The 144,179-nt window shown below is 40.3% G+C and overlaps 4 protein-coding genes across 5 annotated transcripts in view; 2 read left to right on the top strand and 2 right to left on the bottom strand.

The window, feature by feature from the left end:
* The window catches only part of FAM180A (family with sequence similarity 180 member A), an 18,402-nt gene extending 17,517 nt beyond the window's left edge, over positions 1 to 885 (top strand). For both annotated transcript variants that reach the window (XM_032483430.1, XM_006186094.3), the window contains exon 3: positions 1 to 885. This exon is cut by the window's left edge and continues 3,042 nt beyond it. The gene's annotated coding sequence lies outside the window, so the exon portion shown is untranslated.
* Positions 886 to 2,871: 1,986 nt separating this feature from the next.
* Positions 2,872 to 42,054, top strand: SLC13A4 (solute carrier family 13 member 4). The gene is made up of 16 exons (XM_006186095.3): positions 2,872 to 3,123; positions 8,151 to 8,279; positions 19,808 to 19,944; positions 21,805 to 21,977; positions 22,424 to 22,475; positions 25,063 to 25,102; positions 25,903 to 25,980; positions 27,683 to 27,867; positions 31,120 to 31,239; positions 32,358 to 32,459; positions 32,778 to 32,879; positions 33,624 to 33,721; positions 33,940 to 34,064; positions 37,171 to 37,332; positions 38,595 to 38,732; positions 40,859 to 42,054. Exons 1-16 carry the CDS (start codon positions 3,025 to 3,027, stop codon positions 40,994 to 40,996), a joined length of 1,878 nt encoding a protein of 625 aa, XP_006186157.1. The 5' UTR covers positions 2,872 to 3,024; the 3' UTR covers positions 40,997 to 42,054.
* Positions 42,055 to 45,357: 3,303 nt separating this feature from the next.
* On the bottom strand, positions 45,358 to 59,686 carry STMP1 (short transmembrane mitochondrial protein 1). The gene is made up of 3 exons (XM_032483428.1): positions 59,297 to 59,686; positions 48,200 to 48,253; positions 45,358 to 47,246 (listed from the first exon to the last, which is right to left on the bottom strand). The coding sequence occupies exons 1-3, from the start codon at positions 59,669 to 59,671 to the stop codon at positions 47,172 to 47,174; spliced, it is 504 nt and encodes a 167-aa protein (XP_032339319.1). The 5' UTR covers positions 59,672 to 59,686; the 3' UTR covers positions 45,358 to 47,171.
* A 3,180-nt stretch (positions 59,687 to 62,866) lies between these two features.
* On the bottom strand, positions 62,867 to 128,016 carry NUP205 (nucleoporin 205). The gene is made up of 43 exons (XM_006186096.3): positions 127,884 to 128,016; positions 121,336 to 121,478; positions 119,919 to 120,090; positions 117,951 to 118,095; positions 117,423 to 117,582; positions 116,767 to 116,995; positions 115,155 to 115,319; positions 111,846 to 112,021; positions 108,834 to 108,950; positions 108,513 to 108,650; positions 106,819 to 106,969; positions 105,592 to 105,797; positions 103,217 to 103,399; positions 101,753 to 101,803; positions 101,008 to 101,217; positions 98,191 to 98,290; positions 97,606 to 97,743; positions 96,275 to 96,464; positions 95,495 to 95,615; positions 93,962 to 94,043; positions 93,512 to 93,676; positions 93,054 to 93,178; positions 90,413 to 90,527; positions 88,764 to 88,913; positions 88,109 to 88,180; positions 87,614 to 87,771; positions 87,042 to 87,122; positions 86,034 to 86,225; positions 85,260 to 85,527; positions 85,067 to 85,165; positions 81,370 to 81,518; positions 80,275 to 80,466; positions 79,261 to 79,382; positions 77,730 to 77,868; positions 76,028 to 76,154; positions 71,576 to 71,652; positions 69,428 to 69,556; positions 69,114 to 69,237; positions 66,719 to 66,885; positions 65,014 to 65,137; positions 64,431 to 64,559; positions 63,796 to 63,869; positions 62,867 to 63,210 (listed from the first exon to the last, which is right to left on the bottom strand). The coding sequence occupies exons 1-43, from the start codon at positions 127,909 to 127,911 to the stop codon at positions 63,058 to 63,060; spliced, it is 6,036 nt and encodes a 2,011-aa protein (XP_006186158.1). The 5' UTR covers positions 127,912 to 128,016; the 3' UTR covers positions 62,867 to 63,057.
* Between the last annotated feature and the right edge of the window lie 16,163 nt (positions 128,017 to 144,179).

The raw sequence follows: 144,179 nt of genomic DNA, 5'->3' as shown, positions 1-144,179 counted from the left end.
TGCAGACTGGACAAAAACAGACTCTCCCATTTTGCCTCATTAATGCCACACTGCACACACCACAGTCAAAACCAAGTCATGTTTTGTCATATTTATTCATAGACTGAAGAATCTGGGGTGTGATATTGGTGGTAGAAATTTGCCCGTGACTTACTGGAACTATTCTGCCATTTCTATACCACCGGGAAATTTAAGGATCTAAAAATTCTGGCATTTTCCTCTATAGTTGGCATTCTTATGGCTACCTCTGGTGTCCCTCAAGAGACATTGGAAAACATTTGTGTGCTGAAATTGTCAATGCTCTGTCATCTCACCTTGAATCTAACTAAAGGAGAATCACATAAGTGGTAAATCAGTCAGAAGGTATTTCCACAGGTACACTGGTCTCAAGTTATATGCTTGGTACATGACTTTATATGGTGCCCCTTGCTTTCCTAACTCATTTTAACATCTTCCTTTTTTTTTTATTGTGGTAAAAAAAAAATCATGTGAAATTTACCATCCAAACCATTTTTAAGTGTATGGTACAGTGATGTTAATTACGTGCACATAGTTGTATGACTGATCTCCAGAATGTCTTTATCTTGCAAAAATATTTCCATACTTATGAACCAGCAATTCCCCTTTTCCCTCCTCCCAGCCCCTAGCAACTACCATTCTATTTTCTAAGAGTTTGACTCCTTTTGATACCTCATAGAAGTGAAATTTGTCTTACATTTCTTAAGCAATAGATAAAATAATCTTTTAAAAAATATTTTCTTTGTCTGAAAAATGGATAGACTCCTGAAGGAGAACTACTGGTCTCACTTTGTCACTCACCTTAACGTAATTTTATAATTTAACAAATACTCACTTGCGGTGTAATAAAAATGTCATGAGCGAGTACCCGGGCTCAGTGGAGTCTTTGTTATCTCAGATTATCTCACCAAGGAATTTGAAGAGGCTCATGGGTTTCACAGCAAACACTGACTTCCTCAGCTGTTTATTTTCATCCAGTCTCTTTGATATTTGCCACCAAAACATCACACATGTGGTATTGTTCATTCTGAGCTGCAAAATCATCACAAAAAATGAGGCTTGAAAATAGCTGGTCTTTAACATGAATTTAAACAGATGAGTCATAGCAGCCTATTCTACAATGGCAACACAATTTCAAAGGGGATCTGGGTCATCTGTGGTTGCTCCTGCCTTAGGGGTCAAGAAGACCTGTTTTTCTGGAGTCACTTTGCCTTTAGCCTGGGGATTATTTCCAACTGGCATAGCAGACCTTGGAACGCCATTCCTTGCATTCTGTGAATTCAAGAGAACATGGATTTCATAACCCTTGACTCTGGTCAGTACCTCTCCGATCAAGGCAATGCTGCCAAGGACTACCAATTATAAAAGTTTAGGGGTTTTCTCTCTCTCTCTCTTTTTTTCTTCTTTGCCTCATACCCACATGACCTTCCTGAGAAAAGAAACCCTTCTCCTGATCTGTAAGCAGCAAAAATTGCAGAATCCAAGGGCTGCGAAGGCCCTGTCACTGAATTCATCGATTTTTTTTTCACACCTCCTCCTGGCATACCAGCCAAAGGAAGCCTTCTGCCTTTTATTTTATTTTATTTATTTTGGGGGTAGGGGGTAAAGAGCCTCAGAGAGGAAAATTTGAGGACTTACTCCAGCCAGAAGGATCATTGACATCTGGGCTCCAAGGGCCTCTGAAATGATACAGGCACCTAGACTTTTCCAGAGAAGCAGCGACCCTTCCCTCTCTCCCTAAACAGGTCTGTGGTCTCCGACAGGCTAACACCCTCTGCTGACTCAGACGCTTTACATTCACCCAGATGTTGAAGCAAACGATCTCTGCCACCAGGCAAGTCTGAAAGACTTAATATTGTATGCTCTGGGGCAAATTTCTCCAGAATTAATATTTTTTTCTCCCTGCCACCAGACATATCATCTCCCTAAGGACTAGGTCAGCAAGAGGACCTTCCAGAGAACGCTCGGTGTCCTGTGCAGTGCTTAGGGAAGTGGGATTATGGTTACCATGACGGTCAACACTCCAGCCCCTAGGATGCTGGAGAAACAAAAATAAGCTTTGCAAGTTGCTTAGGTTCGGCAGAATCAGCAGGACCCTGCTGGGACCAATCCTGAACTGCCTTTGGAAGAGATATCGATTCATTCTTTCCAACGTGCTGATTGGCTGTTAGGAATGGGCGTGGCTACCGCCTCAGTCCTGCTTCCCATAGGTGAAGGGAAGTTAAGGTGGGCCTCCAGCAAGACTGTCCCGTGACAAAAAGGAATGTCTTAGGGATTTTTTTTTCTGCTTTGGAGACCCAGGCTCAAGGCAAATTATAATGGGGAACCAATTAGAAGGAAAGAAATTTGAACAGAGTTAAGGTGCCAGGTCCTGGGAGAGGAGACCAGCCCTACCTGAAGTCTGCACCCTCTGCTTACAATCTTAGGGGGATTGTTTTAAGGGAAGGGGGGAGGTGGGGGGGGTGGTAACTAGATTTTTTTTTAAGGGAAGGGGGTACAGCCTGCACAGGCAGCAAGTGAAAGTGGTACTGCCCAAAACAGGCCATCAGAGAGAGGGAACATGATGGCAGGCGCAGTAGACTCTCGGCATTTTTAATTTTTTTTAAGCTTTGAAATGACTTCTTCATGACCAGACAGCTGCAGCAGAGGTATACTCTTGATTGGTTAAGGGGGCTTTTGCTGAGCTTTAGAATGAAGTTGCTCCATTACTGGTCAAGCAAAGAGGGAATCCACGATGCCCCGGTTTACCGTCCTTTCCTGCTGCCTTTTTGCTGGGCATAAAACTATGCTCACCAATCCCACCTAAAACAGGAGGCAAGGAGCCCAGCCTTTGGTGCAAACAGGGACTCTACCTGCCCTCCTGTTCTGTGCTTAAGACGAAGAGGACTCTTGGAAGCCGAGGCAGGTTTAAGAAGCCTTTCCGGACCCGGGCGAGCACTGCTAGCAGCTCAGGCACTTGGCCGGCGGGGCGCGGGCTCGGAGGGAAGGAGAGCGCAGAGGCCCAGGATGGGCTTGCTGAAGGGCCTTCTCCGCGCCTGGAAGCTGCTGCTCGTCATCTTCGTGCCGCTCCTGCTGCTGCCTCTGCCAATGCTCCACCCCAGCAGCGTGAGTACCAGCCGGTCCCCTCCTGGGGCCAGCGGGTCAGGTGGGAGGGCAAAGAGGGGAGGTCGGCGGAGGCAATGGGGTGTTCATGCAGTTCTTCATCGTGGTTTTCTGTTGGTTTATAGAGCTGGAAATGCTTTCCTGGAGGAGGCTAAAATACTTTCGGCCTCAAAACTGCCATTTTCACCCCGCTACCCCATTCCCAGTTCCCCAGCACCATGGCCCCCACCAGGAGCGTGGGGCCTGGCCTGGCTGATGTGTGTGACCCTAAGCAGTGGGCCAGCCGGCTCTGGGAGCAGGGCCTAGTGCATATGCTGATAAGGAGAAGGTAGCTCTGGTGAGCCGGTATTTGCTGGGAGTCAACATGTGACCATCCTTATGGGAGAGCAGCTAGAAGTGCAGGAAGACCTCTCTGCAGACCCTGAGAAGAAGGATGGGGGAGGGGACTGTGGACGCAGGACTGGGGTGGGGTGGGGTGGGGTGGGGGCCCTGGCCAGGCTCTTGTGCATCCAGCCAGGGTCTGTGGACAACCACCGTCGGCTCTGAAAACCAGGATTGGAAACTTCCCCTCTCAAGTTCCCACTGAGCTGAAAGCAGAACTTGGCTTCCTGCCCTGGTCCCATGCACATGACCCTTTGATTATTTGTATCCTCTGTGTCTTCTTCTCTGTGCTCTTGAAGGAGAGACAACAGATGACTTGATAAAAAATAAATAAGAGCCCCCAACTCTAGACTGTGCCATAATATTTTGTCCAGACTTATGTGAGCAAAGGAGCCACGGGTCTGCTTCTTCTAAGATCTTCATTTGCCTCCATTCCCTTTATACTCCCTCTACCTTCCCCTCCCTCCCCCTCCTCCCCCCCCTCCTCCTCTTCCTCCTCTCAGTACCTTTACCCCTTCCCCCGGCTGGCACTACCCTTGAGACTTAAGGAAAAATCAGCTAAGAGAGGTTAATCATGTTGGTAGGAGGCAAAGGGCGTCCTCAGCTCAGCTCCCTGAGTAACTTAGTAACCAAGATTAAATTATAAAGTCAGAGGCGATTAGGATGGTTTCTTAAAAACAAACTGGCTTAAATCTTTAGTAGAATAAATACCCCAGAGTGCCAGGGAGCCGCTGATGGAAACCGGGCTGGGATTAGCAGACAGTGATTGGTGCTGACAGTTTTCCTGGACTGTACCCTAGGCAATTTTCTGCTTTGTCCAAATGAGCTGATTTTTTTTCTTTTCATGTTTTTGTTTTTGTTTTACTCACTGGCAGATGAATTTGAGGGAAATCTAACCAAGTGGCACCTTCTTCTCCATAGCAGCATCAAACACCCACCGCATCCCCTAAGTCAGCCCCATCTTTGGGGACCATGACTCCAGGGTGTCGTGTTGCCTACATTTCATCCTGGGTGCCTGTCTTTGAGCTTCTTGGTGACTAATGACTAGTGAGACGTATCCACAGGAAAAAAAGAAAATAACAAATTATCAAAATAGACAAAATAATCTATAAATTCGACATAAGAGGGGTGTTGTGACCAAAAAAAAAAAAAAAACAAACCAAGAGAGGAAAGGAAAGACAGGTGAACCTCTGCTTTGCTGGGTCTATAAATAATTTTTGAAGAGATTTTTAAAGCTGACTCACTAAAACCAAGAGACTGCCCTTCCTTGACCTGGCCCCTTTTCACTGGGTTTCTCAACAACCACACTAGTGACATGGGTGATGGTGGGGGCAGGGGTCTAATTCTTTGTTGTGGGGGGAGGGCTGTCCTGTGCATCGTAGGATGTTTAGCAGCATCCCTGGTCTCTACCCATTAGGTGCCAGTAGCACACAGGCACCGCCCCCGCACTGTGACAGCCCCAAATGCTTCCGGATATTACCAAATATCCCCTGGGGGGGGGGGGAATCACCCCCAGTTGAGAACCAGTGCCTTAAGGAAACAAAATACGCTACCTCAGAGCTTCCCCGTCGGTGCACAGGGGGTGGTAGGCGGTCGTGCTTTGACCCCACGGCCCTCAGGACAGCTGGGGGGGAGCCGGGGGTGACCAGAGCCCTCAGAGCTTGCTGCAGCCTACTCGCTATTTACTGCAGTGCGCCCCACAAAGACGGTTTCTCCATGTGTCATGGTGTCAGCAACACACTGCCCTTCCTCTGTGACGGTGTAGAAGCACCTCGAGGCCACAGTACCCGCAAGGTAGCATAAACCACCATGTCGACCGTCTGTCCTCTTCTCAGCCCCCTTGCATCATACTTTCAGATTCTGACATTTAGTCCTGACAGTTCCTACGTGGACTTGTTAGCTCTGCGCTGGAGCAAAGTGACCTAGGCAGGAAGTCCTGGCCTGCAGTGTGACGGTTCTTGAAAGTGACAAAGCGCAGCTACATCTTAGGGAGGATTAGAATGACCTTCCTGTTTTTCCTGCCCAACGCTCTAAAACCAGATGCCCAGACTCAGTTTACCGTATTACAGAAGAGGAGGGTCAAGGGGTGGGGGTCATCCCTAACTCAGCCCTGCCTCAGTGTCCCACTAGGGTAAAAGTTGCACCCAAGTCCCAAGCGAAATTTCAAAGAGGCCTTCCAGTCATTTATGACACCAGAGAATCAGACCTCAAGCTCCTTCCAGTAAAGTCTGAATGGGATTTCATTGGGGTGGTCTGACTGTGTGGAAAGGAGCAGGTACAAACATTACTTAGTAGTGGAGTCAGGAAACGTCCAATATGGGGAAGTGCCACTTTGGAACTGGCTCCTTTATTTATAAGCAGGAGCAAAAAAGCTGATAACACTATCCCTTAAAGGCACTATATAGGCACCAACCCCTCCTCACCTGCTGACCAGTGGCAGTGATAAGGGGCTGGAGGTTCCCAGAATATTTTCTCCAGTAGACAGGAGAGACCTGTGGGCCAGCAGAGGAGCCCAATTCAGTTCAACCAACACTGACTGAGCTTCCGACCAGACCCCGGCCAGACTCACTCCTGTAATCAACTTCACAGAGTGTTCTGGGTTCTCTGAATATACACTTACCCACTGAATTTTGAGAAGGTTGAGAAGGGGCCAAAGAAAGTTGACGTAAACTCCAGGGGTGAACTGAATGGAAAACAGATGGAAAGGCCCTCTGAAGGTGATCTCTTGGCCATTCTTCTGCTTTAAGGGAAGTTTAGATTAAAATGATAGTCGTTTATCGATTCCTAATACTTTGAGATGAAGGTGGCTTGGTGACTTCCTCCAGTAACCTAATTTCTAACTATAGTTACAGTCAAAAAGTTTACCTTGGCTTACCCAGATTCTCCTAATTCAAACCAAAATGGTGAATGATAGAATTCTCTCTCTCTCTCTCTCTCTCTCTCTCTCTCTCTGTGTCTCCCTTTCTCCCCTCCCTTCATGTGTGGTCCTTTAATGACCAAGCCTAGAAAGACTGAAGGTTCTCAAGAAGGAGTAAGGGCTTCTCAGTGAGGGAAAGACATTCTATCTTCTTTTCTTCAATTGGAGAGAAAAAGACAGGACTAAGTGGGATCAAGTGGGTGAAAGGGCTGTGAACTCCTTTGGGTATTTTTATTTCTGCAATAAAAGGAGCATTTCTCTAAATTGCATTCCTTTCCAGATGGAGCCCTCCCGTTCCCCCCCCCCCCCATTGATTCTGTTGTCTTATCAGCACTTCCAAAAGCTTTAACTTCTCTCTGATCTTTTGGCCCCAGAGGAAATCTCAGTGGGAGCTACAGTCAACAGTTGCTGGGCCCAGTTCCCACTTCTCAAGCCCCAACCCCCTAATCCATGCATACCAGGAGGGAGCAAGGTCCCATCCAGCCAGGCTGGGTTAATCACTCCTGACGCCCCTCACTGATCGTGGCGACCTTTTGTAACTTGTGTGTAAGGGTTGGAGGATGCTTGTTCTGAACCCAAGGGAGAGATAAACAAGAACAAGATCCGTCAGGTTCCTTGATCACCAGCCAGCCTCAGGGCAGGTCAGACCTGAGCCCAGATGGTTTAGAACTAGGTATAAACGGAGAAACCATAGCCGGCTTGGATCTTCTAGACGCTGGCCCATCGGGGCCCGTCAGTAAAGCCCTTGGATAGTAACTTCTCCCAAGAGTAAGCCGGCGACCTTTCTCACCACCATTAATCAGTAATTCCGGGCAACCAGCATTACTGGAGGCTAAAGTTAAGGAGAACTGATTTTTTTTTATAAGAATGTTGTACTTATTAATTCCTTGCACCCCAAAGTTGTACAACCAGCAAAGTGAATGAACTGAGAAAAACCCTGGTACATTTCCATGACTTCCCTTCCAGGTGGATAGCACTCTTCATTCCCTTTGTCAGAAGGGTGTTTCCATGTGCATCAGGCAGGTGGAATGAAGTCCCAGACACTGGTCAGGGCACTGGTTCTCAACCAGGGATGATTTTTCCCCTCAAGGAACATTTGGCAATGTCTGCAGACATTTTTGGTTGTCACAGTTGGGGAGGTGCTACTGGCATCTGGTGGGTAGAGGCCAGGGATGCTGCTGAACATTTTACAATGCACAGGGCACCCCCTCCCCCTAACAAGGAATGATCCAGCCCAAAAACGGCCAGTTTCAGAAGTCACATGTGAACCAGTTACACAACTTAATCCCCGCCTTCAGCTACTCCAAGAACCTCTAGTGTCTGATTGACTTGACACCAAAATATTCTCCCTGGCCCAAGTTAAAGCTGTGAACTCCAGCTTTATAGTGCATGATCTTGGGTCTGGACACTGCAGTTAATTTCAGTCCCCACCCTGCTCAGCTTCAGGAACCAGCAGAGCTGTGCTAGCATAACAGTCCAGTGGCCACCCTGTTGCAAATCGATGTAAACCACGTGCCAGGCATCTGTCCACCCCAGGAGCAGCCATAATTTCACCCACCAAAATATGTTGGCACATATCCACCAAAGTCTTCTGCCAAGTCCAGCTTTGCACCTCCCAGGGCTGTGTCACGTTTGAGCCCACGTGCCTACCACCTCTGCCCGGAGTCTCATTTGGATTCGCAGTGGCAGTGACTGTCTCTGTGACTAATCACCCACTTTCCCTCCCTTCCAGGAGGCTGCGTGTGCTTATGTGTTGATCGTGACTGCTGTGTACTGGGTGTCCGAGGCGGTGCCTCTTGGAGCTGCAGCCCTGGTGCCTGCCTTCCTCTACCCGTTCTTCGGAGTCCTCCGATCTAGCGAGGTTAGACCACTAGTGGCCGGCTCCCTGCTTGGTCCCTGCTGGGCCAGTGAAGGAGGGCTCAAGGTGAAGGGAGATTCACAGAGCACTTAAGGAGGGCACTTCTTTCACCCTCTGGAGCATCCTCTTAGCGCTTAGCCTTGGCACCTGCTCTTCTGGACCTTGAGCTCCTTACCTTCAATGCATGACCCTCATCTCCCCTAAACTGCCTCTTTCAGGAAGCCTTTGGATTAATCACAGCCAATGGCTCCTTCAGCCTGAATGTGTGCTTGGCACATTCAACCAGACTGCTGCTCATCTTTCTCAGCCTTCTGATTGTCCATCAAAGGCAGGAATCAGGCTCCCATATCTTTGGAATCTCACGGTAAAGCTGAGCCCAGATGGAGTAGGTGCTCAATAAATGCTTGCTGACGGAAAGACTTACCATGTTTCCCTGAGACCTGACGATGTCTTCATCCACTTCCTCTAAAAAACATTTCTGTTCCTTCTTCCCCAACGCAAGATGACTGCATATTCTTCCCTTATCTGCTGTCCACCTGGAGTCTGCCCTCTGTTCTCTCTCTCTCTCTCTCTCTCTCTCTCTCTCTCTCTCTCTCTCTCTCTCTCTCTCTCTCTAGCATTCTTAGAGCTCTAACAGGAGGTGTCAACATGAAGCCCAGGGGGGTGTCAAATTTCAGGGCAAACACTTAAGTCTGCTGCTGCTTGGAGAGAAGAAAACCACAGCCAGAAACCAGGAGCAAGATGAAGGACAGTCCTCATTCATTAACACCTAGTTCCATTTGGACTGTCTCGCTATAGCATTTGGTCTGTATTCAGGGTTTCTGAAGAAGATTGAATGGTAGAGGTTAGTGAAGGACAGAGACACAGAAGAAAGAAGAAAGGGAACTAATGGTTCCTAACTAGTCATGCCCCATACCAGCAGTGATATATATACACATATCTACATGTAACTTAATACTCCTGAGACCCCTACATATTCATATTTCCATCTTACAGATGAGGAAAGAGATTCGCAGATTTAAGAAACTTACCCAAGATCACAGAATGGGAAATAGTAGAATTGGATTCAAGCTCATACCTATTAGATTTCAAAGTCCACACACTTGCTTACCTTACCATAAGAAAAACACTCCGTAATGTATGACGTAGCTTCATGGTGAGTTAATGCTGAGAACTGTGCATCTCTTCACCTGTGTGGTGTGAGGAAGGGATAATGAATCTGGGTCTGTGGGATGCCTTAACCATGGATAACAGAACTTCTTTTGAAAGATAAAATTACACCATCCTTTTAATTGCTGTGCTTGATGCAAATTAACAGGTTGTCCTTCTAGTGGATGGACTCAACTGGCCGGTTTTTGTTTCTTTTGGTGCGGGGCATTTTAGTTTGGGGGTTGTTGGTACGTTTGTTTGTTTGTTGGCATTGAGTAGTCATAGTAGCCTCAGACTCTCCAAGAAAGGATAGGATTCCCCAAACCCTCAGCAGTGCTTTTTTTCCAGAGATGGATCTAACGCTAATATCCTGGGGACCCACATAAAAGCTGGCCTGGGACCTGAAGCACTAGGAAGTCGCTTCCATTGTCCCCCTTTGTGGGAAGAGAACAGGCAGTTTGGATCTCTGTATGTGCCTAAAGGAACAATCAGCCTTAAACAGGACTTTTCTTGAGAGAAATGTATGAACTTGTTCTGCAGATTTCTCTTTAAAATTGTGAAAGCAAAAGCCAATGAGTCACGGGGTGAAAGTAGAGAATGGAGGAAAAAATGAAGTTATAGAAAGAATTGAAACTTAGGTAACATTTTAAAGTGTTCTGACTATTCATTAGAAGACTAATATCTTTGTATTTCGCTACAGGCAGCCCCAAAGCCAACAGCGTGCCTTAGCCTTAAGGTAGATGCCATCTCTATTTCCCCAAGGGTTTCCTGAGCCGGATCCTACAGACAGGTGGGCCAGTCAGCCCCTCCACGCAGTAAACATGTTGCCAGGCAACCGTTCATCCAAGGGCGTGCCCACCTGCACAGCCAGGAAGGCCAAGCCTATAAGGGGTCTAGGGAGGCAGTAGTTTGTGAAGATAACATGACTCCGGGAGGAAAAACCGAAGACTGTTCAGGGAGAGATTAGGTGCTGTTTTTTCTAAGGCTAAAGATGGAAAACACTGGCGGAACCAGGGGACAGATTTCATCATTTGAGGTTAGAAAAATCCTACCCTAGCTGTCTGATTAAGTGGCTTTGGCTGGTGATGATGTTTACCAGCTGGGCTACCTGGAGCAGTTTAGGCCAAACACATCCTGACCTTCTAAACTCGGATTAGAGGCAATGCCAACGAGATAGAGGACACGGGTTACAGCCCTTTGTGAGCCAGCCAACTTTGCAGACAGAGAAAATGTCTATTCCACAGCCACCAACTTCACCCCTCCACCTGCATGTGCCATGGCTCACCAGGAACAGCCAGGCTGGGGGTCTGCAGGAGCCCCTATTCCAGGCAAGTCATCTGCTTGTCACTCCCCCAAACCCACCTGTGCTTGCCCAGCCCCTTGCCAGGACTCAGGTCTTTCTTCTACCTTGAAAAGTTCTCTCCAATTCCTTCAGCTTTTAAAATCCTACACAATTACCCTGTTCAGTTAAACCTTTCCAAAAACCTCAAAAGCGTTGTTCTCTTCCCATGAAGCCTCCCTGATATCTTTGTCCTTTAAATGGTACATCAGACACATCAGATATAAACTGGCCGTAGACGCATCCTCTCTCCAGCAAGATTGACGCCCGCTAGGATTTATGATGTCTTACGCACACGGGCCATTCTTGCCCTAGCCCTCAGTTAATGCTTCTTGATGGCAGTGCTTCTTGATGGTGTGTTAAGCAGTGTACTCTCCATACGGAGGAAGGCGTGTAAATAGGATCAGTGAGACCCTGAAACTGTGGCTTTTGTTTTTCAGTCAACATTCAGAAAAATATTTTCTGGGTGTTTTACCTACCCTGGGTAATATGGGATGTTACAGATACCATGCAGTTGACAAAAATGAAAAAAATAATAATAATTTCTGCCCTCTTGAATCTCATAGCTAATGCTTTGAGTTTCCCACTGGGGCTGGATGTGTGTATATTAATAGTTCTATTTTATAGTGATGACTTGTTATACTGCAGGTATTAAGAGTTCATTGTGTGCAAAGCTTAGACTGTCTTCTCCCCGTCAAACTCAGGTGCTGAAAAGAGATAGGAAATGATAGATGTGGCCCCTGACCTTGACGAGTTCCTGTTCTTACAGAGAGAAAGTATAAACCGCATGGAATAACACAGAAGACCTAAAGTAGTAATGTCTCATTTTCTGGCCCTGCAGAGGATTTATGCAATTCCCCATGAGAGAATGTTCTAGATAAATGAAATTTACCCTGCCAAGTATCCAAACTTTACATCAACCACTTTTTGATTGAGATCTTTCCATAAAGCATTATAATTTCCCTGGTCCCTTAAATAGGAGTTGTTGAATGTAAATTAACTTTTCCTTTGGAGCCTTTAATATTTCCAGGGATAAAAATTTCTCAATCAGAGGAGCCAAATATGGGCTGGATGACAGCACAGTTGAGTAACTAGAGTGCTGACTGAATAGCTGAACTTAAAGAATCCTGAGTAACATATTGGCATCGTACAGGAGAGAGAGCACAAATGAGAATATAAAAGGCATGATACTGGGTTTGCTGATGACTCAAAGCTGGGTGGACAAGCTAATGCACGGTGACAAAATCAATGTTGCCAGGATGAGACAATGGACTGGAACTGGCTCAATGAAGTTTAATAAGGATAAATGTTAGCAGCTTGTGTGAAAAAGACCCTTGGCTTTCAGCTGAGTATAGACTCAGTAGGAACCATCTGTCAGTCCAATGTAGCTGCTAAAATGTCAAGCCTTTCCAGGCACGATGGGAGGTCCTTTACATACACTGTATCATGTAACCCTCTGTAGAGTGGCCATTATTTTTACCTTCATTGTACAGAGGAGGAAACTGACATTCAGAGAGGTTGTAAGTAGTGGTGCCAGGGCTTGAACCCAGGATTGCATGATCCCAGAACTTGCACCCTTACCCATTGGCCAATATGTACTGAAATCTACTGAATTAATAAACATATGTGTCCAGAATATCAATTTCTGGATAAGGAGCTCATTCGGAGGTGGGTAGCCAAGATGTCTAAAATCTAGAAGCTGAGTCACATAAGGAATGAAGATTCAAGAAGGGCACGATTTTTCCAGCTTCTACAGCTCAACACACCAGGCTCAGAAGCTCAAACCAGAACCAGAGTCAAAGCACCATAACGGAGCTCCCCCTCTCTAGGGGAGACTCCAAAATGGGGGCCACGCATAGTCCTGCTGTGCCCATGCCCGGAAGCGCAAGCCAGATGACCGTGTCAGGGGCATGAGAGGTAGACTCCATGCCTTGGAAGAGGGGCCGGGCTCTAAAGGCCCTTTGACTGTAGGATTCTATCATCTTGTAAGCATCCAGCCACTGCTTCCCTCTGCTGATGTACAAGGCTCAGTCCTGTATTTTAGATTTGTTTTCGGGCTTGCTGTTTTGTTCTGCCTCCATTGTGGCTCTCATTATTGTCATCGTATCTGCCCTGAAAGTCCTCTCAGCTCTTCTAATGTGTTACCATAGCCTGCACAGTACCTGTGTCAATCAAGAGAGCCAGGATTGACTTTATAAGAGAACGGCATAGCTGTGGGGGCCAAGGGGGGCTCTGGGGAACTAAACAGCATGGTTTGAACACTGGGGCTTGGAAAGAATCTCAGGGATGCCCAGGGTCAGGAACTACTCTGGTAGTGATCACATCTGCTCTCTAGCTCTACCCCACAACATGTGTGGGCGCACATGCATGCACGCGCATGTGCGCACAAACACACACACACACACACACACACACACACACTCCCTCTGCTTTCTCAGTGACCCTGCACTGCAGGCCCCCAGCAAGTCTCGTTCAGATTCTAGTTCCTGCCAGGGCAAGAGAGGCACAAGGCAGCTCCAGCTGGAAAAACAAAACAACCTGTACAGCCAAGTGATGCTTGAGTCTGACGTCATGAAATCTGCTTCCCTGTTTGCTCCTGATCTCTCCGACCCACTGGATTCCTGACCAGTGCCTAGACCCTGACTTTGTTAACCCAGACTGCCATCACCCACAGCCATCCAGACACAGCCCGTAGCTGAGCTCACAGCCAGGCCATAAGTGGGGCCTGACACCAGGAGCCTAGAGGTCTTGCAGCCTTTTGAGGCCAAGCTAATACTTCTATGGGAAGAGCTACATGGGCGATCATACAGACCCGAAGAACCTGGGGGCACTTTGAGTGTCAGCATTTCCAAGCTCGGCAGGAGCTGGGCTGACTTCTGGGCCAGGTCAGCACATATCTGGGTCTCTCTGCTTTAGACTTCTCGAGGGTAGGGTTTGCAAAGAATGTTTTCTTGAGGAACAAAACCTTTTCTTTAAACTAAATCTTAGTAGAATCAATATGTAAAACAGATGGAAGAGGAAATCCTTCTCCAACTGGCATGGGGGCCCAGAGCCAGGCCACTGGGCCTTCCCTACCGATACCTTGTGGCCACCCCATTCCCACATGGGCCCCTGAAGTTTCAGAGGCAGTGAGTAGTTTGAAAACCTCTGTCCTCAGGGAATACAGGCAGGTGACAAGGAGGGTGTCTGGGCCCGCACAGACTCACCTGGCAGAAGCAGCATTCCTGCCCCCGGGAGAGGCAGTGAGGCAGCCACACAGGACTTCGCTGCATTGCCATGGTTAGAATGGTGTGGGGGGCTCTAGCTCTGATGGGGGCTTAGCTCCACGCTGGGGGAGGGCCAGCCCAGGCATCCCCTCCAGGGGTCACTGCAACACTGTTCAGATGAACCACGAAAGCCTCAAAGCAGGTCCATTCCAAGAGACCACACTGTCTCCTGGGGGAATGCCACACTCCGCCACGTGAAGAGGCCCACCCACGGCCGACCTGCAGAGAGAGCCTGGGTCTGTGTGGCCAGCAGCAGGGTGTGACCACTGCATTTCTGAGGGGACCCACACATTGCCAGCCATGCCCATGTCAGGGCAGTCAGGTCCACACATCCTGCCAGTCTCTGGCTGCCACCAACATGAGCAAGGACAGTGACAATGCAGAAAGGGTCAGGGGAGAACTTAGTTTGAATCCAGTTTTGTCACTAACTGGACTTGAGCAAGTTGTGTTGTCACCTGAAAGAAAAATGCACAACCTAAAATACGTGAGTTAAGTTTTATTCGGGGAACTTACTGAGGACTGCAGCCCAGGAGACAGCCTCTCAGATAGCTCTGAGCAACTGCTCTAAGAGGTAAGGGAGGAGCCAGGATATATATGAACTTTTTTTACCCCCTCTGGAAAAAAACATGTAGTCAAACACCAAAAAATTACTGCTAATTGCAACAGACATCTCAAGTTAATGATTTTAGTGCTTTTCCATCTGTGGGGTGATGCAAGAACCTGGGGCCATTGAAATTATTCCTTAGATATACATCTTAACTATTTAGGGGCTGGTCATCAAAGCAGAGAATGCTTCCTGTTTTTCTCCATCCTGAATTCCCCTCGGGGATCACAACACAGTGGCTAATGACTTGAACCTTGTAGAGCTAGAACGGTGGGCAGCATTCTTCTCTTTCTGTGTGTAACCTTTCGAAACTGCCATTTTACCCATCCGGAAAACAAGAATAATGGACATAGCCACCTCGTGGGGAGCTGTGAGGATTTCAGAGCTTTCTGAGTGAGAAAGGGCCCCTCACAGCACCTGGCTCTGCTGTGTGAATGACGAGTTGGTCTGTCTCTGTCTCCCCCTCCCCACCCCCAGAGGACAGCTTCATTCTTAGCGAGAAAAATGCTGAGCTGAGATCAATGTCCAGACTTCCCTTCTCCTCAAACTTCTGGGATTAGAGCCACAACTCCCCCCTTCCCATTAAAACAAAAAAAAACTTTTTGAAACAATTAAAACCTGACATATCTAGAGAGCAATAATTCTGTGACCAAAGAAAGTGATGTTTTTAAAAGCTCACCACTAATGGACGTCTCGGGCAAGTCACTAACAATGAACTCATCAGTTAACAGACAACACTCGCTGGCACTCCTGCCCCTTGGGCCTCTCAGCCCAGGCTCGGTTAGAAAGCTGTCGAGACGGACTCCCCCTTCACTTAAGAAAACTGGGCGGAATCTTTCATCTTTTAGGTTCACCTTGCTCCTCCTTATTTCGTCTCTTTCTCTTATTCCCCCGCTTGGTCACACCGGATTCTTAATCCCCCATCTCATCTTGAAGCATTTCATCTTTTCACTTCTCTAATGATAATAACAGACATTTAGTGAGCCATTCCTACATGCCAGGTCTGGCTGCCTCGAGGCTCACGTTGTGCCGGATTCAATGTGCTGTGTGTTGTTACGTAAATGGTTGGAGTGGTGGGGGTGTGGGCTTCAGTAGTTGGTCCCAGAACATACGACCCATCTGCGGGGAGCCAGCATGAGCCCAGGTCGTCTGAACTCCAGAGCCTGAGCTCTGGCTCTCCTGTGAGTCTCCACCTTTTGAAACCAGCCTCCTTGAGCCCTTCTCTTCTTAAACACAGGCCAGAAATCCCTGCGGTCTCCAAGCTCAGGGATTCAGCGCACGGAGAAAACCCACAGAGCAGAAAAGCAGTAAAGGCAAGAAAACTGCCAACACAAATGGCGCAAAATCCACACACTTTAGCCATGGGAGGAGCGCTCATTTTAGAATCTAATTTCTCTTTGCAAAGAATTCTAACCATTTTCATTATCTTGCTTCCCAACTCACAGGATATTAGTCTTGGAAATTAGATAGGGGGGAAAGGAATGCTCATGGCAAAGCTGAGTATGCAACACATTTTGGAAAACGATTAAAATAATCCTCAAGAATCCTGGAACTCCCAGAGGGGTTCTGAATAACCAAGGTTTCATTGTAAAAGAGAAATCAGTGGGCTGGAAAACCAACCAACACCACCACAGGACAGGATTTATGTATCAAAGTGAAAATGCAGCCTTGTGCCTGGGTCCTCTCTGTGTGCTAGTGGCCTCAGACCAGGTCAGCCTCTGTGTGGACCCCTTAGTCACAAAGAGCCACCAGGAAACCTGGCTGTCAATGTGGCGGCCATGCTTGCTGGCTTGCGTGTGTCATTCAATCTTCACAGTAACTTTACAATAGATAGGGACTCATATAATCCTTTTTTTTTTTTTAGATGAGAGAAGTGAAGCCCAGAGAGGTTGAATAACTTGCCCAGGGTCACACAGCCGAGTCCTGGCTGACTCCAGAGCCCTCACTCTTCCCCATTTGACTATGTAACATCATGATCACAGACTACCCCCAGGCTATATCACCCAAGCACGTGGCATTGCTTACAAGGGGGCAGGGAGAGCGCAGGAACAGACCTGAGCCCACCGAACAACAAATAAGAAGACAGCACAGGGCCGGTACCCCGCTAATGCTGGGCCTGCGGCTTACACTGGACCAGGCCTTGGTATTTGGATCCAGTGTCAGGGCTGTGATTACAAATAAAGATGAGGGATGTGGGCTGCCCCGTGCTGTCTGGGAGACCAAGAATTTCCCCTAGAGTGATTTAGATGGGTGGTTTCCAGTTGGCCACCATATGGTGAACTAGCTTTGGATTCAGATGGACCTGGATTGATATCCCAACTCCACCCCTCACACTGCAATCTTGGAAGCCTTCCTTAACCTCTCTGAGTCTGTTTCGTCACCTGAAGTGAGAAACTGAATGCAAAATGCAAAATTCCTGGTATGTAGAAGGTGCTATGCACATGTTAGTTCTTTTCTCCTTCCCTCTGAAAGGAGCCCAGAGAAGGTTCCCCCACCTGTTGTACAGACTCTGAGCCTCCCAAAAGGCCAGCACAAACTGGGGTTCTATTATGACACATGCCAAAGAGGCAAAAACTTAAATGTCAGTCAGTTCCCTGGGGAAGCAACCCTGGTAGCACTGACTCTTTAAAAGCTTCACAGAGGGTCATAGGCCAGGGAGCCAGTGGGGGGACGGGCACCCAGGACAACGATGTATCAGGTCTTTTGTTGGTTTCCCTCCTTGGTAGACAGAATTAAAACACTGATTCCACCACAAAGCTGCCTCTTAGCTGCCTGGGAAGGTAAGGGGGCAGTGTGAAAAGTCCCAGGCCCCCAATTCAGCCAGCCCTCAGGCGTCCCAGCAGTGTGTACACCTCCCGCTAGAGGGCAGCACCTCCACCCACGGACACGGCCCAGAGGGGACTCTGCCTGAGAGTCACAGCCCAGCAGGGCAGGGGGCCTTCTCTGTTCTCCGGGAGCATTAGTGACAGTGACAGTGAGGACTGGAGTTGAGGACAGGTTAACCAGAAGCAGAGGGCGCTTCCTGCAGGAAGTGGTCACAGAGAGAAGTGCTGATCCTTCTGCCACACCAGCCTGACACAAGGAAACCTCCATGGGGCAAGAGAGAGAAGAAATGGGGCAGGTTGCCTTTATTTGGGCTTTTACCTTCTCGAAGTGTTTCGTGCAGAGTTTAAAAATCAAATAATGCTGAAAAGATCGTAATAAAAAACATTAGTCTCCTTCCCCGCCCATCCCCCACTGCACCCGCCACCGAATCCCCCCTTCCCCCACCCAGAGTCAATAACTTAACTTTGCTCATTGCTGCTTCTGGTAGTAAGCTCTGCATTCCCATGTGATACTCTTATATTAATTCTTGAGTTAGCACTTCTACGCATTATCTGTTGACTTCGGATTACAGCAGATAAGGATTTTGTCCCCTTACACCCCCAGTTCTCTTCCCTCTATCCTCCCAGTACAGGAATATAACCCAATAATCAAAGTGTAACAGTGTGATTATGACAATTCTGTCTACTTCAGACACCACAGATCTTACTATATGTGCATTCCCTTCCCTGTCCAATGTTTACTTTTCTTGCAGTTAAAAATGTTCTTTTCTCACTCTAAGAGGGTTCCTAAGTTAGGAGTTAAACTCTTCTCTCTTATTTCCCCTCAGTTTCTGTCATGGCTCCACTGTTGGGAACACCTCTCACATATGTGACAAGCATTTATTGAGCATCTACTTTTGCATAGTATCCTATTAGAATGTTAAGGGATTTACCACAAAACGTGGTCCTTGGCCTTTTGCAGCCTAAAATTCAGTTGGGAGACCAGAGAGGGACACACACAAAATAAACAGTACAAGGATGAAGCAACCATTCAAGCATTGCCCTATGTGCTCTGTGACTCTGGGACAAATGATGCCCACGGGGAATGTTCTGGAATCAGAGGCTAGAGTCACAAGGAAGGTTTTCTGCTGGGCACCAGGTCTGAACTGGGCTTTGAAGTCTGGTTGTTCAGAGCAGAGATAAGAAGAGAATCTTCCAAGGAGGGAATCAATGAAGAGCTGGTCCTGGAGCCCAAACACAGGAAACATGTTTGAACAGGGCTAGGTCTCAATTTCTTCATCGTTAAAAAGGGGGAAGAAGCTGTGGCTGTGTGAGAGAAAAATCCCTATTCTTAGGAAATATTCACTGAAGAATTTAGGGATAAAGTGCTAAGTGTATATAACTTACCCTCAAATGGTTCAGAGGGGAAAAAAATGTAGAAAGACAGGAATATTCTTTGCGCTGTTATCATTTTGGATCCTTTTGGAACTTTAGAATTATTTGGAATTATTCAAATTAAGTCTTTTTAAAGGTTTAAGGCGAGTTATGAAGCCATCTTCAAGAACTCTATCCTAAGGAAATCATTACATTTACATAAGGTTAATCACTTGTAGCAAAAAAAAAAGGGGGGGGGCGGGGAATCAACCTAAATATTCAACAACAAAATGGCCAAATAAAGTCTATGGTACTTTGTGCTGCCATTAGCATGAATTTCCCCAATAAATCTAAGTCTCCTAAGAAAATGATCAGGGCACAATGTCAAATGAAGAAGAGCAGGATATAAACCAGGACACACCTTATCAGTCCAATTATGTGTCCATAGCAATATTTAAAAATTGGAGAAAATATATACCAAGGTATTAACAGTAGTAGGATTAAGGGTAATTTTATCTTAATTTTTATGTATCTCAAAGTTTTTAAACATGTATTGATTTCCTAATTTAAAAAATGAATGTAATTTTCTAAAAAGCTAAAGAAAATGAGATTTGTGGACAAACCTGGGGTTATTTTAATAATTTTTAAGGATTAGGATAAAATTATAAATATGTTTATTCTTTGAAATCATATTCATATAATTAAACAGAATGTTTTTGTGTTTTTTAGAAAGTGGAGAATATCTGCTCTAGGGGATTATTGTCAGGATTAAATGAAATTATCTCTGTAAAGGACTTAGCAAAGTGCCTGCGCAAGGTAGTATGTGTATATGTATTAAATTTTTTAAATAATAGATATTATATGTATGCAATGTGTATACAACAGTGGGCTGTTTTAATAACCCTCATCTCCTTGCCTCTTGCTTGCCAGCCTCTGGTTGACAGCGAGCTTTGTCGGGTGGGGGCCGGGTGGGGTGACCGCGCTGGCCTCCACAGGTGGCGGCCGAGTACTTCAAGAACACCACGCTGCTGCTGGTGGGTGTCATCTGCGTGGCGGCCGCCGTGGAGAAGTGGAACCTGCACAAGCGCATTGCTCTGCGCATGGTCCTGATGGCCGGAGCCAAGCCGGGCATGTAAGTCACACTTAGTGCCCACCCCCCAGCTCCCAGTGGGCCACCCACTGACCAGTCAGTCAGGCTTCTACCAATGGGGGTGGAGGACACCAAGGCCACAAGGCTCTGACCTCCCCCTCCAGGGACAGGGCCTGTGACCGTGGAATGGAGATTTGAGTGTGTGACTTTGGTATCATCTGTTGTCACAGTCTAAATCAGGTACCTGAGTAACCCAGACCCCAAGGGCAGCAGGTTCCAAAATATAAGGGGCTTATTCAGTAACACAAGGTGAACAGACGTAAACTATTTCCCCACTTTTGCCGGGGTGTCAGGGAGCAGGCTGGACACGAAGGGGTGTCTCCTCCCCTGTCATCTAAGGAGTTATGGCACTTTCCTCCTGTCCACTCTGAATTTTTGTTGTCCCTGGTTCAGACCCAGGCCTGTCAAACACGTGGCATGTAGCCCGACACCTGCAGTGCGTGCAGGCCCTCAGCTTCTTCCTCTCTTCTCTTTGCTGTTGAGAAGGCTGCTCAGGGTGTGTAGCAAGGTCAGGATAAATGGTTTTTTTGTGAACTCAATCCTGCTCTGTCGGAAACCCCGCCGTTACCTTCCCTTTGGAATAGCGTCCTCACCTCCTTCTCGTTGACAACTTTCTTGCAACACTTCATGTAAGCTGCCCTGACTCCTTTGGGAGTCCAAGAGAGCGTAATAAGTAACGTGGCATCCATTTTCAGCATTAGTCGTTAGATGAGTACAGGTTATACTAAAATGATGCTCCTGTCTCCCACTTAACTACAGCTTAACTCAGCAGGATTCGCCCCCTCACTCACTAATCACCCCACACTCTGCCGCCCGCACACACAGCAGCATTTCCTCACATCATGTTGGGACTCTGCAGCTCTTTAAAACCGCTGGGTACCGTCTTCAAGAATTTTTATCCCCGTTGCATTTCCACTCTCTGTTTACCGCATCCACCAGCAAGTTCCCACCCTCGTGGGGCTCTCCGCTTGCCAGGGCACGTCCAGGGAGGCAAACTCATGCCTCCGTCAGCCTCAACAAAACACCCTCAGGACTCTGGCATCCGGTCATAATCCACATGATAAACGTGCCAGCCCCAAACTGCACGAAGTCAGTGATTCCACCTAAAGTGACCCACACAGGCAGTCTTTATGTTGGCTTCTCTTATGGAAACAAGAACTGTATCTGTACAAACACACATTGCATGTTTTCAAAGTCAAAGAGTAATGAGTTATCTTTGTTAATGTTTTCCTCCGAGCATCAACTAAGTACCAGCTGGAAAAGTGCACACAGTGAAATGGGACCCCCACTGTGCCTTTGGGGGTGTGCTCTCCACACGTTCGTTCGTAGTGGGACAAGTAGTGGGTGGAGCCACGAGCCCTACCCATTAATCCCTGTTTGGTCACTAATAACTGCAGTGACTTGGCTACAAAGCCAGGGATGTAATGGCACTCACAGAACTGCTAGCTGCAAGGGCCAAAAAATAATTCCTTTATATATAAAAAACACACACCGTCACCGAGCTAATGTCCGCAGAGAAGGGAACCATCAGTAGTCCGTACCCTGGGACCCTACTACCAAAGCTCTTCTTCACTTAAGCAAGGGCTTTGCTGTTTTTGTTGTTTGTTTTTGTTGTTTCGGCTATGGCTGCTAGCCCATGGGGTGTGATTCATTCATTCAACACATCTTTATTTAATGTTTATTCTGTGCCACGCCCGGGGCATACAAAGCTGAATGCAGGGCACAAACCTGATTTTCTGGACCAAGCCGGCCCCAGCGGGCTGCCCTGCGAGGTGGGCAGTTGGGCTGGGAGGGAGGCTGGCGTGCTGCGACGTGTCCCGCTCCCCCCGCCCCGCCCTCCAGGCTGCTGCTCTGCTTCATGTGCTGCACCACGCTGCTCTCCATGTGGCTCTCCAACACGTCCACCACCGCCATGGTGATGCCCATCGTGGAGGCCGTGCTGCAGGAGCTGGTCAGTGCCGACGAGGAGCAGCTCATGGCCGGCAACTCCAGCACCGAAGAGGCCGAGCCCATCAGTACAGTTTGCCGGAGTCCATCTCCCCTTTGCTCCTCCACCTTCCTCCTACAATGCTGCCCAGCTCGGCGCCTGCCCCCAGCACCCCTCAACCCCGTCCGCACCACCACCACTCCCAGCTTCTGCTGCTTCCTCTCCTCTTCCCTTTATCCTGCGCCAGCCCTGGCAACCTGCAGCTTCTCTGTGACCCCCATTCCCAGCGCTCCCTCCCTGCCCTGCTTACAGCAGCCACCACTGCGCCGTTCCCCCAAAATGCTCCAGGATTACAAGACCCTGGGCCTATCCATGTCCGTGACCCCGCCGTGCCTTCGAAGCCGAGGGAAGGGGGAGGGTCATCACGCACGCAGAGCAGGAGCCTTTATGCCCTCGTTTCCCCATTCAGCCCCAGCCCTTCAGGGTCGGGGCCGGTCTCCACATCTCACTTTCTGCTTTCCTTTGCTACTGTAGGTCTTGATGTAAATACCCAACCTTCTCTGGAACTCATCTTTGTCAATGAAGAGTGAGTATGACTGCCCTCCTCCCAGACAGAGCCCCTCCAGGTCCATTCCAGAGGTCAGGAAAGAGCCCATAGAAGTTCTTCTAGATGTATGGGCAAGCTCACATCTTGCCACCCCATCACCTCCCCTGCCCCCACCCCGATGTCCCCTCCAGACCCAGAAGCCACCTGCCAAGATCTCAAGGGCAACTCCCTTAACCACAAGGTACTGCAGTGCTGAGGGAAGAGATCGAAAAGACCACCCTGACTCTGAGGGGTCTATGGACGGTCCATGCATCTACCAAGTGGAATTTCATCTAAACTGATGTCCCTCTGGGGAGAACAATATTTAATCTATTAATGAAAAAATGCTCTCATATGAGATGTCATTGGAGATTCTTCGAGACTCACATTGTACAGCTGTAAGACATGATCTGACTAGATTGGGTGGCAGGTAGGGATCAGAGGGCAGTTGGTGTGGGAGCCATGGATTGACACAAAGCATCAGCTTTTAGAAAAGGAGAAATATCGTCTCAAACACTCATGTGCGATAGATCCATTAACAGCTGATTTCTTTTATTCAATATCAAAATGTGGCCTTCAAGGAATACTGTGATGAACAGCACATTTGGAAAGTTAGATTTGTATGAGAGCTCAGTTATGCAGTTTGCTCTTTTCATTAAACAGTGGAGAACTCACACTGAGTGGAACCAGCACTCAGGGACAGACGCAGACGGGTGCCAGCAGGAACAGCCTGATCCCGCCCCCTCCCCAAATGTCCCCAACCATGATACACTGGATTTCCCTCCCGATCCTTGACGACACCTCAGGCAAATCCCACAGCTCTTCCAGTTCCTCTCAGATATTAGGATGATCTCACTCTCAGATATTCAGCAACTAGTCCAGACTCAAATCAAAACTGCAATCTCTCATCCAAGGCTTCTCCCACCCACTTCACACTCACACCTGCCTCGCCAGCCCAGGTCTGCAGAATCAGAGGAGGAGACAGCTGACTTGTCTCTCACTCTTCCTCCCCCTCCCTCCCCTCACCAGCTCTCTCTGCTACTCCCGACCTCTCCAGGGTTAGGGCAGAGGCTGTAGGGGCGGGAAAGATAAAGGGGCAGAAAGGTTCTTGGCCGGAGCTACTGTAGAGTGGGGTCAGTGTCCTCTCTGGGACCCAGATCCCCACACTGTCACGTGTCAGGCTCTCACCTTCAGGGTCCTCGGCGTGTCCCTTGCGGCCACCTCCAAGTAGCCTGGGCCTGCTGGCGGTGATGACTACTCATGCCCCCTTGGTTCTGTGTGCTGGGGGCACTCCCCACAGCCTCTTTCTTCTGGGGTTGCCTCCGCCCCTTGGGCAGGGCCTCTTCAAGGTGGCTGCAGCCCAGCTACCTTCCTTGTGGGCCCCCCACTCCAACAAGACCCTGGACATTGAGAGCACGGCTGCTCCCAGTGCAGCGGGTCTCCTCTCCTCACTCTGGCCTGTCAGGCAGTGTGGCCTCTTGCCTTTGTTCTTTTCTGGATTAAAAAATGTGTCCCCAAACTCCAAAGCCAAAGCTCAGGTTGCCTCTGAACTCCCTCAGCAGAGTGCTGGTGGGAGCCAGGGCCGTGAGGAGGGCCAGCACCTCCCACGCTGTCTTGGGGGTTCCTTGCCGACCTCCTCGGCCGATGTGGGAAGGAGCAGGGAATGCACAACTCTCTCCTCCTCCCAGGCTAACGGCTCTCTCCCCAGAGATTGCTTCCCTCTGAGCCCCCATCAACTCCCATCCTTCCCTGACAGAGCCCTGAGGTGGCTGATGACCACAGGACCCCACGTCCCGCACGGGTGTCCAGCACCTCTCGCTGGTCTTCCCAGTATTTGAGCTCTTGCCCCCCACTGTCCTCAGAACTAAGACAAACCAGAACCCTGCATTCAGTGCCCGGTGTAAGTCTCTGATGCTGGTAGTTAAACTTCCCCTTCCTCTCTCTCTACTCAGGGCAAAGGCTGGGGACCAGGACGGGCAGGAGGGACTGGGCACCCACGATGGCTGCCGCCGTCGGAGGTGCAGCTGCTGATGAGAAAGTAGCCCCCATCTTCTTGCTGTCACTTGCTTTTCACCACGTGTGGTCCTGGCCCTCGCTGCTCCTGTCCCCTCAGACAAGCGTCTGGCATTTCTCCTTCTAAACAGTGACTGAGTCAGCCAGTGAGAACACGGTTGGGGCCCGGCTCTCCCGGCAAACAGAGACAGGAACTTGTCTGCTCCTCCTCTTAGCACCGGTGCCCTCGGGAAGCCAGTACCCTCTCTGCCTGGTTCCCTGCTCTGTAAATGCAGGCAGTGATCCCTGCCGCACAGATCTCTGGGATGCTCAAGTCCATATCTGAGTGCTCAGTACCAGATAAGCACTCCTCGTTCACTGTTGCTAAGAGTCTCAGTTTCCCTTCAAAGGAAACTCCCTGCTCCTGTCCCCACGAAACCTTACTGCATCTCTTAGGGTGAGGCTGGTCTTCCTTGTAAGCCCAGAATAGCAGAGTCTAGAAGGGTCACTGATACCAAACACTGGTGTGGGGAGAATTCCCATCTCATCAAGCCTGGGCCACTGCTGTTTTCCCCACTTCTTTGCTTTCTTCCAGCACGTCGAATGCAGACCTCAGTTCTCTGATGCAAAACAAGGTACGGCCTTGGGTTTTTTCTGTGCTTTGAGATACTAGAAAGACCCTCAAGATGACTCAGGGATGGAGATGCCTGGCAGTCCCTCCTAGAGCCCAGTGGCCTCCACTGATCTGAGAGCAGAGCCTGAGCCTGGACCCGTGAGGCTCCGTGCGGTTCTGAGCCCCAGCCCTGAGCCCTGGCTTAGCCTCACAAAGTACGGGTTAACCATTCTTCACGGAAAACCAATGTTCAGCCATCCAGATTTTCAAGAGCCACAGATTCATCCTTAGGTTTCCTGTCAGGAGGGATTCATTACAGAAGTATTATTAGGAAAAGGGATGCATTTATAGGGGAAAGCCAAGTTTCCCTGCACATTGCTACTCGGCCTCATCCCACAACGCCCCCACCCCCCTCTGCCAAAGAGCTGGTTTTACATCCCTTCTCACCGCAGTCCCAAAGGATGGGTTGTGATCAGTCCAAACTGTGGACCTTGTTGTGGGGAGATCTTTTTTCATTTTCTTTGTGTTAAAGAAAAATGAAGGGTTAGCTAATGATGTTCTAGAAAGCCAAGCTCTCCTGTAAGGACAGAGCCACGTTCTGCCAAGTTTCAAAAGCCTCCCTAAATGGGATGCTTGGCCCCAGCCAGATGGGAACCTATGAAAAGGAGGCAGGCACAGCTGGGGCTGCTCTTCACCTCAGGCTCCCCCTGGCTCTGGTCTCTGAGTCCCACTGGGCCGAGGCATGGGTGCCCCCAGGATGATCAGGTGGCTTCTCCAGGCCCCCACACCCTCTTCCTGATAGTGTGGTCTTTGTCCCAACAGAACCTGAATGGTGTGCCCACAACCACCAACCCCGTCAAAACAGCAAACCACCAGGGCAAGAAGCAGCACCCATCCCAGGTAATGGAACTGCACCTCCTGATCCTGTTTCCTACATGAAGTGCCTTACGCTTCCCAGGGGCACGGCTCTTGGAGCTGTGAGAGCATCAGGTTAGTGAGCTGTCATCCCCAGGCACTCTATCCACACACGTGTCTGGCCTGCAGGTGTCACAGAGATAAGACATCTAACTCACTGTTGACTTCGTCAAGTCATCCCACTGCCCGGAGCCCCAGTTTCTTCAACTAAGAAAGCTGAGGGTTGGTCTAGATCAGAAGTGTTCAAACGATTCCTCAAAGGTGCTTCAGGAGCACGGCAAACATTTGAGTATCCTGAGACTTTAAGGCAATTGCTTTTCTGCCCCCTGATTTTCCTGGCACTATGTCATGGGAACGAAATGCAGAAGGAAAACAGATGTTGAAGCTGGTGTAAAACTGCAACTGTCACTTACAGCCTTTGATTTCAAATTTTGTGTTCATCAAAATCATCTCAGTTATGTCACATCCATATGAAACAAATCAATGCCATCATTTATTAAACACTTATTAAATACCAAGCCCTATGCTGAGCGTTTGCTCGATGAGGTAGCAATTTTGAACTCCACTTTTACAGAGATGCAGAGAGATGAAATCATGTACCAAGGCCTCAGAGTTCGTGAGAGGAGCACCTCGATTCAAATCCCAGTCTCCCTGTCCACATGTGCACACTTTCAGTTAAAAGATAGTTGTATAACCACTAAATGCTACATTTATGTTTTCTCTATTGGAGGTCCACGTAAATGTTCATTAGAAGAAAGGATTGTGGAAAACCACTAGACCAGAGAATCTATGAGGTTTCCTCCAGCTCTGATAATCAGCGAGCCTTTCAGGAAAATTTGGAGGGGTCCAGCCTTTCCTGGGCCCTCCTAGGAAACAGTGGTTAAGGGCTTTGAGAAATGTGGTGACTTGGCCTCTCCCCCATGGCTTTCCTATGACCTATCTGGTTGACATATGTGCCAGGCCACTCTTAGACTCATGATTTGAGGCCAGACCTGGTGGGTCGGGGGGGTACTTGCTGCTTTAAGTCCACACTTGAGACCAGAGGTCAGTAACTTCTGACCCTCAAAGGCCATCATGTGGACCACGCAGGGCCTGAGAGGACCACAGCAAGGCCTCACACACAAAGCCTGTATGCAGGGGGGAGGGGAAGGTGGGAAGAAAAGCCAGTAGGCAAGAAGGAAAAAGAGTGAGGAACGAACTACACACTTTGACTCCCGGCCCAATGAAAGCTAGACTCTTTCTATAATGCAAGGCTGATTTTTCAGTCGTCTCCCAACCAGGACTGTATCCTAACTCCATGCAGAACAACCATCTTCTATTTGGTATTTAAACACAAAGTGGAAAGCAACCGGTTCTATTGGAATTCAAGTAAAAAAACAGAACATTCTGTTAATATTCATAACAACAAAAATAATAACAGCTTACCATTTGTTAAATGCCAGCAAGGCTTCCAAGTGCTTTCCATTTATTCTCCACAACAGTCTGGCAGAGAAACTAGGATTTGCCCCATTTTACCCAAGAAGAGACTGCAGCTCAGACGGGGCTGCCCAAGTTGGTAAACGGCAGAACTGGGACTGGGATTTGTCCTTCTAAAACCTTCCTCCTGTACCGTGGTCCCTTGTTTTTCATGCTATTTTCCAGACAGCCCAAGCTGGGTTGGAGAAACTCACTGATTTTCCTTTGGTAGGAAAAGCCACTGGTCCTGACCCCCCGCCCCAGGACCCAGGAACTCAAAAGAAAGTACAAGTCCCAGCATGACCAGATGATCTGCAAATGCCTCTCGCTGAGCATCTCTTATGCTGCTACCATTGGGGGCCTGACCACCATCATCGGCACCTCTACCAGCCTCATTTTCTTGGAACACTTCAACAAGTAAGCAGTTTACTTGGTCAATAAATATTTACTAACCACCCACCATGGGTCAGGAACAGAACTAGGTGTAAAGATACAGCAGAAAACTGAACCAGACATTTTCTGTACCAAGAGGGAACAGAGACAATCAAGTCATTACAGTTCAGTGTGCTGAGAGGGGTGAGATTCAGCAGAGAGAGCCCCACTGGGGGAGCCCACCCAGTCTACTGGAAGGGAGTGCCTCCCTAGAGAGGCAATGATGGAAGGGGAGACCTGGAGCATGAGCTGGCATTAAGTAGAGGAAGGGAGGTCTTCTAGGCAAAGAAAACAGTGTAGGAGGGCTCAGAGGCCAGACAGCAGAGCACATAAAAGGACAGAGGGCAAAGGGAGGCCAGGGAGGTAGACACGCAGATCACAGAGGGCCTCGCCAGGCCCACTGAGGGCCTTGGACTTCATCTGGAAGGCTGTGAGAATCCTTTGAAGAATTTTAGGCAGGGAGTGAGGGAATCAGGTTTACAGTTTTGAAAACTCATTCTGGATTTTTAAAATGGATTGGAGAGGGAAAGGCAGGTAGCAGGGAGAGAATCTGGGATGCTGCTGCAGATGCCAGGAGAGAGCTGGTGGGGGCCTGCGTAACAGCGGGAGGAGAAATGGCCAGATCTGAGAGATACTCAGAACTAGACTTGACCAGCCCAGGCAGGATTAGAAAGAGTCTGAGAGAGGGAAAGGCCAAGTCTCATTGTGAGGCCCGGGGCTCCAGCAGCTGGGGAAATAGAGTTGCCCTTGACCTAAATGAGGGGAAAGATAGGAAATGTTGATGTAGAGATCGAGATGTCCAGCTGGAGACACAGCTCTGAATCTCAAGAGACAGTTTTAGGCTAAAGGCATAGATTTGGAGTCGGTGGCCTGCAGAGCTGTGTTCACAGCATGCAGCCTGTGCAGCCCCACAGGCCACATGCTCAGAAGGGCCCCATGTGTGTCTTAATGCTCTGCTGTCAGAGAACAAGGGGCCCCCTATTTGCATTTTACACTGGGCCCCGCAAAGCAGATAGGAGTGGGTCCTGGTGGCACGCATATGGAAACTGAAGCCATCGGAGTGATGGAGATTACTCAGGGAGAACACACAGAGTAAGTGGAGCAGGAGGGGTAAACATTCAGCACAAACATCTAAAGTAGACTGACTACAAAAGGGAGAATAAAGCAGTAGCAGACAGGGGGGAGGAAGATCTGGTATCATTCTACCCAAGGGAATAACATGGTCCATATTGTTTAAAGTTGCTGAATGATCAAGCAAAATAAGAACAAAAATTATCTATTAGATTTGGTGACACGGAAGTTACTGGTGACCTAGGCAAGAGCAGTTTGGTCAAATGATTGGAAAAGAAGCCAAATTTCAGTAGGCTGAGGAGTAAGATGGAGGTGGGGAAACAGAGAGGTGGCTATGAAGAGAAGGAGAGCTATGGGGCGATAATAAAGGGAGAGTGGAGTCAAGAAGGGGTTTTTATGATAGAAGACATTTAGAATGATTCAGACGAGAGGACGATTAAAGATCTGGGGGACAGGGGATGACTTACGGTGACATCACTGGGAAGACAAGAAGGGTGGAGTGCAGGGCAGGAAGTGAAGAAACTGATCAAGGACCGGGGAGAAACACACTTCTCATTTCAGCAGGAAAAGGAAGGAGAGAAGGAAGGGAAGAAGGAAAAGGGGAGGAAAGGAAGAAGGATGTGGGAAGAGGAAGGCTCAGTCAAAGCTTATGACCGAATTCCCCAGGATCTGAGCTCCTCACACCACAATGTTCTGTCTCAGCTCTGAGTTTCTGTTCTTTAATTTCTGGTCCCCTTGGTGATTGGGCCAGTTCATATTCTTTTAGTCTATTTCTTGGGTGGTAAAATGGTATATTTAGTCAGAACTGTGGTTTACTTGGACAATAGGGATTCTGTGAAAGGAAGGTGGGCTCCCTGGTCTGAAAGTGCCACCGTGCTGTTTTTCTTGGCATTGGTGAACAGACCACCCCCAGAGTTCATCTGGCTGTGTGCGAGAATCTACAAATTAGTTGATACACTAAGTATATATATTCTCACTTTTAAAAATTCTATAAATGGTACTAGGTCTTCACATTCAACCACAAAAGCCTATTTAATCAGTTCTTAAAGTCCACCCCTTTTCCTGGGTCCAGGAGCCCAGCCTAGCCTGGGCTCCTAGGTACAGAGAAAGATGATGCGACAGACTTTATGCCAGTTAGCCCAGGGCAGCCCATAGAGTCGCCGATTGATTTCTACCCTCTGGTATCCTTCTGGCTCCAAAAGCCCTTCTTCCCAATGTCCACTATCAGTGACCCACTCTGGCCTTTTGGGAGGGCACAAGCTCTTACAACTTCTCCAAGAGGTGCACAAATGTTCCTAAAGGTAAGTCCATGACCAGGTCACTGTGCAAAAGTAGATGTCCCTGTGATGACAGGAGATTAAACATCTTGCATTCTCTCTGCGGGGGATCCTGCTCTTGGTCTTTCTCTCGTTTTCCGTGTAGAGCCTAGTGTGAAAAGAGGGGCAGAGTCTGCTCCTACCTTTGAGGAGTTCTGTGCCCAGCCTCTACAAGAAGGGCCCAAGGCCTTGTTTAGGCTAAAGTCATGGCTCACACGTGGTTCATTCTGGTTCCCCAGGAAACAGCACCTGGGCTGGGGCCACAGCTCTGCTCAGTGATGAACGGGGATCCTCTGGATAACCTCCCTGGACCCGTAGGACAACAGCAGACATTGATCAAAGATTTGGAGATTCCAAGTCATGGTTCTCCAATAGGCACAGTTAACATCTGGAACCTTCATGTGCTTCTTAGAGACCAGAGTTTTCCAGAAGGGATGCCTTGTGTCCCCCCATCAAAACTCACATTCCTTTGATGACTTTATAAACAAAGTGCAGCAGATTGCCCTCTCCCTTCTCTGTTGTCTTGAAAACCAGATGAGTAAACTTACCAGAATCTTTACATAAATTAAAGAGATTTGGAGAGATTCTCCTGAGTGCAAAGTAGACACACTTCAGGGATATCAATTTTGGTTGCTTGGATGCCTTTCTTTGCTTTATTTCATAATTCTTGGCTGGGCTGGGTACAGCTGCAGCCATCAAGTGAGTTCAAGGTAATGTTTTGCCATATTTTTATCATTATCTCTACCATTAGCTCTGCTGTCTTCTTAAGGAGCATTTAGCTTATTACCCACAAAATACCACAGGGAAACCCACACTTTTCTAATCACTGACCTGGTTCTTTCCCCTGCAGCCAGTACCCAGCTGCAGAAGTGGTCAACTTCGGCACCTGGTTCCTCTTCAGCCTCCCCATCTCCCTCATCATGCTGGTGGTCAGCTGGTTCTGGATGCACTGGCTGTTCCTGGGCTGCAAGTGAGTCTCAGGGCCCTGCCAGCAAGACGCTGAGGCCCTCCTGTCCACCCAGGGCCTCAGCCCAAGCCCTAGAGGGCACCACTCTGTGGGGGGCTGCCAAGGAACCACAGGGGATGCCCGAGGAGAACGCAGGGGTCTAGATGAGCTAGGCATCACCTTTTCTAGACACTTTAAACATCCATGGACCCCTCACTTCATTCTGAGCTTAACGATGAAATGGTCTTAATTTCAACTAACTGGTTAGAGGAAGTCCTGGATTCACAAAAGAGTCTGAATTGGAGCATTTAATGTGGTTTCACTTCTCTCAAAGCATATAATTTGAACTAATTTCTAAAGAAATGATTCCAAGTAGAAGTTGCCCTAGGCTTACTTTTATAGACATGGCTGATATATACTTAGTAGTTATACGAAGTATGTTCCTGACCCTCAAAATAATGTTAGACATTCCTCTTGCAATATTATCTCTAATATTCATCTGCTTAGCCATCCTTCTTTTCATTACCATATGCTTCAAATTTGGTCAGCTTATAACACATAAAGGGAAAGTATATATGATGCTTTGCTATTAGTCCATGGAACACAACATTCCCATTGCTCAGAGGCAATGTTCTCTGAGCCGACTTTGGAAAAAAAAAAAAAAAACCTCAGACACAATTGTCAAACCAACAACAGCTGTATACTTCAATGCCTCCACTGTTACTAATTGAAAAAAACACCCACTTTTACCCCAGACCAGCCTCGTCTCTAGACAGATACACACACACACCACGTGCAACACACAAATAAATAAGCATCTGCAGACATACGCCACGTCACACTGACTCTCACTTATGTAAAGGACGAGTGTGTAGAAACAACCTACATAAGTACACTCACGCGAATCCCGGAGACACGACTGCATGTGGAAGTAGCAGGGGTCTGCCCAGATGCACGCACCCGGAAGGCTGGGGGGCAGGCTGACGAGGCTGCGCACTCTGGTAGATGAAGTCGGATGACAGGTGGGAGGGCAGGGAGACGAGGGACCACAGCCCACCAGGAGTTAGTATTTGCCGAAGACCATCGGCTCTGGGCCTTAGAAGTGTGCTTCCCTGACTATTTTGCTCATTCTCCTTTCTCAGTTTTAAAGAGACCTGCTCCCTGAGCAAGAAGAAGAAGACCAAAAGGGAAGAACTGTCAGAGAAGAGGATCCGAGCAGAATATGAAAAGCTGGGAGCCATCAGGTAAGAGGCAGCCACTCACGGGCCCTCCCTCCATGGGCAGGCGGGTGGCTGGCGAGGGGGCGCACAGCAGCGGCCCTTGAGCTGGGCGAGCTTTCCTCAGGCATTTGGAGGTGCTATTTGATGCCAAAGTCAAGCTGGCCCAGACTCGAGGGGCCATCCTTTCCCGTTGCTACCATCCACGTCCAGGTGGTTAAGCAGTAACTGCACGTTACGTCTCCGGTCCCGGAGCTCGGAATGCAGGAGCGTCCCAGGGCAAAGTGAAAAAGCTCACAGCAATCTCCCAACTCCTGGAGCGGGCCCTTCTGTTCTATCTTACAGCTACCCTGAAATGGTGACTGGGTTTTTCTTCATCCTGATGACGGTGCTGTGGTTTACTCGGGAGCCTGGCTTTGTTCCCGGCTGGGATTCCTTCTTTGAAAAGTAAGTGATGTCGTCTCTGAGAACAAGCCCTCACCCTAACTCTTCCGGCAGGACCCACGGGGGTCCCCTCCTAGGCTCTTCTGGGCAGTCATGAACTCAGGAAGCGCTCTGTTCTCTTGAAAGTCCCCTCTTTTCAGGAAGCTGCAGGGTGGAGTCAGGAAGAAAACAGTCTTTGGCGTCTGAGTCTGGGACTGGGATCAGGTGCTGCCACCCAGCAGCCACGTGACCTTGGTCTTGTCACTGAAGCTCTGGGGACCTCAGTTATCTCATAGTTGTTATGAGAGTTAAAGGAGAAATGTCTGTAAAGTAAAACATCACCTGTGAAGATGACGGCCACGGCAGCTGGAGCCTGTGTGGGAAGAGGCCAGTGCAGGCTCCTGGGCCTCCCTGTGTACCCCCCAGAGGGCCAGGGCCACAGGCCACAAGCTCTCGGCACCAGCTTATGACCCTCCCCTGAAAGAAGGCTCACCATTTTCTCTTCATCTGAAGAACTCCTGATCACTCCTCCTGATAGGCCCATAAAGTCACACTAAGATATCTGCCCTGGCCGGGCCCTGCCTCTGGACATTAACTGTTGCCCATTAAATCTACCACTGGATAGCATGACAGCAGCTGGCAAGAAGGAAGGGCGACATCCCCGAGACTGGGTCCTAAAGAGAGGCACTGTACTCAGACTGTGTGAGACAGGGTGCTACCCCGAGGCTTCCCGACCCTCCTCCTCCAGCTCTCTTGTCTCTTTGCCAGGAAGGGCTATCGCACTGATGCCACAGTCTCTGTCTTCCTTGGCTTCCTCCTCTTCCTGATTCCAGCCAAGAAGCCTTGCTTTGGGAAAAAGAATGATGGTGAGAGGAGTTCAAGGGAAGAGGTTGGTGCTGGCTCTAGCCAAATAATGGTCCAAGTCAGAATTTTCAGAAGGAGCCTTACCGAAGCCCCCCCGGTTCCACCCTAGAATAGCAGAGCATCTTCCCAAATCATCCGGTTCATCCATTAGACCCCTATCTCCACAAACCAGACCCATTACGTTCACCTGGCTCCACCTCCCTGTCTACCTGTGATCCAGGGGAGGACCAGGAGCCCTCACTGGGGATGGAGCCCATCATCACGTGGAAGGACTTCCAGAAGACCATGCCCTGGGAGATTGTCATTCTGGTGGGAGGAGGCTATGCTCTAGCTTCTGGCAGCAAGGTAACCCCTGAATCTGTTCTTACTTGGCCAAATAATTTTCCTAGCAGCTTTACCTAATGAATTATTATGCTTCTGGGAGGAAAGATGCAAAGACACTGAGGGAGAGGTTAATGTTCACCCAAGTCTCTGGGAAGGGAAGCAGTACAGCCAAGGATGGATAGCCTGTCCCCCCTTGAGCTTCTAAGCTGGCACTACTGGGAACAGTTACAGATCAACTGTGCCAGCCACCACACACAGGCATTCACACCTCGCTTATGGGCCCACACTGCTACAAGCAAAAGACCTTAGATTTTGTAGCCATCTTCTTCTGGGGTTTTGACAGTGGTGACAGATGTGTCTGTAAGGGTCCAGAAATGCCTCAGATTGACCCACAGCAAATTGCCTCTCCGTCAGCCCAAAGGCATATATTGAGCCCCTTTGGCGAATACATGCTAAAGCGGATGTAAGTGTCCCCTGATTTCCTGCTTGGGAGGATTTGGGATGAGGTCTTTTAAAGGGGGCTGGTGGGAAATAGTTGAATCTCCTAGCGCGTTAGCCCCTCCTGAAATAGAAACAACCTTAAGACTCAGTCAGGTTAAGGTTGTCACTGTTTTCTTCCTCTGCCTGCTCTCTGCACATTAGGCCATTCTGAACTTGGCTCACTTTTGTTCGCCCGTTCATTTTGGGCCTACATGCTATCTGCATCATCAGTGAGGTCAGAGAACCCTCCACTTGGAAGGAACATGGAGGACACTGAGTCCCATCTCCCACCCGATGAGAGATTTTCCCCCCACGAAGCCCCCAGCTTGAACACCTCCAGTGACAGGGCATGCCCTGCTCAGCCAACAGAGAACAGCTGTTTTTACTTTCAGCTCAGGTCTTCTGGCTTTCTCCTCAGAAACCTGCTCCTCAGTAACAATGATAAAAAATAATACAGTTATTAGGTCCCCCTAGGTCATCTTCTTTTCCACCTAATACTCCCTAATCCCTTTAACCATTCGTCACAGTGACCCCTTACCACGCTGGTCCCTCTTGTTAGGACTCACTATGCTCTGCCCTTGGTCAGACATGGTCCAGGGGTGGTCAGTCTACTGTAGAGTAATTACCCAAGCCCCAGTCTGCATTTTCATGGAAGCTTTTATAAGGCTTCATTGGCATTCATGTCAGTGTTTATATTGAAGTTGTAGTTAACTAAAACCCTTCATTTTTCTCATTGTTGTTAGCCACTATTAAGCTTCAGGTCCTTCAACCAATCCTGTATATATGCTGTCAATATTTCTAATTCCAAGTTCACAATATCATATTTATCTTTGTTGAATTTCAATGGTTAGTTTTGGCCTCTGAGCCCAGCCTGGCAAGATCTTTTTTTTTAACCAAAATTGTACATGTATAGTTGTAAAACCTATGGACTCTACCAACTTAATAATTTAAGTACAAGTGATTCCTACTGAATCTGAAATAATTTCAGTCTTAACTTTAGTGAGGAAAAATCCAATGAAAAACGTTTTCATACCAAGGGTTTAAAAAAGCAAGATTTCCTTTGTTGTGTTTTTTTTTAAACTGTGCAGTCTAATTTATCAGTTTATTTCAAATGATAAACTAGTTCTTCTGAAAAAAAAATAATTGCCATTAAGTTATTTCACTTTACTAACAAGTACTATTTGGATAACATAAGTAAAACTCCATTTCTTTATGAAACAGTTTCCACTCAGCTAACTGCTCTCCCTCCCCTGTCTTTGTCCAGTGAGCAAGGTTTAATGTGTCACAAGAGACAACAATTACGGAGCTCCCATAGGCCTTGAGGCTCTGAACCAACCATTAATTGAAGTGGTTCCCACATATTGGATTTATAGCTCTCAATCACTTGAGAAAAAAGAAAGTGCTCCGAGGTAAAAATGGCTTCAACAGAGAACTGAGAAGTCCTTTGGTCATCAGTTGTCTGTGAGCCTGCCGTGAAGTGGCCAGGGTGCTGTGGAGATCAGACGAGCTTTTGATGAACTTGGAAATGAGGAGAGAAGGTAGCCCACTGACAACGCAGTGAGGCTGACTTTAACAGTAAAGCATGAGCAGGGCTTACAGCTTGAATCATAAAATGTCTCACCTGGCCTCCTGGCCTGCTCCCCAGGCCTCGAATGCGTCTGCAGTCTATAGGGGAAAAGCCAGAGCATGTCAACCAGAGAAGGGAGAGGAGGGGAGTGGGAGAGCCTGAGAATGCATATGGCAACTTGGGGTTTTTTAGAACAAAAACTCAACTGTGCCCTTCATTTTTAGGGGAGGGGAAGAGACCATATCATTGGCAGATGAACATCTTCCAACCAAATGAATTACTCTAAGTGGAAATATTCATTTATTTGAGTTGATATGTTGCTGGTGGATAGGGTTTAAGCATGGCAATATGCCTTTATATCGTGTCGTCAAAAAATATGGGCAATCACAGATCCATGATGACACTTGAACCTAAAGCAGGTTGAGACTGGATGACTATGTTTATAGGCCAGAGAGGTGGCACCTTCCCCACTAAATGAAGATAGACTCACTCCCTCTCTCCTTCGTTACTCATATGAAACTCCTAATGTCCAGCCCTGCCCACTCACATCCCCCAAACCAGAAGATGTCATCATCCAAAGATGTTGATAATTTTTCCCTTTTATGGGTAATAAAATAAGAGGAACAGATTTCAAAAAGCAGAATTAAGGATTACACTTGGCAGTCTGTGTATTGACTGAATGCATACAGGGAGAGTGTCAGAGGCTAGAGGAAGAGTAATGAATTTGAAGTGGAGGGGCTGATCGCCCCAAAGGTCTCCAGTCCTGGCCGAGTCATCACCGTGCTAAGAAGGATCGCAGCAGTTAGAGTGGGTGGTTCTCCATGCCCTGTAACGACGGCCCAGGAAACCTGGGACGATGTTGTACAATCATTTAAAAAAAAAAGTTCTGGGCTACAGAAATGATCTAATCATAAAATCAGAAATGTCTGTAGGTCCAGTCTGCCTGAAAATAGGGAGGCAAATTAGATGGCTCCTGGTGGTCCCTTCCCGCCCCCCACCTGGGCCTTCTGGAGGCTGAGGATTCCACCGGAGTGTGCTCTTCCTCCTCTCTCCTTACCGCATCGCCTTGTCTTCCTGCAGAGCTCTGGCCTCTCCACGTGGATTGGGCACCAGATGTTGTCCCTGAGTAGCCTCCCACCATGGGCCGTCACCCTGCTGGCCTGCATCCTGGTGTCCATTGTCACAGAGTTTGTGAGCAACCCAGCCACCATCACCATCTTCCTGCCCATCCTGTGCACCTTGGTGAGTAGAGCAGGGCGCTCAGATGTCCAGGCAGGCTGCCCCAGGAACAGGCAGTGGCAGACCCCAGCCTGGGGATAGTTCCATGGCCACACTCTCCCCTCTGGTCACTGCCACAGCCTTCACTGATTGGTGTTCAAGCCATAGTTTGAAAAAATGAAGTTTTCAAGTAGTAACTAATAAGTAAATAGATAATTAATAATAGAGCTGTAGAAACCCTTTTCCAAAAGACTAGGCTTAGTTTAGGGGCAGCCCTGAATGGAAACAAGAATGGACAAAATAACCTTAAACCTAGGATTCCAAATCCCCACAGTCATTGTCAACCTTTCTCTTCTGAGATAAGACTTAACTGGAGGGCAGGAGAAACAGCTGCAGAAAATGGAGGCAAATGCCCCCAGAAGTACTCTCAGCTGCAGAGACCAAAACCGCAGCTCTGTCACTACCGTCTCCACCCAATTTCTCTGTCCAGGAGATTCCGAGAATTGTGAGCAGTGTCAGCCTCATTCCACGGTGTCAGAACAATTTGTGATTAATGGAATAGGGGAGGGGAGCAACTGCCAAATCTCAGCTTGGCTAAGCAGCCCCAAAGGTAACACACAAGACAAAATGCTGCATCTGTCCCAGTCCGTGAGGTGGGACCAATAAAAGGAAGGGTCCTCCTCATCACCAACAAAATAATCTCCTCCTGCTCCTTCTAACCCCAGACCCTTCCCAGCCACTCTCAGCTCCCTGCTCAGATGTCTCCCTCCAACTTCTCCATCACCCTGCTTGTGTGAGCATGGGAATGCACTTAGTGAAAACCTGGCAACACTGAGGGCAAGACCACAGGCTCAAATCCCATATAGGGAAGGCAATTATCTTACCTAGGGAAAAAAAAAAAAAAACCTTAGTTCTGCACCCTAAAAGCGAGAGATGTCTATTTCAATCAAAGCAGCTTATTCATGAGACATGTGTTTGAAGAATTTCTCAGCTAAAGAATAAAATTGTAAAACTACTTCCTAAGACCAGCACCAAGAAATGAAACATACCTTCTAGGAAGGAGCTCAGAGGCCGTGTTTCCAGGGGAAGTGAGTGAGCAGCAGGAGCCCCTCTGAGTAGGCGGCGCTGCCTACTTTTGAGGGCAGTGATTTACCTACCCCCAGCACGTGGCGTCCAGCCAAGGTCAGCCAACACCAAGCCATCATTTAAAGCACATTCATGATGGTAAGCACAGGAAATGCAAGTCTAATCTCAACGCTCATGTTTCTGTGAACTCTCTCTTCTAGTCGGAAACGCTGCACATAAATCCACTCTACACCCTGATCCCTGTCACCATGTGCATCTCCTTTGCAGTGATGCTGCCTGTGGGCAACCCCCCCAACGCCATCGTCTTCAGCTACGGGCACTGTCAGATCAAAGACATGGTGAGTCTGGTGTCCTCTTCCTGCCAGCCCCACCGCCCCCCCCCCACCCTGAGGACAAGGATGGCTGGCTCCACTGCCTTCTCCTGAAGTGTATTATTTTGTAAGCAGTGTCCTTGATCTGTCAACGCTCAGTCTAGTGTGGCAGAAAGACTGGGCCTGGTGAAAGGTTTTTGTCTGGTCCACAAGCACCAAGAATAGCAATAATGTGCTCCTCAACCCTTTTCTGGGAAAAAGTGGGTATACAGAGAGAGCCAGGCCGGATACAGGATGTGACCCAGTTCCAGGTGAGAGCTTGTTCAAGTCTTTGCCTCAGTTTCGTCACTGGACTCTGAGGCTGTTCATTCAAAGCGGTGCTGGTTTACTCATAGATGGTTAAGTGTGAGAAACTGTATGAACCTCGGGTGAAAGATATTTTGTGAGCACAGGGACCTTCTGTTCCACTCTCTCCCTGAAGCAAGAAACCCCCAAAGCAACAATGACAAAATAAAGCGTCCATAGCTCACGCCTCAGCTTTCAGCTAAGCTCACAAAAGATGGCTTTCAGGAGACATTTTGCTGCTGATTTTAGTGCTGGGCACATCCACTCTCCACTCCTCCCTGCTAAGCTTCTTTATACCCAGGCTGATGGGGTTGGGGAGGGACGAAAAAACAAATTCAAGTAACTGGGGCCTGGCTGACTCAAACAGGGCCCATTCCCCCTGGCTGAGGGAATCCAAACTTGTTCTCAGCAGCCCTGTAAATATCAAATGGAGAAAAGGAAGAGAGTGTCAAGCTGGTGGCAGTTATTCAGATCCTTTCTACTTTCAAATTGCTCACCTAAGTCATCTGAATTTCTTCAGGGAAGGGGGGTCCTGGCCACCCCTCTGTCCCCCTTATCTTGCTGCAGAACCCTCAGCCTGCTCATACGGAGCTCTGCCCCAACTCTCAAGTCCCCACAACACCCCCGCCCCCTGCTCCCTCTGCCGTGTGCTCCCACCATTCACCCCAGCCTTCCACCCTGGTCACGTGATCAGAGGCAGTAATTTTTAGAGGCACCAGATGACAAGCAGTGAGCCGGTCCTGGGTTCTGTTCCCAGCCTGGCACTGGCTCAGGACTTCACTTTCCTCACCAGTTAAGTGAGGAGGTTAAGCTAGGTGCTCTAAACGATCTTAATTTAACTCCTTCAGAATCTGCATCCTCTCACCTGCTAGGAAACACGGGCAGTTCTCCACATCAAAAGACCCAGGGGCCAGGATGATTAATAAGTCCAAGCCTCAGGCCGGAGGCAGAAAGGCGACACATCCAGTCATCTGCTTGAACAACTTCCTAACATTCATTTTTCCCTCACAACTTTCCCAACTTAATCCCAGCCAGCGGACTTGCGGTGGTGACACTCTCTATATTTGGTCATTAGCCGGCAGGACGCCAGCCATCCTTGCTGAACATTTTTCCAAGCGGCCCTGGCTCTGCCATCCGTCATCCCTCACGTCGCCCTTCCGCCTGCGAGTGTCAGTGCCATGCAGAAACAGAGGGGGTCGGGGTCGTGGGGGTGACATCCCCTGCAGAAAGCAGCACAGGCCCACGCCAGCCAGGGCAGCTGTGCCGCCTTCCTGCGGAAGCAGAGGCAGCAGACCCGTCTCCCCAGGTGAACCCCAGCCTCGCCACGTCCATGAGCTGTTTCCTGGGGGTCAAAGGAAACAGTAGCAAAGCTTCACAGAAGATAACCTCTCCTACAAGTCAGCACATTAAAGGCTCTGAGAGGTTCCTGCTTTAAAGAGCTCTGTTTAACTCTGATGAACAATTTCCCTATCACGTAGCCGCAGGGCCCCTTTTTAGTGTAACTTACATTCCAGGATCTGGTGTTCCAGGCACACACCTTCTAGGCCTCTGTGTGATGGGGAGAGTGCTACAAGGTGGGGTGATTCCAACGGCCCTCTCCCAGCCCCACGCCCTCCCTGCTCGCCGGTCCTCCCAAGTCCTGTGCCCCTACAAGTCACCACCAGCACCCCTGGCAGTGACTGGAACACACCAGGCCAAGCAGGGGGGCTGTGATCATGTCAGGGCTGAGGCTCAGGCAGGGGAGCTCATGGGGATCCGTGCAGCTGCCTGCTCAGGGTGACTAGGCTGTGCTGGTTTGTGTCCTGCAGGTGAAAGCTGGTCTGGGGGTCAATGTCATTGGCCTGGTGATAGTGATGGTGGCCATCAATACATGGGGAATTAGCCTCTTCCACCTGGACACTTTTCCCACCTGGGCTCAGGCCAGTAACATCACCCACCAGGCCTAACACAAGTGGGCAAACGGCCCAACCAAAGGAGCGACCAGCACCCAGCAGAACCTGACCAACAGGCCAAGAAAACCACCAGGAGGACACAGCCCCACCAGAAGACTCCGCCATCTACACCTCGAGTTAAGTGCAGGGAGCCTCCAACAACCCAAAGCACAGGCTTGGATGTCAGTGTCTTCTGCTCTGCCCTCCTTCCTTAGCACCACAGCTCAAGGAAGCCCAAAACCTTTCTCACCTCCTCGTATCTTATCTCTCCAGTCAGTTCTTAATGAAGACAGGAAGGGTCCAAAGCCTGTCTCAGATGCTCCTCAGAGGCTAAGTCTCGCAAACTGACCAGTCTCACTGGGTTTGGCGTTACTGTTAACATCTTGATCCCTCTTAGGAGCTGAAGGAGAAATCCCAGTCACCCTGCCTGTGCACAGAGGGTGAAGCCAGTGACAGCTCCTCTCTGGGGGAAAGTCGCACCCAGAACTTGAGACCCAGCGTCGGCTCCTTTCTCCTACGTGTTTCTGTCCTAAGTTCTCTCCACAAAAAGGCAATTCTTAGTAGTCCTCTTTGTGGCAATCAGTACTCTTTTATCACTGCTCTGATTCCCTTTTAAGCGTCTCTCTTCAATGGCTTCTCTAGACCTCGGCACCAAATTCCTGTAAAGAAATAGCGTTTCCCTTTACAAAGAGGCTGGTGCTGTTCTGTCTGTCAGAGGAAAAGAGAAAGAAGACACAATGAGATTGGAAGCTCTCTGTCACTCATCACCAACCATCAATACCACTGTGCTGGCTAAGTGTTGGGAGAGAGAAGAAACTTTCATACCTACCTTATTAAGGAGGCCGAAACTGTAGTTAAGACCATTAATAGTTAAGACTATTAATGATATCTGACAGGCTTTCTTCTGGCAGTAATGAGTAGTTCGTTCCTGAGAAGCCTGTACAAAAAGGTCCAAACACGCCAGTCCTTTTATACGAGTTAACGAGCCCCCTGAGGGGAGGGGAGATGTCTCATGTCTCTTAAAGTCCCCAGCAACTTAAACAGTATAGTAAACTGTACCTGCTCAATAAATGCTCCCCGTGAGAAAAGTCACTTTGGAAATCCAGGCCTCCTTCTTCCTGAACGGCACCATTTCCCCCATGACAGAGATCCTTGCTGTACAACTGGGTATCGCTCCCAATCCAGTTTTCAGGCATTACACATTTCTGATTTCTACCATCAGCTACCTGCTAAATACATCTGGGGAAAGGAGAACCCTGTAGGTACTGCACCCTTCGAATTGATTCTGAGTTACTACTGGCAGTCTGTGCAGTCTTCCCACAACCGCAGAGCAGCTGTGGCCCAGGGTCTGAAAATAACTTACCAACAAAGTCACTCCCTTAGTTTATCAAACATCCGTGAATTAAAAAGTTGCTTTTGTGCCAAACTTGCCCAGATTTAACCAGGAACATTACTCCTTCTGCCAATTAACTTAGGCCAAGTTATCTGGCCACTTATAAAAGTGAAGCCCCAACGAGCCCAAATGAAATACCAACATTAGGTACACTACAGCTGGCGTGGTGAGGCCAGCACCACCATGGTTGTGTTGCTCTAAAACGTTCAGAAGAGTCAGGCTGTTACTCCTATTGTGAGGGTAGCTGAATTGTCAAAAAACGTCTGACCCATTAAACAACTTAAGACACCAAGCTTCTAAGTCAGACAATAACACAAAGGCGCAGATAATCAGTAAGATTCAGTAAGAATTGGGCTGACTTAGAATGACTGGCTGCCGTTCAGCTATTTGAGAAGCTGCGTCTCTGAAAGGGACGGCAGTGCGACGCCCCCTGCCATTGCTCCGAGCCGGGCTAATTCACTCAGGTAGCAAATTCGGAAGGAGCATTTATTTCTGTCTGGTCTACTAACCACTCTAAAGAACAGCACTGTACTCTCCGCAAACAAGACTGCTCATTCCCACAGCAGGAAATGTCAGATACGACTAACTCCCTGTCTTCTAAAATCGCTCTGCTGTTGGACAGGGACAAATAGCCCTACTTGGTAGTCTTGTGTCTCTTGCAAATATATTACGTTTGATTTTTATCTTTTAGTATCACACTATGGGTGGAAAAGCTGTGAATGATCATCTTATACCAACTCCTTTTATAGATGATGAAACTGAGAAACAAAGACACTAACTAGAGTTGCATCTTATTCTGAAGTCAATTAAACATCAAAATTGCTTGAAGCTGCCTTTGAAGTTCCTTTAAGCCACCCATGAAGTACACACTATATGATCTTTTACCTTAGTATGTACGTGGCACAGGGACTCACGTGCTATATTAGCTACTTCTCCCTGTATTGTCAGAATAGATCCCTGTTTCTTTAACTGAATGGCAAATAAAGTAGGTGGTTTCACATTCAGGGACCCTGTTTGAAAAGTACTTCTAAACACTAGACTCACTCTCACTAGAGTGAGAGAACAGAACCATCAGAAGACAAGGGGAACTGAGCTCCACGGCCACAGGGAGCCGTCCCGGGGCTGCCCTCATTGAACGAACCCCAGCCCGCTGCCCGCACTACCTACATGCACCTCTGCTTGGCCCAGTCTTGTACAGTTGTGCACAAAAGAATGAGGCAACAACACTGCACTTTTCATTAGCAGGCCCAGGACCCAGGCTTTGCAATGTCCCGCTCCACGCACTTTCCACAAAACTTCAGTTTGGCTCGTTTCTCTCCCAGGACCTCAAAACATGCCATCCACTAGGTATTCAGCACTTAACTAGGTTGCACCCAGATTTAGGAAAGGTATACACTGAACATTTGAAAATCCAAGTCTCACAAACTCCCTAGTAAAACCAAAGTCTCAAAATATTTCCCCTTCACCACCTGGTTCCTTTCCACAAGGCAAGGCCCTAACAGTAGGGGAAAAAAGAACTCATTCATCTGCGTAAGGAATGGAAATGCTACGTGCAAAGTCCAAGCCGGGAAGTTGAAGAAAAGCCTCATTTGCTCCAGTACAGTATATAGTGTTCCTTCAGGAGGAGTCACAGAAAAAGCACTTAACATGTGGCGGCTCTCAGCAGAAAAACAAACCCCAGTGTAGTATCCAAGGAGCAGCTGCTCAGTGGAGATGGAAACACCATGCATGTCACCTGTGCTCCATGAGCCCACAAGTACAGACGCCTGGAAAACCCGGACATCTTCACTCTTCGCTAGAGTCACACAAATGAAAACTGAGTAAATGGGTGAGAAAGGAAATAAAATTGTTCCTTTAAACCAAAAACTGCTTAATTGTATAAAACACTACATCAGAAGAGACATCTAAAGACATCAACTGGTAACGTATAAAATATAGCGCCTTTTGACAATTTTAAGTAAGGTTGTTTTGGTTTTTCTCTCCCTTTGGTTTTTTGTCAGGGAGGGTTACAGTTTAAAGATAAGCTTTCAAGTTCAATGTATTTTTTAAGTCCCCAACATCAATCCTGAAATCTCATTTTTCACGTTAGTAACCTTCAGCAGTATTTTACGTAACCCTCCTTTTATGGTCAAGTGTAGCAAAGTTTCTTTAAATCACATCAGCAGCAGTTTCTGACCTTTTTTTTAAAGAAAAAAAAAAAAAAAAAGGACTGTCTTGCAGTGGTTCTGCTGTTCCTCCGATGACCTGTGAGACAAGGGCCTCTACAAATCACAGGGGACATAACTTCCAGCATCATGATCACCATCACCGCACTCCCTAAAGTCTACTATGGTTCTGGGTTCCTCCAACAATGTCTCTGTCAAGATAATCCTGCCTGAGAACTCCCAGCTCCTTTTCACTCCTGCAAGAACCTAAAACTCCTAGTTTTAGGGGATCTGAATGGTGACCACGAAGTCAGGCTGCATTCATTGTGTAGCAGTTTACACGATGCAGGTGATTTGCTGGGTGTCTCCCACTGGCAGAAATGATCCTGCCAGCGAGGTTAAGTGTCACTCCTGAGGGGAGCTCTAAGTCCAAACCAGCTTTGTTTACAATGTAGAATATACAGGGACCTAATCTTACAACATCTATGTGACCCTCATCCCCAAAGAAGCTGCCCTGGGATACCACACACACACAAGTAACACTGCTCCATGGCTGATAACCGAGAAGCCCTCTTTGCAAACAGCTTTCTAAGCTTGTGGCATTTTGAATACCCTCAAGGATGGTAAACCTTTATCCTTCAAGACTGTGGTTCATTCTGCTAACAATTCGGTCATTCAAGATCAAACCTTGTAAACTAGGTGGTAGGATCAAGGTGGATACTCTGGATTTTCATCAACAGAGAGTGACCATAGAATGATGACAAATTTTGCATGGCTGATAGATTGGTTCCAAAAGTGAATGCAGAAACAACAAAAGTATTCTGACCAAAAGCAGCATGTTTAGACTAATAGCTACTATTTATTGGAAATTTGCAAAGCACTGTGCTACACATCACATACATTATCTCAGCTGTTTCTCATGGAAGCCCTATGAGGTAGGTATTGTGTCCGCATCTTACGGAAAATACAACAGTTTCAGAAAAATAAGCCACTTGTCCCCAACATACTCCAAGGGAGAAGCCAAACCATTACATGATCTTAATCTGTCTCAAACACCAGGACAACCGGACAGGGACAAAACTTATCTCCATGTATGAGGGATCCATATTTTCAAAGAGTAGTAGAATCACTTCATTTTACAATCACATTTAGTGTCAGTGTCATCACTGTCTGGGTATTTCTAAGTCATTCTTCCAGTTTACTGATTCTGCTAAAATGTCTTCAGAAATGGCATTATCGGTGAGGCTACCCAACAAGCCCTCTGATACAAAACACCCAGTAAGACAGGATTTTATTTATATTTAGTGCTAATTACACTTCCAGGACTTTAGCTGGTAGCTATCCCCTGCACAGTAGGTTTAAGGTTATCACTGTAATAGCAAAAGACAGCAAACAACCTAAACGTTCATCAGGAGCAGATGAAATAAACTATGGCACAGTCATTCAGCAGAACCTTATGTAGCCACAAAAGGAAAGAGGTTCTTTGTTCTTTATATACTGATATGGAGTGACCTCCACTGGGGAAAACTCTATATAGTTTTTTATCATTTGTATAAAAACCTGTGTGCACATGTGTGTTTAGGCACAGAATCTTTCTCAAAAGTATACAGGACACTGGTGACAGTTCCTGACTCCAGGAAGAGAAACTAGGAGCTGGAGGACAGGGGTGGGGCAGGCCCTTTATTCCAAATAACTTTTTTACTGACCTAGGGGGAAAGTTACATATTTAAATTTTTTTTAATTAAAAAAAATATGGACTGATTATACATTTGACAAATTACAAGAGTAATTTCTAATTGCAGAGAAAAGTAACACAAAGTCTTCTTATGAGAATCACTATAAAGTTATAATGTAAATACATTTTTAGATGTAAAAAGGCATAAAATTTCCTTGATAGACAATTTCTCATCTATCCACCATGTAATGTCAAATGCGCTTGTAACCCCTTCAAATAAGTATGATTTTTATGAAGGAAAAGAGCCAGATCCAATACATCATTAAGAGAAAACATTCATACTAGACTATGAACTCTACTGAGGACAAAGGCCATTATTTTAAATATTTTTCAATTCCCCAGTTCGTGACAGGGTTCTCAGAACAGTTTTTTGGTTAATGAATAGCAAATTGATTTACTGATTAAATTAGCAACTATGGAGCTTCCTGATAATATAAAATTAATGGATAATTCACCAAAGCTGACTTCTAGATTTTAATTACTACTTTGAAACAACATAATTTAGTACCACATGTTTAAACACCCATTGTAATTGCTAAACTGTGAAATCAGCATTATTTATATCCCATCAGCTATATAAAACTCATCAGTTTTTCTTTTGAAAACAGGTAGCAGAAATCCCAAAGAATAAGGGAGAGACTACCAATTAAAGGTCATGTTTACTAATCTAGCACCATAATTCCAGTTTTAGGACCTCCCAAGTGGCTTCAAGGATGAAGGAAAGGAGTGAGGATGTTGGAAAAATTAGGGTCATTCTTAATTTGTAGCTCCACTTGTGCTCTATGGCAATGCTGGATCTAGCAAAGAAGAAAACTGCTGAGACAGTAGATTAAAACAGAAGCTTTTGGTTTGGACGGTAAAGGAGGCCCTCGAGAACAGTGGAACCAGTCTCTCCAGAAGGCAGTGCTGGAGTCAGCCTCATGAACTAGGGGGCTTCTTCTTGGCATCCACATCCTTTTTAATTTCTTCAAGTTTTTTAGCCAGGTTTGGTATCTTTAAAGAGAAAAGAAATTATTATAATTTCACATCTACCTAATCAATATTCTTTCACTTGTCTTCCTCCAAAGATAAATGGTTTTTTATTTTCCTCTAAAAGAAACCTTCTAAACAGTCATGTTTTTTAGCCTTTGATACCCTGCATAAGAAGGGTATCAAAGGCTGTAAGTTAAAGGAGGCTCCCTCTCCAAAAGCCAGACTTGACTTCTACTTTTATATACCCACTCAGCCCCTCAATCCAGCGCCAAGTAAAAGCTGTACACATGAACGCTACACGTGACATACGTCAATAAGGCCCTGCCCAGAAAACCGTATGACTCAAGTGAAGGTTGACTAAGGGAACTCCCTCTGTCACATTGAAAGCTTCACTACCAAACAAATCAAAAGTTACTATCATGTTTCCCTTCCTTGTCTCTTTAAAACAAAATCCTTTCAGGATCCCCATTTATGGGTGGTGCTGTCACCTGGTTTTCAACTTCCCCATCTGTAACGCGAAGCTAATACAACTCCCCACTTCACGCAACTCTGTCCTCCCTAAGTGTGCTGCAGTAGACAGAGCCACCTCCAAACTACTCAGTCATCTCTACTCCCGGGTAGGAGACTGAGCAGGTGACCCAATTACAGCCTCAGTTCACATGCTTTTCCAGAGAACTGTAAGCCTCTAACTTAACATTACTCTGAGCTAAACACACAGCCCAGGATCATGACGAGACTACCTAAACGAATGGGACAGATGGGACTGTGCCCTCTTCCCGTGAAAAGGAGGACAGATGTTTCTGTGCATTCTAATATTTTTTTCAAACACTGGAAAATCTTTCTACGAAGTTCAGGACTTTTCCCTCAGACCTATGGCCCTCCTTTACACCAGAAGGCACACTTTACTCCAACTAACACAAGTCACTATGTATTAATCATGTGGAATCAAGGAGGATGTGAATATCGTCACTTACGTCATAGTTCTGAGCCAGATACATTCCAACCACGTTGCCAAGAGTAAATCCAAGCTGTAAGAACAGAATGGGAAGAGTCACACTGGAGACTGAGTTCTGTGCCATCTGATACCAAACCAGACAATACTGTCCCAAGGAGCTCAGGACAGTTAGACAACACCAGTGCCCAGTCTGTGTATAGCATGAAATTCATATCTTCCTTCCATAAAATAAGCATACAAATATCCTCCCGAAAGGTTAAAGAGCATACAAAAGAATACACAGTAGCACTGAATACATCTACCCCAAATTCTCCTTGCCCCTCCCCTCAGAACCCCCATAAATACTTGGCTATAAGTTCTAGAAACCCAAGCTAATATTCTCTTTTTTGTTGTTAAAAGCTCCAATTTATTTTTGTCTTTTGTGGGGGGGGTATGAGATTTGTTATTTCTTGCTACATCAAATAAAAAGTATTCGATTAAAAAAGTATTCAGCTAAATCACAGGATCTCAGAAAAGGGACTTTCACAGTTCAACCTTTTCATATTTCAAGAGGAAACAGAGGCCTAGGAAACTACTCAAAAACTGAAATATACGATGACATAAAGCACAGGAAACTGACATACAACTGAGAGAGCATACAGCTTAGCACTCTGCGGTGGGTGGAGGCTAACGGGCAGGACAATTAGGACCTGCAGATGACACAGGTCCCCTGACCAGCTCTGACAAGAGAGATGGGTATGGTTTTAGAGAACTGTAAGTGTTTATCCCACTTGGTGACGTTTTCCTGAACAAAAACTACTTGGTGAAAATTTAAATCACCCCCTTCACATCAAAAGAGCTTCAAAACTCCTTAAACATTGAATTTTAATGATGATCTATAAAGCCCTGGGGTTTTTTTCCCCTAATAATTAAAAATCTCCAACTGAATGCCTAATTTCTAATTGCATAAATTCAGACTGGTATCTGATTTTTTTAAAAATCATTTCTTCAATCAGTGTTGCTCCTACTCAATACACAGCAGAGGCAAACAGAAAAACAGTGTGGCACTTAACAGTACTGGTCACAGTGGTGTGAGCTGTCTTCAAACTGGAGATGCATATGGGGCACAGAATACAGCTGGATCCTTACTAAGTTTTAAACACCAAAAGCCTAATTTAAATTGGTTTGCTGGTAATTAAGAAGCATAAAAGAGGTTATCAAGTACACATATAAACCATTTTCTGATCATCTGATTAATCACACATCTGAAATATTTTTACCAAGAAGCAAAATGATTTTTTTTTTCATTTCCATGAGTTGAAACCAGGTAGTCAGAGGCTTCCCAGATCCAGAAAGAGTATTAAATTTGCTTAAACGAAGAGGGGGAAAAAAGTCATCTGAAAATGTTAGCTCTAACACCAAACAGAAAGAACAGAGAGTTGAAAATTTTTAAGAAAAAGAAATTACATTTCTGGTCCTACCACTATCTAGCTGTTTGCCTTCAGGCAAGACACTTAAATTCCTTGGCGCTTTGCTGATTTGCATTTCCTGATTTTATAAAACATTACATTAACAATGTTCCTTCCATCTCCAACATTCTAGGATTCCTGGTTCTTACCATGTGTGTCTCAAAATAAATATGGCATATCCAATGTGGCTTCATTCTGGCTACTTTACCAGGCATTCAGGGCACATGAAAAAAATAGCAGTTATTTAAAAACACAAAACAAAACAAAAACCATGGGCCTCTAGACAAGTCATATCCAATTCCAGTTTCAGAAATACTGCCAAGTCTACCAAAGGGATATTGTAAAATTAAATACACAAAATAAGAGAAATGGTGCACATTAAGAGAAATGTCGAGGAAAATGCATGAAGCCAGAAAAGCATTTATATGTTGTTTATGGGATACTCAACAGACAAGTTTACACAGAGAAAAAATTTTTTTTAATCTGAATAAATAAAGAATCTAAAAGAGTAAAATCTAAATCTGAGGAACAGTGACTCATCAGTCTGAGAAGTTAGATGGCGCCAGAATACAGAAGGTCTTAAATGAGTCAGAAACCTCTGTGCAGGCCAAGGACGCTTAACCTCTTCCAGGCCAAGACCTGGAAGCCTCATCAGCAGTCCACCCGGTGGCTGGATGCCCTCACCACAGTCCTCCTCCACATCACATGGGCCCCCCAGCGTACTCCCTGCAGAGAAGATAGTACAGAGGAAGGGAAATGCCTACAACACTAAATATGTGACTCCTCTCTGCATCATTTTGAGACTTTAGGTATATGTGGCTTCTTCTTACAAACATACTGAGGACAATAAATGGTAAAATACCAGAAGTTTGGGGACTGAGGAGTGACATGAGCAGTGATATAGCGGACAAATGGGTGAGAAGAAATCTGAAAAAAAAAAAAAAATTATCCCAAATACATCTGGCCTCCAATTGTTTTGATTAAAGGATTGCAGACCCTTATATACTAAAACTCAATTTCATAATCAGCCCTGTGAAAGGATTATAAAATGGTCTCTATCTTAAAGAATGTATATGATGTATAGGAAGAAAAACTCCATATAAGTAAAATAACTATGTAACAACAGAAAACAGCACCCAGCACAGGACCTTGAATGTAATGGATGCAAGTAACAAAATGAATGATTCAGAAGTGATTTTTTTTCCAGAAATCATACCTGAAAGAGATCAAAGTACCTCAATTTGTTATTAAAGGCTCTAAAGATGCTGAAGAAGTTTTAAATTTAAACTGGAAAAGGAAGTGACAGTGGAGAATCAAGATACAAGACAGGGATGACAATGTGATGATGACCTGAATAAAAGTAAGTCTGATTAGAAAAGAGAATTTGAACTAAAAAATGGAGAGAAATATAAGTATGCAGAGCTGGGTGGGCTAGCTGATGGACTTCAAAAACAAGCAAAGGAGTTTAGTTTACATGGAAGATGGCAGGGAGCCACTGACTACTCTTATCAGCAACATGATAAAAGCACTGCTTTGTAAACATTGAGTATACCTGGTAGCTGGACTCAAAAAGAACTGAATAAATATAGACTAGAAAAGGCACAAGGGATAGCAAGCAAATGTGAATGAGTTGTTTTTCATGATCAATGAAGATCAATGGACTAGAATCAAAGGGTCCAGGAATAAACCTGTTCATCTACAGTCATGTGATTTTCAATAAAGGATGCTAAGATAATCAATGGGGAAGGAACGGTCTTCTCAAGAAACGATGCTGGGACAATAGGACACCCACGTGCAAAAGAATGAAGTTGAACTCCTACCTCACACCATAAACAAAACAACTTAAAATGGATCAAAGGCCTAAATGTAAGAATTGAAACTATAAATATCTTAGCAGAAAACACAGGAGTAAATCTTTTGAGATAGGCAATGGTTTCTTAGATATGATACCAAAAGCAGAAGTGACAAAAGAAATATTTGATTTTATCAAAATTTAAAATGTCTGTGCTTCAAAGAACACCAACAAGAAAGTGAAAAGACAACCCACAGAATGAAATAAGTATGTGCAAGTCATATATCTGATAAGGGACTTACATAAGTATCCAGAATATATAAGGAATTCTTATGACTGAACAATAAAAAGACAAATAACCCAATTTAAAAATGGGCAAAGGATTCAAATAGACATCTTTCCAAAGAAGATATAAATAAATGGCCAACACACATATGAAAAGATGCCCCACAACATTAGTCATTAAGGAAATGCAAATCAAAACCACAATGAGGTGCCTCATCACACCCACTAGGATGACTTAAACTGAAAAGATGATTAAGGGTTGGCAACGATATGTAGCAACTGGAACCTTCATACATTGTTGGGAATGTAAAATGGTGCAATCACTTTGGAAAACAGTCTTGCAAATTGTCAAAAAGTTCAGCACTGAGTTACGATCTGAGGAAGCAATTTCACTTTAGGGTGTATAACCAAGAAAACAAACATATAGCTACACAAAAACTTGCACATGAATGTTCACAGCAATATTATTCATAATAGCCAGAAGATGGAAACCACCCAAATGTCCATCAGCTGGTGAATGGATTAACAAAATGTAGTATATTCATACAATGTAATATTAATCAGTCATAACAAAGAATGAAGCACTGATTCATGCTACAACATGGATGAAACTTGAAAACATTATGCTAAGTGAAAGGCAGTCAGAAAATACCACATACTGCTATGATTCTGCTTAAAGGAAATGTCCAGAATAGGTAAATCCAGAGAGACACAAAATAAGTGGTTGTCCAGGGTTGGGTGTGAGGGGAATGAGAAATAAATCCTAATGGTATGGAGTTTCTCTAGGGGCAGTGAAATATTAGATATAAAAAATAGATGGTGGTGATGCTAGCACAACTCTGTGTGAACATATTTTTAAAAACCATTAAATTCTATACTGTGAATTGTATGAGATGTGAATTGTATATTAAAAAAATCAGTAAGATTTGGTAGAATGTCAGCTATGTGGGATAAAACTGAGGAAATCAAAGACAACACTGGACAAGTGTTTTAAAAGAATGGAAATGTGAGGGTGAAAAAATGAGGACCATCAGATAAATGGTTTGCTGTGTGTATGACGTCCACAGAAAATGTTGTCAGCTGACTCTTTTTTGTGTACAGACACATGAGCAGGTTAGTTACAGCACTGTATCTATTTATATAAAGAAGCACTAAGTCTTAAAAAAAAGAAGGAAGCCAACTCCAAAGTAATCTGACTCTTCTCACCATTTGCTGCTCAACTCCTGCCCCAATCAAAAAGTCACATGTGTAGATCAGTAAATAATTTATAATTTTTATCTGGGGATGGCTGGTGGCAGTAACTCAGAGTAACTACAACCTGACAAGTCTGAAATATGACTCATTAAACTATAATTTTAAAAAGTACACACCCAAACCCAAGTTATGACACAGAATCTGAACCATCTTATAGTTACCAACAAGGATGTAAGAAATCTAAAAATTATGTCACTTTATTTAGCAAATATAGCCACAACTAGCATTCAAAAAGACACCTAAAAATGTTTCATGGTCTCAGATGAGAAAAGCTACAAACTGACAAGAAAACCAAAAGTACACATTATCTAACACTAATAAAAGATAAATTGATAATTTTATTTCTCAGTTTTAGTCTCAGCTACAGAAGCTGTCAGAGGGCCTCTCCATTCCAAGGAAGCAGGAAAAAAATTCACCCTTTTCTGTACCTTAGCCTTTAAACACACAAGACTTGGTGTGGAGATTTTCAAATATGTTTAACAATTGCTTCAAGTAATAATAAAACTCACATTCTGGACATTAAAATAAAAATCTGCTGAGGATATAATCTATATCCCTTCTACTACCACCACAGAGAAGCACATTTTTAAGATGTAAGCTAGATTTTATTATATTCAATAATTTTCCTCAGTGAATGAAGAAAGAACCAAAAAGAAGCCATTAATTCTTCAACTGAACCAGTAAATTAAACAGGGTCATGTATAAAAGTTAGCCAGTAACACTCTGGAAAGAGGTACATCAGGCCGAACTGGTTTGCCTTTTCTCACAGAAGCTGATTCAAATATGCAAGTATCTCATGAATATCTGAGAGTAGTAATAGGCAAGAGAGGAATATCTAATTAAATAAATAAAATCAACCACAAAGTATGGACTAAGTGCCATTTGCTTGGGAAATCTAAGTATAAGGCATGCTGCCTCTTCCTATGGAATTTATGATCTATTCTAAAAAGACTACAATAAAATACATGAAGGTACAAATGAACAAAACACAGCACATCACCAAATGATGGTCTGACTAGGCCACAGAGTTTAAGTGTTTTGTGTTAGGAAATCTAATGGAATTCCCAGTAACATATTAAAGGAGAAAAGTCATATGATCACCAGAAGGGAAAACAACATAATAAAATTCAACAGTCAGTCGTAATAAAAACTCTTAAGAAATAGAATTTCCTTAATATGTTAGAATATATCAGAAACACAATCATACTAAAACCTGAGAAGCATTTGCACTAAAAGCAGAAACAACACTAGAATACACTCTACTTCTAGCTTGAGAGTGAGAGCAAGAGAGACAGGAAGAAAAACTGGAAAAGAACACAAAACTGTCACTTTTGCCTTTACTGGAGATATAATTGCCTTCACAGCACTGCCTTCCCTGATTCACTTAGAACTGAATCTACAAACTACTAGAGCTGTAAGACAGGCAAGACTGCTAGATATAAAATCAGTACACCAAAATAATTAGCTTTTCTACACATCTGTGACAACTAATCTGAAAATGCTGAATCCGCATCCTCCGAAAACCGAATTCCCCTGCTGAGTCTATGATTAACCAACCTCTCTATCCAAAACTTTTATCTCCTTTCTTGTCTCCTCTGACCTCAACCCTCTGCTAACTGACACTAATCAAACAGAGTCAGGTGAGTAAAATCACCATTGTTAATAACACCATTAATGTACCAAACTGCTGTTGTCGATAGCATCCCCAATGTATAAACTCAGGTTGTTTCTCCAGGACAAGATGAACTAACAGGCCCCCAAGCCACGGACCACCGGCCAAAGAATTGCAAACCAGAGACATCCTGACTCAAAAACAACAATGAAGAAATATCACAAGACGATGATTAACCCCAGCTTCTTGTTCTTCCCCTTTAAAAAACCCCAAATTCAAAGACCAAGCTGAAGAGGATCTGAGGCTTGTCTCCCACTCCCGAGCTGGGTGCCCTGCAATGAAACCCTTACTTTGCAGCAAACACCCGCTGTTAGTCTGGCTTTCTGCTCAGAGAGCAAATAAGCCCTTTGCTCTGTTACAGTGTAAAATTTTAAAAAGAATGTCACTAACAAACCACAAAACTAAAAAGTACCTAGAAATCCCAGGCAAAACTAAATACAATAAAACTGGAAGAAAAAAAAAATACTAGGTAAATCCAAAAAGTACCTAGAAAAACAAAGGGCAAGACTATTTCTTAGAAAATAAAAAAAAGCTGATGAAAGACATGTACAACATAAATGAGGAGATGGATTGCAACAGTGTAATGGTTTCAGAAGCTTAAAGTCATCAGGAAGGCTCCTGGAAAAAGATGGGAGTTGGGCCACTAAGAGTAGCTGGGAAGGCAAAAAGGAGGATGAAGGGAAACCAGGCGGGAAGGTATGTAGGCACGAAGGTCTGCAGGCTGGTACGGATGGGTGAGATGAACCCACCAACCTAAAACAAAGGATATATGCTGACGGGCAGTAGGAAAGGAAAATGGGGCCAAACTAGAAACCCTTGAAAATCTAGTAAAAGTGGTTACAATGTGATAGGTAAGGACACAGGAACCAATGACAGTTTCTGAGCATGTGAATAAGGCAACAAATCCTGGATGGATTTTGGACTTTAGCAGCTGTAAGAAAGGACAGAACCAAGGGTGTCAAGGAAAACACTGAACAAAAGGCAACAAACAGCTTTGCTTTTCTATGGGTGATCAGACTGTACTGGGACTGTTTTTAAAAAAGATTTTAAAACTAGAATATTCAGAGAAGAGTGATCAGCATGAACCTGAAATCATGAAGAATGGATAGAATGGATGGAAAAAGTAGAGCTGTGTGGCCTAAAGAAAAGACTGGTGGAGGTGAGGGGTTAGGCAGAGGTACCAGGTAATGCTCTTCAAATGCGTAAAAAGTTGTCATGTGAACGAGAATTGCTCTTTCACATCAGAGTAGAACCAGGGAAGGAGACACTGACCAAAAGTGAAACAGAAATAGCCTGTTGTAACTAGAGGTGACCAAACATGAACTGGATGCCCCCTCAGTAGTGAAGACTTTAGCATCAGCATATTAGCTGAACTAGAAAACCTAAAATAACTTTTCCAACTCATACCTACTAGGCTAGGGTAGCTAGTCCAAGCGTGGAGAGAAAAAGACCTGTTCAACAAACTTGGTAGTGGGAACATAAAAACAGAACTTTTCATAAGGTAACAACTATTTGATGGCTTAAAGCAATGCTAACATTTATGAAGGGCTAACTATGCACAAGGCAGCATTTTAACTCTTTTTCAGGAATTAATACATGCTCTTCATAATCTTATAAAGCAGGTACTATTACTGTCCAGTTTATGTTGGGGAAACTGAGGCAGAGAGCAGATAAGTAACTTGCTCAAGAATATACAGCTGGTAAATGATATGGAGAATGAAGGAGGGAAGAAAATCAAAGTTTATGTCAATATTTCCAATTTGAGAAAGCCAGGACCAGTGAACAAAGAAAGAAGTTAGGTGGGGGTACGGGGTAGAGAAGGGAAGAGGTAATGGGTCTAAGGTAGAGGGTACGTACAACAAGAGATGTTCGGTAGGCAGTCAATGACTGGGAACTGAGCTCAGAGAAAAAGACTCAAGGTAGTTTGGAAGCTGTCAACAAGGGGGGGAAGGTGACACATGACAAGAACACACCCCCTAAGGGTGTAGGAGAAAAGAGCAGAGAGTCAAGGACTGAGTCTTGAGAAACACCAGAAACCAAAAGCACGGAGAAGCAGCCAGTACAAACTGGAGAGATTAGATAGGGCCATTTCCCGGCTGGTGCACCAAGATACTGATCCCCTCGGCCCCTGGAGAGGCCAGCACCCAGGGCCGGTCACCTGCACTCAGTGCAGGTTCCTCCATAAAAATAAGACCACATGCGTTATAACGTGAAAGAATGTTGGAAAGTATTGGGATGCATGATCCAAAAGCCAAGGCGGGTAGGGAGGGGATTAAAGAAGAGGTGATTAAGAGTGCCAAGTGTGGCCACTTTGAGAGGTAAGAAAAGCAGCGTGTGACCCCAGTTACAGTACAACAGGCAGTGTGCTCAAGCCCCAAGCAGCGCCCATCGTATCACGTTTCCCTTTAAGGTTGCAAAAGCTTCCTTACAAAACCTGTGGCTAAACCATGCTGCAGTTAAAGAAGCTACTGCAGTAGAAGGAAGAGGAAAGAGGCAGCTGAACCACAGGAACAAGTTTCGATATAGGGACGATGGGGAAATATTTTAATTCAAGGAGAAATGAACAATGAAAAGAACATATAAGCAACACAGTCAGGTGCTGTGGCTTCCACATAGTGCTCCTGGAAATGACAACTGTAGGAAACACCCCGGAGGGTCCCACGCGGGTGGTGACAGTGAACCCTCCAAGATACTTAGCTTGTGACTATTCCATCACTTCCCTTCTGAGGAAAACTAATCCTCATTCCTAAGAAGGAACTAAATCAGAGTTCAACTGATATCTTGCAAAAGAGAAACTGAACATTATTTGAGTCCTTACTAAGTGTCACTGTTTTGAGTACTTTAATGTATTAACCACTTTTAGTCCAATAAAACCATGAAGTGGGTTCCCATTTTCAGATGCGGAAAATGAAGCATGGAGTATTTAAATAACTTGCCCAAGTTCCCGGTGCTTAAAAATGATGGTTCTGTAGACTGACTTCTTAAGCACGAGGACATGATAGCTGGTCACAGGGTAAGAGCTAGAGGAGATCTTAGGGATCATCTATTTCAACCCCACTGTTCTATAGATGAAACAGCTTTCAGCAAAGAGAAAGACTTGCCCAAGATCACTGAGCCAGTGAGTCATCTGACAGAGGTACAAAGTAAAGTAATGCTATCACTTCTTTCAAATGCAATGAGGAGGTGAGAGAACACCTGTGTTACTTCTGAGCTAGGAATTTAACGAATGGCTTCAGCACCTCTCCTTGAAATGCTGAGAATTCTGAATTTTCAAATCAGTCACATCCATATTTATACAAAAGCCAAGTTTATTCCAAAACTAACTTTGTAAGTGCTTCTGCAGAGTGAGTTTAAGTGTAAATGAATCCATGTCCTCCCAGTTATCAATGAGCTACAGCTGCAGTAAGATGCTCAATTATGTCACATTACACTTTGGGGCTGATACTGTTTTTAACCTGAGTGTTTCCTACAATTAAATGGCTGTAATTATTTCTACTGACGCCTAAATTAATACCTTGTTAGGACACTGGAGAAACTTCCAGGCGTCGAGGAGCAGCCATGTCTTAGTTGGGCAATTTACATCAAGGATACCCTCTTCTGGCCTAAAGATTTAAAACTCAATTACCATCTCAAAAAGGACAAAGGGGCACTTTTTTTTTTTAATCTCTCTGATAAAGAATATAACATTTGGTTCTGGGGAGATGGTAATGTTCAGATTTTTGATCTGAGTGCTGGTCACATAGGTGAGCTTATTTGATGAAAATTCAAGAGCTGCACACTTATTAGTGTGTGTTTTTCTACATGTTATTCTTCAATCAAAGCCTTAAATTCGCCCCCCTCCCCCAAAAAAGATCGAAACATTTCGGAAAATACCTCATCCTAAGAGCACTCAATTTCCACTGGCCACCTGGAAGGTTATTAGAACACCTACCTCTTATCAGAATCAGAGTTTAAACACGAACTTTTAAAGGCACAAAAACTTGAAAGACTTTCACTTGGAAATTTGGCAAGTCCTCCTGAAACCTTTAACCAGACAATCTTTGAAACACACTGGGCTTTGCCAGAAAACTCGTTTTTAACTGAAATAAAGAGCCATTAGAAATTATTTATTTACCCGTGGTAACACTCATTTTCCCCTAGAATGAGCATTTTGGAAAAATTACTTGTACACCAGGGTCTGACTCATGCCAGCAACCAGACATCCTCAGTCCGGAAGCTATGAGAGCTCCCTAAGCCTTTAACTCTGGTGGTTTACTCATTTAGAGTTTATTCCTGGCCCCTCCTGGCCCTCCTCCGTTCTCAAAGATGCCAACCAGCAGGGCTCTAAGTCGGGAATGGGGTACGTGTCTACGTCGGGGCGGGAAGGCAGAAGTCATTAAGGACCCCGGGAGCTACTCAAGGCACGTCACAGAACAGTTTTGAAAACGCACGCTTTGACACTTCAAAAATTTTAGGGGCTCGAATAGCTGCAGAAAAATACTGGCAAAAAGATTTGGGCGAGGCAGAAACAAAACAAAACAGCCCACCCGACAGGCGATGGGCAGGCGATGGGGCTGCGGGGCCCGCGGGATCCCCGGGATCCCCACCCAGGCCCCCGGGCCCAGGCCGGAGGCCCCGAGGGCCCTGGGCCAAGCCCCCGGCTCGCTCCTCGGCAGCTCCACTCACCAGGAACTGGAGCATGATGTCGGCAAGGAGGGCGCGAAGGGCGGCAGCAGCTCCGTGGGCCGGTCCGAGCTTGCCTCCCCCGGCGCGATGGGCGGAGCCTGCAGTCGACTTCCGGTTCACGGCCCGCTCCGCCCCTCCAGCACCTCCCGCCTCGCCCGGAAGCGGCTCTCGGCGCCCGGGCTCCCCATGGCGGGGCACCTCTGGATCACCTCCTGAACTGGCGGACCTGCCAGACCACGTGGGGCTCGCTATGAGCAAGTTCCAAGTTCCAAGGCTGCCCTGAAGTTTTGAACATTCAGATTCTGGGACCCAGTCCCCAAATCCCGCTTCTGTTAACCTGGATTGGGGCCCAGGAACCTGTATTATTACCAGCATCTCAACGATTCTAATGCACAGCCAGTCTTAGGCCTCCCTGACCTAGAAGGACTCCAGGAGGCAGTGGTTCACATCCACATGCAAAGCAGAATCACCTGTGGAGCTTTTGCACCATACTCCATCGGGGCCCCACGCAGAGAGTTGTATTTTTCAGAAGCTCCATGGATATGCTGGGTAACCTGCACTGAGAATGTATGATAGAGATTTAGTAGTAGGATGGAGGCCTTCGGAGTCTGGCACAGCTGGGTCCAATTCATGACTGGCTGGCACTTCCTGGCAGCCATAAACAAGTTACTTAACCTCCGTTTGTTCAGTGTAAATGGGGCCAGCACCAGCTTCCTTGCTGAATTATTGAGGGGATAATGTAAGACAATGTAAAAGATCAATAAATGCTTATTCTGTGTCTGGTGTGGACAGTGAGTTCTTCCTGTCTTCGCTCCACACAGGGCCACCCCCTCACCCTGTGGGCCACCACCTACTCCTGGTCTTAAATCCCTCTACAACCTCCATCAACACACACAAACACACACAAAGCAAGACCACCATTTTCTTTTTCTTCTCAGCCTAATGAATCCACCCTCATCTGCTATATTAGGTAGAATTCTGGTTCCAAATAATAACAAAATCATATTTGCTTAAATGGAATGGGAGGAAAGCTTTAGGAATTTAAGCAGCATTCCCTCCCCATTTCTGCCCTTCTTCAAACATCTGCTTCAGTGTTCTCTCTGCCTTTTTATTTTCTGCTTTTCAAAATATGGCCACTGTAACTTACTTGAATCTACTCATTAAATGGTCCATCCAATAGAAAGACTGGATCACTCTTTCATTACAATTTTCAAATTCCTGGGAAAGGAATGATGATTGGTATCAGTTGCTTCCCAATCAATTATAACTAGAAGGGACAGGGTCTCTGAAGTAAAGTGGCTGCCAAGAAGGAGGAGATGCTGATGGATGGCTGTAACACACTACATTCCAATATGTCTAGGTAAAAATTTGAGTCAGTCAAGTCTTAACCAGGGGTTCTCAAGAAAGGCAGGACTCTTGCTACTTTCAGGTTATTACTTAAATGTCCTCATATATTAAAAAAATTCCTTTAAAATTCGTGGCTTCCCTCTACTCCTTTACAATGCCTTAATCTGTTGACTTCCTAGGCAGAAGACTTTGGTATCTAATAGCTTGCCTTTCAGCCCCAAGCTATCATAATCATGGGTGATTTCAAAGGCCAAGAACCCTTGCATTTTCAGATTCCATACCTCCAGTGGCCTTGATCCTCACCCTACTTCAGCAATCCACCATGTTCATAACCCACACTGTGTCAATCCACCTGTGAAGTATTATATCCCAAAAATCCTACCTTCTATCCTATCACCTTTGACCTTTGCCAGAGGTCCAAACTCTCAGCTGTTCCATATTCTCACAAGCTAGCGCTTCCTCCTGGCTTCCCTCCCTTTCTAGCTGGTCTAAACCCAAGAGATCAGAACCTCAGTCAAGCCCATTAGCCTCAATTCCCTTATCTATTCCTTTTTGTTTGCCATTCTGTGATACTTGCCTTCCAAATTTTAATTCTTGATCAGTCTGCCTTTTTCAGTCCCATACTAGTGATTCTGAGCATCAAACACAGATAAGATGGATCTCAAACTTAATGTGCATTCAGATTATTTTCTAATCCCACCAAACTGATTAACTCAGTAAAAAACAACATATTAAGTTCCTATATTTATTTGCTATTGTTGAGGAATAGATGAATCTACCCTTATTTGGGGGGAAGTGGTAATTAGGTTTAATTCTTAATGGAAGTACTGGAGACTGAACCTAGGACCTCATGCATGCTAAGCACATACTCTACCACTGAGCTATACCCTCCCCCCCCGAATCTACCCTTTAAATGCTAAAGCTTTTTTGAACAAATTATCTAAAATCTGTTTAATCTCCTTTACTTTGCTGAAGAGCACATGCTGCATCCAATAGCTTCTCGCCACACCCCAGATAATGCCAAGTCAGGCATGTCCCCTGCAGCCCTGAGTTTGCCTCTCCCTGTCATGTTTTATCACACAAACAGCATTTCTGTCAGCCTTCTAAGCAGAATCCATGCAGCTGCAGTCCTTCCTGCTCCTCCCTCCCACACTTCTCCACTGCCCCACATTCTGTTCCATGCTCTGCTGTAAGTTTGGAAGAAATGAAGAGGAAAAAAAATAGTGAAGCTTAGTAAATCCAAAATCTTAACTAACTCCAAATTTAGCTAGCATCTTTGTCCTGTGGAAGTCGTCACACTTCAGAAGTTTATAAACTGCTTTGATTCTGTGCCCCAGGCTCTTTTCTGATTATTTCTGTGTTATGTCTGTGTTCCAGATGATAAAGCTTACCATATGCTTGACCAATGGAGCAACAGTCAATATTACTACATTTTGTACCAGTTATTTATTCATTCACATCCCTCTAAGAATGCTATTTATTAACAGGCTGCTTTTAGTTAAAGATTGATGTTACTAAGTGGTGGGCAGTAGATTAATTTCAAAATACAACAGTGACAAAACCTTTTTTTTAAAAGATGCCTAAAAAACCATGGAAATTTTCTTTCAAGAGTAAGAAAGGGGAAAAAAAGGAACACTGTAGAATTAAGTATTCATTTTTTATCACTACATGAGAGTCAAGACTCTTTCTCCTCTCAGCAGTTTCTTCTATATATTAGGCTGAATACTGGTGACCGGAAAGGGAAAAGTAGTCTTTCAGATGATGCAGTCATATGCACTTAAATACAACCAGACAAGTAACAGGATGGTGAATGGTGATAGGGAAAAAGAATTTTTCCCTAACTGCAGCCATCATACTAATTATATGAGAAATGTAGGTAGATGATCAATTTGAAAAATTTCAGTCATTTTAAGGAACAAATGCAAATAATTATTTTGTCATTTACATGCAGAAAAGAAAAAAATAATTTTAGTAAAGAGATGGCTTGACTTTTTGAGACATTTCTATAATACACAGTACTGAGTACACTTTTCTATTAAACAGCATTATCGTAAAAGTTTAATGTAGCAACAAAGGGAGAAAAAATTAGAATTTCCAGACTATGCCTTTAATTTACATCAGAATAATACCCCTGGGGAGAAACCATCGCTGTGGAAGGTTTATTTGTTGAATTCCTGATGATGTTGACCATTTTCTAGATAAATTTCAAGAGACTGACCATACTTTTTTTTAAAAAAGTATTTATTTTTTCACTAGTGAAGATGGAACCAGGCAAAGAAGTTTACAGAAAAGATGTCCATATATAAAGAAAGAAATAGCAAAATATCTTTTGGTCATAATTTAGAAAGAAACTATAAAAAGGAGACAGGTTTCCCCAATTCATCTCTTCCTCAGAAGAGGACAAGCACCAGCTCTCAGTTCCGTGATATCCTCAGCAGGCCTCGGATACGTCTGACAAGAGCTTGTATGAAACTATAGCGAGATCGAACTTTTGAATACAATCCTTCAATGTCCAGAAGTTTCTTTTGTAGTGACTCTCCAAAAGCATTGATGGCGTCAGCCTGAAGCTAGAGGTAACACAGATGACATTTCATTATAAAGTAGTCTCAAAGATTTCTTTCATTCTGTGTCCTCCAATTTAAAATATCTTTAAATTTTTGTAATGTGGGCTTTACTCCTGTGCCAAATTAAGTCAACATTCACATTTTCCACCCTAGAATTTATTGGTATGACATTAATGTGTTTTCTTCTTTCCCTTCTTGTATGAACATGTAAATTTTAAATTTTGCTTTAAATAGCAGTGACTGTTGATGCTGCTGCTGATACATGGAGTTTCCAGATCACAATGCCTACTAATTACTACTGACCTTTCACTGTGTTCTAGACATTACCCTAGGAGTCTCACACATAAAGCCTCATTTAATTGTGACAAAATGCTTTGAAGCTGAATTATCATTCCCATTTCTTAGCTGAGGAAATGGAGGCTCAGAAGCTAAGGAAATTGTTCTGAGTCACAAAGCTATTTGATGGCTATGCCAGCATTCAAATCAGGTCTTTATATGCAACCTTGAAAACTATAATCTTACTAACATACGGGATTTCCCTTTTTAACTTTCCAAAAGAAAAGAAAAGGAAAGAGAAAAGAACCTTACCTGGTCGATATCATGTTGGCTCACTACAGTCAGCCCACGTCTAAAATCCAGACTGGTTTCTGAAGCGAAGGAATCTAGAGATAAAAGACACAGTCAAATCAGCTTTGCAAGTGTCTGCCCACTACACAGTGGAAGAACCTGATGACAACGAACCACAGGGCCATGAAAAGCACAGGTCAAAACTGAGAACTCTATTTCAGCTTTCAGTAAACGGAAGCCCTTCAGAAGCATTTCACTGTTCTAGACTAGGGTTCTCACGCTTTCCCTCTGTTTCCTTCCACCTAAGGGATCCAATACATGCCCATCAGTCACAGAAGCTCGCTCTAGCAACAAGCATAATGGCCTAGGCTGACCCACTTCCAATCTTCTGGAAAATTGTTTGTGCCCAAAGGACTCTGGAACCTGCATCAGCCATCGACTGCAGCATCTGAAGAGCAGCCTCTAAGATGCTCTTGTGCTCCACACAATTTCCCATGGACAGAGGGAAAGACAAAACACAGCTATGCATAGTAACTATGTAGCTCTCGAACACCTAATCCACCCTTAGTAACCTGTAGAGTAAAAACAGACTAAAATCTAACTAGTTTTTCAAGGTGCTAAAATCTACAGGCATTGTGACTCAGAATAAAGTTTACCTTGTAGTCTTCTGCCTTTAAACGAGGTCCTGGAGGCAAACAACGAATCCTGAGAATCTGTGGGAGTGCAATTTAACAAGTAGTACTCCAGATGGCGCCAAAGAATAAACAGGCAGGTCTCTATGATAACTAGAGAGCTCAGGTTAAAGGAAAACAAACTCCTCACACCATTTTACAAACCAGCTTCTGAGCAGAGGGAGAAAGACAGTGCACCATTCAGTCATGTACACACAGCTTCAGTCTAACAGGCTAGGCGTAAGGAGCCACTGAAGGTGTCTCCCCAGAAAGCAGCATGATGTGCTGAGAGGAAGCAAAGCCAGCAAAGCCCTCAGTGTCCTCGTCTCCTGTCCTGGCAGAAACTGTCTGTGTATATTATGAGGATTACTAGTTACTCTCAAAGGTAAGAAAAAAATTTTCAATTTAAAAATATATCAGGCATTTACTGGAATAAAATGAACAGTAATTATGTCCCTTTCCATACGGTTTTGATACCCAAATAATGTGACAATAAGGAAACAGTTCCCACATTTGAAGACTCTTATAGGTCACCCTTCAGGCCCCACTGTGGTTCCATTAAGGATACAAGAACAAAGGGAAAGCAATTTAGCTCGATTGTTGATCAACTTCACCAAACGCCGTCTTGCTAGAACATATTTCTGGGCAGTGGAGATTTTATCAACACCAGCAGGCATCACAGACTGACACAACTAAGAAAAAGAAACAAACAACAGTATTAAGAATGACATATATGGTAACAAAAATTTAATGAAAATCTACTATCAGTGGTCACTTGTGATAAGTACTGTGAAAAACATTCAAATAAATTTAAACATCCTTGCAGACAAGAATTTATTACCTAGTTAGGAAGCTAGTAATTTTAAAAAACAAGAGCCAAAGAAGCAGTTGAATTCATAAATGAATGTTCATCTGCTGCTTTTTGAAAAAGCCCAGTTCCTGAAATAGGCACTTCCAATCTGCTGATGGGCCCACCAACCCTGAACTTCCTGTCAAAGTAAAACAAAGCAAAACAGTGGGATTTTCAAGCAGTAAGGGTCACAGTGCCATGGAGGATTTCTGCAACAGCTGTCAGATCTCTTATGAAGAAAAGGCAAATCAGACTTCTGGAGTGTAACAAATATATGATCATCAACCAGATCATCCCCTGACCACTTCTCCATCTGGCACACCTGCAAGCACAACGGTTCGATTTAATATGCAGACACGGACAGGGGCCAGAAGGTGTACTGAAGTGGGGCTGATGGGGTCCACATGCTTCATTGTGATACTGCAGTTCCTCTTGTGAGTACTACCATCACCCATAAGCTGTACACAAAGGGGAAGAACTTCTGGGTGTAAACCACATAATTTCAGGAGTTACCTGAACCCAGTCAGTAATGCCTGCCTCAACCTGTGCTTGCCAGCTGTGCGGCTTTGGGTAAGTTATTCAATCTTTCAGTGCCTCAGTTTCCTCATCTGAGAAATGGGAGAAGCAATAATATAAGCCTCATGTATTCAGGTAGAACATGTAGCTTAGGGCTTGGTACATCATAAAGTCTTAATAAATATTCCCTAGAACTATCAGGAGAATGGTGAGAGGGAGTAGGCTCTGACTATTCTTAAGAGTGACATGGTGTTTTTCAGAAAACCTGGTGTGAACCAGGAATGGCAAAATGGCTCAACAGCCAGGTCGCCACATGGGACACCGAGAAGCTTCAGCACTGGCCAAGGGATGCCTAAGAGTTCATCTGGGCCAAATGGAAAAGAAGGCAGGCTGCTTAGGGAGCAAGCCTAGGAACTCAGCATCTGTAGCTACAATCGATGCCAAGGGATGATTCTGGGTCATTGAGAGAAGCCAGTCAAGTCTGATACACCATCCCATTTGTCTGAAAAATTCACCTACAGATACTGAAGATGCTTAAGACACAGAGACATCTTACCTAAGGAATCACTTCTAACTGAAAAAGCATCTTCAATAGAAACCTAAGTTTCTCAGCACCAATTTTTAGCATATAAATTAGCAAAACTCTTTATTCAAAGGTCAGCAGCCTTTCTACTGAATGGCAGGCGGTTTTCTTGAGCAGGTGCAACTTCACTGTCATTCTGTCGACTTTCTGTGTTTACGAAGTGTGAGGGCCTCTTCTTCAAGCTACGCGGCGGAATCGCCTTAATTCCTTTTGTCTCACTGCACATATCATCTTTACTTGCAAGTCTGACACAAGTCCCCTGGTCCTTATTACTGAAAGCAATGGCTTCTCAAAAGTCTCCACGGCTCATTATAAGGTTCATACCTCTTTTATCTCATCTGGGGGAAGCTGCTCCACGTTCTGTAGCTTGTTGACACTCCTTCGATGACTGTCATAATAGCTGAAGAAATCGTTAGCACTCTGTTTCAGCAGGTAGACAATAATGCCCAAACCAGGCAGGCGCCAGTATGGAACCACTGGGGCTTGGGTATCTAGCAGAGTTAATGATTAAAAAAAAAAAATTCTACTTACAACCATTTTATATGAATTTCAAATGGCCTGGTTTCTAAAAAGGAAAGCCCAGGAATTTAAGAGCATGTAAACCAAGCCAAGAAGAGACAGTTCAAAGAAGTGGTTAAGAACTACTGTAATGAGGCAGGTACATAAGGCTGGAGCCTCGAGAAAATAAGGATATCTGGCTGATGGACACCAATAATGCTTACCTTTTACTGGGTGAAGACCTCTTTGAGAGCTCTATGGAAGTTACAGACCTTTACACCCATCTCTCCACCCCCTACTCTCCACCCCATGCACACAAATGCACCGTTTGTAGTTTCCTGACCCCAGGTGAGTAACTCCTGCCTCACCCTATGGCTCTAGTCATATGGATTCATTTCTAGTCTGCATCTTTCTTGTTGCTGAATTCCCAGCTCAAATCATTCTTTCAAAGAGACAAGAACACTAACAAATATTCAAAAAATGTAATTAAATTTACAATTTAATAAGTCTTTTACCACAACAACTCCATCGGGATAGCAAAACAAAATGCTCTGCCTTTTACTTGACTACTTTCTGATGAAGGTGTGAAGGAACAGAGCAATGCTGGAAAAGCTGTCTGCTGAGGGAAGAACTAGAGAGCGGTAATGCTAGAAATGGTTTATGTGGGGCAAACAGAGCAATCTCCTCTGGTGACAGAGGGATTTCTTGAGAAATACCTTAGTAATTTCAAGTTTAATTTGGAGATAATCTTTGTTTAATGGCCCCAACTGCCATGAATACTGAAGGAGAGATCTGTGTCTGCTTCCTTCCAGATGGTAATCTCCCTTGAATTCACTCCAAAGTCAAATCTCATAAATCCTCATGAGGAGAGGAAGAGTCCCTTGTCAGTGGACGTGGCCACCAAAAAAACCATCTTAGACTCATTTGACTTGCCAGGTTTCCTTTACCAGTCTTTAGTGAAGATCTGACAGTCCTCATGATACAGGTCTTTACAGAGACCCTTCTCCTAGTGAAATTAGGTGCCCTGGTCCCCAGATAACATTACATGCAAATAACCCAAATGTCTATCAACTAGTGTATAATGGTGGTATATTTTTAATATGGAATACTAGTCAGAAATAAAAGGAACAAAATAGTAATACTCACAGATGGATTTCTAAAACATTGAGCTAAATGAAGGAAGTCAAAACACAGAAAAGACTACATACTATATGATTCTTTTTATATGAAACACAAAGGGGCAAGAAGAAACTTTTAAGGAGGAGGGAATTTGTATTTTGGTTGTGGTAGTGGTTACACACTATATATAATGACCAAAATTACTCAAACTGTATACCTAAAATGGGGGAATTTTGTTGTATGCAAATAAAATCTCAATAAAAATTTTTTCTTAATTCCACCAGCTGGGACATTGTATAATGAAGCTAGACAAACAAGAGTTCTTAGCATAACTTATATAAATTAGAAGTTATATGCTGTTAAACTAATACAGCTTTCATAATGTCACTCTGTTAAATACATACTTTATCGGATTAAGCAATTTTCAAGGAAAATACGATATATAAGAGGATGAAAACGTGACAAAACGATTCTCAGAAACCGCAAACAGAAGATTTACTGAAATCACCACCAGTTCATTACAACCACCAAGATCCAAATGGGCTTTTGGCTTTTGAATGTCCCATGGGAGAACAGCTTTAACCAATGCAAAATCCTGCTTCATGTTCTAAATCTTCCCTACTGGGTCATTAAGAAATAATAGGCAACATCAGTTTACTAATTATCTAAATTTTACTTTGCTATGTGACAGAAATTTGGAGCTATAATACAAAACCCAACTAAAGCACTAAATTCAGCTTAACATGATTTAACATACAAACCATTTATTATATTTTCATACTTTTTACCCAGCTTGTTTACTCTCCACTTCTAGATTCTTTCTTTGGGGTTCAAGTACTATATAAAACTATATTCTTCCCACATGGCTCTTCCAGATTCAGCCTCAGAAAATCCTGAATGTCTCTATTCTCTCAAGCTCTCCAGCTACATCCACAGGTCTGACAATAGTACCTCCTCATCACCCCTTCTTACAGAAGTCATTTAAAAAAATTTCCCATCAATTACTGGAAAAGAAAAAATTACATCTTACTGGAGCCAACTAGACCTTGTCATGATCCCAGCAACTTCACTCCTCAAATACAGGAAGAGAGAACTAGCTCACCTTGCCGGGGCCCATCTCTGTTAATTGTTTCTGACAGGCTGGGGGTGAAGAGACACACGGCACTCTGTACAGGGGAATTCTGTAGCATGAGGGACTGGCAATATTCCATGACATTGGCACAAATCTACAAAGGAAGAACAACAGGAACAAAAATATTAGCTCCCTAAATACCCTAATATCATGGAAATTCATATTTGAAGGAGAACAAAGTAATAGATCAATTTGTAAAATTACCCACATCTGTTATTTTTCTCAAGTATTTCCAAAAACATAAAAATCTTAAAGAATAGTTACACAATTCTCATTCCTCTTACCTGCTGCATAGCCAGTTCGATCTCATCTTTCTTGCTCACTCTATCCCCCTCCACGTTACCATCTTGAAATTTAAACTGACGCAGTCTGTCAGAGCCACCAAAGCGACTTAGTAGTCCTAAGCACTGGCGCTAAGGAAGAAAAAGATACTTTGTTCATATCTAGTTGGATATGTTTAAAGTTAGTGACCTCTCTTTCTAAAGGGATATAAAAAAGAAAAATTCAGCAGGCAGTAGAAATCACTCTTTACAGCATCTGATTTCTTACTTCCAACTGAGTCAGCTGAACTTAGCACTACTAAAATCCACCTTTCTGCAAATGTATTTGTTTGGCAGTCAACTCATTAAAAATCAACATTTTTTAGCAGTTAATCCCCATTATAACCTATGTGCTTGCCAAAAGATTTCCTGTATCACACCAAATAACTTCTTGGTAGATACCCATTACATAAATACTAGTCAATAAACAATGAGAAGCAAAATAAGATGGCAAATAAAAGCAAGTCCATGATAATCTTATCTACTGAGGCTCAAATGTAAAGGCTGTTACTCCTGTGGCTGCTTCGGGAGATTTCATAAAGGAGATGGGGGAAAAAAGGAGATGGGAACACAGAGGTAACCTCGGCAGATAAAACACAAAGGTCATTTGTTTGAAATGTTAGTACTTTTTGCCTGAGAATACAATTGTTCCTCAGGTTTTCAGAGGGAAAGGACAAGCTTTGCAAAATTGGCAGTATGTCCAGTGGTTAGCATATGGGTTTGGAATCAAGAGATGTGGGTTCCAGTTATAGGTACATGACTTTTTACTATGTGTCCGAAAGCCTCTAAGTTCATATTTCTACAGTAATAATACCAACTTCTACCTTATAAGATTGTTGTTAGGGTTACCCGAGACATTGAATTGTATTTGAAGTGCTTAGTATATAGCGTTCTGCACATAGTAAGTGCACAATAAAAAAATGTATTTTAAAAATTGATATTATACACACACATACCTACCTATACAGATATAATACATATATAATATCTGATTTAAACTGATGTTAGTTTAAATTAAAAGTTTGGATAAAGTAAAATATATTCAGGAGACTATAATTTTAACTTACTTTGCCAAAATAGCTGTTATCTATTTTTAAAACTTGAAACTGGTTGTTGGCTACTCTTACAGATAAATCAGATGCACTAATGCATTTCCAGAGGCCACGTTATGAAAGAGCCATCAAAAATATTTTTTTCTCCCCACCAATGAAAAAAGTTAGAAGACTGAGAAAAAATCAGAGTACTCTGGCTTGGCTGGAGAGAGTGCAAGCCTTTCTGGAGTGCTATTTGACAATGACTCAAAAAGTACTACTTATATACCCTTGGACCCAGTGATAACGCTTACGTTATTTAATCTATAGTTTAAAAACTGGTACACAAAAATGCTTTTGGCAGTTTTTCTTTTGGAAACTAGAGTAATAGCTCATAAAAAGAGGATTAGTTAAGAAAATTACTGTATCAAAAACAATTCAATATAAATTCTACCTCATACATATAATTCCTCTGCTGTCAAAAAAAGTGAAGATGTTCATGTCAAAGCAGGCCAGGAGGCTCCCAGAAAGACTGTGATAAAATACCTAATTGATAAGCTATCTAATATGTTTGAATATACTGGAAGGAGATTATACAACTCGAGGAGAGTTTGGGAGTGAATTAGAAATAAGTATATAAAACCAAGCAAATAAAGAAACAATTTTTTACTCTAGGGAAAACATAAAGTTGCACAGGAAAGTAACATATGGCCCATGGTTTATTCATAAATTACATAGCAGGAATAATGTGACACTAAATATTAATCTAATCAAATCATATGATTAGGTTGAGTCGGGGAGGGTGTGTTATGAAAAATGTACATATCGTGTGGGGGAAAGAACAGGAGTAAAGAGATCTAATTCTCATCCTCCTTGATGGAAGGTCAATAGATGATTACTAAAACTGGAAAATCAAGTAGTACCAACACAAGCATGTTATTCAGAGATACCAAAGAAGCAATTAAAACCACTGAAAGGGTTTACCCAGGTCCGGGGGCAGCAAGGGGAGGATGGGTGAGAGGACGGCTGTATTTTGTTACAAGTCTTATAGCTGCTCTTTAAAGAAGAAAGAATCAGTTACCTGGAATCTTCCAATATGTCCCTGTAACTCCATTAGAGAGCCTTCATTTACATCAACATCAAGTTCACTTAATATACCTATAAAATTTAGAATGCTTTAAAATGTTGTATTATAATAGACAAAATAAAAACATTTTAAAAAACTAGAAAAAAGTTTTAATACTTTATATTCTTTAATGCGTGAATAGACAGACTCTGCCATGAAGGAGTTTTGAGACATACGACTTTACAAAGATTGTAAGTGTACCATCACATGTTCATTGCTATGAAATCTAAATCTAGTGATATTTAAAAGGCACTTTTAAAAGTTTTTGAGAAAAATCTTTTTATTTATAACCATAAAAATTAAAAGTGTTCTAAACTCAGCAATAAATTACTTTCTCATGAAACAGTTTAGAATATAAAACAGTAAGACTGAAATACATTCCTTTTTTCTTTTAACTCTTATAGGTATTGTATTATTTGATTTTTTTCCCTTTTCCATTAGGCAAAGTATAGCTTGCACAGACACAGAAGTTTCCATTCAATTTCTCAGCTTGGACTCATTACAAAATTCCTAAACCAAGCTGATCAAGCTTTTATAGTACCATGAGCTCTCTTCATTTCTATTGAGCCCTCCAAACAAACCCATAGGTCATTCTCCCCACTGGTTTATTTCTTTGTTCCCTGTCTGCCGTCATGCTGAGAAGAACCCACCTGAACCTATCCTAGCCTCCCTAACTTTCCATGTGTTTTCACAGGTCCTTTAAACCATTTCTTACTTCCAATTATACACTTCATAGCCCATAACCCAGAACCTTATCCTTTGCTCCTTATAATGACAAGCCCTCCTCTTTCTAGATTTCTCAGCCCATCACCTCAACACAAATGGAAAATACTCATATGACCTGGCACATGCCGGCTTGTTACACCTCACCGGCGCCTCACTGTTCCACTGGATCCTATCCCTTCCCACCTCCACCTCCTCTGGGAGTCTGCTCCCAGAATCACTTCCTTCAATTACGTTCTAAAATTTACCCTGCCACAGAGGATTTTTCCTCACCATCTGAAAATGTGTTCAGGTCCTCCTTGTACTCCAAAACAAAACAAAAGCAAAAACTTGATTAATATCAAATTCTGGAAATATTTTTTTTCCACATTTGCTGCTTGTAATTCTTACACCTTCTTTTTCCTTTTTCCATCTTAACCCCTTGAAAGCTGGAGTTTGCACTTAACACCAACATGGAACTTTGGCTTTTTCCTGTTTGTCCTTAAACCTTCTGATCTCTGCAACCTGTGTTGCTGTTCCCCACTTCTTTCACTCCTCCTGCACAAAACTGCTGCCTCTATTTTAAAAGACCACCAATTCTCAGATACTGTAAGTACTTTCAGTTGAATGCCACCTGAGTGTTGCGTACCATATATATCATCCTCAACTCCAAAACACTGTACAGAATATCTGTAGGTCACAGACAAAAAATTAGCCTGCTGATATGTATTTGAGGAGGTACAACATATCCAGTACTGTGCTAGTATTTAAGACAAAAATATATTGTGAAATTATATGATAATACAAAACCATATGCAATCAAGGGCTGAACTGGGAGAGTAGGGTTGATAGGAGTTTGAATTGTTTTTTAAATTGTTTTTTAAAATTAGGAGGGTATTTGTATTATCTTAAAATATATATATATTTTAAAGTATATATACTTGTGAACAAACACTGCCAGGAATTTATCAAACACACCAGCTCAAATATACAAAAATGCATACATATACACACAAGTTATTAAAGGCCACACTATTTGAAATTTTTAAAAAGACTGGAAATAGTCAACATGTCATAGGGGTCAGGTTAACTACATCACAACTGGGAAACTATTCAGCCAATTAAAAAGAATGAAGTATCAACAAGGACCTATTGCATAGCACAGGGAACTATATTCAATTTCTCGTAATGAGCGGTAATGGAAAAGAATCTGAAAATATATATATATGTATGTGTACGTATAACTGAATTGTTTTGCTGTACACATGAAACTAACATTTTATATCAACTACACTTCAATTAAAAAATAATTTAAAAAATAAAAACAAAAAATTAAAAGAATGAAGTAGGAACTACAGATGCTGATGAGAAAAGATCTCCAAGACATAATGGGAGAAAAAAATTACAGAGCAGTGTGTATGGTATGATTTCATTTGTATAAGGAGGAAAACAATTTATATACATATGCAGAGAAATTGCTAGAAAAATGAAGTATAAATTGATAACTGGTTCCTTTTAGGGAGCAGATATTGCTGGTCAGGGTGCTTTTACTCTTGTTTTATTTTGTTAGAATTTATCATGAGCATATTAAAATAAACTGTGCTTTTCTGAATATAACCTTAATACAGTGACAGGGTCAAATGCTGCGATTAGCAAAATACAGAATGTTCAAGTGTTTACAAAAATTAATGAAAGGAGAATTCATCAATAAAATCACCCTGCCAGAGGATTTGATAAAAGGTAAATTCCCTCTATACCTGCTCAGGGCTTCTGGATTAAGATAGCAGAATGGAGTAGTATCATAGAATGTCCCTCCTGTCATCAACCTACAAATAAATGAAATTCACCAAAAAAAAGAAAGAGGCCAACTTATGCCATAAATACTAAAGAATGGTGATGGTTAAGAAAAAAAGAGAGACAGAGAAAATCCCAGGGGAGTAAGCAGCACGATTCAACTCATGACTCTCATCCCACCCCTCAGAAGCCGTACAGAGGAAAGAGGATAAGTCAACAAACTCCAGCAAATTCTCGTGGAGACCCTGCAATTTGCAAAGAGGCATACTGGAGTGATTAAGTAAATTAAGTAATTAGCAGAATTAGTAATTATGAGAAATCAAGGTAAAAACCATTAGGAGGAGAACTACTACATAGCACTACAGGATCTTAGCAGAGGCAAGAAGGGTGGCCTGTCTTGGTGTCATCTAAGGACACTGGAATGAATCAGGGAAATGAGCATAATACGCACACAGGACTGAGACACACCAAGGCTGGGTGGAGCTGATGCTGGGATCCCCTCAGAAGGAGCACAGGCTCCAAGTGCCTTAATACGCACTGCTCTCTGCCCTGCCAAACTCTCTCCTCTTCCCAGCATGAAGGGCTCAGGCACAAAGGCATGCCCGGAGAGGAAAAAATCCTGGGGGTGGTGGAGCAGAACCAGGGGTTGGTCTCAGACTTCTTCAAAGCAGCATAAAAACGGGGGCAATATGGCCTCGCAGTTAGGTGCACAGGCTGAGGCCACACTGCCTGGAAAACCCTACAGTATTATCTGTGTGACTCTGAAATAGTTAACCTCTCTGTGCCTCAGTTTCCTCATCTGTGAAATGCGGACAATAATGGTTCTACCTCATAAGACTGTTGTGAGGATTAAGTCAATTAACATGATGTGTTTAAAATAGTACCTGGCACGTAAATGCTTAATAAATACGAGTTACCATTAATATTACCAGTTCTGAGGAAAAGAAACTCATACTTGGCCATACTGTCACTCAAGAACAAAGGCAAACTTAAGACATTCATAAACATTAGCGAATTCAAGGAATATTATCTACTTTTGCTTGGGGAAAGGGTACTCAATACAAATTAAAAATACCAAGCGATAAACCAAAAGAACAAACTCAGGAATGGTGACGTTATGGGAGGAAAAAAAAGAATTGGTGTTTTTCTGTGAATCCATGTAAATAAACAAACAAAACTAAATAGCTGAGGTATTATGTTGCAGGACTGAATGTAAATGGTATTTACTTGAAAAAGTAAAGATAATATATAATATCTGTAGGTAGAAAAAAAAACTGTAAAATAAGTCATTACTTCATCTTTCGTATCAGGAGCTAGTTAATTCTGTCTAAAATCTACATGTAGTAAAAAAAATTTTTTTAATGACCAAAATATCTTATTAATTTTTCATAATCTTTTCTTCTTCTTAATCATAGAGATCTTTAAGAACTAATACTCTTGTACACTTGTAGTAAAGAAACATTTCTCTGGAATTCATCAGTCTTCAGTCTCTTCAATTAGTTTATCTGTTAAGTTCATGTAAAATAATAGCAGTTTTCGAAAACTGCATGTAAAAGGTATCCCATTCTCATAAGTTATCTCTGTATGTCCCTGTTTCTCTCCATCACACCATCTCCTCCACAAGAACATACAAATAGAACAATGTTTCAAAAGCTACTTACCAAATGTTAACGTTTGGTAATTTCTACATAGTGGGATTTTGAGTGTTAATTATTTTTTGAACTTTTGGAGTTTTTTATACTGACCCTATATCATTTTTATAAATGTATTACTTTTTAAAAGGCAATTAACTCTTAATTTTAATTTCCAGTTAAGTCATACACAGCTGCAAAGTAATAATAACCTCCTCCTAGCAAGTGTAGGTCAGTCTGTAAAGCACTGATAAAAATCCATTCAACATAATCAACTCACCAGGAAGTGCTGCTTTACTTATAATTCCTGTCAGCAGAGCCAATTCCTGCAAAGACCCAGCACTAACATCCTGACAGCGCAGGATTGCTTGTATGGTGTCGGAATGTGAAATGAGAAACTGTAATACCTAAGGAGAGGAAAAGGAGGAGAAATGGATATATGTTATATTCATCTGTTTAATAACATGGAGACAAGCAATTTAATGTAATGAAGATTAGACATGCAGCTGTCTTTTGCACTTGCATAGTTTATTTCTTCAAGAAGCAAACATTTAACTAAATTTCACAAGAAAGCTAAGAAATTAATATATTTAGAAGCTACTGTAGAAGAGTATAACTTGGAACTATTGTATGAAAACTATTATTTGACCCCTATTTTATTTTTGACTTTTTTGAAACTAGAAGATGAATTTAAAATGAGTGCATACAAAAATGACTTACTGAATTCAAGTTGGCTCTATGGAAGTCTGGCTAGTGTGATATGGGGATAATCACATAAAAGCTTTCGTCTAATTCTCCTTTTGATAAGGTGAAAATAAAGAAGATATAAACCTTGACCTCCATACTCTTGCCCTTCCAGCTTAGCACTTTATAACATACCATCATAGAGGACTCATTTTCACATCCAAACATCTTAACTAGATTATAAATGCCTTGAAGGCAGGGACTCTGCCACAACAGTCTGAACATTTGAATCACTCAGAACTGTGCCCTTCTATACATGAATGCAGATTCCTGGCTCAGCCCATCACTGCTAGACATGAAATTCAGTAATCTGTATTTTTTAAAGAAGCTACTAAGATGATTCCACTATGCTCAGGACAAGACTGGTCTTATATCATAATGTCTTGCTTCTACTAAAAAATCTTAATCTCAATAAAGTAGAAGACAAAGAAAGTCTCCGAGTGTTAAAGAACTGACTCAAAGCCCATGTACAAAGGGAGCAGAATGTCCGCTAGACCAATGCAGTGTAAAATCAGGTGCCACACTACAAACCACAGCAGTCCACCTTAGTGAGGTAAGTCTGAAGATGGATGGTAGGGAAAGCAGATAAAATACCATAAATTATTAGGACACAGGTCCTGGGGGTACCACAGGTCAGAGCAATACAATAAATTACCTGCAGATTCATAACAACAAGCCCAGTTACCCACTGAGAGGCTAAACTGTATATTGCATTACTAAAGAAAAAATATATTTTTAAAGATTTCACTGAAAATCAATGAAAATAAAACTAACTTCTGGTGGTTAAAGGAAAAACATTTTATTAATTAGACATTCACATTTAAATTACTCATTCTTTAAATATCACAACTAAATGTGGTGTTATCATCTATCTTTTGTACTTTCTGCAAGGTCTAATAAAGGGTATGGCTTTCTCTAATAAAAACTAATTAAATTATAATTTAGAAGCCAGTTTATTTCTATCACATAGCTGCTTCCTTTTGTAGAAGAACAAATATATATCGCTTGCTTGCATCTCACTATTCTATTAATTAGCTGTAGTGTTTCATTCAAAAAAGACTATAGAAACAGGCCATGAAGTTCAGAGCAAAGGTCAAGGGGCTATTTTCAATATCCAGCTCTGCTACAAACAGACTGATTAAGGTAAATTCACTTAAGCATTCTAAGCCTAGGGCTTCTGCATTTGTAAAATAACGATATTTGCACTAGATAATTTCTACGCTAAGGATTCCTCTTACCTGCCCTGCTGCCTGCAAGTGCTGGGCCATACTAGACGTGAGGATGACCTGACACAAGCGAAGAGCTGGAAGGAGAATCTGGCGGTACCGGTCCACCGGAGTAGGGATGAACACTGGGGGGTCTCTCATACCAAACATGCTGGATTCATTCCCAATGAACAAGGAGAGAGCAACAGTCCAAGAGTTAAGGTACACGCCAACAGTCCCTGACCATCTCCATGGCAAACAATCACAGGGGGCTGAGTAAGATATGAAGCTACTAATGAGTACTCTGTATCCTATATGTACAGTTAGTGCAAACAGAGTTATTTGAACTTTGAAAACTCTTAGTAAAGCCTATTTGCATAATTTGAAAAGACAATGCTTAAAATTCCCGAATGCACATATTTATTCTACTCTAAATGTTCCCTTGGGCCACAGAGACTATGAGTGAGAAACAGACAGAAACAAAAATTACTTTCCCCAAATTTCCCTCTCCTATACCCAAAGCCAAAAAGGAATCTACATCGTCCACTCTGTGAAATAGAACTAGATTTTAAAAAGTTAAAATGAGGTTGTAAAATTATTTAACATTTAAGATTACACCTCAGAATATTGTATTCATAAACTATTATTTATTGTAACTGTTTACATTTAAATTTTTAGACAAAAAAAAAGATCGCCTGTTGAAGAGAAGAGAATGAAAACAGAAAATGGAAATAAAAAGAAATAATAGAAAGACTTTCCAAAGACAGGTGATAAAAATATGCCATGAACTGAGAAATATAATTAACTCAACCTCTTCAAATAAGGTGAGAATAATCACTCTCATGTTTAAAACTTTAGGAAGTGATATTTTAAAAAACTTTTTTCTCTAGAAGTAAAATAGTTCTATAGTTAAGCCTGAAAAACTCAAACATTCAATTTGGCAATGGATCGTTCGAAGAAAACTACTAAGACTGACCTAAATGTTATTTAATGCTAGGAGGGTGTGCTATTGGCCTAACAGTACTGCAGCCATGTAGACAAAAAAGAAAAAAAAAAAAATCCATCATCAAACTCAACTGAGAAATCTGCTAAAAAGTTTGAAACTTAAAATAATTTCACTTGAAGCTTTCAAATTAGCAAGCAGTTGGTAAAATGTTAAAATGAGAAAAATATAAAATACTATTCAAGTCATTAGGAATAGAAAATCCACAACAAATTATAATTTCACAGTACTTTAAAAGGCCACTATAACTGAAAACATGTATTTCTACTGAACAGAACAATAAAGTCATGAAGAAAAACATCAACCAACAAAAATGCTCTCCCATTTTCCTCTTATGTTACTGCTCTAAAATGGAAAGCGTTAGGTCCCTACCCACGTTTACCCTCACTAGCAACATCCATTTACTGGTAAAATGGCTGGGGTATTCGACCAAAGAAAATCATCAAGACGAAAGAGTACTGCTCAAACACAATTATAAATGGCAAAATTATGTTTGGAATGTTTTCCGTAATAATCCTTTACTGGGAACTTTTTAAAAAGCCAATCAATATGGACACTTACCCCTGTGGGTCCATTTCTGGGCGCATGTCATAGACTTGGCACTGTGCCAGCCTCACAATCACCCCAGATCTCAGCAGCTCTAAAGCACCCTGCTGTATCTTAGCCACTCTTGTGAGAAATGCCTAAGAAGTTATAAAACAGCAATCATTAGTACAGAGATCATATGCAAGGATCTCATATAAAAATGAGACTTTCTCACGGCACATTTCTGATCTATAATCATCGCTAAAGAGAAGTTCTGGGCTAGCTATGACGGGGCACCCTATACCACCTTTACCATGGGATTTTTATGAGGAGTAAATGGCACAGCATATCTGAAATGCCACATGTGCCTCGCATGGATTAAGCATTCAACTAAACCGTAGTTTCTGTTATCATCACGTGGGCTTATGGAGGGTAGAAAAGACTGTTTTGCTCACAGTTTTGTCTCTACTGCCTAGTGCCATGCCTGGTATATAACAGGTATTTAATAAATACTTGTTGAATAAATGAAAGAAGGAGGGAAAAAAGAGGTAAGACTTTATTGCTTCTCTTATTGTGGCACCTGTGGCATTTTTAACCAGGAGGAAACAGAAATTAAAACAGATCTGGAGGAAAGGAAATGATATGTTCTATATACAGTACTGAAAATCCTGTGTTTAAAGTAGAACCAGCACATCTCCATTGGAATTTCAGTAGGCAACTAATGCAGTCTGATTTTTGTCAGGAAGCACATCTTTGCTCACTCTTCTCATAGAGCAGCGAGCATCATCTTGCTTCGCCACCATCAGCAATGTGAGTAAGCAGCTGTCTCAGCATCCAACCAACCCTCTCAGAATCATATCAACCCAATCTGGCATGCTCAGAAGAAACATTTCTAGCACTTGTCCCCAAATTCAAAACTCCTCAGAAATGATTACAGCTTACAAGATAGAAATATTCAAAACATAGGCCATGTTAATTTTCTTTAATACATCTTTAACCCCAAGAGGAAATGACCTGTTGATCTAACTTCAAATGAATATAAAGCCTTACCATTTTGGATTCGTAAGTATAAAGTGCTTTTAAAAGGGGAGGTTGTGGAGAGAGTAAGCTTTGCAAAGTGCGGTCATCTTCTACCAAGCTGTCCACAAGCACCTTCAAATAGCCGCTGTTAGAAAGATACAAAAGCCACTGCTGCTGCTTGTCTACGGAGACAATCCGATCAAGTAGAGCCAATGCCAGCATCTGCAGGGAAAACAAATCAAAGTCCAAAACACGGAGATGACTACCCAAATCAACAACACTAACTCCTGGAACTTTTCTTACAAGGAGAATGGCTGCCAGCAATACAACATTCTTCCTTTCCTTTTTTAAAAGTTGAAAGCTATATACCCAGAATCTCAATTTATTAATAAAAGGAAGAAGTTCAGGATAGTTATACTTCCGAAACAAAATTCAACACATTAAAGTAATGGCATTAAATATATTTTAGCAGAATCTAAACATTACTTGTTGGAAAAAAGAGGATTTTTAAAAATAGCTTTTCCCTCCAATGGTGAAGTTTTACATGCTCATTGTAGAAAAAAAGAAAAGTATACAGAAAACATATTATCTGATAAACACAGACAATTTTGATCTATAGCCTCCCAGCCTTTTTTCTATGCATAAAAACATTTTTAAAAACATAGTTGAGAGCATACTACAAGACTCAAATGCTACGTAATTTTCTCTCAGCAGGAAATTACCTCCTCACTGCAGTATGACACAATACTTAAAAGATATATAAATACACATACTCCTCCACAAAGCAGAGAAAGATACACTAGTATAAAGGCTACTTATCCAGCATTCTTACTCAGATATTTATCAAGCAGCATCTCTGCTGTTTCTATTAGTGAAAGGAAACAAAATTAGCAAAAAGATTACTCTGAGGGTACATTCTGAACGAATTAAGATTCTGAACAGAATTAAACAAAACATATCAGCAAACAAAAAAATCCCAAATTAAAGCAAATAAGCAAATTCACTAAAATACATTACAGAAAATAATTCTCAATATGTAACATACACTTGAAAAGTTGATTCAATTTATACCTTAATAAGTCAAAATATTTATCCAATTACAATACTAAGCAGGAGTTACCGTACCCTTCCAATTTCATGACCATCACAAGCATCTCGACAGACCACTTCCATAAGGGCGGCACCGTAGCTCTCAATGATGGCTATGTTTTCTCGCTGTAATTTACTAAATACATCCTCGGGGGCTGTCAGCCTTTCCCACATGGTTTTCTTGGCTAAAGGGTTATAAAGAAGACATGTAAAACACTTCAACAAAAAGCAGCTTGGTAACTGAGTAATTACACCTTACACACAACAAAAAAAATCCTTCCATTACTGTCTGTACACAAAGACCCATAAACCAATGAGTCTGAGCAGGTAAACTTAAAGAACACAATGCACCATTCCATGAATGTACACTAAGATAACTAAGATGCCACTAAATGGCATTAGGAAAAGGCTAAACTATTAACGAAATCAAAATGGGGAGAAGGGCAATACAGAGATAGAGGATTAAGAGGTAGAAACTATTACGTGTAAAATAAGCTACAAGGATATATTGCGCAACACAGGGAATACAACCCATATTTTATAATAACTATAAATGGAGTATAACCTTTAAAAATTGTAAATCACTATATTGTACACCTATAAATTATATAGTATTGAACATCAACTACACTTCAATAAGAAAAAAAAAATCAAAATGAATTATGAGACTCCAAGAGAACCAATTTCTGTATTTATCCTGCTAATCAGTCTGTTTTTATCTTTGAGAATTTGGCTAACAATGGGTAAGCTAAATAAATTATGGTATATCCATAACTGGCAAAATCTACAGAGGTATTAAAAATGTTATATAATGACAGGGTAAAAGCTGATAAAATACTAAGTAGAAAGAAAAAGGAAGACATACATCAGTAAAAAAAGATGGCTGGCTATAAACAAAATGTGGTAATTATCTTAGAAGGGTAGAATGTGTGACTTTTCTTTTCCTTTTGTTCATTACTATATTCTAAATTTCCCACAATCAATATTTATTTTGAAATAAAAAATGAAAGCTAAAAGATATTTTTTAAATAACTGAGTATTAATTTTTAGACGTTCTAAGGTTCTAGGACCTGACTCAGGTTGTAAAAAAGTAAAAGGAGTGGTGAGAAATGGACATCTAAATTTACCTCAAGCAAAAGGCCTGCATCTACTACACACTAGTGTTTTAAGTCATTAGTGGAGTTGGATTCAAAAGAACAGAGTCAACAATAGGCAAGATGTTTTATGAAATCCTTTTAGTTCCACTACTTTGACTAAAATCACAGATACAGTTATACTGTAATTCTGCATCATACTAACACCTGGACCAAAAAAACTGAAAATCTCATGATAGGATTCTTAAAAATTTAATAATGGCAATGGAGTGTCTTTTCTAATTGTTTTTTTTAAGATGAATGGATACTCCGTTTCATAAACAAAGAACAACAATATTCCTGATCAAAAGTTACAATAGTGCAAAAGAATTATGAGCAGAGCAGAAAATTGCTTACTCTTACCATAATCCCTAATTCTTACTTACAAATAAAAGATACTATTGAATATCATTAACTGGTCAAACTTAAAAAAAAGAAAAGCCAGTTTAAAAGAAAAAAGAACATGTGAGAAAAACCTATAATAATGTTTAAAATTGCAACAATTTAAACAATTTTAGGAGTAAGAATTCAAACTGACATCTTCCATAAATCAACTATAAAGTTGAATGATAAGGTTCTACAAAAATGGAAAGTTAAAAATGAATCTGTTTTAAACAGCAATAGAGTCCATTTTATTAAAATTACAACAAAACATTCAAACAAGGCTAATCTCACGGAAATAAAACTAAGCAGGATACACTATATCCTCTACACCAAGGTACATACATAATGCTATAGGTTGGCTATATAAACTTTTACTAAAAACATTAATCTTGCACCAGAAACTGACACATTATAACTGACTGTACTTCAATAAATTTTTTTAATTAATCTGATTAAGAATATGCTGAAAAATGTATATTTGTGTCACTATCAATCTGTTTTTAAGTGTGAAATATTTTTATAATACTAGAGCTTAAGAAACAGATCAATAAGGAAATCTAGAATATAATAATTGTGGTTCCTATTAAACATGTAGGCTCTGGTCAAATAACCTACATTTTCCTCCTGGTGATCTCTGGCAGAAACAAGAGAAAATAGAAAGCGAAAAGAATACAGACAAAGAGAGAGACTCATGATGTCAATGGTTGTCAGCTAACCCCCAGGAATTAGATATGCAAAAGCAATGTCAGATTTCAACTACACTGTTCTTAATTAGGGAGAAATATAAGATCCTCCAAATAATTTTATCAAAAAATACATAATCTTTGGTTCCTCCCTAGACCTACTGCATTGCCAGCTCAAGGTAATAGGATCTACTTACAGAGATTTTTGTTTTGTAGATGCCCTTTATATATTAGAAATTAATCAACTGTGATACAAGTTATAAACACATTGCTGGTATTACCTACCAAATTACAATAAGGAAAAATTATCAATTACAAAAAGATAAAATAAAAAGATGAAGATGTGACATGCTAAGGTTGAGAGAAACAACATTCTGCTACAAATTGAGAGAACTGAATTCTAATTCTCAGACATGTCACAAACAAGCAAGTCACTTAGCCTCTATTTGTCAGATTCCTTTTAAACAAAACAGGGAACATGGCTGCCCAGTACCCACTATATATGGTAATGTTAAAAATAAAGTAAAAGTGGTATGGAAAAATAAGTACACAAATATTAAAAATTCAGTTTTGTCTTAAAACAAATGTGAAGTAGGTACAGTGTCTGGCACAAAAGTATATGCTCAATAAATGTTTATTAAATTTAATATTTCTAACTTTAAACTTAAAAAAATAGTATCTAGGGAATAAAGTACTTTGCTATTTAAAATAAATCAAAATAAGCAATAATTATGACTAAGAAAAAATGATTAAGGGATAAAAGTAGATCACTTAATTAAAAACAAAGGAGAATTTTCTTTTATGATCTCACTATATTCACATCTTGATAATGACTTCTTATACAGCATGTTGTAGAACTCCACCTAGTGGTTAAGTGGTGATTTTTGCCAATTCAACTAAATACAAAGTTAAAATTTTTCTTTCAGTCAAGAGGAAAATGGGGGAGGTGTGTTGGCAGAAAGCAGTGGGGAGTGAAATCTCCATTACTATCTCTTAAAAAAGCTATTTGTTTAAAAAGCGTCTCTGAACTATTATTTGTAATGACCTTAAAGGTATTTTTGTGCATTATTTAAGCTGGTAGGACATTACTATAAATATATCACTTGGCTATTATTACTTTCTAAGAAGATATTATGTAAAAAATTAGAAACAATTTAAATGCTTATGAATAAAGCAAATGGTTAAATAAATGTTACTTCCAAACTGTGGAATAACAGCCATTTTTAAAGATTCAACTAGATATGTACTGTTTGTGTTGTTCAATGGGACCAGAGGTGAGAGGGAGTTATAAAAATATACAAGCTAAAGTAGTATTTGAGGGTTTGTTTTTATATCTCTCATGTACTATCATCACAATCTCAGAAAACTAAACATTCTTCCTTGACGTTAGAATAAGCAATTTAATGATTCTATCCACAAAGAGTCATTTATTATTGCTTGGCTTATCCAAAGATGAAAAAGTGATTCTTAAAAAATTTAAAGTAACCCCCAATCTCTAAGAACAGAAAAGATTAGAAATCTCTCTAATTATACCTGCTTCTAAGGTGTCTGGTTCATCTGGTCTCTGGGCAATCTGTAAGTAATAAAGCAGAGAGCCATATAGGTGTGTCCTCACTCGCTGGAATCCACCACCTAGGAAAATACAGTAAAGTAAAAAACCTTTTTTCAAATTAAGGTTAAAACAAATACAAAAGTTGTAATTTATAGAAAATTCAGATTAAAAAACCTGTCTTCAAAATGAAGTCTAACAGTTTCTTCAGTATGATGTGAAGTGAAGAATCGCCAATAGAAGCAAAGCCCACCACTGGATTTTCTGCTGGAGGAGGTGAGGCGAAAGGACTATCAAGCATAAGCGCATAATGGGCCTCTCCGGGTCCCAAGACCAATGGTTGCTTCTGTTCTGTGCGAACGGCTTGGCTGAGGTGAGCAGTCAGGGTGAACACAGCACCTGCCACCACCGGCATTAACTCCTGTGCTGCTTCATCATCCAGTATCTTAAAGCAGAAAGACAAATCAGAGTGAGGATCCTGCTTTCAGGTACAGTCATTAACATGTTTTATACATTTAGCTTTTCATCTGCCATAAGAATGTAAGAATGGAATTGTATTGTGCAAAGAAAATGAAAGCTAATATATAAAAAGAAATTTAAATTGGATGCTGAGTGATGTGTTCTTAACCAGAAGAAATCCCTATTATATTTCCTAAGGTTTTCAAAGGAAATTGACACAATGGGCTTACCACTAGAGTGTTCCATTTAGTATGTCTAGGGTAGGATCTGTTATGTTTATTTTTAAAAAGCTTCCTAGAAAATTCTGATACACACTCTAGTTGAGAGCCATTACTGTACAGAGTTAATACATTTCTCAAGGAAAGTCTTAACACTGGCATTGCACAACTCTATTTACTCCAAATCTAAAATGGAAAAAGAGGAGAGTGGCAAACTATTTAAATGATGTAAATATTTGTTCAGCAGTATAGAGTAATTTAAAAAGCATGTCACCTTATCATGCACATCTTGTAAAATATCACGAATAATCAGTTGTCGATCCTCTGTCTGAATGAGGTCCTGGGGACAAGCTGTCAGTATAATTTCTACCAGCTGCCTCCATGACTCCAGTGCGTGCCGTTTTGCATGAAGACACTGCAGCAGCTTGTTTCTTCCTACCACATACTGAAGTATAGTGCTGATTTCCTGAAGCCACAGAAATTGAATCACAAGGTTAACACACAGGCAAATAATGTCTTTTACCAACAGGTTTATATTTTTAACACTGCCAGTTGATCTGAAAACATTTATAGTATACTGTGGAAACCTTATGCATGCATGCCAGCCAGCAGATAACTTTTCATGTTATACTGGTGGCCAGAGCTATGAAAAATAATACATAAGGCTGTGTGTGTGTGTGTGTGTGTGTGTGTATTTGTGTGGGCGGGTGGGTGAGTGTATAAGGCAGAAGGCAGAAGGCAGAGGTGATATGGGTGGAAATGAGTTTTTTAACCCATCTTCCTTCTTGCAACTGTCTACTTATACTTACTGTGGAGCACGAGAGTTGCCTAAAACTCAAGTTCAATGGCATGTTTCCTTGATGTGTCATTTATTTCTCTGTCTCCTGCTTTGGGCTAGCTGGCTGTGTTTCCATTTCCATGTATGTGGTCCTTCCCATCTGACCTCTTACCCATATTTCCCCATGTGTGATGAGAAACGACTCTTTCCTCCCTCACTGAGAGGGAGCAAGTGAAGTCTATTACACAATATAGGCAGGTTGTAAATCCTCAACTAGCTTAGCAGAAAAGATGTTATTTACTCTGGCATCCAGACATTAACCCGAGTTCAGCTTATAACGGCTCTAAATCAAAACTGAAAGATTAAAGTTTAATTTTTTAAGTAGTTTACTGATTGATGAACTAGAAATCAATTTATTGTTTTTCAATCAACCAGTTGTTACTGGCAATTTAAGTAGTTTAAGCAGTTAAAAGGTTAAACTGACATATACTCAACAGGGCTCACCTCCATCAGTAGAGGTCTCTGTCCTATGGCTGCCATACCCTGAAGGGCGTTTACTTCTGCTACCAGAACTCTATGGAGAAGCTATATAATTGAGAAAAGAGAAAAAATAAGACCATTTCAGACACCAGTAGAATAATTACCTAGCAATTACTATAAACTGCCCTAAAGGGAAAAGTTTCAGATGCCTTTACATGTGAACTAATAGTGGCACTGTCCAATTTCTGTCAAAAACAGTGGGTATATCCCATTCCAAACAGTGGTACCAAAGAGCCTCTGTGGCAGGAAACTCAGTGCAGCCTGGGTATCTTCTTCCTACTAGTGAGGCCATTACCACTTACCTGGTAGGGAGTTAAACAGTTAAAACCACTCCACAGTCATAGCTGGGCGGCATGACTACTAAGAGGAAGGTAACAGGGAACCCTGTAGTGTGGCCTATTCACTTTTATTTCCTGGCTGTTTGAAAAGTGAACACCAATAAACCACTATTTCTGTTAGATTAAAAAAGTTATTTTTTCCTAACAACTCAATGCCTGAACTACTTAATACTGTACACAGTCTAAAACAATGCTCACCTTGACATTGCAGACTGTCTGTCCCCGTAAATTCTTGTGTTCACAGTTAGCAATAACTTGTTCAATCTGGGCTCGATCAAAGAAATCCAACTGCAAAGGCTCAGGGATCTCCTGACTGAAGTCAATGGAGTCGAGAATACTTAGAATTTTTCGACGCACTAGAAATAATAAAAAGTAGTTCAATTTTACTTGGGACACTGAGGAGAAGAGCAAACCATTGTACTCAGCTCACAAAGACAGTACTATCATTCTGGAAACTGAAGACTGTGCTGAAATCTAAATTTGATTTTATTTCTAATATATCCATTTGCAAAATTATTTTTCCCATCCTATCATTCTAGTTATAAAAAATTTTTTTGATGATAAATAACCCTTTACATAGCTTTTCTATACCAGTTCAGATTTTGCAGATAAAGGCATTATTTCTCTCCTGAAATTTTAGGCAATTTGATATATACTTATCGACAAATGTATTACCAAATCAAAGGGCTTTACCTTTTGTAGCAGTGTCAAAGTGCAGGAACCCAGAGACAGATCTATTTTCATCTTCTATTCCTCCTTCCCCATCTGTTGGAGCATCAGTAATAACAGATCAGAAAAAGAACAACACACTCAAAAAATTTATTTGGAAATAACAAACATAAGGTATTTTATTTCTATGTCATTGTTTCTAGGTCAAAAAGCCCCTTACAAATGGATAATTAAAATGCAAAGATGATGAGGACTTATCAGCAACATTCATCTAATTATTTCTGTCTCTATGGGATCCAGTTCACAACTGTAATGAGGATAATCAAAGCTCCAAAAGAGGCAGGACCTAATCATGCCACTGAGATGATCAGAAAAGCTCATGCTTAATTTGCATGTAAAATACATGTTAGAATATCTTGGGTCATGCGGGCTAAGTGTGACAAACTCCAATGAATATTTGTGTATATGAATATAGCAAAATGTGGATGCTTCAAACAATAATATAATGGCAATTATGGGTGATTTTTAAATTTTGTGTTTAAAGAAAAAAAAAATTCTAAAGGCAGAAAGAAGTTGTTTGGCCTCCAATCACATACTAAACACAAGACTCAGATTTGTGCTTGCATTCAGAGACCAGGCGGCAACACAACAAAACAAATGCCAACATTCACATGTTCACCTGAGTATGGTTTCACCGGCATGTCATCCAGTAAGAGGTGTAGGAGCCTCTGGGTATGTGACCGCTGACGATTCAGAGAAGTTACCCTTAGTTCTATTGAGGCAGTCTTCATCAGCCATGACATTTGGTTCAGCATAGATATTTCATATTCTGAAATTTAAAGACATGCTTAATTTCTCAGAACAATAACACAAGATCAGAACAGACTTAAAATCCGTAACTCATCAGACATTTTCACATATATCATAAAGTTAATAATTTATGAAACTTGGCAACATAATAATTTATCACTCTGTAAAGTTAAAAAGAAAAAAAAAAAACAGATGCCAAGGGAGAAAAAATAAGTTAGTACCTGTCTATGAAAAGTGAGCAAAAGCAACTGAAGAACAAAAGAGAATCAAGTTTCTGTTGCCAGAATAATTTCACACAAATCTACAGAATTCTGAGTCTATGACATAATTCATTAACACAGAATTTAGTATTTAAACAGAAAACCTAAGTAATTCTCAAATATTTAACTTTTTAACTGATACAATTTGATTTTTATTAAAAAAATACATTTTTAAAAACTGAAATAAATTTAAATTCCACAATTTTATGATGTCTTATGATTACCAAGGACATTTGGTCTAACATATAATTCGGATCGGGAATCACTTACAACAGAAGTTTCTGAATCCAATATTATTTTTAAATGCCTGGCTTTGAAGTCCTAAATTATATAAAGTTCACCAAACACTGCTACTACTACTAATAATAATTATTACTATGAGCAAAGTTAGGTACATTTTTTTAAGTAGACACCATAATAGGCAAGATATTAACTTTTTTTTTCTAATTAGGTATAAAAAAAGGTTTCTTAAAAACCTTATAAACAAAATCTTCAGACTAAAACTAAAATACACTTATAATAAAAATGACGTGAAAAATTTTTGCCATTAGATAATTCCCAACAGTCTCTCACACCATACTTTAAAAAGTAAATAGAAGCTGATAATCACCAGTAATGGAAATTTATTATGAAATTTGTGAGCTTAGATTTCCTAAAACATAAAGATGATACAAAATTAACTTTTAAGAAGTTCAATAAAACCACTACTATGTGGATATAATATAACTCAGAATATTATTAAAAATTGATCAAAAAGAATATTATATAAAATAGAATCCTATAAAACATAGGTAAGCCTGGGATAATTGTGTTGATCAGGTCAATAAACTAAAGTTACCATAAATAGTTTTCTACTTTTCATTTCAAGACTTGAATTGGTTTCAATATATAGACAAGAAACAGAAGTAAAACAGAGATTTTTACAAAACAATTTTCACTCAAAAAATCTAAATTTCTGAAATCTTATATAAATATTTTCTTATTCCTTCAAAACAATTAAAAAATTTTATGTTAGTATAAGGTTCAGATTCCATCATTAACAGGCTACTTTAAAATAAGTTTATGCTGGCAGTTAAAATATCAGGTTTCTCAAACACAAATTACAAAAGCAACCTAATGTAACACAGAAGCAAAGTAACAAAATGAGAATGAAATTCCACGAATTCTAAAACTGCTACCTTCAAATGCTGGGAAATTAAAATCACTCAACACAAATTTTACAAATTTGTTATAGGAATAAGGGAAAATAATATCCTACCTTTGTTAGAAAACGGTAAATGTTGCAACTGAGAAAATAAGAAATCCTGGCTGGTTCTCAAGTATCTCATAGTAGGACCAGATGTATCAGAGCACGCACACAACTGATATATCACCTAAAGAATTACAATAAAATAAGAAAATCCCCAAATCAGTTTTCTGCATTACACATTTTAAGATTAAAAGTGAGCTTAAGTCTACTAAGTGGAAACTAAGACCCATTAACAACTCAAAATGGATAAACACATGTATATATAAAACAGAAGCTCAGCATTATAAGCAGTTCTTGGCACACTAACTCAAAATATATTGGAATACAACTGGAGAATGCTGATGACATTATTATAGGACTAATCTTGAAATCATATATAGTTAATTATCAAGTTTTAGTATTTTAACTATTATTAGTAGCAAATTACTTGGAAGTAACTTCTGAAAACCAAGGTTATACATTCATCAGTTGATGAAAGTGTTGTGACTAGAGTATACCTTGCAGGAATCTAACCTTATATATTTCCAAAGAGCAGTGGTTCAGTATTCACCAATTCAGTGTTCGCTGTGACTTTAGAAAACTAGTAATGACAACTGGCTGTAAATTAAATCTGTGTCCAGAAATATAGTCTTAAGAAAAATATAAAACAACAAAAGATAACTAATGTTGAGTAAAGCACAGTAAAAAACTGGAAACAATCTAAGTGTAATTTACATTGTAGCAGCATAGAACATTTACAGAGGTGGAGTTAGGGGAAGGACACAAGCTGGTATGTCTACTGAACGTAACTAAATATACAATATGTATGCACAACAAAAAGATAAGAGAACACAAGGTAAAAACGTAAATAGTTCTGTTGCAGATATAAGCTTTTCTTTTAAACAGCTTTGATACTGTTTTTGATACGCTATAAATATTGAACTTCTCAAAACAAAAACTAGTTATTCCTACTGATGGCAGGTTAAAAAGACACAAGGACAGATGCTCAAAAATATGGGAGGTAATACTGTTAGAATGAGAAGGACACAAAAAGTGAGTTCCAAAAGCATGAAAAGCCTCTTTACAAGGGTGTACCCAGTATCCTTCCTAGTTCCCAAAAGCAGGTAGGAAAAACTCTCCATCCTTAAAGAGAAGAGAGCAAAGGCAAAAAGCTCAGTGTCAACTCTTCACCCAGAAGGCCTTCCAAGGCTAGATGATGAAAGTACCAATAAAGCCCAAATTATTTCCCTCTCATATACTGAGATTTATTTTTAAACTAACAAGCTCTTCTTAGAGGTTTGTTTTTTTTCCTGAAGCATAGTAGAGTATAAACCTAGAGGTAATGGAAGTGTCTCTCATTAAATATGGAATAGCACTTCTTATTAAAATGCAGGTTCTGAATCAGCAGGTCTGGAGTAGGGCCTGAGATTCTACACTAACAAGCTCCCAGGAGGGGATGCTGATGATGCTGGTCTACACTTCAAGTAGCAGAGTCACAGAGCATATGTAATAAACTGGCAGACTGCTGGTTTAGACATGTTTTGTTTGGCCAGTACAGTGTTTTGAAAAGCAGAGGATCTGGCAAACCAGGGCTCGCATTCCAAACTGGTACAAATGAGCAGGGGCCGAGTAGCAGGGCATGTGCTCTCCAGTCTGCCAGGTTCTCCGACCCTCTCTCCCTCCCCATCTATGTTTCTTAAATCTGGCTTCATTCAATTACTTAACCTGCCTAACTCCATTAGCTCAGATGATTAACCACATCAATTGCTTCTACCTAAGTATCTCAAATTCTGTAAACACTGTGCTAAAATATACATCAAGTTTGTTCCCTTACTAAGGGATTCACAGGAAGACCTCCCTGTAGTACTTAGCATGAGGGCTGTTTGGATAGCCAGGGACAGAAGAAAAGAGCAAAGAATTACAAAAAGAAAAATAGGAGAATAACAAAAAAAAAGCTCCATGTTACTAAAAGTTAATGACGTATTTCTTGTCATGAAAATGTGAATCAGAGTACAACTTAAATGGAGAAATTAGTTGTATCTTACAAAGCCTAGTTCTTTAAATACTTATAAAATAAAGAAAACAAAAAATAAAACAATAAAACACAAGTAAAACAGCAGTTCTCATTATAGTCTAATCTTACATTAATTTGACTTTCTACCACCTTATATATAGCTACAGGGCTGCATAATTTACATGGTTCTTAAAAAGCACTTTCCCTTACATTCTTACATTCTCATTTAAGTCTCACAACAGTCCATTTCACAGCTTTAAAAACTCAAGAGAAGTTTCACAGGATGCCCAAAGTGACTTAGCTACTTAAGGGGTAAAGATAGGAACCAGAGGTCTTCTGACCCAAATCCACTACTTTCTACACCAAAAAGAAACAATTTGAAACATAGCATCCTTGGGAAGTTCCTACGTTGTCTGGTCTAAGGCCATCCAATTTCCCTTATTTTTCAAGTGATTAACATATAGGATCTTATGGATCTACAGGATCTTGGGTTTGTGCTTTATGGATTTTATACATTAATGAAAGACTGGTCAAACTACTAAATGAACTCATTTCAGCTCAGTCCTAACTGTTATACTTTCCTATCTGTGATGGATTGAAGCACCTAGTTAAGCTTCTTCTATCGTTAAGTGCTACAAAGTGCAGCCTTCTGTGTACCTGGTAACACAGTTCAGCAAGTTGAGGAGATTCCCTCACGGCCACCGGGCCTGTTCTCCCTTCAGTTCCCTTCTCCAAGATGTTTAAGATGGCGTGAAGGCATGTCCGAGGGCAACCTAGCACTCCTGCATGAAACCAAAAAGGAAATTCAGTTTTTCTTTTAAAATGTCTGCATTAAAAACCTGAAAAACCTTTACAAAAGCTAAATTCCATACACATATACTCTACTGCAAACATCTTTTCAACTACTGACACAGAAAACCTGTTAAATATTGATTTTCTAAGCCTTAGTTTGTGCAGACTTGATCTAAGCCCTAAAGATTGACCCATTACATTACCTTTCATACATTCTTTCTTTCTTTCAGTGAATTATCCCCATGAGTCCAGAATTCAATAAATGACCATTTAGATACATAAGTATCAAAAGAAATAAATGCCTGTGTGTCTTACGGCCATACCTGGGTCTTGTAGGTTTGTGGTACTGACAGGTTTCTTCAATTCAAAGCCCAAAAGGTAGAGAGCAAGATTGGGTGGATTGCGTTCCAGAGAGGTGATGAGAAGATTCAAGATGTGGATTCTCGTTTCATGACGGATTCCAGCTAATTTCTTCTCAAGTTCTGATCCTTAATGTGGAAATCACAAACAAAATTACAAAACAATAAAAGGTTAACCTAAGTCAGATTGCAAAATATAAAACTTGTATTCCAAAGCTCCATGTTTATTTCAGTTTTAGTTACTTGATTAGCCATTACATTGAGTTCAGATTTAAGGTTTCCTAAAAGCCTTATATACATTTATGCTAGCAAATTCTCAAATTTCTGTTACATCACTACTAGATATTTAACAGTTTTCTTTATATTATTTATATAAAGTAAAAAAAAAAAAATCATGTTAATCTAAGACATTACCCTCTTCTAGACGTACAAATTCTTCTGTATCTTCACTATCCAAACACTCCACAAATCCAGCCATCAGCTTCTGACTTACACTCTGAAGCCATATAAAGATTACAATAAGATAAATTATAGTAAGTTTCTAAATATTAGAAAAACTATGATAAGCATGACATATTCGTAAACATTTGTCTGTAGAGAAAAAAGGAAGTTTGCTCCAAGGAAAGTATTTAAATCTAGTTACATTTTTAATTAATAGAAAACTCAGTTCCATAAATTGCCATTTAGCTCACTACAAAAATAATTAAAGAAATAAAAACTTTTAAAGTTTATTGGTTTCAAAACTTGCTTCCCTAATCTTCTTTCCCAAAGAATCAGACTAGTTTAAAAAAAAAAAATGAAATTGCTGTTTTATAACCTCTTCATTATATACTCAGTTCTATCAGATCTTAACTAAAATATAAAATAAAATTCTCCTCTATTTAGAAATGTACTCCTTACACCAGTTTTATATTTCTGGGCTGAGAGATCAGATACTATTCCTTTAAGAAATTTAGCAGGAGGACAAAACTGGTAATAATTATTCATACTAAAATGAATGCCAATGACCTGAAAATCTGCATCTTCAACATCTCCTGATGATCATGTGGTTTCATGAATCTCATCCAAAAACCAGATTAGACATCTCTGTTTTACTATAAATAGTGGTTCTCAATCTGGGTGCACTGCCTTTAGAAGGCACTTAGAAATATATGGGGGCATTTTGAGTTGTCACAACTAGAGATTAATACTGACAGACGGTGGGAGGGCACCAGGGATGCTAAGAGTCCTGCAATTTGAGGCGCAGTTACACATAAAATGATCTGTCCACCCAAAATTCCAGAAGAGTCGCTATTTCAAAACACTGTGAAGGAATACACAATAAAACTCAACTAGCTAAAGCAGTGCTTTCCAACATAAAATACAAGGGGACAAATGTCTATAAAGAGAAAAAAACCCAGAAGATTCCCCAATTATAGCTATCTAGTGAACTGGATTCCCCAATTATAGCTATCCAGTGAATAGAGAACTTACAGACTGGATTAAAAGAGGAACATCTAAAAACTCTCCATAGTGTGTTATCAAATGAAGAGATACAAATGTAGGTCAGCAGAAAGCCACAGAACTAGACAACTCACAACAGTGAAATCAGAATTGCAGAGGCTCACTCAGGAGAGGCAACTGAGAAAGGATGAAACAAAGGATGCAAAAAACAAACAGAAGTTACACTTATAAACCTAATAATCACTTTAATGTACTCAGCGCAGCAACAGTCTCACTAGGCCATACGGTCACATACTATAGTATATATGGTAGAATCACACACCACAGTGTGCGTAATAGCACTGGAAATGGTATTGTCTTCAAACACAAACCAGAGCCCAACACATCAAGAGGCTTTCATCCATCATAAACAAATGTACTTATCCTCAGAGAAATTCTCCACAAACAAGAATAAGATATACTTAGGAGGCACCAAAAAATAACAACCACAACAAAATCAGTTACCTGGTCATGTGTGAAATCTCCAACCAATTTTATCTGAATATTGGAATTGCAAGAGATACAGCAGAGGATCTTGGCACTTTCAAAAGCCAATTCTGGATTACTATTGCCATGATATAGGTATCTTTAAAACAAAAAAACATTTGAGACACACTTTTGGGTAAATTAGACAAAAGTTTCCCCTTCTAACTAGATGTAGCCTGTTAGGGTTGAACTGTGTTTCCCCAGAATTTTTACTTTGATAGCCAAATCCAGAATGACCTTATTTCGAAATAGGGCCTTTGCAGATACAGTCAACTAAGTTAAGATGAGGTCATCAGGGAGAGCCCTAACTCAACGACTGATCCCCTTATAAAAAGAGGAAATTTGGACACAGACACGCACACAGAGAGAATGCCATGTAAAGCTGAAGGCAGAGATTGGAGTGATGCCTCTACAAGTCATGGACCACCAAGCACTGCCAGCAAACCACCAGAAGTTCAGATGTATACAAAGAAAAGTTTGCTCCTCAGCCCTATCCTCCAAACATCCAACTTCCCTACAGGAGGCAAACAATATTATGTCATTTTATACTTAGAAATTTTTAGGACATAGAATAAATCAGAAAGAAAAAAAAGAAATTATAAGGTTCAGAGTAACTAAAATCAGAGGAGCTAGAGAAGACAATAATGAGACTAAAAAGATTTTTATGTGATGCATTAGAGTTCTGACCAGATTTGGAAATCAAAGCTAGAGTGTCATCTGATTCATTACATCATTTCCTTACCTACAAATGGAACCTACCTGGCAATGTTCACCACATTATCAGCTTTCTTAGTTCTGGGATTGATTCCCTGCAACAGCTGTTCTAAAGGAGAGACTATTAGAGCCAGCTGACTCTCTCTTAGAAGATCCATGAAGAGGTTTTCCTTCTGCAGGGTAAGATTGAGAAGTGCAAGGCAGTGCTGCACTGCTTTCTCCAGGTGTTTCTTCCCTAAGGACCAAAATCAAACTTAGAAAGTTCCACGTGAATCTTAGAAACTCATAGTCAATTCTTAGGAAAACATGATAAAGGAAAAGTTCCAGATTCAAAAAGCCCTCAAGTTTTCAAACCTTCAGCAGTAACTTCACAAAACTGCTCACCCAGGCAAATCAGAGTAACTTCTGTGACCCAGATTACATTAATGCAATGGCTTCTCAGTGTTTTTTTCTGTATCTTTTCCATAATTATTTACAGCAACGGTTCTCAAACGGGAGTGACTCTGGACCCAGAACACATCTGGCAATGTCTGGAGACATTGGCTGTCACAACAAGGAATGTGCTGCAGGCATTTGGTGGGTTCAGGCCTAAAACACAGGACAGCCTCCACATCAAAGAATTATTCTGTCAAAAACGTCAATGGTGCTGAGGCCAAGAAACTGATTTAGAATAATACACATTCACTGTGGACAATTTGGAAAATAAGGACGTAGAAAATATAAGGGTCATCTATAATCCGATCATTCAAATTTAAAACATATGGGCTCTGGAGCCAAACTGCTTATGTTCAAATCACAGCCCTGACCCTGGAGAGAGATGTGCAACCTCCTTCTGTATCAACTTCCTTATTCATTAAATGGAAACAATATCTACCACATAGGACCTCTGCACAGGTTAAATGTATTAATATACGTACTGTGTTTTTAAAAGTGCCAGGTGCAGAGTAAGCACTCAGTAAGTGAATTAAATTAGTAGTAACAGCAATATTAAATGAAATTTATTGAATACTATGTACCATGCACAATAGTTAAGTGCTTTTACAAATCCTATGGAGAAAATAAAACAAAAGGTACTTTAAAGTTAGGCATGTTAAAGAAGTTAAAGTGATAAGAGACATTATAATTACCTACCAGAGACCCTGCAATAATATGAGTTATATTATAATGAGAGTCTCTGTACTTTAGTCTGCATTCAGTTTTAATATACTTGCATTTAATATACTTGCATTGTATGGCTCACTAAAACAACACTGTAAATACAGAAAGAATCTTACAGTGAAAAAGAACTTCAGAGGTCATCTACTTCAAACCTTCAGTTTACAAAAAACAAAAATATCAAAATGGTTTTCAAGATATGAAGACATTCAGACACATACCAGGGAAAGGAGCATAGGTATCAAGCTGCTTAACGCCCTCCTCCAGTAAACTAAGAGCAAGCTCCAACATGGGTGACTCATTCAGAAGATGATACATCAGACTAAATCCTGGTGGCTTATAGGCTATGATTTCTTCTCCTAAATAGAACATAACACAGTCCAAGAGATGGTGAATCAGTGTCTTTGTCACACCCTTGATTTCTATGAAACGTATGAGCTTTGTAAATTAAACGGTATCTAAGCAGATGAAGGTAAGTTTCAATTTTAGAGACAGTGACACAAATTGTATACCGTGGTAATTCCCAAAAGGGCTGATCTGCACACAGCAGTTAGTCCACAGATTACATGTTAACTCATTAAAGAATCTGTAAGATAGTGTTCTTAGTCTTCCACTCAGTAAAATTTCACTTTATTTTCTCTTGCTCAGAACAATCAAAATGACTAAAACAATGTTAACAAAAAATATAAAATTCTAATTTAATCTATAAACAGAAATAATTTATATCTTATGTATAATAATTTATAAATTAGAAATAGCTTTATAAATAGCTAACATCTTATTTGAAAGTGACAGAATTAACTTACCTTGTAGTTCCACAAACTGGTCTACAAAATCTTCAAGTTGAGGTTCATAATCTCGAAGCAATTTATAAAACACCTCCAAAACGACCTCAGCCACTTCCCACTACAGAGACACAAGTATTTCAGTAACAGCAACAGTCCAAGGTGACAGCCTGCTAGGTTTTTCATTCATCTCACTTTTCTCCAGAAAATGAGTGAAGTCCCTTTTCTACTTTTTTTATGCCAAGCAATATAGAGATCCCAATTCATTTTGCTTTGCTTTGCTAAAGGACAATGCTAAAGGCTAATTTTTCAAGGTAAAACGTTCGTAAAAGAAACATTTCTATAGCAGTTATTTAGGATTTGTTAATAAATCTAAAGCACTCAGTATCTAGCCATAGGCAATTTAGAATTAAACAACATCAGATTTGAACACTTCTCCGAAGTTTCAAATATTTCAGTTTCTCTCAGGATCTCAGATGGACCAGATCTGAGAAAGCATCTCCTCTAATCACCCTTATTTCACAGGTGAAGCATGTGAAGCTCAGAGCAGTGAATGATTTCCCCAAGACCATAAAGCCTGGCAGCAAATGTGCTGTAAGTCCACCCTGCACTTCTCATTCCCAGACCAGTGTTCTATCCCATGGCTTGAACCAAAGAAGTTAAGAATCACTGGTAGACCTCCCCCAAATGACCCTATTATCACCTCTTCATTAAAAGTGTTTTTAAAAGCTATGTATCAACAAGGAAAAATATTTCTGGCAAAGGAAAAGTATATACAACTATACAGACAGTAAAATTAAACTTTGCTTAAAAAGTCCATTACATAGAATTTTCTATCCAAGTTTGGTAACTGTAGATGGTGGTTTTTAAAATTATTATTTTAAAGTCATTATTTCCACGGCACATAATTTTCTCAAGGCTGATTTTGAGAACTGGGACTACAACAGTCATTGAAAAAAAATTTTTTTAATTATTCATTTTTCTATATTTTTTAAAAATTTCAAAGTCATTTATTTAAAAAATAGGCTTACTGCCACATAATAGTGGGTTTTAGGATTAATAAATATACACACCGTCTTTAACTCTCTGTTTATAGTTATTTATCTCAATCCAAAGCACTGTTTTTGTGAGATTAGTGTTCTTAATATAATGATGTTAAGTTAAATCTGAAAAAGACTTCCAAGTAAAATAAATTCACAGAATTGAGGGATAATTTCTTAGGGTAAGATGTTGGGGTAAAACTGAAACCAGTGGTAGCCAGGGAGAGCAGCAGCACTAGAAAGACAGAAACATATGGGTGAAAAATAATAAACACCAAGAAAGAACTTGGCTGACTAAAGTTCTAAACACTTAGGTCATGATGACCTTCTTAAGAAAAGGTAAGTAAGATATTTAAAAGAAATGCCAAAAAGTATCAGAACAGTTTGTTGAAGAGATTGCAATTATCAGCATCCACTATCCATCAGAAGTGACTTTTATTGATGAGGCATGGTTGCTGTTATTGTTTTCATTAAATAAGGAAATACATGTTAATGAGGGAATTCTAGGGCTTCGATAAAATGTATACCCCTTTCAGGGTTTATTTCTATCACATGAGAGGCAAAAACTGTAAAGCAATTGACAAAAAATAAACTTTAGTCATTTGGGGCTAAATATTAGAAACAAACTACGTCCAATGATAGGGCAATGAAAAATAAACTACGCTAGGTACACGTAATGATTATGCAGTCATTAAAAGACTGTTTTCAAAAACCAGTAACACCATGAAAAAAATCCTCATAACACTATGTTTAGTGGTTAAAAAGGGATACAAGCTAATGTAGCTAATTCTCTCTATTTAAGTAGAAATGCAAAGGAAAAAGAATAGAAGTGGTTCATCTTTCCTTTGGCAACAGGATTACAGGAGATATAATTTCTTCTCATATTTTTCTATATTTTCCTAATTGACCCAAATTAGCATGAACTCAATTATTTTATCATCACTAATACAACAAGTAAACCCAACAGGTTCAAAAACAGCAAACTATAAAAATAAAGCAGAAATGACACTGCATACATCCAAGGGTACTCTGTGAATCAATATACAGTATTATAAACTAAAGTAATTACATCAGAACCTGGAAGGGTCTCTTACATAGCTTAGTGGTTATGAGCTTGGATCTGGAATCAGAGTCCTAGGTTCAAATCTTGGTCCTGGACCTTAGGCAAGTTCCTTAACCTTGCTAAGCCTCCATCTGTAAAATGGGAATATTAATAGTACCTGCCTCACAGTAACATTAGAATGACATAAGATGATACATACAGTAAGCTCAGTTACATATGTGTTGCAACCAGAGCAATTATGTGCATAAATGTCAGTGCTCCTTCAGCCTCTACCCATGGCAAACACACCTATTGAGCTACAATACTCACTTCCCACTAAGCCAAGACTCTACAATCCAGAAGTGCTACTAATCAATAGAAATTGCTGTGCACGTGTAAACTTATTTCAATCCCTAACCTAAATCATCCCGATAAAGGATACTGTGTTTTGAACTGCCAAAAGTATACAACTTTTCATTCAATTTTGGTCAAAATTTGTTCAATTAAGGATCTGAGTAACTATGAATTCATATCAGTTAAACTGCTGATCACTAAAAAGTCAATGCTTTGGTTTTAATGCCCAAATTTATTTTCTAATACAAATAAACCAACTGGATCATGGATGTGTCAGTAAAAGAACATGAATTTTACTAGTTTTTAAAAGCTAAAGTGAATTTATAGCATCTAATGCCTTTAAATAAAAGAAAAAGGAGCAATAAATGAATAAGGAGACAAAAGTTTTTCTCTGAACATAACCTTTTCAGCTGCTCTCCGGTAAGCTCTCGTACGGAATCGGAGAAACACAGAATCTCTAAGGAATTGCAAATACGGGTCAAAGCCAGGGGGCCGCAGTCCAGCACCCAAATTAGAAGGAAAGGAGCTCTCCACCAGGGTACTAATTAGCTGGCAAAAGGCGCGAGTCAACGGGTATTCTTCACACCGGGATTCTATTTCATTTAGTTCCACCTTCCAAAATAAATGAATGAATGAATGAATGAATAAATAAATTTCAGTAATATAAAACCATCAGCTGTAATATAGTGCAAAGCATTTTTCAAACATTAACTCATTAATATTAGTATAATATCACACCCAAAGACCCATACTGATATTACCATTTTTCATTTACAGGTAAAGACACAAAAGTTACAAATAGAAATCTTAAGGGTTTCTTCAAAAAAGAGGAAGGGAGTATGAGAAGAAGAGACTAAAACAAGTAAATTCCCACTTTAGGTTGACTAAAGTAACCTAATTAAATTGAGTTCAAACCAAATTTTCAGTTTGGATGGCTACCATCTAATATACTTTTCCAACTCTGAAGCCCAAAGTATTTTGGTTCCTTTCATAAAAAGTTTCTCCATTTCAACACAGAAAACCCTCAAATGAAAATATGTTAAATTTGAAAATTATAGAACTCCATAAGGTAAGAATTTTTTTTTCTTAGTCTTTTTATCATGTGAATGTATGAATATAGCATTTAAAGCTAAAAGGAAAACTTTACCTCAATACCAATAGCTTGCCTCTGGCTTGGAACCCTTACAGTCTGCAGTATCTTAAAATAATAAGAATTAAATGTTAGGATCAGTCCTCATTTATCAGTGAAAGTAGCAGCTTTGCAATAACAGTCATACAGCTCACCCACCACATCCATACATCTTAAAATGTCAATCAGAAATGACAACTGAGAAGTCTCTGATGAACTTTCATTAGCAATTGCATCCAGCACCAGGGAAAACTTTCAATTACCTAGACTTCAGAAAAGTGGTAATTTCTAAGTGCACACAAGATATGTTTTCAGCAAATTTCCTCCCAGATATTCTAGGAATGAATCTTGAAAGAATTTATGGGATGAAATCTCACCAGTGCTTATGACACTGGTCCTTTACAACCAGGTCTACTATTGGCACCGGAAAACCAAGAAGTAAATTTGTTAAAAACAGGTTTCTTATGTGGGCAGAAGTTTTGAGTTAAGAAGTTCTGTCCTGATCTTGCTAGAGGCATAAATAGTCTATGGTATAATTAATCATACTTAACGTCATGTTACTTAATCTCTTGCAAATTGAGAATATAGTATTAGGTGTAATCCTTTTTTGAAAAAAGTCTTACTCTAAGGATAAAAATGTCTAAACCCAATCACACTCCATCTTAGGTATTAAGAAGCACTAAGCATTTAGGACAATGATAAGCACTGACACACTCATGAATGAAAAAATGAAGTATCAATACTAAACTAAAAGTGACTCAGCCTCTCAGGACACACCCATTCCCTTAACTTTTGTTTTGATAACTCTCACTAACATCTTCTGGACACATACGTTAGAAAATAACTAGAATGCTGCTTCATAACAGCTGCTTCCACCAGTGTGTTAGAAGCACAGGCTCCCTATGTTGTATTACTTCTAAGACAAACTCGTATTTCACCTAACCATTTTCCTACAAGTTTCTCTATAGAACACATTCTCATTTTCCTTTTTCTCTTTACCACATATCGAATAACTGTCTCAACAGAACAATTCCAATAGGGCTTACATCTAAAGAAGTAAGAGTTGATAGAGACACTTCACTCATCTGCTTTGGGACATAAAGGGCACAGAAGGAACTAGCAAAAAGGAAAAATAGGCATTCCCCACGTTTACTGAGTACAGATGACTTCTGAAGGCTTATATCAGCTAAGTCTCAAAGACAGAGTTGAGGAATTCTGTCCATTTTTTAATCTTACAGACAATGGGAAACAAAGTCTTAAGAGAAGAGCCAGTCTCCAGCAACCCAGTGAAGTTGTGAACTGATCCAAGAGAAAAACCCAAGCCTATTAGTTTCTGATGTTATGCTTGGTACCAAATCCTAACTCCCTATCTGGGAAGTTCATGGTATACTATAAGTTTCAAATTGGATGTGCTTGCTTATACATTATGAAACCTCACTTTTCAAACTGTAAAAATGTAAGTAAGAAAGATTGTAACACTACCTGAGTGTATTCCAGTGACTGCCAGAGGGAAGCAGCGATTTCAGGAGATTTCCCAAATGCTGCAAGTGTCTTCAGTAGTTCAGCCTTTAGTACAGGAGGGATGCTGCACTGCAGGAGTCCCAGAATCACGACCACCGGGGTCCACTGAGGATGTTCACAGAGTGCCAAACGAGCATTTTCACTCTAAGAACAGAATACAAAAAGAATAAGAGACTTTCCATCTTTAAAAGCTAAGAAAAATGACCAGCAATCAGCTAGATTGCTAACACTTATACTGAGTATTCACAGGCTTAAGACATCCTAAAACAAAGATAAGCCCATGGCAAATGCCTGAATTCTACCAAGAGATCAAACCAGATCACCAGCCCAGACAATGTAAAACATGGAGGAAAAACAGCCTTTGTAGAGTTACTTTTACAGCTCTAACAACGGAAAATAATTCATACAAAAAAAGATAAACAGTCTGCCAGGGTCACATAAATCTTACCTAGGCATTTGAAATCCTTTCTGGAACAATGTAATATATTGTACTATAATGTAATATATCAATGAATAAAATACCTTGTCTTTTTCTAAGGAAAAAAAATGGAAATACACACATAGCATCAAGTATCACTCCATTTTAATTCAATGAGAAATAATTATACACTTTATGTTTTGATTTTTCAACAATGTTAAAGCATTATTAAAACCAAAAAGTTAGAAGACACTGTATCTATCCTTCAGAGAGAATATCAGACTGAAGAACTTAGCTTTGAACAATATAAACAACTAGAAGAACAGATGTGACTTAAAAGCTTTTGCATAGCAAAGGAAACCATCAACATAACAGAAAAGCAACCTACTGAATGGGAGAAGATACTTGCAAATGACATGACCCATAAGGGGTTAATATCCAAAAGGTATAAACAGTTCGTACAACTCAACATCAAAAAAAATAAATAAATAAACAGCCCGTTTAAAAAATAGGCAGAAGACCTGAACAGACATTTCTCCAGAGAGGACATTCAGATGGCCAACAGGCACATGAAAAGATGCTCAACATTGCCAATTATCAGGGAAACACAAATCAAAACCACTATTAGATACCACCTTACACCCGTCAGAATAGCTATCATCAAAAAGAACATAAATAACAAATGTTGGCAAAGATGTAGAAAAAAGAGAACCCTTGTACACTGTTGGTGGGCATGTGAATTGGTGCAGACACTGTGGAAAACAGCATGGAGGTGCTTCATAAAACTAAAATTAGAACTACCATATGACCTAGCAATATATCCTGGGTATATATCTGAAAAAAACAAAAACACTAATTCCAAAAGATACATGAACCTCCCATGTTCATAGCAGCATTATTTACTATAGCTAAGACATGGAAGCAACCTAAGTGTCCATCAACAGATTAATGGATTAAGAAAATGTGATACACACACACACACACACACACACACGCACGCACGCGCACACACTGCAATATTACTCAGCCATAAAAAAGAGTGGAATTTTGCCATTTGCAACAGCATGAATGGACTTGGAGGGTATTACATGCTAAGTGAAATAAGTCAGACAGAAAAAGACAAATACTGTATATCACTTATATGTGGAACAACAAATTGGTGAATATTAACAAAAAGAACAGACTCATAGATACAGAGAACAAATTAGTGGTTTCCAATGGGAAGAGGGAAGGGGGGGCAATACAGGGGTAAGGGATTAACAGGTACAAACTATTATGTATAAAATAAGCTACAAGGATATATTGTACAACATGGGGAATATTAGCCAAAATTCTATAACAACTAAAAATGGAGTATAACCTTTAAAAATTGTAAATCACTATACAGTACACCTGTAACTTATATAATATTGTACATCAAATATACTTCAATAAAAAAATAACTAGAAGAGATTTCTGAGCAGGGAAATTATATAATGATAATAATGTTTTTACAAAAATTCATTTGCTAGTGGCAGGTAAAATGGTTTGGTGTAAGGAAAGAAAAAAAGATTGAGTAAATATTTTCTTTTTAATTAAAAATATTCTTTATACACACTAACACATATATATCCATACCTATGTTAGGAAACCTTCTAAAAGGATGTGTATTGAACAACTGACTCTTATTTGCCCTTCTATTTTCATTTGGGCTTAGGTTATTATTTTAATATAAGCTTACTGGAATAAGCAGGGGTTATCATAATGACACCCTCTACATGAAGAAACAAAGAGCTTAAGAACAGAATGCTTTACACATGCTAAATTTACCATTCATACACTTTAAGCATAACAAGAAAACTTGGGGGCTCCTTAAAATGCCACTGTGCTAGAATACAAATAAAATTATGTTCTCACATGCTGCGGATGGGTTACCTACCCAAGTAATGATGGTAGATGTGAGCTGTAAAAAAGCAATCAATCCATCTTGCTCCTTCTGAGTGATGCCACGTGAAGGAAGGTGACGGTATTGGACACTATCTGCACTTGGAAGATCCTTCCGGAGGTGTTCATGGTAAAGCATTAAGGAATGAAAAAAATGTTCCCAGGAAACAGGACTGCCACCTGCTCCCTGAATATTTTCACCTGTAAAGAAACACAGCACAGAACTTCTTTTCAAAAGTGTCTAAGCAGTTGCTTGGAAATGGAGGGAGACAATAAATTTAAAACAATAAACTTTGTTTGCCTTTGTCCTAGATAAGTAGTACGTTGAAAATGAGTTAGAAACCCTCTGTAAACTACAACTCTGGATTAATTCTTTGAGACTTAAGATTGGGTGGTGCCCATATAAAGGCAAAAGTAAATTACTTTGGATGTCAGTTAACCTACTTCATTTCCAGGCCAGTACTCTGTGTTGTCATATAACTCATGTCATGAGTAGTTCCAAAATGTTGAGCTTAAATTCCCAAAGAAAGAGATAACTGTGATCTAGATTTGTAAACTACACTACTCCGTTACATACCAAACACTGAGACCAAAAGTCTAGCAGACAATATAAGCATGCCTTGACAGAATAGCCAAAACACCGTCTTGGAGCCAGACAGATCTCAGCTCCGATCATGGTTCCCCTATTACCTATGACCTTCAGTAAATTACTTAACTTCTCTAAACCGGATTCCTCACATGTGAAAATTAAAGTAATAATATCTACCTAACAGAGATGTTTAATATATATTTCTTTCTTTTCCCTTTTATAGTATTTTTGGTTTAACCAGACTCAAGTCTGAAAATTTAATGAGGAAACTGGGAGAAGGTTGACAGAAAAACTGTAAGCACAGAAATTTAGAAAACAAGGACTTATGAAGATAAACTAAAGAAATCAAACTTATGTAGCAAGGGTATATATTTTGCTTTGAGCACCAGATGTGTTCTTGAAAATTTATATCAATTCTGATTTCTTAAACTGAACTGTATTTTACAAAGCAAATGGTAAAATTCCCCAATCTGTGAGACCATAATCAAGGCATCATCTACATAGAGCCAGCAGTGTGCTTCTCTCCATTACAAAAATAATGCATATGCCTAGCATAATATGCTTTACTAGGTACATGGATACTGAACTCAAGAACGTCACAACAAGCTCAGAGAACATTCAGATTTTTCTTACCATGACTGCTGCCATTGACTTTGAGCAGGCTAAAACAGTAGTGGGCACACTGGGGCCCACTGGCCAATCCCTGAAGCATTTTCAAATAAGGAATATAAATAGTTGGAGGCAACAGGTCACCCATTTGCCTAACAAATTTGGACAAGACAACCTGAAATAGGAAAAAGCCAATAGTTTACATAAAGCATACCTTAACTTTAAGCCAACATGGAGTAGCTAATAAAGACTATGTATGCACTAAAACAAATTAAGTACTCTCATTTAAAACCCCCCAAAGCAAAATAATCTGGTATTCTATTTATGAAAAATTACATTTTCAACTTTGTCATTAGCAATTTAATGCAATTATAGAATATCTTTATGAACATAAAGTACATTTTTTCAAAACATCTCAATGTTACAAAACATAAGACTGTTCACTTTCTAAATATATAAAAGAATTAAAAGAAATTTACTTATCTAAAATTAATCAGCAAATTCAAAGACATATTTAGAACCCAGAGTTCCCAAATCCTAGTCAAATCTAGTATATTTAGGAACCTGAGAGAATTTTTGATGGTAACCTACACATACTCTATTTTGTGTTCTTGCCTGTATCATGTTCCTACACTTCTGTAAGTTCACTTCTTAGTTTTCTCTTTACTCTTGCTTATGCCTTAAATCTATTATCAATAACAAAACATTCAGACTTATTAGTTGGAACTCAGCACTGAAAATGTTACAGATCTCTGGAAAATTGTCAAGTCTGTTAGGTTTAACAATGACAATGGTTTTGTGATTATGAAGAAAAATATCCTTATTTTTAAGAGATAGTAACCCATGAGAGGTAAAATGCCATGCTGTCTATAATTTACTTTAAAATACCCCAGCAAAATAAAAGCAGTAGAAGTAACAAGAGAAGTAAACATGGCAAGATGTTAACAGCTATTAAATAGATATGTTGGTATTCATTATAATTATTCTCTTCCATATGTTTGAAAACTTTCATAATGGAAAGTTTTTTTAATCTTTAAAATTTTTTAGTAAATCCTCTCCAAAACATTTTTTAAATGGGGAAAAAAGTAGAACAATAAATGTAAGAAATACAGTAAAAGGAGGGGAGGGGTCTGATCTTCAACTCTAGCATAAATGAAATTATATTATATGGTATGAAAGCATCTAGAATAGAAAATCCCAAAAAGATGATGACAGATATGGCAATCCATCTTATTTGTTGCTGCATATCAAACTTTAGTTAATACAGGATAGAAAATGGACTTTTTCCTATATTATCTACTGACTCATAGGCATTTTGTCATTAATTATAACTTCTAGGCCTTTTCCTTTAGTATTTGTGCCTCCCCTATCTTCCCTACCTTGCTAAGAATGACGTACATTGGTCATTGTATGCCTATATAGGACAGACAGAAGCTAATAAATACTAACAAAGTCCAAATTAGTGACTTATAAAGAAACTAGACACCTTTTTGTGTCTTTATGATTCAATGCATACAAGGGCTGACTATATAAACCCCAAAATGATCAGATCTTCAATTTAAGAGTTTCAATTTCCTTAAATAAAGTGTAAATGTCTAAAGGTTATAATACTATTCATTTCTGTTAATAGCAATAACATCAGGAAATATCGTTTTTCATGTCTTTAAGATTTCCAATCACCACCCCAGAGTATGAAAGTAGAAAAACTAAAAGCTCACCTGGCGTTGAGGGGGTCGCTGATGAGCCACCCCAAGGTAGGAACCCAGGATAGTGGAAGTCTGAAGAGGCTCTGAGGGACACCAATATTCTAGCGCAAGCTCCAAATTAAAAGGGTTCTTTTTATATAGTTCACCAATCTGCAAAGAGTAAACAAAGACAGTAGGAAAACGTCTATAAGTTACAAATTACTTTCAAATAAAAATTTACATTCTTATTGAACTCATTTGTATATTTAAGATATTAGACCTGAAATCTTCCAAAGTTACTGAAAACATAAACGGAGGGAGGGAGATGACAATCCATCCAATGTAATGGCTTACCAAGAGCATTAAGTGTTCCAGATCCCTTCTAAGTGAAATGGGTGGTTCGTTGCCCATCTGCATACTCATGTGAATCATTCGAGCATCTTCATCTGCCCGATTCCTCAACTGTTTCACCTATTAATTATATATGGTTTATATGTAAATTTATTATATGGATTAATAATAATGAAATCAGCAAATCAGGCAACTGTCTAAAAGTGATCACATGAAAGAAAAACACTGTTTAAATATCTATTCTACTTTAATGATGTGAAAAAATATGTTAGGAATTTTATTGCAATATTATTACCCATAATTTATATCTTAAAACTTCAATGTATTTTCCACTACAGGTTAAGTTGATTTTAACCAGTGTTTCTCAATTACTGACATTTGGGGCAGAACATTTCTTTACTGGGATGGATAATCCTGAACTTAACACGACATTTAGCATCCCTGGAATTACCTACCACCAATGCCACCACTACAGTCAATGTCGAGAGCAAAAGTAGCCCCACTCATTTCCCAAACACATTCTGAAGGACTACTAGGGTTAAGAACCATTGCCTTACAATGTGTGTCAATTAAATGTCAACTGACATAAGAAATCATAGCTAAACAAATTCACAATTACTGTTGGAGATTTCAACACTCTTCTCTGAATATACAATAGAACAAGTACACAAAAAATCAGTAACAATATGGTAAATTTAAATAACATTATCAACCAACTTTACCTAATTGACATTTAAAGAACACTCCATAGAACGGCAACAATATATCCCTTTCACATGCATATAGAACATTTATCAAAATAGGTTATATACTTAGTTATAAAACAAGCTAAAGCAGTAATTACAGGTAAATTTATAACATTAAATGTCTACATTAGAAAAAAAGAAAAGTTTCAATCAATAACCTAAGCTTCCACCTTAAAAAACTGAAATGATAAGGGCAAGTTAAAACCCAAATAGAGAGGAAGAAAATAACAGAAGCAGAAATTAGTAATAGTGAAAGAAAATACAAGAAAATCAATGAAGCCAACAGCTGGCTCACTGGAGAGATCAATAAGATTGATAAACCTCTAGCCAGGTTAAGAAAAAAGAAAGAAGACACAAACTACTAATATTAGGGATGAAAAAAGAAATATCACTACAGATCATATAGACATAAAAAGTATTAATATAGGAATATTAGGAATAATTTTATGCTGAATCAATTTGATAACTGGAATGAAATGTACAAATTCACTGACAGACACAAACCACCGAAGTCCATTCAAGGAGAAATAGATAACCTAAATAGTACTGTATCTGTTAACAAAACTCTAGTACCCCAGAATTGTGAGAGTAACTTCACTGTTTACTCTATCCAAGCCGTTTGTTTGTTTGTTTATTGGGGGGCAGGTAATTAGGTTCATTTATTTTTTAGAGGAGGTACTAGGGATTGAACCCAGGACCTTGTGCATGCTAAGCATGTGCTCTACCACTTGAGCTACACCGTCCCCTCTATCCAAGCCATTTATGACTTTGTCTATTCGAACTCCTCTCAGCCTTCATCTTTTCCAAATCACCATTATCTTTCCATAATAAAACTCCCTTCTGGGCTAACAATTAGGAAAAAGTTAAAGCCTTAACCCTTTCTAGGGCTTCATTTACACAACTGTAAAACGAAAGATTTCTTCCTATTCTAAAATTCTATGATGTTAATCTATCACGTCCTTCAAAGCTGATGAAGGCTCAAGTTATCTGATAAACACTCATTGACTAGCTTAGTCCTGAGTGAGATAGCCTTAGCCTAAGAAATCCATTGTAATTTACTGTCTACACTTGTCATTTACTTACTGTTACTACCTATATTTCTCTGTGTATATCTTATCTTATTTTGCCAACTAGCTTAAACATTCTCTGCTGGCAGGGAATGAGTCTCCTATTCATTTGTCTTCTTCACAACTCCTAGCATAGGTATCTGGAGCACAGGAGGAACTCAATGAATACCTGATCCATTATATCATGAGGAAGCATTCAACTCCTTGATTGCTTATTACTTGGTCCCTCTGCTTTATGTTTTTTAGCAGGTATGGTATCAGAACTGCACATCTTATACTACCTTGCCTGAATAGAAGACTCAGTATTTTAAGAATACATTGTGTCTCTATAAGTTAATGTCTAATTTCAATGTGGTCCCAATAAAACCTCTAATAGATTTAAATTAAAAAAAAAAAAAAAAAGAACTACACACCAGTATTACAAGTGTAGACTCTTAGGATGCTTTTTTATAACACACATAAACAAAAGTCAGTTTTATAAGACTTTACTCCCTCTTTAATTTCCTGCCACCACTTCAATGGCTTCCTTGGCACAAAATGGCACATGGAACGTATACTATGTAAGAACTGCCTGAAATGGCTCTAAGAAAACTTTTTTGGATCAAAGTTATAGCTCCAATGCTTTATTTAAAAATAATCTCACCAGAGGTGGGCAGGGCCCATGGACCCTGTTATTTAAAAAAAAAAAAGAAAGAATAAAAGTAAACTTTGCATTAGTTTCTTAAATTCGTTAATTTATCTGTATCCATGTGGAAGTCCATTTTCACACTACAATTAAGAGTCTAAACAATTATCTACAAAACTGGAGATTTTCCCCTATGCCTCTTCCAAATCATGTACAAAAAGCATTTAAAAACTCATGTATAAAAAGCCTTAGCATTGATTCCCCAGAGTAGCATGGAGTTAATAATTTTCTACAAATAGTCTATTTTCATTTGCTTATTACTTTCTCATTATAAACTATTCTCAATGTCAAATGTTTCTTCCTTTTAGTTTATTCTCAGTTAATGGGTCTTATATTATTTCATTTTCATGAATCACAAACTCATTCACAAGGCATAACATAACTACTACTGCTGAATGTTAGTCTGTAATAAAAGATTTTATTAGTTTCCAAAACACAGTTGATTAATTGATCAATTTTAAATTATCTTATAAAATTCTTCTACTACTTTTTATGCACCCTACATTATTACGCTTACCTTCATTGGCATAAGTGCCAGGAAATCTGTGATGAGATTATGGATTCTACGTATATAAAATTCCTCCTGATAGAAGTTTTCTGACACCACTACGGACTCAGTGAGGAACAGGAAAACATTGTCAGCAATTGCAAGCTCTGCCATTGCTTCATCTGCTTCTGTGAATTCAGCCAGAGCTAGAAACATATTTAGAAAAACAGCACATAGAGAAAAAGTTATTAAACTAGATTATATCTCATAATATTGTTGATGGTTCAAAATTCAGATCTTTTCTCAACCTTCTAGCATGTGCTATACACAAAGTAAGACAGTGTATAACTGTAATTGACTCACAAACCCCAAAGAACTATGAAAAAAGTGTATAAGAAAACCATGTGCTCTTCACAATAACATAAAGAGTAATCAAAAAAAATATCTAAGAGACATATGATGTAACACAGATGTAGTCAGGGAGCTATTATCAAAATATTAGCATAGTAAAATGATACAAAGGCTTTAATCTCAGTGAAATGAACTGGATCACTCAGAAAAAGTCTTCACGGCCCACAAGTGAAGACCAAAAACATTACCACTTAAGTAACTACTAATTCGGTAAACAAGTAGCAAAAATTGAAAAACTAAATCTTCATCTAAAGACAAAGTGGCCCACCTGTAATATTTTTAGCTTTGTATTTGGAAAAGTGCAAACAGAGATCTAAAAATAGATAAAACTAGTATACCAAAAAAAAAACTAGTATACTGAAGCCCCACATACCCATTACCTAGCTTCAATACTATCCATTTATGGCTAATCTTATTTCAATCTAGATCTCCGTGCATTCCCCCTCTCCACCTAAATTAGATTGAAGCAAATCACAGACAATTTAACACTACACTCTTAAGTATTTTAGTACATGACTCAAAAAGATACTTAAAAACCAAAGGAAAAAAATAAACCACGTATACACATGATACCATTATATCTTAAAAAATAATTCCTCAATATTAAATATCTAGACAGTGGTCAAATTTACAATTGTCCCATAAATGTTACAAAAGATTTTGGTTTCGTCTTTTTGCTTTTTATCTTTTGTACAATCTGTTTGCTAGAATCAGTATCCAAATAAGGGCTACACATTGCAATTAACTGACAGAACTGTAGGCTCCTCCAACATCTTTTTCATTTTTCCCTTGCTCTTCATTTGCTGAAGAAACTGAGCCTATTATCCTGTAGTATTTTCCACAATGTGGTTTGGCATTGCATCCCAGTGGTATAATTACCATATTCCTTTGTTCTCTGGATACACTAAAAATTGATAGTTTGACCTACAGAGGCTTAATCAATTACATTGCATTTTTTCAGTAAAGTATGTCATAGGTGATGCTGTGTCCTATCATCAAAAACTACATTGCTGTTTACTTCTTTTAAATTTTAAATATAAAATTGCTAGGTAATTTTATGGTAATCTGGCTTTGGAAAAAGAACTGTTAAATAGCTTACTCTGCTTGACTGTCATAGAGACCAAATGCATTCTGTGCTACTTAAAGTAGATTTTCATTGCCTAGAAAAGGATCAGGAATAGATAAAAGCCAGGACAGTCTCAACCAGAGGAAAAGAGACTGGTTGGTTTTTTTCTTTTTTGTTTATGTGTTGTTTTACATTTTGAAACAAAGCCTGTATATCTACCCATACTATATAAACTCCTTGAGAACAAAATAGTTTCTTAATTCTTTATTATGACTACTAATAATGAATACTAAAATTATTAGTTAATATTAATTAAATAACAAAAATAATTAGTTTCAAACCTTCACTTGAATTCAGAAATATTGGAATTAAAATTGCAAGATGATCAATTCAAGAACTATTTCTTGAAGATTACTTACTTAATAAAGAGCATTAATATCTCAGTGTAAATTGAGCTTTAATTCCTCAAAACAGTACATAAAAATTTTAGAAAGTTTAGTAAAATTCAAGACACATTTTTATAAAATAATGTAATTAACCTATTTGATAAATTTTCCAGACGTCTATAAAGAAGTTCCTATAAAGGAACTAATTTTTCAAAATTGAGATCATTGTTAAAACTTGTCTGAATTGTTTCAAGAAATGACTATTTCTGTAATATAAGAAAAGCTATTCATCTTTTCTAATAATTTAAAATATAAATTAACAGAAAAATTTTATAGTTTAAAATATTCATTATAATGCCCCTAATTTCCAAGCTTATAAAAGGGTATGAGCAAGTAAAACTAAAGTAACTAAATAGCCAAAGATCTAGTACTTGAAACCAGGTCTGGATCTCTAGACTATTCTTATCTACTGTTCAGTATAGCATATTCTACTATGCCTCTCAAGACTAGGACAATGGTACAGTTACCTATAGTATATGAATCTGATTAACTATCACAAAGTTACTTACAAGTATATAGGGTAATTTTATGCCAGAAAAGTACTGAAATAAGACTTATAAATGAATAAGATGTATAGTTGAGAAACAGAATTTGTACATGAATATAAGTATCTAATTTGCCATCTATCAGCTGTAATGTAAAAAACACTTGAAGAAAGAAAAACTTGTAACACTAAGAGAGCTTTCTGCAGCCCACTTGGGAACAACACGAGACTAGTGAACAAAATGTTCTGAAATCACACAACAGGTAAGATATTAGAATTTGTTGACACTCTAAGACTAGAAAACATTGACGTGGACTATAAACTTTAATAAAATCTTTCCAGATTTACCACAAAAACCTATGGAAGTGACAGTTCTTTGGGCTTTAAATGACAATAAGATCATAGTTCTCATCCTGTTAAACCACTTTTAGTAAGATAATTACAAGAATGTAAATAGCAGAAGAGGATATGCTACAGCAGCTAACAAAATAGTTACAAGTCAGAACTCCACATCCATTATTGATTGAGTGAAATATCTTCTTTCTAATATACTGTATTTAAAAATAATACTAGTTTTTAATTGGACACAATATGAGAGAAATTAGTTTGAACAAAACCAAAAATAAAAACATTTAAAAAAATGTATTATTATACCATCATTTCAAATTTAAAACTCTTAAGGGAAAAAAAGAAGCTAAGAGAATTCTACTAGCTGTAAGAAAGGGAAAAAACATTCCAAATAATTTCTTTGGGGAGACAAGAAAAAAGGAAAAGGTCTGTATTCCGCCAGGATACAAAGTTTCACTTACCACAGCTCTAAGGCATCTTGCTAGGCTCATGCTTACACACGCCAAAGGTAAACACCCTTTCCAAAATACCAGTAAATGTTGATACAACATTTCTCATAACAAAATGACCTATAATCAGATTACCTGTCACATCAGGTAGCTGAGATATCCCTCTCAATGCCAGTGCCCAGGCAAGTCTCACAGTGGCTTGCAGCCCAGGCAGTTTCCAAGGCTGTGAGTCTTGAAGGCGAGAGTGAATTGTTGCAATGTATTGTCTCTCTGTCAACAGTGGAAGTTGATGAATCATATCTGAAAATAAAAATAGACCACTCTACTAAAAAGTAGAGAAATTCTCTCTTTTGAAATACAGGAATAATGTCTAAGAATCAGAAAATCAGAGTACTATAGTACTTCAAACAAAGCACAGGATTCCAACTAAATACCAAAATAATGGGAAATATCACTGACCACCTATAAATTCATCTATTTTACTCCATTATTTTCTTATACTTCCTTTTGATGTCATCTTGTGAATAACTACCTCAGTGGTTCCCAACCTTTAACTAGGAAGAACACATTTTTTATTTAATTTCCTGTATATTTTAAAGTTCCTGTCTATACTATTATACATGAATTAATAACTCACTTCTCCCATTTATTAACAAAGATAAACAGTGATCAACAAACTACAGCTAAAATGAACTCATCAATATAAGGGCCCTAAATTAATATCTTTCCAACCCCCTTTGCTCTTTCTTCTCCTTCTGGGACCCCTATTATGCATAGGTTGGCACGCTTTATATTATCCCATAGGTCCCTTATATTGCTTTCATTGGTTTTTACTTGAATACCATCACAACCTAGTGTAAAAAACCTTACATCTTAGCCTATGAAACTTTCCAGGCATTCATTCCATTTAGCTTTTAAAAATTCCAGCTTACAAACTTCCATTAAAACAGCGTACATCTACTTAATTATGTGCTTCATTTCATTCAATGCAGGAAAGCTGATCAATGCATTAACTGGCAGCAGGACTATACGATACAGGTGCCACTTACTATGTGACACACAATGTACTATGTGACAAGCTGATTGAAGATAAGGGGTAGTTGTGTGTTAAATAAGCCTTTCCTAGTGGCTAAAGATCACCTAAGAGGAGTGGAAAATGTCTACCCTGTTCACATACCGAATGAGAGGAGACCAGGATGATACAATCAAAAGCAGACAGGAGATTATTGTTGGAAAACTATAAATATTTATGACATTAAGTGGCAATAATCTTCCTTTGTGGGAATCATTTTTGAGCTCTTCAGTTCTAAGCAGTTACTTTATAAGGTTACCAAGAGAAATTTTATCTCCTTCAAAGAAAAAAAAGTCAAAGATGATATAGTACTGAAAATTAAAGTCATCCTCCCTCAGAATGTTTTCATGAAAGGTTTACAATGTGAATAAATAGTAAAGGAACAAGTAATTAGGTAAATTAGGCATGCATAACTCACAAACATATATCATACATCCTTTAACAATTTTCCATCCCCAAATCCCAAAGACATTAGAAACATCTAATATGGTTGCAATTACTTTAAAAATGTGATCTTATATCTAAATATTCAAATATTGATGAATTATATACAAGGGAATAAAACATACAATTTTTAATTTTAGTTATTAAACTATCACCTTTCTTAAATGTTATCTCCACAATTAAATCTGATTTTTTGGAAACAAATGTATTAACAGGTACAAAATCCAATACCATCACGTTCCTCTGTGCTTTGTTCTATAAAGCTGATATCAAAGCAGTACAGAAGTGCCATAAGAAGAGCCAGGTTCACTGCATCCAATGAGCCATTGGCCTCAACTGTCACTCTTTCCAGATGTCCAATAAGGAGCAGAGTGTCATCTTTGCCTAAAGGTGATTGGCAAGCCCAGGCAAAAAGGCTTTCTGCCAGAGACTGCCTGCACTCCTTGATGAGATCAGAAACCTAGAAATAAAAATGATTATAGGTATAAGTAAGTTACAGTGAAGCCTGATCTTATTGTAAAATGTAAACTATTGTAAAAGCAAACTAAATAAATGAATCTGAATCCAAAGTGACCCTAAAAATCTCACCCCTGCAATTTTGAACATATTCTACTGTTAATTTCTCATTCTTAAGTTCCAACCTCCTCTATAGGACAACTAATTTCTTAAAGAGCTCAATTCAGAAAATGTGCTAGTGTGACAAATAGCAACTAGAAAGAAGCTGAAATAGGTGCAAGTCAGTTTCGTGGACACAACTGCTTACACACTTCAATATGCATTTTTAATTTTCCTATGACTCTATTAGTAGAATTTTCTCATAGACGTGACTTTTCTGACTCCAAGATTTGACACAGACAAGCCATGAATTGATATCATTGAACCCTTGCCTCTTTTCGATGTTTTTCACTGCCCAAACCTCTCTCGCGCTGTAGTTTCTCAAACTCATTATTCACATCAATCTGTGACACCAGAGTAAGAACTTTGTAAGTCAACCCTTGCTCCATCAGCTCATCAGTAAACCGTGTTGTCATGGAAACCAGCTCTGGACTGTAACGGAAAGAAATCAATAAAGTTATGATGAGCAATAATGTTTATATTCCTCAGCACATGGATATAGAAAATGCTCTTTTGACAATAATGTTACATTACTAGAAACAACCAGGATGAGTTATAACCTAGCTCTTTTCATACTTTCTATATCATTGAGTTCAATAAACTTCTAACCACAAGCAATTGAATTACATTTTATTTGTCAACAAAATAAAGCAGGTTTAAACTGTTCTATCATTCTTGGCAGAATAAGGGAGTATTTATCACTCAATGTATAATAAGAAGAAATTTTTGATTCTAAAATTATTATTCTTTAAGCAATTTCTGATTAAAAACAACTCTGAAATCCTAAGACGCAAACAGACCTGAGTTCAAGGGTCCATGTCTTTCCTCGTCGAGACTGTATCAAGGCTTTCAGGGAATTTGCAATGCATCGCTTTCCATCCCAGTATAAAAGAACAGCTACTAATCCTCTGGTGAGGCCAGGAAAATGAGGCTGTTGGTGCTCTCCTAGAAAAGGAAGTTGAGAAATAATTTAGTAAATAAACACATGTTTAGGCTGAGACAAAAATCACTAAGTCTATGTTCAGTCCAAAAAAAATCACATTTCTTAGGGGCTCTAAGGGTCCTCTACTTCAAACACCCACTCGTTGTTTTATTCTCTTTCACATGAAATCTTTCAAATATTTGGAAGTTTCTGCCCCTAGAGTCTTCTCTAAAAATTAAATAACACTTTCTTATGTTTCAACTTTTATTCGCCTTTTTAACTGCTCTCCTTTAAATAAGTTCTACTTTGTCTTTTCAAAAATACCTTGCCTACAGTTTCAGTTTCATTTTCTATGGCTTTTTTTCCCCCTTAGCCCAATCACTCCTCCACTCTACTCCCTTCTGGTCCCCACATTCATGTCACTGCCTCACACCTCTGCACAGGCGATTTCTTCTGCCTGGACGCCCTTTGTCCTCCTGAGTGCACACCTATTCCACCTGACATATGCCTATTCATTTTTCAACAACTACCTTAAGCCTCATGATCTTTGAGGACTTCTCTGTGCAATACAAGGTCAATTTAAATGCTTCTCCTCTGGACCATCACTAAACCTTGCATTAATGCACTTACAGTGTCATAATTACTGCTTTCCATTTCTTTCTCAATAACTAGACTATGAGCTCCTTTATTCTAGCTGAGGTTTTATTCATCTTTATATCTCTAGAGTCTTAACACAATGCCCAGCCCATAATATGCATAGAATAAATGTTTGTTAAATGAAATTTTGAGTTAAACTCAAACTAGCATGTCCAGTTAACATCTGCATTACAGGATAGGAAAACAACTTTAGGCACCCTCAATATCACACTTCTTTTAATGCAGCCTTAGGTCAAAAAGGATTTTGGTAGCCACATGATATCTTTAGACATATCAGATTTTCATCCAGTTAAAATTTCTACCTGGCTTCTTCCCATGGTTCCTCTGTTATAATTGCAATGAACTGCATATTTTGTGGAAATTTCAATTTCTTCTCTAAATAGCAGCCAGAGAAATAATTTCAGTTATTCCAGATTCTGTAACTCTTCTGCTTAAAGCCTCTGCTAACAACTTCCCATTGCAATTAGAATGAAATCCAAATAATTTTTATGGCCTGCAAGACTATAATCTAACTCTTGCTCCGGCCTGTCTTCCTTCACTCTCCCCCTCGTTCCTGATGTTCCGGCCAGTGGTCTTTGTAACCTTCAGCATGCCTTTGTTCTCACCTCAAGCTGTCCATTCTCCCTGGAACATCTTTTCCCAACAACTCTGGCATCTTGTTGTCATGCAGGTCTCAGGTCAAATGCCCCAGTCTCAGAGAGGCCTTCCCTAAATACCTTACTTACAGTCCCCAACCCCCGCCCCCAAAAACACAGCCCCATCTCTCTATATCCCATTATCTTGTTTTATTTTCTTCCTAGAACTCAGTATTATTGAAATTATCTTATTCTTTACCTATCCATTATCTAAATCAGCCCCCTAAAAAGAGCAGTGACCTTCCCTTCTTACTCATTATATGACAGTAATGGATTTGTGCTATAAAACTTCTGAGATGCAGCCAGTTATTCTTTGCTAGTCAATTACCATGAAAAAGTTGATCTTAAAACAGATTTCCTTTAACAACTCTGATCACTAAACTAAAGCTTTCCCACTGGTCAAAGGTAAACAAAAGGAAATATTTTGAATATCAAATAAACTACATCCTTAGAAACTATTCTGGAATCCAAATGACACAATATTCCAAATTTTAAGTAAATAATTGTATATTTATGTCCTGCCTTACCATAGATTCAGTTAAATGTCAACCTACCAGCAAGGAGAAGTTCAACAGCTGCCAATTCTCCAATATCAAAAAGGTCACTGAGGATAAAGGCCTCTTTAATGAGCTGTTCAGGAAGAAGTCGGGTTCCTTGTTGACCCTGGATGGCAACTCCCTCTGTACTGGCTTTCTGAACCTTCTCATGTTGTTGAACATTTTTTGGCTACAATGATAAAAATAAATTAATAGGATCACATAATGAAAATAGCATAATGGACATAAGGTATTAAAATGTTACCCAGAGAAGTTTATTCATAAAGCAGCCTGGTAACATGACAAACAGGAGTATTTCTTATCAGATAATCTACAATTAGAACCTTACGAGGTAACATTTTATATCATCTTTAACTTTTTATACCATTATTACCTTCTCAATAACCACTTCTGTTAAACTCTGAACTACAAAATGCCAATTATATATTTAATAAATATAAAAACAATAAAGTCTTCAAATGGGAAATAAGAAATGGAAATGAATTGTTGAATTAGTAGGGCTAATGATAGTTTATTAATATGTTATTTTAAAATGTAGTCTTAATCACAAAAAGGCTTACTTGGTGTAAATAACATAGAGTATAGGGATGATTCACTTGATGGATCACAAAATCAAGGTATTTAAACCTTGAAAAAGGCCATATAGTCAATTAATCCAACTCCTCTACTAACATAAGGGAAAACTGATGTCCAAGTCAGGTGACTTGCCTGTGGTCATACAGCTCTTTAGTGGTAGAGCCAAGACCGGAACTCAATTCAAGTGGTTCCCAGGCTATGGCTCTTTCTACTAAAAAATAGTTTTTTTTAAAAAAAGCAAAATAGCAAAGAAGCAAAGAGCCTTTTCTGATAAAACAAACCCATAAATAGTTCTTAGATAGTCTTGTTAGTCTATTAAAAAAACTTTCAAACAGAAGGGAAAGGAATTTCCAAATACGAATTCCTTCCACTGAAGTACTCTATTACTGGTTGAAAAGTGTATCAGGATGCAGTAACTAACAATATGTAAGAATTAATTAGTTCAGCTAACACACCCTACATAACATTGTGAAGAGTTAAAATGTTGAAGTGTACCTGGAAATGAATAAAATAATCAATCCTACTAAGCTTACATATATTAACTATAAGTCAGAAATTCTAAGGAGATTCATGTTTCTGGAATACACTGACCTGTCTAAATCTTAGTCAAGTGTTATTTAGATATCACCTAGCTAGAGATAAACACAATTACTAACTTCTGTGGTGAACATTAAGAAGTTAATAATTGCTCCCAGGAAAAATTCCATTTTTGGAAAAAACCTCAATTAATGGACTAGAACAAATAACATATTTCATTTATATGCATGAAGAGTTTACTTGCTCCTTCAATCTTTAAAGAAAAAAAGCAAATCCAAGAAGAAAAAAGAAAATTTCCTACTGGGTTTCTGAACAATGAGATGAAGTCAGGTTTGTGTTTCTTCAAAATCATGTCAAGAAGGTGGACAGCTTCAGGTTGTCTTCTCCAAAGAGCATTTCCCACAGTTTGCCAAATGTCTTTGTAAGGACCCCACAGACTAGCAGCTTAAAGAAAAAAATAAATAAAACCATCATCAAATAAAACATATCACAGCTACTTTTAAATATAAGAAGTTATATATGTTACACATAAACCACATGTTGACATAAAAGAATATTAAAATTCACAAGCAATAATATAAATGTCATTTTATCTAACTTAATATAAAATAAATACTGACTTTAAATTGAAATATCAGCCGAACCTGGTTTTGCCACTTTATTAGCTGTGTGACATGGAGTGAGAAAATAACGTCTTTAAACTTCAGTTCCTTATATATAAAATAGGGACACCATTGGCTTCACAGGGTTGAATGGATTAAATGAGAGAAACTAGGTAAAACAATACAGTGTCTTGGCATATCACAGGCATTCAATAAATGTAACTGCCTTTCCTTCCCTCCCTATCATTCAAATGAAAAAGCAGAAATAGTAGGAAAAAATCAGATTTTGTAAAACTTAGAAGCTGAGAAAATAAGTACTTTATTATGGCTGGGACACTAGCTATAAAAAAAACAGCATAGATATTTTGTAATAACCTATAATGGAAAAAAATCTGAAAAAGAAGATATATATGTATGTATAACTGAATGAATAACTTTGCTGTACACCTGAGACTAACACAACATTGTAAATCAACTATATTTCAATTTTTAATTTTGAATTAGTTTTTTTAAAACAGAAATATGGAATTCTTTTGTAAACTCACATAAAAAGGGTCACATTTTCTTTGTAAAGATAATAACAATGGGTATCACAGAGCTTTTGGTATGTGCTACTGAGCATGGTTTGAAAAACATGACCCTGAAGCCCAAGGTTTCTGTTTGCAAACAACCAGATATAGTACCCCATGTGTTTACAAAGACTCTGAAAGAGAAACTAGTCAAAACCACTCACTCACTCAACAGATGAATCCTAGAATTAAGTATAGCTTAAACCGTAAAGGGTGGTTTGCAAACATGTTTAACTGCTATCTGAGAAAACACAAATCCCACTAAAGTTACCAGGACAGTCAGAATGACACGCAAGATAACTGTAACCTAATTAAATGCATTACAATCTTATGAACAACGTTGTCAGAAGAAGGCAAAGTACTCGGCAATTTTGGGTTTTGTTTTTTTTTTTTTCCCGAAGGGATGTGCAGGTTCTGCTCCAAGGGACTTACCGCCTTCTGGCTCTAGAGATGAGCCCCCTCTGCCTCTCAGAGCACCAGCCAGGACTGTTCACAGGCTTTAAAACAGAGCCCATAAAAGTTTTGTTTTTAGAACTAAGCTGCCCGGGCAGTATGTGCTTTTAAGCCAAACAATTTTAAAAATCACCTCCCCAAAATAAAAATCACCTCGTAAGCCAGAGCCTCCTTACAACTTTGAAATGTGCAATAAAGAATACCTGCGTTTTAGTTAATGTAGCATATGTAACTGCTAAATGATTTGACTGTCATGAAAAATATGAACACTTTCTGTGGAAATGCTATAAAGAACATGTATTTCCATTTATTATCCTATTTTTGTGTACACCAGTTGAATACAAAGCAATGGTATTTATAAGTTTGATTTTTTAAAAAATATCTGGTTACAAAGACTGGTATGCTAAAAATGTTTACTAAAAGATCACTAAACTTTATGCTCCCTCTTGCTTAAGTCCTTTGTAGTAATAGTTCATAAAAGTTTGGTTATTAATATTTAAAAAAAAAAAAGAAGGGATGTGCAGGGAGAGGATAGACTAAACTAGTCAAGCTGGATCATTCATTCACTCAACAAACATTTACTGAGCGCCTTCTGTGTACCAAGGACAACACACCAAGCAAGACAGACAGGATCTCAGGCCTCATGGAACTTAGACTGACAAGAAAGACAGGCATTAAATGCAGAATTCAAAACACAACCACCAGTCTAATAAAAGGTATGATGGAGAAGTACAGAGTGCTATGAGCACGTGTAAAAGAAAGAAACCAACCTAATCTGAAGGACAGGGCAGGAAGTTATGCGTCAGGTCTTTGGTGTGGGGACATGGGAGAATGGGAATCATCAGTTAGCCCTCACACAGAGAGCGATCATCCTACTCCCTGCTTTGCTTCTCCTGCTTTAATCCTATACTTGTCAATCTTCTGATAAAAAAATGTAACTTGTTATATAAATTCCCAGAGTAGAAAATGTGTTGACGAAATAACATATGAGTACTCATGCAGACACACTTCCCACTAAACATCAATAAATTGGCATACTGGTTTATATATCTCTCTTTTCTGAGTCTGATTAGAGAAAATCACTTACTGGGATCTAATAAACTCTGGATACACTAACAAGTATCAGAGTTCTGGGCCTGCTAAAATGAGGACCCAACCCTGGATCCTGGTGACTGCCTGTGAGGTGCTAGTTGGATGGTGACTAGCTGACTTCCCTAGAGATCATTTTCTTGGCTCTTTCCAGCTGCAAAGGATAGAGCCTTGGATTCTAGGCCAAGATGAAATTTTTTCTATTAGTAAATGGGAAAGTTTCAAGTAGTGGATGACAAAATGAAATTGGACACTGGTGTGATGAAGGACTAACTAGAACAGGCAGCGTCAGGTACCAAGGATGACGGGTAGGGTAGGCTGCTCGTGAAGTGACAGAACCTAAACCAGGATGAGGGAAGCAAAACAGAAAGGCAAGGACTGTTGGTAGAGTCAGAACTGGTAACTGATTGGCAAAGGGTATAAAGGAAAGTTATGAAAATGACTCAGGCATATTTGAAACTTGCCTTACCAGAGGTATTTTAAAAATTTGACAAAGAGTTAACAAAAGTATACTGTCTGTGTAAGTAACACTTAATAGAATCTCTGAAAAAAATTCTTTGCACTATACATACTTAGGTTGAATAAGCTCAGTGAGTTCTACAGAAAATTCCATTTTTTCCCTTTTCTGGGGAGGAACCCAACAACAGGTCAAAAATCTACACAAAAAACCCCCCAAGTATACCAGCCTCCTGAGTCCATCATTGACATTACACATAACAGACAGAAGATGATGATGACAAAGCTTTAACTTCAGTTTGTCTTTGATATGACTAATTTTGGTAAATATCTTCCTGTTACTGATTACAAATAAAAGGAGGCTATAATGTTTTACAAATTACTAAATATGTATTTTTAACATAGTGATTTGTTTGAGAAATACACTTATTTTCCTAAACGTTGAGGGTACCTCCAGCAAATCCCATTTATTCACACATCCATCATGTATTAGGTGTGGGTAAGCTCACAGTATAGTGAGGAAGCACATTTACAACACAGTCATACAAAAGTGCAATATCCAATTTGTTAAGTGCTATGATGGAGAAGTACCCAGGGCAAAGATCATATAACAGGTGAATTTGGCCTAGCCAGGGAGGTCAGGGAAGGGAAGCATTCACTGAGCAAGTGATGACTGGGCTGAAATTTGAAGGATAAAACTGGGAGTGGGAGGCAGTAAACAAACATTTCTGGAAAAGAGGACAGCATGTAGGTCCCCATGGCAAGAGGGAACACTGCACTCTCAAAGACCCGGGAAGGCCAAGAGAGCTAGAGCACCGAGAAGGTTTTGGCAAGGGAGGCCTCTGACACAGCTTGCAGGACTTACGAGCCCATGTTAAAGATTCTGGTCTTTAGATCAGACTAAAAGATCAAGTAAGATAAAGATTTTAAATGTCTGCTGGATTCAGTGAAACAGAAAAGCATGTAAACCTTGAGAGCTGTTTAGCAGGATGGGAACAGACTAGAGTGAGCGGAGGAAGAGGAGGTAAGAAAATGAAGTCAGTGAATACTGATGAATCTCTGAAAGGCTGAATTGTGGAAAGAAGCAAGAGGACAGTAATTGCAGTGAGGCATGAGATCAAGATAAAGATGGGAGATTAACTGAAGGAAAAGGAGAAAGAAAGAGAGGTAAATTTAAAAGAAAGGTAGGGGGTAATAGGGAGAAGGGCATAAAGGGTCGGACTTCACCTTAGACAGGAAGACATAGGGAAACTGACTCAAAGAGTGCAGATATATTTCAGTTTGTAGGTTTGAAGGTGAAAAAAAGAGTTTGTGCCCGTTGGCTTCTATTTTCTCTGTGATTAGGACAATGAGGGATCAATTGGAGGTTAAAGATTTGATGAGCGTGGAAAAGGCCTGAAATAGTCACTGCTGTGAACAGGACAGGATGCCCCGCCAGCCATCCAAGGACAGTCAACGTTAAAGGCTGCTTACAAATAAGCCATAGGTCTACTCAGCCCGGATGATACAGGTCACAGTACTAGTAAATCCTTCAGCTGAAACTTGAGCATAGGACTTAGAACTCTACAACCTCTATTTTTCTCCCCTTCTACAACTCTGTCATGTTTAATTTTTTTTTTTTGAATTGTGGTAAAAAAGCACATAACATAAAATTTGCCATCTTAAACATTTTGAAATGTGCAGCTCAATAGTGCTAAGGGCATTCACATAGTTGTACAAGAGACCTCCAGAACTCTTTCATCTTGGAAAACTGAAATTTTGTACCCATTAAACAACAACTCTCCATTTTCCACTCCCTCTAACCTCTGGCAACCAACATTCTTTGTTTCTATGAATGTGACTACTTTCAATACATCATATAAGTAGAATCATACAATATCTGTCTTTTTGTTACTGACTTAATCCACTTAGCAGAATGTCTTCAAGCTTCATTCATTTTGCAGCACAGGATTGGATTTCCTTTTTAAGACTGAATAACATTCCATTATATCTAAAGACTACATTGTTTATTCATTCATTCATTTGGGTTGCTTCCCAGGACATGTAATTAAAAACAAATTCTGACTCTTGGCTTTTACAAATCTTTCCTTTTTATGTGGCCAATTAAACATGCCTGCCACAAGGCCTTATTGTACAATGTATATTCTTTGCAGCTGTTGGCAACTCCTTTTCCTTCAATGGTTTGTTTAATGATAGTAACTTAGGATAAGTATGTACTAAAGAAAAGTATTTAACCTTTCATATAACATGCAAGTCTTGTCTTAGTTTACATTTGGGTGGAAAGGCAAGACAGCAATATTAAAGAAGTAACTTCATTACTAACATTCAGATATATTAAATTTTATGTAATGAAATGAATTAGGTTGTGCTTAAGGAGGGGCATGTAGAAATAAGTATCAAAGACTAGCTTCAAATTATTAGCTGTATAACCTTGAAGAAGTTACTTAACCACTCTAAGCCTCTATTTCCAAATCTGTAAAATGGAGTACTTAAAAGCAACTACCCCATAGGTGTATAAAAGGGACTAAATGAGATGAAAGTACAACTCTTAGTCCAGAACCTGGGGAAAAGCATATGCTCAATAAACATAATCCTTCATTATAACAAAATAATTTATCATTGTGTTTCTGAAATGGCTTGATTTGCACAACTCAGATTTAGACAATTTTTCAAAAATATCAGTCGTGTGGAAAGAACAAACCAGCACCCGCCCCCTGCCCCATCCAAAAAAGACTGCATAGAAACGGAAAGAAAAGGCGCCCAGGAAAAAGTCCTCCTGAGTGAGATTCTCTACAAGCATTTACCACACAGATTTGCCCTTAAATGCCCATGAAGCTTAGGACATCTTAATCAGGCACTGACATTCTGAGCAGGAAATTCATTTTCAGGAACGCTCGGGTCGCTGCAGCACTTCTGGCATCCCTGGCCAGCCCACCAGGCACCAGCAGTGGATCCCAGGAATTGTGACAATCAAAATGCACCTACTCTTTCAAACGCCCCAGGGGGTGCAGTACCGCCCCAGATTGAGAATTGCCAAACGAAGACCCAATCCAAACCTTCCAGAGTTCCTTTACTACCTTCTAGATTCTGCTCCGCCCCGCAGATCCGCTCCAAAGGTACAGGAGCATCCAGGGACGGGCCACACCTGCAGAGCTAGGAATCATGGCACTCCTCGGCCACCTTCCGGATTGCAGGCTTCATAACAAAGGGATCTCGCTTCCTGCAGGACCCCCTAACCTTCATAAGGGGCCCCGATGCCTATTTTGAGGTGCCAGCTTTCAGCCTGAGCTCATGACTGAAAAAATTTCTTTCTCGGGTCCTGTGGCCGCATTGCCGGATGCTTGTCTATCTTGCCGGAATCCGGACCACAAACACATAATGGGGTGGGGAACAGAAGGGACCAGGCTCGGCCCTGGGCTGCAAGAACTGCACGCCCGGTTCCAATGGACCAAGCCTCCTTGCCTCGACCCTCAAACCCCAACTCTAGGGCTGGAGCCGCAACGCCGACGCGCGCCATTCAAACTGAGGAGGGGCGGGACTCCAGGCTGAAAGCTAAGGGAAGGCGGCCACAATGCCAAAGCGCAGGCCTGGACCCCGAGGAACCTCACAACCCAGGTGTCTCCCTGAAGAACAGATCACCACCTCGCCCACAGTTTGCCTTCTGCCCCCGCCGCACCTACCCGAATTTACCGCCAACAGCGTAGCCATCTTGGAGGCGCACTAACGGCGCCCTCCTGCCGCACGGAAGCCCCAGGAAAGGGTGAGGCTGCCCGGAGCGACGCCTGATCAGAAAGGTATCACGCTGTCCCCTCCGAGCTGCGCGCTCGACCGACCCAGGCGTACAAATATTCGAAAATCTGCTCTGAGCCACGGACGTCAATTTTCGCCGGGATTATTCCCGTTCAAATAAGGCGAAGGCAACCGGTTCGGAGACGCCAAGTCCTCGGTTTGACGTTAATCGCGCAGTGCATCCTGGGACTTGTAGTTTGTTTCTAATGATGACTACTAAAGTTGGTTTGATGGAACAGAAAAAAAATTTATGAGATTAGTTATTGAAATGACACCCACTTATAATATTATAAAATTTGTAAACCCAAATCATTATGTCCATTTCAAATTAAATCTCCCTTGGATACCTCCTGACTTTGGGGAGTGGAGTGGGGTATAAGGTGTCTAAACAAAAAGCCATTTAATCTGTTACGAACTAAATTTTCATTACACTTCAATATACCGAGTGTATTGCATCAACATAGTTGCATACAGTGAAGAAACCATAACTTTTTATTACAAAAATTTCACGTGTATACAAAATTAGAATAATGAACATTCAGCTTCCATAGCATAGTCAATTCCTGTACCCTATCCCTAACATGGGAGATTATTTTGAAGCAATTTCCAAACATATCAATTCATAAACACCAAATATTTTTCTAACCAAACATGCCCAAATAACTAGACCTTCTATTTTCACTTGCTAAGTTTTATTTGCTAATTTTCGAACTAAAATATGGTCATTACCATTTGCTATCATTTTCCAGATATTTATTAAGAATTTTACATCATAATGTTGTTACTACTATTACTCTATCTCACTTAATCCCTGAAACAATCTACTAGAGAGACATAATTATAGCTACTTATCTCAGAGATGTTCCATGTGCCTTACAACTTCACTATCAACTCCTCCAGTGTTTCACTGAGATTGGGAGAAAATAGATGTTATATTCCCATTTCACCGTTAGAAATCACAATTAAATAATTTGGATAAAATCACAGAGTATGTTGTTAGGAATAGCGAGCATAGTCATTCTTTTGAACAAATAATATTGAGTGACACACGTACATTAGGTGGAACACAAAAGTCACTGGTGATTTTTTTTTGAGTCATTGTTATATAGAGACAAATGCCAGATTACAAGGAAAGAGGTTTAAAAGAGTGAAGGGAAAGAGAGAATGAAAAGGCAAAGGGATTTTTTTCTGAAGTTTAGTGTGAAAGTAAGAAGAATATTGAGCAGAAACTTGGCAGGAAGTGGCATTCAAAGATTTTCTTTCTCAGCACAACTATTATGAGCCTTCCCCCTCATACATTCTTTAAACCCACACACTTCCCTCTTGGTAGATCACTTCACTTTCTAGGAAGGAACTCTTTAACCTCCTGCAACTCCCCCTTATAAGCATTCTCTCAAAGTTTCCTTCAATCCATAGTAATTGGCACATTGGCATCATAACTACTCTAAAACTGCTCTTTATCTGGTCACCAGTGATCAACTGTCAAACCCCACAGGTGCTTTTCTGATACCTTCGAAATTCTTTTCTCCCTTGACTTGTGGGGCACCACCCCTCCTGGAAACTCCTATCTTTAGAGTTCTTCTTTTTACATTTCCTGTATGAATTTCTCTTCCTCTTCTCATCATTAAATGTAGCTCTTCCCTTTTGGTCATTTCCAGCCTCTACTCCATTCATTCTACATGCTTCTGGGAAATCTATAGCCTCATACTACCACTTGTTTGCTGATGAATTCTGTATTTATATCTTTAATCAGTTCCTTCTCTCTCAGGATTCAGATTTGTATATCCAACTTGTCTACCTCACACCTCTATTGATTGTCACACAGTCATCTCAAAATCAATTAATCCAAAACTTAAATGAGCACTTTTTTCATAAAACTCAACCACCTGTATCCTCACAGTTGCCAAAGCCAGAAACCTGGGATTCATTCCATATTCTTCCTTCAATTGCCAAATACTGTTCATCCTGCTTGTAAATATTTCTAGAGCCCCTTTTCTCCTCTCTGCCCCTTATGCCATTGTTCCCTTCAAGTCTCATCTTCTTATACTTGGTATTTTACAATAGCCTTCCTACTGGTCTTCTGATTTCCATCTCACCCCTTCCTGTGGACCCCTATAGCCCCTAAAGTGATTTCCAAATACACAAATCATATTGTGTGTTTGCCCTAATCAAAATTTCTCAATGACCTAGTTCCAAGAATAATATTTGAAACTTCTTAGCAAGGCATTCTTGCCACTTCCTGATCTGATTCAGCCCCTTCTTCAACCTCCTCACCCTTATTCTTCCTCACATGCCCTTTACTCTAACCACTCTGAACTATTTGTTATCTCCCAAGTACAATATGCTTTCTTGTACCACGTATCTGTGCACCTGCTGTTTTATCCATCTGGAATGCCTATCTTTCCTTCTATGTCTCTCTGTTGACCACCCACCGAGTAACCACCACCCACATCCCTGAATTCAAGCCATTATATAATCATCCGCCACACTGAATCTGGGTGGGACTTATGACTTGCTTGGACCAAAAAAGTACACTGGAATGATGTTAGGTGCATTCCAAGCCTAGCATTTGAGAGGCCCTGCTGCTTCCACTCTTGGTTTTGGCTTTTTTTTTTTTTTACTGCCCTGAGACATCATGTAAGGAAATCCAAGCCAGCCTTCTTGGGGATGAAAGACCAGGGGAAGAGAAGCCTAGCCAGCCTCCAGCTGCTCCTGCTATCCCAGCTGAGATGCCAGACATGAGTAAGGCCATCTCAGATCCTTTATTCATAATGGAGCCATCTGTTGACTGCAAATGGGTAAGTAAGCCCAGTCCAGATTGCAGAATTGTAAGCAAGTAAAAGGCTGCTGGTTTAAGCCACAGTTTTGTGGTTTGTTATGTTCAATAAACAACTGATTTACTCCCAGAGAGCAACAACTGTGTCTTTTCCTGTTTGTATTCCCTGCTCCTGCCACATCCCTGGCTTGCAGTTACAACTCAGGAAAAAACAATCTGCTGAGCTTGGTGCTTCCAAGATCTACTGGAAGAGAGAAGAGCCGCATATATGCAATTGTGCCTAAGAGCACAAACCCTAAAACCAAGCTTCCTGGGTTCCAATTCTGTGTATCTTAATTATTACCTTGAAACCCTCCTTGGTGGCTCAGTTTTCTCATCTCTAAATGGGGGATAATAATATTAATATCTACATGGTAGTGTTGTTAAGAAGCTTATTTGTAAAGTGCTTAGACTGTGCCTGACATTTAGTGTTACATGAGTGTTTGTTAAATAAAAATAGACGCTTTCTAAGCTAAAATAAGTGCTCAATGGCAGTATAGTCAATTACTTAGGACATGTTTAACCAAGTTGTTAGAGTGCACTGCAAACGTGGAAGCAGTCAGCAATTAAACAATATGTGATTTATCTAGGGTCGAGGGTAGGTCTGTGCCCTAGTTTAATTGATCTTTTATTTGTAATTTCACTCATTGCTCCAATTACTTGAGTTTTACCCATAAGCACAAAATTCTTTGAAATCTTAAAATAAGAACAGTTAATTCTTTTTCCTTTTTTAAAAAAATGAGGTGTAATTATATACATTATATTAGTTTCAGGTGTACAACATAATGATTAAATACTTGTATGAACTGCAAAATGATCACCATAGTAAGTCTAGTTTATATTATCACCACACATAATCACAGAAATTTTTTTATTGTGATAAGACCTAAGATTTATTCTCTTAGCAACTTTCAAGTCTGCAATACAGTATTATTAACTATAGTCACCATGCTGTAAGTCCATCCTCATGTCTCATTTATTTCATAACTGTGAAGTTTGTACATTTTGACTCTCTTCACCCATTTTACTTATCCCCCAGCTTCTGCCACTGGCAAACACTAATCTGTTCTTTGTATCTCTGAGCTTGGTTTGGATGGTTTGTTTTTTGAAAATTCCACATATAAGTGAGATCACACAGTATTTATCCTTCTCTATCTGATTTATTTCACTTAGCATAATGCCCTCAAGTTCCAACCATGTTGTCGCAAATGATAAGATTTCATTCTTTTTAATGGCTGAATAATATTTATATATATATATATATATATATATATATATATATATATATATATGCCACATTTTCTGTATCCATTAATCCATCAGTGGACATTTAGGTTGTTTCCATATCTTTGCTATTGTAAATAATATTTTAATGAACATGAGGATGAGGATACATATATCTTTCCAGGACAGTTAACTCTTATTTGGAGTCCAGGAAATACAAATTAGGGAAAAGTACATGAAGGAAGTGTCTCTTGAATGGACAGATGGTAGGATTTCTACGTGGTTGTGAAAGTGTGTTGGGGCTGGGAGTGGAGGAACAGATCAGTGAACAAGTGACAAAGACCAAGTTTTCATATTTACAGAGCTGCAACAACTCCTCTGGACAAGCTTTAGAAATCTAGGTGAGTTTCAGTTTCTGTGATTTTCCACATTCAGCCAGTAGAAGACTCCAGGCATGACAGATTCACTGTTATGTGTTGACCCCAGTCAGCGGCCAGCTGTGGGTTTGCAGTTGCGAAACTGTCGACCTTGGAACACTGGCAGTCTCTGATGGAGTAGGAAACACATGTGCCCCAGATTTCCCGAGAGAGCCGCAACCACAATGCAGCAAATGGTCCTGTGAAAGAGTCTCCCTTCATAGGCTGGATTACTCCAACTGCCTCCTAATTGGTCTTTCTGCCTCCAGTCTCACTCATTCCCAGTTTACTTTCTACTGTAATCAGAAGGATCACTTCATCCTCTCCCTGAAGCCCTTCCAGTTCTTGTCATTGACCTGAGGGTAGGTCCACACTTCTTACAATGGCACACAAGGCTGTTCGGGATCTGGCTCCTTCAGGCCTCTTCAATCTACTCTGCTTAGGCTCTTCTTTAGTGATAGAAGCAGTTACTTAGATATGCACTCTCAGCCCCTCCAGGCCCCTCTTCCCCCAGCTCCTGACTAGTGCAGACCCTTCTTCACGGGGTATTCCCTCTGGCTACTAGAGTCGCAGCTTCCCTCCCTCCAAGTTGTTGTTGGCACTATCTACTGGTTCTAGAATACCTGTGGGCCCTTCATCTGGTTATTCTTCTCAGGCATCACCTTCCCCCACCCCACTCCTACTTTGGCCTGGATTAAATGCCTTCCTGTGCTCTCCAATACTGTACCGTAATTTCCACTACGTTGCCCTTCAGGACTGAAAGCTGCACACAGAAGAGTAGAGGCAGCCCAGAAGCAGCCAATAAATGTTTGTTGAATGAATAAGAGGGAGGAAAGGTCAAGCTGCTGTCTTCTCTCATTGCCAGACTACACTGTGAGCTCCTTGAAAACAGTTTCATAAACCACCCTCTCTCTTTCAAGTGCCTGCAAACTCTAGGAAAAGAAGGCTGGTCCTTTTTTCCTGATGTATGGACTACCAATACAGACCTGAAGGGGATAGGGTACCCAGTATTTCCTTTTATGAAAAATACCAGGGCTCCAGCCAAGGAATTAGCTGCTTGAATCTCCTTGAGAGGTTTTCCTACAGATTCGGTCCTGACAGCAGGCATGTAGCGCAGCAGTGCATGACATAAAACAGGAAAACGAGCAGGAGCACAGGAGTGTAAAAGTACTGGTGGCAAAGTCCGTTTATCTGATCAAAAAAGAGTCTGAACTGTACTCTCGGAATTAGCATGAATACTTGGCTCCGGTCTCGGGCAGCAGTGTGTGAGGGAGAGTGGGGAGTGACTGAGTTCTGTGTGACTGTGCTGGGGAGCAGAGCATTCATCCCATCAGAAGAATACTCAAAGTGAAACTATGTGCGAGGAACAAGAAAGCATTAATTGAAATAAACTACTGTACTGTTCAGGACATGATGTAAACTCAGAAACAAAGGACAATAGGAAATATTTTCAAGTGCAAACAAATGCAAAAATAGAAAGGAGATTTTGAGACGGCACATTAACATGAAGCTGTTGTTGTATCATTTCTCTGCTTGCATTTGGCTTAGGGCCGTTCTTCAGTGAGGTGTATTTTGTATCTTCTCTTCCTGCTTTGTGGAAGAGTTGAAATTTCAGGAAGGAACTAATAAACAGGGTAAGGTTTAGCATGCTGGTGGAGGTGAGACTTCTGAGACAGGTTGCCCTGAATCTAAATTTCTACCTTGCCAGTGATTCACTGTGTGATAGTGAGCAAGTTTTTCAACCTCTCCGAGTTTCCTCATCTATTAAAATAGAAATAACATCTTCCCTGAGTTGCTGTGAATATTCAGTAAAATAACATATGAATTTAACACAAAACACTTGGAAGATGTTCTGCCGTAGTCATAGGACGATCAGACTGAAGAACAATGATGGTAAAATATGGGATTAAAGAAAGGAAAAAGGAGCCATTGAATAAGAGATCTAATAAAGATACATTAGTGCAGTCAACCTTCTGCATCTGTGGGTTCCACAGCTGTGTATTTAAACAAACACGGATTGAAAAAATTGGGGGGGGGGGATTACAGAAAGTTCCCAAAAGCAAAACTTGAATTTGCCTTTCACTGGCAACTACTTACATAGCATTTACATTGTATTAGGTATTATAAGTAATTTAGAGATGATTTAAAGTATGCTGGGGGGAGGACATGTGTAGGTTATATGCAAGTTCTATGCCACTTTATATAAGGGACTTGAGCATCCTCAGAATTTGGTACTGGTATGGGGTCCTGGATCCAAACTTCCGTGGATAGCCAGGGACGACTGTATTAATAATGGTATAGCATCAATGAACTCTGTTAATGAGGTTCCCATGGAAGTGCTAACTCAGCCATGTTGTGTAACCCCATACATTTTAAATTGCACATTTAATAAGCATATAAGTAGTAATAAGACTAATTTAAGTGTTTTTAAAATTGGAAAATTAATGTGGTTGCTGGAACTGAGTTGAATTTACTGTGATTTTAAGATTTCAGTCTCCAGTGAGAAGTGTGACACCACCAAAGCAAAATAATCATTTTTAAAATGTGGTTTAAGAAAAAAAAAAAGGTACTATCTAGCATTGAAATATTATTGCTTCTTAGCTTTTAAAATGACATCTGCATAGTGCCTAGACCAAGTCTGGTATTCTTTTTTTGTGTGTGATGAAGTAAGCATAACCTAAAATTATGGCCATTTTTAACTGTACAGTTCTGTAGCATTAAGTGCATTCATACTGTTCTCAAATCATCACCACCATCTATCTCCAGAACTTTTTCATCTTTCCCAACTGAACTTTGTACTCATTAAACAATTTCCTCTTCTCCTCTCTTCCCAGACCCTGGGCAACCACTATTTTACTTTCTAATTCTACGAATATGACTATTCTAGGCACCCGTATAAGAGGAATTACATAATATTTGTCCTTTTGTGACTGGCTTATTTTCACTTAGCATAATGCCAAGGTTTATCCATGTTGTAGCAGGTGTCGGAAATTCCTTTCTTTTTGAGGCTGAAGAGTAGCCCACTGTATGTATATACCACATTTTGTTTATCCATTCACCTATCCACGGATACCTGGTTGCTTCCACATTTTGACTATTGTGACTAACACTGCTATGAACATGGGTGTACAAATAATTCTTCGAGTGCCCACATTCAATTATTCTGGAAATATTCCCAGAACTGGGATCATATGGTAATTCTGTGCTTAATTTTTTGCCATAGTGTTTCCACAGCAGTTAAACTATATTACATTCCTACCAACAGTGCACAAGCTTTCCAATTTTTCTTCATTGCCAATACTTGTCATTTTCTGGTTTTTTTGATAATAGCCATTCCAATGGGTATGAAATGGTATGTCATTTGCATTTGCAGTTCCTTAATGATTAGTCATGTTGAGTATCTTTTCATGTGGTTATTGGCCATTTGTATAACTCCTTTGAAAAAAAGTCTATTCTAATTCTTTGTCCATTTTTCAATCTGATTTTTTGCTGTTGTTGAATTTTAAAACTTCTTCATATATTCTGGATATGATTCTCTGATCAGCTACTAATTTTTTTGGTTTCATTTTATATTTATTTGGGCTTTTCTTTTAATGCATTATTTTAAAAACTAGGGTCACTTCACAAGTGACCAGAAAAAGTTGTTAATTTTGTTGAAAGTCATTGCAAGTTTCCTTCCTTTGTTCATTTTTCAAACAGTGAAAGTATAAAAGAAAAAATTTAAATCAGCATAATACCAGAATTTTTTTTGACTGGCAATGTTAGGAAACCTCGGTTATAGTTGAATCCCAAAGCTAGACAATGGTTATGAATATTCAGTCCATCTTCCTGAGTTCAGACAGAACAAGGCCTAAGTATGACAGAGAAGGACACATCTCCCAATAAACACCATCTCTCTCAAAAGGATGATTATAAATTGAGGAAATATATGCAGAAAGGAGGTTTGAACCAACTGTTTAAAGTATAAATATGAGGTCGTATGTATTTTTTTTTAATGTAAAAGTCACTGGTATCATCTCTTAGTTGCAAATAAGCACTGTAAAGTCATAATGGAGGCATAGGAAGGAAATAGTATGTCAAGACTTCAAAAGGAAGGTAAGTAAATATAGGCCAAATCATAAAATAGTAGCTCCCACTAGAATATATGTTCTGTGTGGGCAGTGATACTTATTTTATTCACTCATGTCTCTCAAGAATCTCAAACAGTACCTAGCACCTCACAGCAGGCAATCAATAAATATTTGCTGAATGAATGAATATACAGGAGAGAAAAGTTGGTGCACAAGGCAGAGTGAGATTGAGAGAGAAAAAACTATTGAAATGGATCCAAGAAAAAATATCACAAGCAAAATTTTAAAGTATTTAAACTGAATTAAGATTAAGCATCTTGGAAAAGCAAAGCAAATTAAATGTATGTGGAAGAAGAAAACAATAAATAAATGGAAGTCAAATAGAAAATGAAAAAAGAAAGATGAAAAAGAGAAAGTCAATAACGCCAACTGTTATTTCTTTGGGAAAAAAAAATAAATCTTTAGCTTGATTGATCAAAAAAAAAAAAGGGAGAAAACACAAATTGCCAATATTAAGAAAGAGGATATTGAGTGAACATGACTGTGTTTATCATGACTGTCATCTAAACCCACTTCTCTGCATTTCAAAAAAGAAAGAAGAAACATCAGTTAATATGCTACAAACCTTCAAAAGGTAATAAGGGAATATTGTGAACAACTTCACGCCAACATGTTTGACAATGTAAATAAAATGATCAGTTCCCCTGAAGGACAAAAATTTCCAAAGTAGAAAAGGTAAATAGCTTCATATCTGTGGATGAAATTGAATTGGCAAAGAACTATTCTACAAAGAAAATTCAGGGCCTCAATGGCTTACTTGGTGAATGTCAACAAATGTTTAAGAAATGGTACCAATCCTGCACAAGGTCCTTAAGAAAATAGAGAAGCAAACAGTTCTTAGTTAATTTTATGAGGTCATTATTACTGATAAAGTCAATGACATTACCAAAAAATACAGACAAATTTTACAATTTTTTCGGCATAGACACCAAAATCCTTATTAGGAACAACTACCAAAAATAGCAAAATAAAATCAGCAATATACAGAAAGACTAATATATCAAGACCAAATGGGCTTTAAGAATTCAATTCAATGGCTCTTCCTAATTCTATTTTATAAGAAGAGTAAATGGCAAAAGAGACTACTAGTGTGTCTACCCAGAGATATCACTAATGTAGCTGAAATCTTTGGGTAGGCTATTCCTGACCCTCTCTACAGGACACTGGCAGCCACAAATCTAGGTTTTTTTGCTCCCCTTTTCCTAAGAAAGGAGACCACTCTATTTCTGTTAACATATTCTTGTTTTGTTTTTCAGAATTGATTCAATCAACCACCTCTTGATGAGACTGGAAGCTTTCCTGTCTCTGGATTGGACACGGTCGTTCAAATTTTTGTAACACATTTGCACTCTCTCTCTTATAATTTGCTATGATCTGAATGTGTGTGTCCCCCTCAAATTCATATATCAAAATCTTAATATCCAATGTGATGGCATTAGGAGGTAGGGACTTCATGAATGAGATTAATGCCCTTCTAACTAGGCTCCAGTAAGCTGGCTCACCCCCTGGCCTTGCAAGGATACAAAGAAAAGTCTACAACTTGGAGGAGGATCCTCAGTCAACCATGCTGGCACCCCGATGTTGGACTTACCTCTAGAACTGTGGGAAATCAATTTCGGCTGTTTATATGCCACCTGCTCTATGATATTTGCTTTAAGCAGCCTGAAAGGACCAAGATGGGATTTCTTCAAATGGCAGTTTCATCCAATAAACCGTGTAATCACTAGTTTAGTTTATAGTTTATAATCATTATTAGTTTCACTCTCAGATTAATTATTTGGTAAATTAATTATTTAATGCCTAACTGTCTCACTAAAGGATATGAGAGAAGAGACCATCGTCCTCTTACAGCTAACAGGCAGCAACTAGCTAAGGTACCTGGTCCAATAAACAGTTGAATGAATGAATCTGTAATCTCAGAAGATAAGTTTTTCCTGACCTCATTCCCCAATTACTAGGGCACTTTACTATCTGTCACTGACTGTTAAATCATGCATTATCTAACAAAATGTTTACTTCTTTTTTTTGTAGTGTTTTGAGCACTTTTAGTAGGAATAATCCCATCTCAGAGACTTGAGGCTGGAAAAAGTACAAAATCCTTTCAACAACCAGAACAAGTTTAGGACCTGAATGTAGATATGAATGGCAGTACTACTTAGAATTATGCAGGGCGTTTCTACTGAGGGTCAACAAAAAGAGGTTGGAGTGACCACACTTGAACCTGGGCCTCTCTAGAGGGCCACTCCCACGACAGGCTGAATCGGCTTTCTTGACCTCTAACTCATCTCAGCATCATTGCCCCCAACCTCTAACCTACTCACCCTTGGGTGACCTAATGGATCTCTGGGAAGCATTTGTCTGTTTGCTGTTCAAGTAGGAAGCTTGGATCAGTAGCAAGGGGCAACTCTCCATGGCAGAACCTCACTTGCAGGGGCCGCTGCTGGCCTACTGAATCTTGGGTATTTTGGATCATGACTCTAATTGCAGAGTCCTCATTTCACCTGCAACCCAAGGGTCCAATCAGTCTGGAGGTGGAACTGCATCTTTATATCTAAACTTAAGTTGTTGCATCTGAAATAGGGAGCTGAGTAGCAGCACAGTTACATTGTAGGGCACCGGCTGCCAGCTGTGTGGGTGGCTCATTCTGTTTCTGTTCCACCTAGAGCCAGAAAGGCCTTTGTTGCTCAACAGGGTAAAGGCAAGGTGAGGTGGAAGCAGTTCAAGCAAGGTGCTGCTCATCGCCTCAGGCCTGGGCAGAAACTGGGGAAAAGCTGTGGCAAGAGAAGGCCCCCAGCAGGTTTTGGAGGATAATAGGAAACAGAGCCTGTGATGGCCCCAGGCTCTGAATTGTGAAGGCTGGGAATTTGTTGAAGAGAGTAGCCTGCAGCCTCACCCTGAATGTAAAGGTGCCACTCTTAGGCATCACCTCAAACTAGATTATCACATTGTGATGCCAACTAACATTAAGATGATCTGACACAGCGATATTGAAATTGTAAGCTGTAGATCTTGAAATCAATTTATTGGGCCTATTTATCAATATTTTGTTCCTGAAAAAAACAGAATATAACAAAATATCACTGTCTCTTGAGTAATAGGGGAATGTTCTGATTTGTAAACATTTTGTTTCAGCTCTATTTTGTGTGATGTAAACTAGGTCTTTATGTAAAATGTATTTCCAACTAGGGATCATGCTAACAAATTTTGCTAGCAGTGGCTCTCACTAATTCCCCTTGCTCTGATTTCTTGCAATCCCATAAAATAACCTATTGATTTGAATTTAGCTACACTTGTAAAAAGATGGCATTCATCAATAAGCACAAGAATTCAGTTGCTTGATAGTTTTATTTCTCATTGTGAATAAATTGGCATTCTGATTCTACTGTTATCAATCTCTTGTGAATTTTTTGGCATGAATCAACTTCCTACTGCCCACACTTCACTGGGTAATTAACAACACAGATTTCTAAGCCAACCAATACAAGGAGTCAGTATCAGAACAGGATTATTTCAAAGCAATCACATCCTTACTGATCTTTTCCCTGCCCTCTCATCTGCCTCCCATCTATCCTCCACTGGCAGTGATCTTTTCACAACATAAATCCAATCATTGCACCCTCTTGCTTAAAACCTTTAATAGTGTTTAGCTGCATTAAGTTGAACCAAGTGAAATTACTCATCAAAAATGAAAATCAACAATTTTATATTGATCAGTCTACTAAAAATAAAACAGAAACTCTTTGCCTCAGGACTTGCATGTTTTGAACCCAATGTTTTCTCATTATTTTACCCATTTTCATATCTTTATCATGCAATGCTTTTCCTTTTTTTTTTCTTATGACAACCCACAATAAGGTTTACTTCTACATCATCATCTAGGATCCACATGTATATAAGCAAATGTAATGTGCTTCCTGTCTTTTTTTTTTTTTAATGTGCTTCATGTCTTGATTGGAACATTACTTCCTAAGAGAAGTTATCTTCAACCAACCTGTGCAAATGGATCTCCCCCATCCTCAATTCCCTATCATTGCACCCTATTCACTTTTTATAGCACTTAGCATAATTTACTTACTTAGTTATGAGAAAGAGAAAAGTAGCCCCCTGACATCCAGGAACTAGCCAGATATAATCATTTAGGCCTTGGCGTTGCTATGAGTTGGCTCAGCACTCATAACTTGGTCCTGATGTTTTCCACTGAACATAAACAATGTCACACAATATCAACAACAGCAGATAAAGGCACTCTATGACCCTGATGAATCAAGACCAAACAAGACCACTCTGTAATCACATCTGAATAGAGAGAAAACATTACTATTGTCCAAGCTATGAAATACCAGATATCTTCTCTCTGGCTAATATGAGTGACTGAATTTCTTTACCAACTACAGTTTTAGCCTTACTCTAGACTGTCTTCATTATAGATAACATAAATTGATACGATGAATCACAGAATTATCCCCACTTCCTGAAAACACTCAATCCAGACCAAACCTCTGTTTCCTTGAACCCTCCCCAAGTTAGCCAACCAAAACCAAAACCCTTTTAAGATTTTTCCAATACCCTTTCACTGAAACACCCCACATTTCCCCATGATGTGTATTCTCCTTTGCAGCAATGAGTTAATAAACTCAGCTTATTCAGCTGTACCTGTGTTCCTAGTATATTATTCACCAGTATATTCCCTGGGCTCTGCACAGTGACAAGTACTTGGGAGGTACTTAATAATTATCTTAGATAAGCAAATGGAATGAGAATAATTATTTAGTTTCCACCTTTCTGGGCAGAGGTGTGGAGGGGTGCTGTCTGGGTGGCTGGCTGACCTCTGTCTAGGTCACTCTTCTTCCTTGCTGTGTGACTTCATAGCCATCAGCTTTCATTAATACCCTCCTTAAACTTTTGATGCTCTCTTCTCTGACCCTCTCTCCTTCTAGACAGAGGAGTTTTCAGTCCTTTCAAGCATGTTCAAATTCTTCCATGATCTTGGCTTACAGAGTTCTTAGCACTTAAATATTCTCTGTATTGCAGAGGGCAAAGCTGAACTCTCACCTCTGGGTCTGCAGAGTGGTCCTCTGTGATGCTCTTTCCAAGCAAGAGTTTTTGACAGACCTTTCCCAACTCCTTCACTCACCCTACCTATCTTCTAACATAACAGTTTATCTCTATGTTGAGGTTAACTAAGGCTCCATTTAACTTATTTTTTTTTTCTGATTATAACAATAACACACGCTCATTACAGACCATTTAGAAAACACAGAATGGTGCAAAGAACAAAAATTGAAATTAGCCATAATCCCATAGTCAAAGGTCCTGCTTCAATTCCAGCTGGACACATCAATATTAGTGTAAATTATTAATACTATATATTTACTTTGTTTCTTATGTTCTTAATAAGAACATCATGAGCCTTATCTTCATCATTAAATATTCTCCAAAATCACTATTTTAAACTTTATTCTGCTCAGAGAACATTTATGTGTTAAGAACTCAAAAACCAGCATATTAATCCAGCACATGGATGTTAACAGTCCTAAATTTAAGTAGCTGAGCTCCTAACACTGAATATTCAGATTTCTTCTAATTTTTCATTGTTATAAATACTTCAGTGAACATCTTTATGTATAGATCTTTGTCAACATTCTTTAGAAAGGCTTCCTGGAAGAAACATTATTAGTTTAATTATTAGATTTTTTAAAATACTCTCAGTAGATATTGCAAAATTGTTTTTAAGACTTTGTGTTCCCTCCAGAGAATGTACCTGATTCTCCAAACTTCACCAACACTAAATATTATAACTTTTAAATACACATTACTAAGAAGTTTTTTAAAAAGTGATTATCTAACTTTGACTTGCACTTTTTAGGGCTGGTCATGTTCAGGAATTTGTTCAAATAACTGTCTTTTGGAATCCAAAAATCTCTCTACCTTCTATTTTTTTTAATTGTTTTTTTTTTAATTGAGGTATAGTCGTTTACAATGTTGTGTCAATTTCTGGTGTACAGCACAATTCTTGTCATACATGAATATACATATATTCATCTTCATATTGTTTTTCATCTCTACCTTCTATTTAAAAACATAATTTAAAAAAATAATACCTTGAAAATAGTGTCATCCAGTCATTTTCTCACATAAGTTACTTATTATAGGACCTCCTTAAATAAGAACCAAAAATGAAGCAAGTCTGATACTAAGATAGTATTTTAAATCAAAATTGTGGTGGGAAAGCCAGGACATGCAGTTGCCATATTTATAAGCCATGTTGAATTCAGAATTATTGGTTGGGGAAGAAATTGCCAAGTCATAATTTCAAGGGATCAAGATTTAGAAAAAGATTTCTATAAATGTTGCTTATTTATTATGTGCTACTGGGTTAAGCCATGGCTAAGATTAGAGACGTGAGGGAATGGATGGAAGTATATTCCAGACAGAAATACATCTCTGCCAAAGGTTCAAAAATACCCAGACATTTCCCTAGTGGTGTTTCGCAATTCTTCATTTTTGCACTTTTCTCATTACAAAGACCCTAGCAGGCAACCAGAGCAATTTCACCCCTTCGAAATTCTCTGAACAAAACTGCCAGGATCTAGATTTCTATTTTTAACCCCCTTGAAACTCTTTTTGAATAAATCACTTGATATGAGTGTGTGAAATATGCTCTGAGCTCTGAATAGCTTCAATTATATTACATTCTATTCAGGTAAATTCAGTCCAACAAACATGACTGAGAACCTACCATGAAAAACAAACCAAAAAAGAGGTCTGTGGGAACAAGAGCTGTATCAACACATAACCACAACACACGGTGACTCTCTATGGGATACAGATGGAATAAAGGACCATAGAAATACAGGTAAGGGACGGGAAGAAAACCTCCTCTTACCTCTTCCCCTTTTGTTTAAAGAGTGGTTCAAGGGTTTTTCAGGAAGTAGAGAAGACAGAGCAGAAACAGAATGGGGTGAAAAAAAGAAAACAATTTTAGTTTCTTTCCAATATCCACACACCTACCCTTCTTGCAATTTAAGCCCTAGTTAGGCTTCCTAAATTCATCTGGAATGGAAGTAAATAGTAGCCAAACTTCGGGTCAGACGACTGAGATTTACTGGGTAACATGAATGGGCCACAGTTTGGCCAGCTATGTGGAAAACTACGTCGGATACTATAAAAGGTAAATGCATGTGGCTGTATTTCTAATTTTTTTTTTTTGCCATCTTATTGAGATATGACCAACATGTAAAAAGCTGAACATATTTAATGTATACGACTTGCTGAGTTTGGGTTCAGTATATACCTGTAAAACCATCACTACCATCAAAGCCAGAAATGGATCTCAAAGTTTCCTCTCACCTCCTTCACTAGTATTATTATTGTTGTTATTTGTGTGTGTATGCGTGTATGTGATGAAAACACTTAAGAATTACCCTCTCAGCAAATTTTAAGTATACGATAGTTACCTATAGGCGCTATGCTGTATAGTCAGTCTCCAGAACTTATTTATCTTGCACAATTGAAACTTCATACCTTCAACCATCAACTCCCCATTCCCCGCTGCCCTAGCCCCTGGCAATCACTTCTACTCTCTGTTTCTATGAGTTTGAC

Source organism: Camelus ferus, chromosome 7 (genome assembly GCF_009834535.1).
Source record: "Camelus ferus isolate YT-003-E chromosome 7, BCGSAC_Cfer_1.0, whole genome shotgun sequence".
Classification (NCBI taxonomy): domain Eukaryota; kingdom Metazoa; phylum Chordata; class Mammalia; order Artiodactyla; family Camelidae; genus Camelus; species Camelus ferus.
Note: the sequence above shows the minus strand (reverse complement) of the source record. Positions and strands in the feature narration are given on the sequence as shown.

What these genes read in the sequence shown, in the direction of transcription:
- SLC13A4 (XM_006186095.3), top strand. Translation starts at nt 3,025, where the DNA reads ATGGGCTTGCTGAAGGGCCTTCTCCGCGCCTGGAAGCTGCTGCTCGTC. An exon ending in GAGTCCTCCGATCTAGCGAG is followed by an intron (nt 8,280 to 19,807) that starts GTTAGACCACTA and finishes TGGCCTCCACAG; the next exon opens with GTGGCGGCCGAGTACTTCAA. An exon ending in TGGGATTCCTTCTTTGAAAA is followed by an intron (nt 32,880 to 33,623) that starts GTAAGTGATGTC and finishes TCTCTTTGCCAG; the next exon opens with GAAGGGCTATCGCACTGATG.
- STMP1 (XM_032483428.1), bottom strand. Translation starts at nt 59,671, where the DNA reads ATGCTGGTAATAATACAGGTTCCTGGGCCCCAATCCAGGTTAACAGAA. An exon ending in ACATCATGCTCCAGTTCCTG is followed by an intron (nt 48,254 to 59,296) that starts GTGAGTGGAGCT and finishes CTGTTCTTACAG; the next exon opens with CTTGGATTTACTCTTGGCAA. An exon ending in ATCTGGCTCAGAACTATGAC is followed by an intron (nt 47,247 to 48,199) that starts GTAAGTGACGAT and finishes TTCTCTTTAAAG; the next exon opens with ATACCAAACCTGGCTAAAAA.
- NUP205 (XM_006186096.3), bottom strand. Translation starts at nt 127,911, where the DNA reads ATGGCTACGCTGTTGGCGGTAAATTCGG. An exon ending in AGACAGTCTGCAATGTCAAG is followed by an intron (nt 87,123 to 87,613) that starts GTGAGCATTGTT and finishes TCAATTATATAG; the next exon opens with CTTCTCCATAGAGTTCTGGT. An exon ending in ATACTTACGAATCCAAAATG is followed by an intron (nt 79,383 to 80,274) that starts GTAAGGCTTTAT and finishes ATAACTTCTTAG; the next exon opens with GCATTTCTCACAAGAGTGGC.